General features: G+C 46.7%; 3 protein-coding genes across 14 annotated transcripts in view; 2 read left to right on the forward strand and 1 right to left on the reverse strand.

Moving 5' to 3' along the window:
* LOC118231558 (ankyrin repeat and sterile alpha motif domain-containing protein 1B-like) overlaps window positions 1–8,575 on the forward strand; it is a 177,789-nt gene extending 169,214 nt beyond the window's left edge. Inside the window, exons 22-27 of one of the 7 annotated variants that reach the window (XM_035425471.1) lie at window positions 846–932; window positions 1,245–1,382; window positions 1,498–1,665; window positions 4,464–4,577; window positions 5,561–5,652; window positions 6,877–8,575. In XM_035425471.1, coding sequence (XP_035281362.1) covers window positions 846–932; window positions 1,245–1,382; window positions 1,498–1,665; window positions 4,464–4,577; window positions 5,561–5,652; window positions 6,877–6,925 — 648 coding nt within the window. In that variant the 3' untranslated portion in view covers window positions 6,926–8,575. Of the gene's footprint in view, window positions 1–845; window positions 933–1,244; window positions 1,383–1,497; window positions 1,666–4,463; window positions 5,401–5,560; window positions 5,653–6,876 lie in introns of those variants that run through there. The other 6 variants (XM_035425469.1, XM_035425468.1, XM_035425466.1 and 3 more) reach the window with 6 other exon arrangements.
* A 9,907-nt stretch (window positions 8,576–18,482) lies between these two features.
* Window positions 18,483–60,255, reverse strand: apaf1 (apoptotic peptidase activating factor 1). Of its 2 annotated transcripts, XM_035426160.1 has the most exons (28): window positions 60,123–60,255; window positions 58,689–58,899; window positions 58,057–58,246; window positions 57,075–57,275; window positions 56,551–56,740; window positions 55,625–55,737; window positions 55,213–55,341; window positions 54,061–54,299; window positions 53,314–53,481; window positions 52,606–52,737; window positions 51,756–51,869; window positions 51,086–51,270; window positions 50,399–50,525; window positions 49,808–49,933; window positions 49,368–49,508; window positions 49,141–49,266; window positions 48,611–48,763; window positions 46,562–46,690; window positions 46,089–46,214; window positions 45,528–45,647; window positions 45,251–45,376; window positions 42,703–42,819; window positions 41,650–41,775; window positions 41,423–41,557; window positions 39,435–39,560; window positions 36,210–36,335; window positions 35,478–35,624; window positions 18,483–20,014 (listed from the first exon to the last, which is right to left on the reverse strand). In XM_035426160.1, the coding sequence occupies exons 2-28, from the start codon at window positions 58,824–58,826 to the stop codon at window positions 19,868–19,870; spliced, it is 3,897 nt and encodes a 1,298-aa protein (XP_035282051.1). In that variant the 5' UTR covers window positions 58,827–58,899; window positions 60,123–60,255; the 3' UTR covers window positions 18,483–19,867. The 2 variants fall into 2 exon arrangements, with proteins under 2 accessions (XP_035282051.1, XP_035282052.1); XM_035426161.1 differs by lacking the exon at window positions 42,703–42,819.
* Window positions 60,256–67,149: 6,894 nt separating this feature from the next.
* Window positions 67,150–113,807, forward strand: gramd4a (GRAM domain containing 4a). Of its 5 annotated transcripts, none has more exons than XM_035425737.1 (20): window positions 67,150–67,261; window positions 74,732–74,936; window positions 79,649–79,766; window positions 100,437–100,557; window positions 101,477–101,538; window positions 103,078–103,210; window positions 104,900–104,925; window positions 105,517–105,608; window positions 105,870–105,961; window positions 106,445–106,493; window positions 106,681–106,752; window positions 106,874–106,917; window positions 107,200–107,309; window positions 108,062–108,216; window positions 108,867–108,884; window positions 112,602–112,749; window positions 112,941–113,034; window positions 113,248–113,338; window positions 113,449–113,517; window positions 113,674–113,807. In XM_035425737.1, exons 2-20 carry the CDS (start codon window positions 74,781–74,783, stop codon window positions 113,770–113,772), a joined length of 1,749 nt encoding a protein of 582 aa, XP_035281628.1. In that variant the 5' UTR covers window positions 67,150–67,261; window positions 74,732–74,780; the 3' UTR covers window positions 113,773–113,807. The 5 variants fall into 5 exon arrangements, with proteins under 5 accessions (XP_035281628.1, XP_035281626.1, XP_035281625.1 ...); XM_035425735.1 differs by lacking the exon at window positions 67,150–67,261 and adding an exon at window positions 67,288–67,746; XM_035425734.1 differs by lacking the exon at window positions 67,150–67,261 and adding an exon at window positions 71,408–71,583.
* Window positions 113,808–144,179: the final 30,372 nt, after the last annotated feature.

The raw sequence follows: 144,179 nt of genomic DNA on the forward strand, positions 1-144,179 counted from the left end.
TACACAAAAGACCTTCGAGTACAAAATTCATTTAAGAGCGGTGCATTGTGCTGTATCATCTGAAAATGAAAACTATTCAATTTCAGTTAATTCACCATAATGTGCTACTCTTAAATTAGTGCCGCCTATTTTGTGCGAAGATTTTTAATGTCATTCGATCCCCTTTCACCAAATTAGTGACCAACTGATTTTTCCGTTGAAGTTTCATTATTTCTGTAATTATCGTCATCACTGTCGTTCGGTGAGTCATCTGCTGTGGAGCTCATTGGCATGTGCGAGATGCTACGCTAGCCTGTCATAGGACGGAGAGCTCTGCCTGCAGCTGTCGGGCAGTAATGAATTATTAATTTGCATTTTGAAATTGCCCATTGTCTTATAGATCACGTTAGCCGGCATGATTACTTTAATTTCCATTCTTGCTGGCGGAACCCACAGACCGTAAAAGCTAATCAGAGAAATTGTGCAGGTGCAATGACTGAAGCTGCGAAATACTTTATCTACTTTAAAAGACACTAAGGGTACATGTATGAGCCATTCTTTTAAATAAAAAGTACTTTAAATATACCATATATTTTGAATACACTCAACTGGCTTGTTACTATTTACTGTATATCGATATATCTTAATATCAGTTCACATTTTAATATTTGCAGATGTATACGTTCTACTGAGTGCCATCTTCTAGTTTGATTTGTTTTGTCCTTTAAAAGAGCTCCACTGATTAATGATTTTTTTTTTTGTTCTTTGTACTGCACTGTTTTCAGAGTTCAGGGCACATAGACGATGTCAGACTATTGTACCGCATTTGTGATCATTGTTTCCCATTCTGTGTTGTGCTCTCCAAGAAGTCTACAGACCAGATGAAGAAGATCCCAACGATTGTCCTCTCAGTCTCCTACAAGGGCGTCAAGTTCATTGATGCCACCAACAAGGTAAGTAGTCTACTTCTGTGGTTAGTCTGCGAACTAAGACCATGTACTGTATGTGTTCATGCTATGCTTATTCATTAGCAAGTGGAACACATTGTTAGGCAAGTGAGGCGTTGTTTTCACAAAAGGAAAGGCGGAGAAAGACATTTGCAGTGACAGCTGGAGAAAATATTCCCTGGCCAAAGGGATTGTGAGTGAGCAGAGGCTTACAGAAGGCTTTAACACAGTGATGAAATCTTAAGTCCCTTCCTAGGAGGAGAGCCTAACTCCTAACTCTGTGCCTCTCTCTCTCCCCCCCCCCTCTGTCATTGGAAGAACATCATCGCTGAGCACGAGATCCGCAACATCTCCTGCGCTGCCCAGGACCCGGAGGACCTCTCCACGTTCGCCTACATCACCAAAGACCTCAAGTCCAGTCACCACTACTGCCACGTGTTCACCGCCTTCGATGTGGTGAGTGTCCCACTGCGCCCCCTGTTCTCACCAGCAGGTACTGCAGTGAGTTATACTATCACCCCCTTCCTCCCGTCAGCCAATAAGCACGTTGCTCTGTGTTCACGCGCTGCAGAACCTAGCCTATGAGATCATCCTGACGCTGGGCCAGGCCTTCGAGGTGGCGTACCAGCTGGCCCTCCAGGCGCGGAAGAGCGGGCACGGTTCCTCCACGCTGCCCGAGAGCTTCGACAGCAAGCCCGGCAAACCCGTGCCCAAGCCCCGCGTCAACATCCGCAAGACCGTGAGTACCGCCGCTGGCCGCGCCCCGCCACGCCCTCTGGAGGGGGATTCTGTCAGGACCTCTGCAGCTCTTAGACAAAGACTCAGTTCCACAGGCCCATATGGTATCCATTCACTTCCACCAGTAACAATTATTATGATTTTAACCAAAATACTCAATTCAGTGATGGGAAAATTTAGTTCATATGTGCTCATTTTCTGTGGATGTTTTTATTTTTTTTTTTATTTTTTTTTTTAATTAGCCTGTAATTGATACAAAACAGATAGAACAGGACCAGTTAGAATTACTTGCTACTGAAGAGAATTGTGTGGAACACAAGAAAATGTTCTCTAAATTGCGTTCTCTAAATGGTGTGCAGTTGGCTGCCTTGTTGATGTGCATTGACTGGCTGTGGTCAAGTACAGAGGGAATGAACTGGCTATTAAATCATGGCATTTAAGAGCACAATGAACACTACGCACCGAATAAGCTAAAAAAATAAAGATAGCAAAAGAAGATCCAGGCCATTAATTCAGCAGTTTATATTGGGCCATGTATTTGGGTAATACTGTTCAGTTGCATTAAAGTCCCTTGCCCTAGGCTAAATGTTGGGAACTGTAATCGCATTAGTAACTATAAACATCTCTGTGTACTGTAAAAACTGAATATTAGGAATATATTTAGCCATGGTCATTTTTTCCCACTGCATCAGCACTAGAAAATGAATGGTAAATACAAGGCAGGGAAAAACATCCAAACCATGACTCTACATCACCCATGCATCTTCACCAAGCTCTTCACCAAAAACGCCTGTCACCACGCATCTGACCCAGCACTTTAACCAAAAACTACTCACTCCACCTGCCTGACCCAACCTCTTCACCAGCAGAGTAACACACAATACCTACCATTAACCAGTACAATCACATTTTGCCTTACCTCTTTGTATGTGGCACTTCAACTCTAACATTTTTCCATTTGTAGTTTCTTGCTCTGGACAAAATGGCTGCCGGGTATACTCTCCTGTTGATAGTCAGTAAACACAATGGTCCTGCATATCAGGGTGAATTATTCTTAGTGCTGTGGAATAGAGCTCCTGTTCCTTCCCCAGTATCCCACTTCAATCAACATGAAACTGACCTGCTGCCCAAGCTGTCAGTAAGCTTCACACCAGTCTTTTGTTCTCAGTCTCATGCCGATTATGTGAGTTATTTGTAGGTATATATACCGCAGGGTATTCACACTGGCTGTGAACAGAGACGGTAGTATCGTCTCTTTCTAACACAGATTCAGTGTTCTAAACATTTTGTTTGCTTTCCATTTGTAATGTAGAGCCTGTGTGCTATCATAGTGTCAGTAGCTCTTGACTCTGACATGTGGTCATGTTGTGCATTTATGGCACTCTGTCCTGTCTGCAGCTTGGCTCAGCTCCATACTCCTGTTCATGTTTTTGCCATTTTTTCCTGTTCGTCTCAAAAACGCGTTTTCCCGCCATTTTCCCCCGCCGTTTCTGCGCGTTTCTTGGCGGCGGCCGCCGCATGGTCTCAATGAGTACCGGTGAGACGCAGGAACCGTCTCCACGGAGACGACCGCGCTTCAACGAGCGTCGCGTTCATTTGCGTCCTCCGCCCGCCTCCCCATAGCTCTCTTCTAATCCCACAGCCCATTCGCATTTCGCTACCTGTGAAAGGTGTGTGTCTTTACCTCGGAGAGCGTGTGCGCGTGTGCGAGCGCGCGCGTGTGTGTGTATGCGTGTGTGAGAGAGACGTGTTTGCGCTGGGGTGGGGGTCCGTGGAGGTTGGATGGTAGAGGGAGGTGTTTGATCTGTAAATGGTGCGCTTCATCTTCCGTTCCCCACAGTCTCTAAAGATGAGGGTGATAGATGAGCTCTGTGTGCACAGGCCTAGGCGGTGGCTTGGGCCCTTCCAGCTGCTGGGACCTACTGGTTCATACATGCCTGTGTGTAAACTGAGCTGAACCGCTGTGCTGAATTCTGAACTACTTAGCCCCTCCCACACCTGCCTTTGCTTGGCTAATTATTAGCCTGTAACACTGTAGAGTAGGTCTACTTGGCTTGAGGGCAGATCTAGTGTGTGTGTGTGTGCATGTATGTGTTTGTGCGTGTGTGTAGTACCGATATGTTGATATTATAGTGTGTGACTGAAATAGCTAACTTTCAATTACCTACTATTTTCCCATAACCACTTTGTTATCTAAAGAAAGACTGTAGTGAATTTTGACTAATATCTCTTAGTACCAGTTGCTCAGATTGAAACCTCGCTGATGCCTTATCACCACCTACTTACTTACTTGTACCTTAACACCAGCTGTTCAGGGACCTCACTGAAATCTTAAGACCTTTTTTGACATCTTCACACCAGCTGGTTAGAGTGAGACAGTTTTGGTAGTTTAACACTAATTGCTTAAGAGTGAGACCCCACATGTGACTGCAAAATGTTTAAGAGAGGCCTGTCTGATACCATCCAGAACCAGCACACGAAGTGTGGCGTGAAGCTGTCTGAACCGATCAGCCCAATGCCGAAGGACATCTGCGCGTTGCGTCTTAGCTGCTGTACATGGGTGTCTTCTCCATTCCCTCAGTGTCATCTTCTCTCCCCCCCCCCCCCCCCCCCCCCCCCCCCCCCACTCTCTCCCACGTGTCAGTCTGAGTGTCTTCTGTCGGCGCATTCTGTCATTTTTCTACGTGTGTGTGTGTGTGTGCGTGTGCGTGTGTGTGTGTGTGTGCGAGCAGGGGCGCTGAGCGATCGCCATGCCGACCGGACTCTTTGACCTTTTGTGCCCTTGTGTTCCACCCGTAGGTCATGCCCCCCTCTAGCCACTGGTCCCTGGGGCTCACACACACCCCCCACCGGCCTCCTCTTCACCCTCTTCTTCCTTCACGACTCCTCCATCCTCACAAAGTTCAATTTCAGGTCTCCTTGCATTTTCTTTTTTCTGTTCTGTTCTTTTCTTTTTCTTGTTACACTCCTCAGTGTCTGTTACCATTCGTTTATTTCTCTTCATTTCTTGGTTTTGCTTGTTTATTTCACCACTGGGTTCTTCCCCCCCCCTTTTTTTATTTTTTTCTTCCTTTAATTTCCGGCCTTGTCGTTTGCATTTCAAGGCAGACACCTCATGCTGGGCGTTGGGTATGCAGCAACTTGTGTCACATTTAATAAAAACATACTTTAATTAAAATGGCTTTCTGTTAAATAGAATTAGACCGCTTCAGATTAGCCTGCTGCATATTGATGATCATGGTTCTGTATTTAAGGGTTCAAAGAGAGGTTTGTATGTTGGAAGTTTTTAGCTTTTCTCAGTGCCATCTGAAATGTCATGTTTTCTTTCAGATGCAGAGTTTTGAAGATTTTTAAGGATTTTCAGGATTTGTAGTATATTTGGTTTCTTAATCAGGGAGTGTAGGTATTGTGTCATTATGAGGATACTTATTATCGTCGTCCGGCAGAAAAAGATTTATCACTTGAAGTGAGTTGGAAGGCAGAGGACGAGCACAAACAAAACAACCAATCTGAGGCACGTGTGAGTGTGTGTGATGGGAGTCGGTGTTTTTTTTCAGGCGTGGGGGGGGTGGACAGGGTACAAGAAACATGGGCCCTCATTCGTCATTTTGTTTACCCATCAAATCCCACAGAGAAATGATGCGGTGGAGTTGGAGTGGAAATCAGATGAAATAAATGCGTAAAAATACACCATTGTCTTAATAACACTGTTCAGAGAGTGATGGTGGCCTTCATTTATGCATGTGTGTGTGTGCGTGTGTGAGTGCGCGCGTGTGTATGTTTGGGTGCCCCTGTGCATAGCTTGTTCACATGCGTGTTTGTGAGTTTGTGCGTGTGTGTGTGTATGTGCACACGTGATCTTGAATTGAGCCCCTTCCCCCTCTCTTCCCCCGCAGATGGAGCAGCCCTCGATGGATCAAAAGGGCCACGCCAATGTGCCATGGATAGTGGAGCCAGGGCAGGAGGCCAAGAGAGGAGTCAACACCAAGTATGAGACCACTATTTTCTAATATACACCCACTGTCCGCTCCTGTGTGTGTGCCTTTCAGAGCGCCCCCTAGAGGCCACTCCCTGCGGAGCCGCGGGCCGAGCGACCTGTGACCTCTCTCGCCGCCCGCCCTTAACCGCGGCCGCTGCATGATGACGCTGCCGCTGTCTCTCCCGCCCCCCCCCCCCGTCCCCCCCGTCCCCGCTCCCGCACCCCCCTCCCCGAATTTTCTCCACGTGGGCGCCGGGCCGCCACAGAGCAGCAGATGCATGACCGCTGACCTCCCGAGGTCTGCCTCTCTGCCCCGGCCTGTAGGGGGCGGCAGTGGGCCCAGAGTCAGCCCGCGCGTCGGTCGCTCGGCACTCGTTTTCCCCACAGCCATGCGGCCGTTTTGCTCTTTTTTTCTCCTCCCCTCCTCCTCCTCCTCCTCCTCCTCCTCCGCTCCTCTCTGAGTCCCTTTGGGGCAGTCTCTCCAGCCCCCCTCCCACCCCGACCGCCTGAATGAAAACTAAACCGTAATGCTGCTAAGAGCCACGCTGCCCAGTGTTTCTGGTCTTTAACGAGCCCCCCCCTGCTGAGGAGGGGCGGTGACCCGTAGGGCCGACCGGAGGAAAATGGAGGGAGGTTTGCTGAGTTTCAGCCTCCATGCCCGCAGTAGGAAACGGACTGCTAGGAAGGATGTCTTGCTTGTACACGATGTAGCAAAAAAAAAAAAAAAAATCATACTTGAGAAAGCCGAACGTACATGTCTTGCGAAGTGTCCTCCTTTCCATTATCTTGTCCCCTGGTTTCTCGAAGCCAGTTTGTTTTCATTGTCTGAGAAGCGTTTTCTCTAAACCCAGCGTGCTTGTCACATGAGGCAATTACTTTATTTTAATCTTCCCTATCGGAGAAGGAAGTGCTTGTGTCCTCAGAACTTGAGAGGGAGCTGCGAGTGTTTATGTTCGACGCTGAGTGTTAACGGCAAGCGGATACAGCACCGTGTACCCCCCCCCCGTTACCCGTGTTACCCAAGTTAAAACAGGAGCCATTGTTTTTACATTGAAACGCTCCTTTTTATCACTTTTTTAAAAAAACTCTGTAGCTTTAAGGTAACGGCAGTGTAGCTTTGTCAAGAGCATGACGTCCATGTTGGATGGGTGAGAATGGGGGTGTGGGTTCCTGCTCAGAGACTGCGCTTTTGCAGGGGGACAGTCTGGATAAGTGATGTAATCTCATTTACAGGGCAGTGCCGGACGCTCATGTCTTTTACTGTGGAATGCAAAGAATGTAGCCAGCCCTAAACATGGACCCAATTTACACACAGTGTTAAAGGACTACAGCCCTAAAATGGACCCCTCTCACAGACACAGTGTTAGAGGACTTCAACCCTAAACGTGGACCCTTCTCAAAGACACAATTCTAAAGGACTACAACCCTAAAATGGACCCTTCTCAAAGACACAATTCTAAAGGACTACAACCCTAAAATGGACCCTTCTCACAGATGGCGTTGAAGGACTACAGCCTTAAATATGGACCCTTCTCACAAACACAATGCTAAAGGACTACAGCCCTAAAATGGACCCTTCTCACAGATGATGCTGAAGGACTACAACTCCAAACATGGACCCTTCCCACAGACAGCGTTAAAAGACTACACCCATAAACCTGGACCTCGCAGGTAGACCTTTCTCTCAGACGAAGGACCACAGGACCCCAACGTCAACCTACTAACAAGCACACATGGCGATATAGGACTACAGAGTTTACAGAAGCAGTTTTTGCTGAAAGTACAATTTTTATTTGAAGATACCACGGGTATGATTATAGCCCCAAACTCCAGCTCCAATCCCCCCAGCAGAGGCTTGACATCGTAACGCCCCCCCCCCCTGTTGCCTGGGAGGAGGAACCCACAAGTTCAACCTTCAAACCCTTTTTGGACAGCTGCATTGCCTCGGAAACGGTAACCACGGTAACCTGAGGTAACTTGAGACGCGCAACCTTACCAGCTGTCTCATATCAAAGCACCAACGAGGGACGTCCAACTCAGCACGGGATAACTGACTTCTAATTCTGCTTTTTTATTTAGAGATTTGGGGGATTTTTTTTGTTGTTGTTGTTGTTGTTCAAGACCACGTTATGAATATGAATTTGAATATGCACAATGTGAATGGACTGGTCTTGCAGGACTGCCCCAAGTCAGGAATGTCCTGGTGTGTTGGGCACCAGCACTGAGCACCATGGGAAAGGGTGGTAGATGGTTCCTAATAACCGAGATGCCATCCAGTTCAATAATCATTCTGCCAGAACATTCAATGTTTAATAAGATTACTACTTATATTACCATTATTAATTATTATCATTATTATTATTGTGCAATTATGGTCAATGTTGTCTTAATGTTACATTATTTTTATATGATATGCTGAATGGAAGCTGGGCTTAAATGTTTTCCATCCAAAAAAAATATATATATAATTACATACTGTAAGCGCAGCCCCTGAATGTGCATATGGCTACAGCGAACTCGGGTTCGAGATGACAACCCAGCTGTTTAACTTACACTGAACTCGGGAAACTGAAACGAAAACAATGTATAATTTCTTGTGGGGCTGAAACTGTAATTAAAAGTCAGATGTATTATTTTAACACAGTATTACTATACGAGAATAAAAAAAGCAGTCCTCTTGTAAATAGATATTTTGCCAATTCATTCCTCAAATGTAATGTAATGAAACTAGCAGGACATCGCACTGGAAACATGGTACCAATTTAAAAAAAATCAGAGAAAAGAGATTGTTCAAGGGGCAGTTGATGGTGACCTCTCTGCAGACTAACACTTGTACATAGGCTTGGTCTTCCAGTACACAGATTTTGTAATTTTGGTCATTATTTATATCCTTGTAAAGCACATGGAATAAACATGACTTGTACAACCATCACCTTTTAGCAGCCTTCTGGTCTATAGATCCCAGAACACCCACACATGTTGTAACTGGTACGTTGTAGTTTACCATCACAACTGTCTTTATTCATTTACCATAGTATGTTACCTGATACAGTGTATTATCTGTAAAATTACTGATTCACACATATTGTGTCACTACCAATATCTGTCATCTGTTTGAATGTGGTCTCAAGATTACTTTCACATATTCTGTCTGACAGCCATTTCTGTTACCAGGTACCAGTGTATCATATCTGTCCCATTTTGTGCCCTCTCATGCATTTGTACTGCGGTACTATGCGATACTGGTAAGCTAGTATATCACCTTTTTTTGCATTACAGTATTGTATAATCAGTCAGATCTAATTTCACAGCACTTTCATCTCCCTGTTGACTACTGCCATTCTGTCTCCCACCTAACACGTGTTAGTTTGCCTCTGTGTGAGTGAAGGGCACAAATCTCAGATTTCCATCCGCAGATGTTCAAGACAGTGGAACAGTTTTTCCTTTCTTTGTGTTGTGTGTAAGTGCATGAGTATGTGGAGACACCCTGCAGGCCTAGATTGACCAATAAAAAAAGGTAAGCCTGTTTCTGAGAATGAACTTATCAAATGCTGAGATCAGGAAATAAGCAGGATATGCTGAAGATAATATTTATACGAAGACGATTTGACAATCTTTGGTTAAATTTCAAATGTTCAAGAAGCTGATGTGAACTGACATGTCATATCTCTTTATTTATAGCCCTTTTGGGTCTTAGCAACATGTATATTCCCATGTTTCAATTACCATCTTAATTTCATATAATTGCGCATTTTCTCTGTAAAAAAACTAGGATAACTTCAAACATCACATGACTACAATTTTATGGACCAATTTCATGTGTAAAAATAGCTAATATCTATGGAACGGTCATCAAACACATGTTAAACAGAAGATCAGGTTGATGTAGGGTTAAATGAATGAGTGGCTCACTTGAATGCTAACGCTAGCAGCATTCGAGATTCCTGTTCTAAAATGTCACAGTACAGCTTTAGTGCTATCCTTAATCCCGCATCACGCATGAAATTAAACTGGTGTAAAGTATGAGCGATATATTGACCATGCCTCCATTTAGGTTACAGGTCCCACAGTAGGAGACCTGTCAGACTGGCTGGCAGGCAGGCAGGTTAATCTGCATTTCCCTTGACTCCCAGTCCGAACTGCTGCCTCAGCGTTACGGTCTTTGATCCTTGTAGATCTCTGGGTTCTGAGAGTGTGAAGGACGTGAAATCCAATTTCCCTGTGTCATAAATATTCATACTTAATCCTTCGCTGGAAAAAAAAGTAGAATCTATTATATGGAATCTAAGACCGCGTGCGTCTGTAGTGTTGCCAGGGAGAGGGGTTCAGATTCGTATTCTGAATTTTGAATATGTTTTTCACTTCCCAGATCCCTGTGACCAGTAAACAGAGTGGTAATCCCTCGGGGAGCCTTGCGTGTCAGCACGGGGGGAATATTTAATATCACAGGGCCAGCGTTCACCATGTGTTACCCCACGGCCTCGTTTTGGATCAACAGCTGCCGTGCTAAAAACATCATTGCCAACACACCCCAGCAGATGCAGTCACGCATCCTCGTTATTATGCCCACACACACACACACACACACACACACACACACACACAAACAGATACATTTGCGTCCTAGAAAATGAATCAACCCACATCTTCATGTTCTTGCCTTCCAAACCCACATACTGTACGCATTGAAGTGGAATGAGTGGAAAGGACTCAATACTGTCAAGGTCGGGCACTCCAGCCATTTCCAATACAGGTCATTTCATGAGGTCGAGATCTTATTCGATGGCAGAGGTCTTTCAGTCAGACCCACTGGCCTGTGTGATGAAAGCTAATGACGGTAAAATGGACTGATTGATGCAGGTTGTATACACGGACACACAACACACATTACACAGTCAATGCTGTGTAGAGAATTCAAGCATATTTTGAAATAATGCATGCAGTGTCTTCCTGATTGTGTTCACCGTTTAATTTCATGTAGATCTCAGAGTTTTGGTAAATGATTAAGGACCTTTTACTCAATCAGTGACAGCTCTGCTGGTGCACATGCTCACCACATCATTATGAAGTCTTAAACATCTCATTAATTCTCCTGCCTTTTAATCAGAATGTGCCAGACTGTGTTGACACAGGAACCACATTGGACATGTGAGGCATAAACTGCAAGAACTGTTTCATGGCATAAACTGCTTCAACTGTTTCACGGAACGTTTCCATACGATCTTTAACATCATTAGATAATCAGAGTATAACTAAAATGAATTTCGATGCCACACAAAAAATGGTTATCTTGGCGACAGTGTGAAATAAATGTCTAATACAAATCAAGGAATGCGTCGGATAATGACGGATCCCTTTGCACGTGGACTAACGCAAATTTTATGAGCTCAGACCTGCTCAACCAACACTGATCTTCAACCTTGAGTCCCTTCCCCGGGAGGAACAGGGAATGCACATTAGCATTAGCAATTTGGCGGCTCTATGTCCGTTTGAAGCAGATGTGCTCATTAAGGGCCCTTTGATTCGGGATAAGGACATTCAGAATGAAAAGGTCGAGGAGATAACATGGACGTTGAGTCTTCAGTTAGGGCTGTGTAGGAGACGGGCAACGGGACGCTCGGAAAGTGCACTGCTCTTTTTCTCAAGCGCAGGGGTGGGGGCTATAGAGGGGGAGGCAATGTGAGAAAGTCTGTTTCCATGGGGACCGCTTTTTTCCTTCTCCGTTTCCTGCCGAGTCTTACAGCCCCACCTTTTCTTGTTATTTATGCAGTTATTCTTATTGTAGACTTGTCTGTGATAGAAATAAGAATGTACCCGGCAAGCCAACTCTTAGTGCTTGTGTCATACGGATGACTGAGCAGTGACCACCTCTACCTCTTACTGATATGATGGGTACACTGGGTGGCTGTTGGCGAGCTGACAATTGGTGGGGCAAAAAACATTCTTTTAAACTGGTTAAATTGGTTTCAACCAGTTTTTATTAATTTTCCTTGATTAACAAGTGTGCCAATAATCTGACCAAGCAATTGAAAAGTAACACAAATAGAAAAATCAATATTAATCACCGAGTACACTTAATGAAAAAAGAAATACCACTCTGTTAACCACCGCATTAGCTTTCAGCACAACCAGCAATAACAAAACCTGCAATCTTGCAGATCTTCGCCATGAATATTCTCTGAGTATGAGTACACAGAAGGAAGAGGTCTACAAATGTATCCACAAATAATGATGATAAAATGTGCACAATTTTTCTAATGAAATAATAATAAAATTGCCAAGAAAAATTATTTTATTACTCCCAAAATAACATCATTAAGGAGAGCTGGCTATATCTGATGGTATTCAGTATTTTGTGAATTAATCGCTGCATTGATAATTAAGGGAAATGACTGAAAGCAGGTCCAGACCAATAATCAGTTTAAGGGGAAGTGTTCCACCCCACCAGTCCTCAGCTCACCAACTGCCACTGGTAGGAGATGCCATCTTTCAGACATCTTTCTGACCTCACCACTGATTAATATCTACTGACATTTATCCAAATTAATGAAGTAAATAATTACTTTGACCCAAATGTTTAACCCAAAATCAACTCAGAAGTGAACCATGCCAGTCCCAAGAACAACTGTATCTTGCGCTCCTGTAGGTCCCATACACATTTTTATATATGCTTGATATAGTTTAGTATATTGGTCTATTTTACAGGGACCTTGCACAACATAGTAGTTGCACCAGAGGTTGCCGAATAAAAATGTCTCATTTCATAGACCGAATCAACTCATTTTAAGATAATGAAACGGAAAGAATCACAGGTGTATTGAACACCTGAGTATAGGTCCAAATCAGGAGGAGGGAGGTAGGGCCTGTAATATCTCTCAATGAGCCGGAGAGATGTGCACTGGAGCTGTGCAGATTTCCTAATAAACACATCCTTCATGGGGCCATTGTTCTCCAGCTAATCTGGGATCTGCACACCCGGGCCTGGCCTTCACATACAGGCAATTTACTGAGATACGCGATAGAAGCACAGGTCACAGGCGAGATGAAAAAAAACAAAAAAAAAACAGGTAGTGCTATCTCAGGATTTTAATGAGTACCCAGCATGCACCTTGCTAAAATGCCGGCAGATCACTCCGTCCAGTCAATGGCCCGTGACAGTGGGAGCTGGAGGCACAGAGGGAGAGCTGTGACTGTAGGGATGGAGAGGTGGAGGGATGAGGAAGGGAGGTAGGGAGGGAGAGACTGGGAGAGATACACTATCTTCTCATCGCTGTAGACACACTGAACATTTCTCAGGACCTATTGCACTCCTCTGAGCAGAGGGAGGATAATTGACTGTTCCTCTCTGACCTTGTGTGTTTGGACAAATAAATTTCAGTGTGTGTGTAAGAGAGGGAGAGGAAGAAGCTGTTAGACTGGTTAGTGGTTACAGTCTAAATGGAGCCACTGTTTTCCAGCTGGTAGTGTGCTGTAGCCCCTAATTAAATGTGCAGTTTCTGTAATGACACAGCCGATAACGAGGCCCAGAGAGGAACTGACTCAGTGTGTTTCGCATTAGTCTCCTGCAGTAGAGAGCAGGCTGTGTGTGAAACGCACACACATCCTCTGCAGAGCCCTGCACCCTAAAACTGTGCACCTGTCTGTACGGACCAGCACCTAGGCCCAGTCCCTTCAGTCACTCACCTGGAACGGGACTCAAATTCACGTCAAACGCAGGTAAAGTTGTGTTGAGGTGTGGAGGAAACGGTAACCAGGCAACAATGCAGCTCAGGACCCTCTCCCACAAAGCAGGATCACTGAGTAAAACCCGGAACCCTCTAGAACACCCGCAATCTAGAACATGGACTGAAGTAAAAAGAGCTGCTCCAAGCGCAGTTGTCAAGCTAACTCAGTAATCCAGCTTAGTGAAATACCCCCCCGGGGCCGTGGCTGAGTTTGAGCTCACTTCCTCTCTGTCTGACCCAGAACGCAGTCCTCTCTTCCAGCAACGACAGCACGTTCCTGTTCCTTCAGCCCAGCCCTGACAGAACGATCCTGCTCTCAGCCACGAAATGTCTCTCCAAACTACACAAACGTCAGGAAATGAAGTCTGTAGTTTGGCCTGCATAAGAGGATAACGTGCCTGCCATGAAAATATAGAATACAAAAAGTGCCTTCAGAAGGATCTCCTTCCTTAAATTCAAAGATCTCATTCCATTCAGAATCATTTTAGTACCGTTTTAGGTTTTGACAAACGTGTCCTGACGTTTATGAGGTACTCAGGGAGAGCCGGTGGCACAAAATCTGCATCCACGCAAAGCAGCTTATTACTGTCAGAACTTCTGTTTCTAAGTGAGGGATAAACTCTAAACCTGACTGATCGATATTGCCCTCGCTGTTCTATACAATGGTTAATATTCTGTTTGATGTCCGTGTGTATATATGTACGTTACACCAGTGCATTATTGGACATGTAGTCTCTGGATACAAAATGGGGGGTACTCAGTACACTGATGAATAATAGGGGACGTGTGACACATTGACTCTCAGCTGTTCGTGCTGTTCTGACACCTCGCCGGGGGGTTGAGGGGTGGGGGGGGGGGGGGGGGGGGGCAACGCGGCTTCGCGCCGCAGCTGACAGCTGGGTGTGAGATCAGGCCGGCGGTAAATCACCCCGCTCCAGATGTGCCACAGCTCGTTTCGTCTCTTCGGCGACGGCCCCTGAGTTTGAGTGACGGGCCGCGCGTCGGCAGCGGGCTGGGAGGCGAGCGCGGTACAGGCCTAACCCGCCGCGCGCCGACGCCGCACAGACAAGCTGCGGCACGCGACACGCTACACGAGCCTGCCGCCGTAAAATCCTGCTCTCCACAGACCTGCTGGCCATCTTTCTTCACATGTAATGCAGCACTGTAGTGAATTAGGCAGCATACACAGGGCTCTACAGAGCTCCCATTTTAGCATCTTTTGCTACTGATAATTGAAGTGGGCTAACTGGAGAAGTAATAAGGACGGAGTGTAGCACAGTGGGTAAGGAACTGGGTTTGTAACCGAAAGGTCGCAGGTTCGATTCCCGGGTAAGGACACTGCCGTTGTACCCTTGAGCAAGGTACTTAACCAGAATTGCTTCAGTATATATCCAGCTGTATAAATGGATACAATGTAAAATGCTATGTAAAAGTTGTGTAAGTCGCTCTGGATAAGAGCGTCTGCTAAATGCCTGTATTGTAATGTAATGTAATGTAATTGAGGAGGACATATACTAATCCTAAATTTTTCTATTTAGGAGCACGTGCTCCGTGGAAAAAAATGTTAGTGTAGATCCTTTGCATAATAAATTAATAAGAATTCATAATAAATAAATAAACAAATAAGGAGCATTGCAAACAGTGGGCCCAGAACTATTAGTACAACAGTCAAACCAATTAGTCTATAAGCCCGTGACAGTAGGTTTATGAGATGTTAGATTTGCTATGAAGAACACAGAGGAGAACGCATCACCAGGACTCTGGGAGGCTGACAGTTCCAGTCCCACATCTTTTTAATTTTCATTATTCTTACGAAGCTGCAGCAGCTGAGCGTTTCTCCGCTGCCGTGCCGATTCTGACCCTCCGGCTGTGATTTTTTACACAGCTCACGGAGCCGGTGCCTGAGCGATGGTGAAGGGCATTACCGTGCCTCCCAAAACGCTGAAGTTTTATCGAACCGGGCGAAACGCACAGTGCGGGCAAGCGGCCTTGCCGCACGGTTGAAAAATGACTGCAATAGAAAAAAAATATCTCCCGTCCCAGTATTGATCAAACTCAGCACTGCTCAGCTTATTGATTTAATAAGAGAGAGACTGCTCCCAGAAAAATACAAAGCCTTCTGGGTAGAATCTGTGTCTCACAATACCCTTTCCCGTCAGCGAGACTCGCTCCCTTTGGCCCCTCCCCCCTTGCCACCGACAGTCTTCATCTTTTTCACACTTTTTCTTTAAGCCCACAGAGCCGAGAGGCTGCTCCACTAAAGCCTGATTTACTTTCCGTACTCTTTTTGAGGGCTTAGCCAGTATTGCTTCGAACTCGGTGATTTACGCTGAGTAGATCTATCACTGCCAAATCACCTCCCTCTAGAACAGAGCAGAAAATGCATGTTTTCAAATTGAGGTGTTCAGCCTGTACTGAACAGAACTGATGGGTCCATTTACATCTCCCTAAACAAGCCAACGGAAATAAATCCTGGTCTGTGTTTTGCTCTGAGCTCCAGCTATTCTCCAGATCCAAATCTGGGTAAAATTATTCTTTCAGCTGATTGTACAGTTATTCACATACCACTGAAAATTCCAAGGGATCTGATTCACATAATGTTGAGAATTCCCAGAAAATTCCCACTCAGAGCTGCCCTGAGTTGCCTATCCTGTCACATGACCAAGGAGAGGGGCATGGGAAGTGAGCGTGTCCTCCTGAAACCTGTGACAGCACTGGGAGTCTCTGTCACTGCTTTCGGGTCATACTGGGAGAGTTATTGTCCCTCCACACTCCTACCTGCCATGCTCCTATTGCCATGCTGGGTGAATCATTTCAGGGGTGACAGTGGCATCTGTTCTGTGTTCTCCCGCCTTGGCCCGAGGCCACTGAGCTCTGTACGCAGGGAGTCACACTGGCACGCACGGTGCTGTGAACTGACAGGAACCAATACTTGGCTGAGCCCTGGGGAAGAGATAGGAAGCAACACTGCCAGGGTCAGCAGGAGGGGGAGTGTTAATGTGGAGGCACTGCTCACCGCTGCCAGGAACCAATGTTTGGCTAGCTTCCCTATCAAGGGGAGCATAAAAACTTGGGAATACATACTGTTTTAGTCTGCAGCCCACTCCCACTCTGTTGATAGTTCCTGTATCTCGTCTGAATGCAGTATTTCTGCACCAGACCTGCACACAAACAGCATCTCTCATCTTCACATCAGACAATTTATACCCTAAATAAGCAGGAAGTAGCATTTATTAGACCTGAACTTTGGCTGCATGCTGAGTACCAAAGGCTTCTCTTTCTTTCGGTCATATGGAATTATTCATACTGTACTTCTGACCTGCACTGCCTTTAGATCAGCTATGAATTATGGCCCATTTTTATAACATGGCAACAGCTAAAAGGTTTGCTGCATTTTGTGAGTTATCAAGGTGTCCCAGAGGGCAAGCAAGTGTATATGATTTGCAGTATATAAAGATACAACCTATATCTATCCTAGCGGACTGGACTTGTTACTTCAAGGTTTGTATGGAGAAAATAGACACAGTAAACTTGTCGCATTTTGCTGTTTCTCCACAATAACAACATCTCTGCGTGTGACAGAACGCATTTTTAGCCCATTTTTATCCCTCTAAAACTGAAAGTTCTGAAAGACGAGTTGAAAATGAAATAAAATGTTGAGTCACGGGTGAGGCTGTGAAGCAGAGAGATTCCAGTTTCTCTCACTCGGGTGGACTGGCTGCTTTAGACTGTTCTGGAATAATGAACTCAGCCCAGTTCACTGTGTGTGTCTGAGGCTGGAGAGAGACTGTGCTGCAAAGCCTGAACGGGAAGCGAGCTCTGGGGAGCCATCACGCGTTTGTGACGACGTCCTCACGGACGTCCGCCAACACCCCCACTGCAGCGGGCCGGGCGCTGAATTCCTCTGGAGCCAGACGCTCAGGTAGTTTTAATTACCGCCGCTCCTGACAGTGATTAATTGAGAAACTGTGACTAATGTGAACATCAAGTGAACCTTTTTTTCCAAGCCAAAAAAAATGCTGCGCCCAGGATACCTGTCTAAATATACACCGCACAGGAGAAGGGCTGATTCTGCTCTGGCACACATTCAGGCTTTCTAACTTCAAGCTGAAGGACCACAAAAACAAAACAAACAAAAAAAACTACATAAGCAACTTTTTTTCTTGGATCGCAGTTACTTTTATTAATCAAGCATAAGCACAACTTGGGGAAGTGATCTTAGGATTGTTTAAGTTTACATCCAAGAACATTTTTTATAAACGTGGCCCCTGAACTTTTCACAGGGTGGAAAGGTTTCACTGTGAATTCAAGGTCCACTAATGTCTGCTCCGTTGGTAAACATAGTGAAACTCAGCAGGGAGTGGTCTTTGCCATGTCAGGACTCCTCGCCATCCATTTTGGAACTCCACAGAGCGGTGGTGCTAACTGGGGCACAGACACAGATCACATGGTTGTGTTTCCGAATAATAATGGGTCACATGTGCCCTGGTGTTCTGCTTCTTCCTGATTGCCCACTGCCAGGCTGCATGACCAGCTACATCATCAGATGGCTCGACAGCAACTTGCGAGTGAAAACAACCTGAGATACACAATTACTACCCAAAAAATGGACAGCTAGAGGGACAATGAACAAGTAAAATTGTGCAAAGAAGAAGATAAATTATTATTACAATTATTATTATTATTACAATAAATTGAAGCAATGTGTATATCTGTATTTGCACCGATTCTGTAGGGGCCATCGAAAACGATCCAGTTCCCACAGTATTATTAAAACTAGCACACAGTCCTGTTGGGGGAAATGGGAAAGCAGTGCTTTACACAGGTTTATATAAGGTCACATTTTTATATATAACTTATACAAGTCTTCATCCTGGAGCCCCTCCTTCCATGCTTCGTCCATTTCACTGCTGGTTTTCCCTCATGTTCAGTAACATTTCTTTTACAACACAGAAGCAGGGATAATGGTGGGTAACTGACACCCTCTCTTTGATTGGTTCAAATCAGTCAATCATTAAATAAGAAATTAGCTTAATTGGTTCCACGCGGGTTGAGAGCATTAGGACACCTCACTTGCATCTGAGCCTCTCGAAAAGACGACAACCAGCACTGTGCAGCTGTTTTTCCGTATTTATTTCAGCATTACATCACAGCCACACCAGGACAAGACCAGACTTTATCGTTATTCAATATAACAACAAATAAGCTTTTAAGTTTCCAATTTTTGGTATACCATTTATTCTTTCACAGAACATGAGACCCATGAAAAGATTGAGTGATAAAAAACAATTTCTCACAAGTACTTTATTTAAAGTAAAAAAAAAATTCACAAAAATCTAGGGTGCACCATTTGGCATTTTCCTGAGAAGAAGAAGCTTAGTGGTCACATTTTTTCATAGACACAGAATCTCTCTGGACTGAGGCCATACAAGGAATCCGTTCAGACCCGCTGTCAGTCATCGAGGTGTCAGATGTCAACCAAGTCCTCTGTGCGAAGCAGGATTGTCTGCGCTTGCATAGAACATCCAGTCAAGGTCCAGCTGTTCAGCCATTTTAATCACCAGTCACACTGACATCATTACCCCTACTCCTAACCTTAAAGGTATCGAATCCCTAACACAAACACTACACCTTGCTGCAAACTCAGCTGACATCTTCTGACATTGATCGCTTTTGGTATGACACGGGGGAACCAATCAATGTGTCCTCCAAATCCTCCCAGAGATTAAGGCCTTACATATAAACACGTATGTTCAATTTCCAAAACTAGAATTTTGGAGCAATTTCTTTAAAAAATTGTTTAAAAATGTTTCAATAATGACACAGACGGGAGCTGTGTTCGTGCAGTTCATTTCACAAACCAATGTTCCTCCTCCTAGGGCTGAATATGAAATGAGTCTCCATACTTATTTTAGAAAGTACACTAAAGTTTTGTAGTTTCGTATAAAAAGTTACATAAACGCAGTAGTTATGTAAAACATTTTTGTAGTGCAATCAAATTACTCAATGTTTATTTTTTATTACATTGCATGGCTTTTTTTATTGAAACCTGATTCTCACTGTGGGTTAAAGAGTTACGGAGCAACTCATTAAACAAGATAGAAAAGGGACCGTTAAACTGTAGATTAATAAAGTAAATGCGAAAAATGCTAATCAAATAACCACCCTGGTTTTCCCATGATATAAAACACCCAAGCGCATGTGTGAAACCTCATTTAGTACCACGTGAAAATCATTTCTCTCGAAAAAACGAATTTTCACAAATCAGCAAATAACCTGCTAATAAGGCCACTGGATTGCACATGGTCAGCAGATATATATAAAATACCAACATATATTCATCAAGCACACAGACTCCCCTCCCATGCATGCATGAATCAACACTGAGCCCAACGCAGGCCTTACTGTAAAACATTAAGCCGCGTGATGTCGTCCACATTACAAAGTGTTCCGGAATGATCTTCACAGTGTGCAGAGTACTTGGATATCAGAGGCTCCCCTCAATCCACCTTTCTCAGGACGTACAGGATTCCGATGGTGTCGATGGTGACGAAGGTCTTGAAGTCAGGCGACACGTGAATCCCCTTCAGATTGGTTCCTGTGGTGTAGAACGTCTGCAAGGCCTCCCCGGTCTCCAGGTCCCACCACTGAAAAAAACACCAATAAATCAAGCAATCAACCTTTCATTTGTTTAGAAGCCCCTGAAATTAGGCTGCCACCATGAATATAATCAATTTGAGCCAATGTGGAAAATTATCCTGACCACTTATCAGGTGAAGTTCTGGGAAGCAGCAGATGAAATAGAACAGAGCATTAACACAGTGAAGCAGAATAAAACGCACAGTCACGGTTATACTCATATGAAATGGGCACAGAGTGCAGCCCCTGATCTCCACCCCCTCAGTCCCAGTCGTTCGGTGTCTCAGCAGGTTCCGTCTTCCGACTTCCGACTTGATCGCACTCTAATTAAAAACACCCCGACGGATTAATTAACTGCCCACCCGTCGCGCGGTCGTGTGGCTCGGCATCGCCATGGTGATGGATGAAACGTCCCGGCGGATCTCCGGCACGGGTCAATGAGCTCCCCGATTAGCCGGAATCAGTGCCGTCAGAATGGATGAATGGAGGATGGAACACAAAGAAATAGCCGAAACAGTCCAAGCGTCCGCTGAACCAGAACAGTGTCCTCTGCTGGCAGTTCATCAAAGGCACCGATGACTTGAATGACATTCCCTCACACACAGCACATTTATATTCCCTTCCCACAATTCCCTGGGTGGTACCCATGTGTCTGCTTCAGGGGAACCTGCAGTGCGGAAGATCAGAGGCTGGGCCAATTTAAATGGGCCTTTTTCTAATTACGAAGACACAGTCATTTTCAGTCCCAAACTGGTTAGATTCAGTATTCCAGCTAGAAAATGAGGTTTCATGGTTAACAGATGAAATTATCAAATGTGTGATCTGAAGAAACGCAACAATTTTTACTGAAACTAAACTCATTACAAAGAAGTCAACATTTTTGCACCGAAAAGCATGCTTTTCCCCAATTAACACGTTTCTGGAGATGATAAGCACGAGCAGCCTCAATTTTTTTGTCTGACGATCTGCAACTTATCACTTAGGGTGCGCGTTCTTTATTTAACCGTATAAACCAATCAACAGCAATTGTGCTCAAAAGCAAAATAGAAATATTTCACATCAGTGTGAAAGCACATTTTTTCATGGTTGAAGAATCCTTACTCTACCATCTTTAATTCCAGCAGTGTAAATCTGACTGTGTCAGCATTGCATGTTCAGTGAGAAAGGGGCTCAGCAATTTCTCTGTCAGTATGGGGACTGCCATGTGATCACAAAGCTCTGGGTTTTGAGGGAAACCTTTAACTGCATCCATCCATTAGCTGTACCCGCTTATTCCTGATCGGGGTCGCTGGGAGTGCTGAAGCCTATCCCAGCATGCACCGGGCGAGAGGAAGGAATATACCCTGGACAGGTCGCCAGTCTATCGCAGGAACCTTTTAACTAAGGACAGGGCAATTGAAGCACTTCACATAATGTCAAGTTGTATAAAAGCAAGTGATGGCTCTTTGACCAAGGTTCAGGTGGAACAGAGCGACTGCTTTTGCATTTTTGCTGAGTTTCCACAGACGTGCTGCAGACACCCCGTGACACACCCGTGACACACCCCGCTCTCTACGCCAGCTGTTAATAAAGTGTGAAGGTCTTCAGCTGGCGAATTTAGTTTTTTTTTTCTTTTTTCCCTTCGTGCGAGCGTGTGTGAACACTTTCTACAATGTCCCTGCAGGGGTGAATCGTCTCTCTTTCCTTCAGGTTTAAATTTATCTGAAATGACAGAGACTGAAGATGAAGTGATTAGGCCCCTTCTCATGGTTTATGAAGGGCAGTAACCTCCTTCCAGGGCAAACAAATTGGCTGATTTAGTGCCCATTCTTCTTTGTAAAATCACTCACAGTAACAGCTAAATGGAAAAAAAACCCCCAATATATTCAGCGGCGCTGTTTATGTTCTGTATGTCCTTTTGTACTCACACGTTAAAAACTGACACGTACGTACATATACTAGACAGCGCAGAAAGAGTTCGATCTCCTCCAAGACCTTCCTGCGGAATTTGTTGCTGCACTAAATCTCCAATGCTGAGGTACTGCAGAAGGCAGGCTAAGCGTACTCTTCCAATAAGCTGTTATTGTGTGGGGGGGAAGGGCACAGCAGAGGACGTATTAAAATTCCGGGGAGTCTCCTGTTCCATTCCACAAAACAAACGGCTGCTTTAACCAAACTGATTCATCCATTCATTATTCCGATGCGCACAAAACTCGAACGCTGATGGGGCGTGTTGGGGGAATTACGGCATCTCCTCCAGCAAGGATTTCATCTGAACTTCAAGTGCCCTCTCGAAAGATGTTTGCCTGAGCTCCGCAACACAACGTCTCTCTGTGGTGGGTCGGGAGCTCGCACCCTGAAGCTGACGGGTTCGAAACCTGTGTGGGACTTTTAAATGCGAGCCCACGAGCAACGCGTTTAAACCCAACCGCGTGAGCAAACAGCCAGCCGCACAAATGAGCGGCGTGTGGAATGTAAGGGCGTGCAGGCAGTCCCTCGTGGCTGCGTATCACGCAGGTGGCTGTGCCGTATTTGCTTATCTGTATTCTGTGCTGGTATCCTCTAAAAGCTCTGCGCGTGGCCTTGGATAAGGTCACTCGCTAAACTAACAATGTGATGCAAGGTAAAGCTCATTACATGCAGCCGGGAAGTTCCTCCCACCTTTTTATTTTTCTTCTCTGTGACAGATTCCTGCAGCAGTGCACTGTCTTCTGTGAGCATGCGTGAGGCACATCTGTGAGGGACCGCTGTGAGTGTGAGGGGCTTCTGTGAGCTGAATGCCACAGGTGTGAGGTATTTCTGTGAGTTGAATATTGCTGGTGTGAGGTACTTCTGTGAGTTGAATGTTACAGGTGTGAGGTATTTCTGTGAGTTGAATGTTGTTGGTGTGAGGTATTTCTGTGAGGGACTGCTGTGGGTGTGAGGTATTTCTGTGAGTTGAATGTTGCAGGTGTGAGGTATTTCTATGGGTTGAATGTTGCAGGTGTGATATGTCTGTGCATCACCCCAACACGGGAAACTTGTTTCTCACTTGAACATTCCCAAAGGAGCAGAATCACTGGAAGGAGGGTTAGTCAGCATCCTGGTGCAGATGCAGGCGCCTCAGTTCAGACCAAAATGAGGCCACTGCTCCATCTTCCCTTATGACGCGCAGAAACTGCAGCTCTCGCCTCCCTGGTGTCCAAGTGATTCATTAATCATAGATCTGTTCATGCAGATAAATGTGTCTCATTTGCATTCAACCAGTTAACTATTACATTCTGTTCAGCAGGGCAGCTGCTACCCAGAGACAGAGCAGTGCGCCCCCTATCTGCAAATAGAGTGAACTCACCCTCGGCAGTGCGCCCCCTATCTGAACATTATTTAATTTTGTGCTAACGTGGTCATTTTCTATTTCTAGGTTATAATGACTTTTATCCATTTACTAAGGACTTTTTTCCATTTCTAGATAGAAACAAACAAACAAAAAAACCCACTAAGGATCCGTACAAAGGCACAGCACTCTGATCTGCAACACGCACAACCTTATGCTTCGCTCCTCGCCGGTCAGAGGGGGGTTAAACGCGAGGGGCATTCGGGCTGCCCCGGTTCAGACCGACGCCCCCGATCTCGAGATCTCCAGCGGGGCGCGGGTGTGCGTGCGAGGCTCAGCGTTACGCAACCTGGAGATGTCCTAGAAGTGCCGGCTGATATTTAATAATTCATAAAGCCCGGGCCTCCTCCCTGCTCCTCCCCGAGTGTTTTTCGAGCCGCCCGTCATCCGCCCTCATTCCCCACGCGCTCCGGGAGCGGGCCCCGACTGCGCTCTGTCCTGCGGCGAAGGGGTTGCGGAAGGTTCCGGAAATGTTAATTGGTAAGAGGGTACTCGCAGGCCCAGCAAGGGGTTCACTGGCCAGTGAGACCCATCAATGACTGTCAATAAAATACCTCCTGCCTGCCAGAGCCGCCCATAGGTGGTTTGACTGCTGTGGCAGGCACGGTAATAGCAGCACGTCTATGCTCCTTTGTATGAGGAGAGCCAAGAGGTCCATGGCCTTGCCAAATACATTAAAAAGTACATTTGGATCAGAACAGAGACACAAATTCTGGGTAATAAAGGGCAGTCAAATACTGACCCAGGGTCTTATAAAGCCTACTGGCACCCAGCTCTTCCTGAGCAGACACCCAACTCCTCCCGTTGGCCCACAGCCAGAAGAGGGAACAGCTCCAAGGACAGGCCTCTTTTGTATTCCTCCCTCCTCTCTCTCTCTCTTCCTTTCTCTCTCCTCCTACTCGTCCCTTTCTTTGCTTCCCACTGTCCTCTTCTGTTCTCCCTCAACGTTTTAGTGCATTGCTCTATTTTTAAAAAAAGGAAATGAGCAACAAACTCTGGGCACCAAAGAAAGGGGAGCGCTCATTGAAAAATGGGCCGCCATCGCCGCCAACTACACTGAACTCAAATTGGTGGTGACCTTAAGAAAAGGCATTCATTACCGAAAAGGAAACTTCATCTAGTTTTAAGCGATGCGAGCACAAACTTAATAGTTCCTTGGCGCAGCAGGTAGGAAGAAACACCTGCCAGCCATTTGTTGGTAGCAGCACAGGTAGCAGGAGAAAGCCAATGCATTTTACACAATGATACTACATGAAGCTGAATGTAAACAGGCCAATAACCTTGTTCAAGGGTGCAACAGCAGAGTTCAAGCCAAAACTCAAAAACCTGTAGCCTTCTGGTTCCTTCTTATTACTAGAAGTAATAAGTCCACCCCCATTAATGCACCAGTACCAGTGGAGATTTAGTTGGAATGAAAGCCAACCTGCATACAGCAGTTAGACAGGGTGTGCTCGAACCAATTTGTTTCTTCACTGAAAGAATCAAAATGGAACCTTTTACTCAAACGTTCCTGAAACATGGAACGTGAACAATGATCACATGACCACTGCCCCTACTGCCCTCTTTGCCCATACAGCTGATTATGGGTCAATCCCAGAGATAAAACCTCATCTTGGGAGAAAAAGCTGAGTGCTTGCGGGAAGAATCCATCGACACGGACACGCTCCAGTTCTCCAGAAAGAATTCTGTTTTTTGCAGATGCGAAAATTAGATCAAAACCTCGTTCCCTGAAAGAGACTAATTCAGGTGGAATGTGGACAAACATGAGATGTGGGATTACTTCAGAAAAACCACCGGGCCATCAGTGGAGTGCAGTGGTCTAGTTTAGATACAAGTCAATAAAGCCCAGTACTGAAAACTGCCAATCTTCAACCCAGTTAAAAACCGAGAGTTTTGCACTGCAACAGATTTCCACCCTCAAATTTAACAGGTAAACTATTACATATACAGTTGCGCATAATGTCACACATTCAGTTTCTTTTTAAAGGAGAGAGGGACATCCTCCACCCTCCGTTTGGATTTTATTGGTCCAACTGCAAACTATTTTTGAGCGAGGTCTGGTTTTTGAAGGGCAGGACAGCCACTTAAGAGAACGGGTTTATTTTCGTAACAAAGTTACAGCACTTTCTTTAAAAGGTAAAAATGGGGCGACGTTTTGAAAGCGCTGCAGGTCAATTCAGGTTAAATCCATGGACCGCAGAGGGTGACAAGCACAAAACAAAGCATTCTTTGTTCTTTTTTGCCTTCCGTTTTTAACCGGATAGGAATTTTTCTTTTCTTAAATCTCTGAAATAGGCGCAGGGTTATAGTAACCATATATCACTGGATGGATATTGTTACGAGGATACAGAGCAGTATTGTTTTTAAATTTGGTTTGTATGAACAAAAGGAATACAATATATTCCCATTTACTAAGAAACTGTGGTATTTCTGTCCATTGGCTAAAAGCAATATTCTTAAATACAGAATACTGTTGAGGTGTACAGTTAGCCCTGTCAACCAATTTAAAAAACAGGAGTTGATTTGATCTAGTCGGTTGGTGTTTTCCATTTTGGATGCACTCAGTGCTGTTGGCTGGAAACCAGTTTTTTTTTGCTTAACATAACTTGCCAACAGTCTAGCAGAGTCAGATGGGCTGTTGGAAATTTACCCATCACCAATTTTCATTTAACAGTAGCTATAAAAGGATGCTTTCCTTGAGATGATACTGTAAACTGTACCCTAAAACAAAAGCTGTTTACAATAAAGACAGGGCACTGTTGTTAGGGCCAGGGTTCCCTCTGCACCCAACTCATAGCCAAAATGTGCATATAAACTCCCACTGAAGGGTTGCTTTCTCTCAATTTTCAGACAAAAACCAACACTATGCTAGTAGATTTAATGACCCAGATGTTCATAATTGTGCATTCCCTCTTCTCCAGAGATCCAGTATCCACATAACAGGTTTGACAAATTTAAGATTAAATACATTAATCAAATTTCGTCTAAAATTACACACACAAGAAAAGCAGTAATTGCTTAATCAATCAAATTAACATTAATTGCTATAGCCCTATTGTGTCTATACAGAAAGACACACTGCACTATGCTACTACAGCTCTGTTACTGACATTTTTGACAAGCTCCTGAAATTGCTACTCGCAGCTATACATTTACAACCAAAAGGAACTTTTTCATTTATTTATTGATTGACAGGTCAAGCTTTAAAGTCGTAAAAGGTTAACCGTGTCCGTTTGTAATTGTGTAGTGGGGGAAACGTAACCAGAGAGAGAGAGGGAGAGAGAGAGAGAGAGAGAGAGAGAGAGAGAGAGAGAGAGAGAGAGAGAGAGAGAGAGGGAGAGAGAGAGAGAGGAGAAGGGGGTAAAATCAATAGCGAAGACAGTAATGCACAAACATTTTATACGGCGTTGAAGTCTGAATGGCACTGTAAGCTCTGAGCGTGTTGCAGCCGGGATAAAAGCCAATAGACCCACACTTAATAACACAGACAGCACAAGAGCCTGTCACTCAAAGACTTACTGAGACTGACAAGGGATCAAGGGGATTGGACAAAGAGAGAAGGGGCGGAGACAGAAGAGGGGCAGAGAGAAGAAGAGAGTGGGGGTCAAGGAGAGAGAGAGGGAAGAACAGATAAAAGAGCAGAGAGTGAAAAAGATGGGGGGGGGGAAATATTATTTCCAAAGAAACTTCAGATCAGTGTTAAATCAGTCCCCCATGTAAAATGTTTGTGTGTCAGCTGGTCTAATTAGCACTAAACTGTGCACCGGAAATTGGATAAACATCTTATTGTGCGTTCCAGATAGACTCCCAGGCCTTAATGAGACACAGAGGGCTTAGTGGAATTATCTCTCAATGTAGCGCACTGTAGACGCAACAATTCCCAGCTCCATATTTCAGGCAAACAGTGAGGCATCTGTTCGATGCTCTGTAAACTCGTCGAGTGTGTTCCACATCTCGCAGGGTTGGGCGATGCAGCTGGTGTGGGGAAGAAGTGGCACACGTCCTATTGAAATGGGAGTTCAACATTGGAACTCAATCAGAGTGGGCTGAGAAATACTTGATAATGTATTCAGCTCTTTTCAACTGAGGATTTGTACCACTGCGAATGTGCGGAGAGAGACCGAAGTCACACAAACACACTGTACTGCAGGCCTGGGGGGGAAGATATCTTACCTGCACACGCGTGCACACACAACACACACTCACGCACACACATACGAGCACTCGCGCGCACACACGCACACACACACACACACACACACACACACACATGCACAACTGTGTAGGGAGCAGAGACGAAGTGTTAAAAAGAGGGGAAGAAAAAGAGGGAGGGAGAGCAGGACAGAACAAAGGGAAAGAAAGGGAATAAGGACGGAGAGAGGAGGGGAGGAGCGAACAGCGTGAGAGAGGAGGGAGAATGCACTGGAGACGGCAGCGAGCATGATGCACTTCCCTCATCCGCCAGCCCGGGACCGAGAGAGAACACAGAAGGCCGTTTTTTTACCCTAATCACGCGCGCGGTAATGCCTTTCTGTTATTCCAGGCGCCTGAGGAGCCATCGCCCGCCCAGCACCCCCACCCCCCCACCCGACCCCCCCGCCCACCCCGGGGCAGAAGCGCTGATGTTGGCGTCACCCGGCGCTGGCCAGGAGCGGCGTGATCCCTCACAGCCTCGTTAATGCCCTCCCGGAGACTCTAACGACATTAGAGGTGCGCTGACGAGCAGTCAAACTCGCCCCGGGAGAGAGAGAGAGCGAGAGCAGGAGAGAGAGCAGGGGGGCATTAAACAGATTTACGATCGCCATGGCCACCACCGCTCTGGGGCTAACGCGGCGCCGGCCTGCCGCATCAGCACAAAACACCGCGCCCGCCACCGCTCCGCTCGCTCCCCCCCCACCCCCCCACCCCCCCACCCCCCCACCATCCAGGCTACGGGACGCTGCCCATTAAGCCAGACGAAACAACAGGACGCCGGCGGAAAGGAAAACAAGGAAGTAACGGATTTAAACGCCCCGGCGTGCTTATTTATTCTGTTTACGCTGCGGCCGAGGCCGCCCTTGATGGTGCGAGAGCAGACGGCTAACGAGGCCGCTGGACGGCCGGCCCTGCCCAAACTCTGCTGCTCTGCGTGTGGCTGTGCCACGCGGTCTGCGGTAGAGCTACATCCAGGCTGGCGCACGGCTGGTAACGGTCTCATCCAAGGAGGGAGACGTCTACCCTTCCCAAAACCACAAGAGCATCCCCTAGGGGGTCTAGTGCCTGTTGTGACTGCAGCATACATCGCGGAAGAGAACGGAGGGGGATCAGGAATCCGGAAACCCTGGTCCGGGAGGGCCTGGTTTTCATTTTCACCTTGAAATCAGCAACCGATCCAAACCCAAGAAACCAGGAGAGGCGAGTTACCTGTGCGATGCACTGCGTCAATTGACCAGTTTAATGCTGAGTAACAATGAAAACGAGCACACTTCTGGGATCCCTGGAGGAAGTAGCCAGAACGTATCCACCAATTACAATCTGCGTTGTTGTACTGCTTGTTACCAATGTTCTCCATGACCGGCGCAGCTCCTTTGTTAAGTAGAGTGATGTCATGACTGTGAAGCCTTATCTTGATTCTATTATTCCAACAATATACTGAAGGTATTATTACCACACTTCCAGAAGGCATTGTAACCCAATTTCTGCATCTATTCTGAACACTCCATGAAGTATTATTTCTCATTTCCTGTGTATTTTTAACATTTCAGTAGACATGAAGTAATAATCCTTCAGGAATTTTCAACATAAATGCAAGAATTGAGAAACACTTCCTTTGTTCTATGTCCCTGACGGCATTCTACTCCATTTCTGTATTTATCCGGAACATTTCAGAATGATTATTACTTTATGATTTCTGGATTTCATAACAAAGGAAGCAATTCTTGCATTTGTGTTGAAAACTCCAGAAGGCATTGTTACTCAATTTCTGCATATATCCTGAACGCGCCATAAAACATTATTACTCATATGTATGCTGAGCATTCCAGAAGGAATCTGTGCTGAAAATTTCGTAAGGATCACTACTTGCTCACTGTGTGGGCTGAACACAGTCTCCCAAAGGAATTTTAACTCGCTGTCGGTGTGGACCATCCCCAACAAGACTACTGCTCGCCCCCTGCTGGTAGTTGAAGAGCATTTCAAGTAACATTACTACTTGCTTACAAGGAAACTGGCATGGTATTGAGTCAGCAATACGGACACATAGTAAGTCAGGGAACTGGGCTTGTATTCCACCTTGGAACGGCAGAGGTTGAAGGCAACTTTTCCTGTAAATACTCAGCTGCTCCATAAACAAACCACATGAAAAACGGAAGCCACATACACTGGCAGCAACAAGGGTGTCTGCTAAGCTAATAAACAAAAAGGCATTGTTATAAATGGCTCAGTGTGTGGTGTGTGGTAGTTAAAAACTCCACACCAGAGGCTCGGGCGTGTGCTCCGCTCATTTCGCTCAGCGCTCTGAACGGAGAGAGGAACGCTGGCGGCCGGTTAGCGGGAAACAGACTCAGCGCCAGAGCGCCGGAGACTTGAAGAGCAGGAGAAATGACAGCAGACCCCGCGTGGAGGCCCAGTGTGGCTGGCTGCACTGCAGCTGCACATAAAACGGCCCCTGAGATACTGTCGGGAGCGGGGGGGGGGGGGGGACAGAGAGAGAGAAGGGGGGAGAGAGAGAGAGAGAGAGAGAGAGGTGGGGGGGAGAGAGAAAGAGAGAGAGAGAGAGGTAGAGGGGGGAGAGAGAGAGAGAGAGAGAGAGAGAGAGAAAGGGAGGGAGGGAGAGAGAGAGAGAGAGAGAAAGGGAGGGAGGGAGAGAGAGAGAGAGAGAAAGGGAGGGAGGGAGAGAGAGAGAGAGAGAGAGAGAGAGAAAGGGAGGGAGGGAGAGAGAGAGAGAGAGAGGTAGAGGGGGGGCGGGGGAGAGACAGAGAGAGAGAGAGCGCGAGAGAGAGAGGTAGAGGGGAGAGAGAGAGAGAGAGAGAGAAAGTGAGAGAGACAGAGAGAGAGAGAGAGAGAGAGGGAGGGAGAGAGAGCCTGACCTTTAGGGAGGTGATAACCTGCCTGTGCACAGACCTGTCTTTAATGCCAGACCGTGACACACATCAGGCCACAGTCTCCTCACTAGAGAACAAAGGGCTGTTTTTCCACAGGATAACAGCACACACAAATCTTCCATAGAACAGAAAGCGATGTCACAATGTCACAAAAAGACAGCAAAGGCAACAGAAAACTATTTGGCCCATACTCTTACTCTGATTGCCCTGTCACATGACCACACAGCCCATCTGTAGTTCTTCTGCGCGCTATTACAGCTCACCGCCGGTGCAGACCACAGAATCGGACCGCATTTCCCTCGCAGGGCGCTGACAGGCGCTCAGGCAGACCGATCGATGACCTACCGTCACCGCCGCGGAGGCCAGCGAATCAATCATCATTCATTTCCATCCGCAACATCCACACCGACTGATCCATCATCACAAACCACTGCATGATCTACACGGGCCGGTCCATCAGTCATCGCATCACTGCGCCCACTGAAGGAAGCCCCTCTCCAGCCTGGCGGGGAAGAGACCGCGCTACGCTATGCTACGCTATGCTACGCGCTGCGATGCCTCGCAAAGCGCTAATTTAAGCCTTTCGATCTCGTTAAAAAACAAATCATTCCAGCGCGCTCGTTTGCGCTGAATTTCTCCAGTCTTTACTGACGACTGCCAGAATAAACACTGAATAATCTTCACAAGGTAACAAGTTAAACCTGATGGAGAGCAAGAGAGAGGAAGAGAAAGGAGGGGATGCAGAGGGGCGAAGGAAGGAGAAAAAAAATAAGCGGGCAGAATCGTTCATCGTGGATTAACTAGGCGGCGAAAACGACGAGGTTCCTTTCAGAAATAATCGGATTTTTCTCGGGGGGTGAAGAGGGGTTGGGTGTGCAGGGGCAGATCGATCGCACGGTAACGCGAGCTCACCGGAGCACTGCAATGAAATCATCTCGACCCATCGCTCTCAGCGTTACCTCATCGGGTTATTAAGGCGGCCAATCGGACGGCGGCTTGCCGTGACCTCGCGGTGACCCGTCCTCCCGCGTCGCCGGCGGTATCGGAGCCGGGATTTACGGTCCCGTTTAATAAAAGACACGGAGCATATCCCCGGCGCCTCTCAGGAGATGAACAGCGGGAATTAGGCGCTGCCAGAGGCCGTAATACTGGCCTAGTGGTCTCATTGATATGCTGCGTTCAACGTAACCCCAGCCAACCGGCTTCCCTGAAACGAAACAACCGTGTAAGGTTCTCACTGACATAGAATCTCATTAACCACGGTTAATTGGCCAAAGTTCAGCTGCAACACCAGTTTTCTGGTGTCTCTCTGACTCTGACAAGCTACAATGACACCACACTGAATGGAACATCCGTTTACTGGTCTCTGTGACACAGTGCTGTGTCATAATATCTATTTACTTATCTCTCCAGCAAACATGCTGGATGGGAACATCTGTTTACTGTTACTCTCTGATATACCAGCAAACGGAGCTTGGTGTAAAAATGGTCTAAGGGGCGTCCACGCTGTGTAAACTATTAAACTCTCCAACCTGCTGAGTCACTCAATAAAACATAAAACTGCTGATGGTCTCAGACACACTATTTGGTGGCACCTGTTTGCCAGAATGTAATACCCATCTGCTGTTCCCCTTAGCATCCAGTAATGGGTGCAACCGATACTAATGTGTAGATAATTCCAACCCTCTCTGCTGGGTATACTATCTTGGCATAAGCGATCAGGTCTTTGTCTGGGTGTGTGTGTGCGTGCCTGCGGACGTACAGTATGTGCAAATGTTTCCCTTGTAAAAAAGTGTGCAAACATATCTTTTTCCGGGGGGGTTATACTGATATTCTGTATCCACTGAAACTCTTTATGCCAGTATTAGTGTCATAGTGATTAATGTTTCTCTGTTCATGGTCACGTACTACATTTTCCGCAGACAATTTCAAGGTTGTTATAAGAATACATATAATAAGATTGCGGCCATTAATTCGATCATAAACCTTCCAGGAAAGCATAATGTTCCCAATGCTTGGCAAAGCGCGGTCTGAAGTCCTGAAAGATGAAAAAAGGAGTTATTAAATCTAAAATATATCCTTGCCTCACGGTTAGCGGCTAATGTATGAACCCGACTCCTGTAATTTAGTTTTAATTGCACGTGACCTTTGCTCATCAATCAAATACACTTTGGCACGCTCACAAATTAGACAAGACAACCAAATTAGATGGACAATTCTGGAACATTCAAAGCAGACCACAGTTTAGATCGTTTTTCTGTTCTTTTCGGAGGCAGGGGAAGCCATAAAACAACGCAAAGAGCGGCAAATCAACATTGCAGCTCAGTAACTGGTGCATATAACTCATACAAAACAGAGCAGACCTACTACACACACCTACCAATACACACGGAACGCAGTTTCTGGCCTGAAGCCAATGACAGGCGGACATGGGACGGTCATATGGAATGATGTCACTGCAGTTACACTGGTTTGTCGATTTATTTGAACTGGAACAAGAAGCCAGTTTATTACTGCACACAGGGCACAGTGGTGTTGTTCTCACACAAGCAGAGGGGTTACGATTGGACTCTAAGGAGATAAGCTATACATCGTGCATTTATATAAAATCACTAAGGAAATGCATTTACTGTATGTCAGCTAGCACTGAACAAGCTAGCATTTTCACAAGCAATGCAGAAGCATTCTTTTTTATTTTCACTGGCGATTCGAGAGATTTCTTTCATTTTCCAAAATTGTGTCCAGATGGGACTTTAATACACAGGAAATAAACCCCGTTGGCATTTTAAAAATATGACAGCACAACTACTCCAGGTGATCACCCCTATATACAACCCGCCCCACCTTAAATGTAGTTTGTACACTATGTGCAAGATGGCGGCCATTATGTTCTGACAGGAGAGGTGGCTGTTTTGTTTGAACTATTTTTGACTGGGCTGTACTCTTTTAATAAAATATGACCATGGCTGGACAGCCCATGCGCATAAAGAATATCTCCTGCTCCCTAAGCTGATTTCTATGAAACGCCCTTGCTGTGTGACAGCTAGAACTATTTGAGCTGCCAACTTTGATTTGAGGGGGCTGGCCAACCGCCTTAGAGGACTGTATGTGACTGGCAAGCCTGAGGATTGGCTTTTAAAAAAAAAAAAACCTGCGAAAGAATTCAGGGCTCTGTGTATTCTTGCAAATCGGAAAACAGAAAACTGTCATATTTGTTCTTGTAACGGTTCAAAAACAATATTTTTGTGTCCTAGCCAAGGTAGCGAAATAGCCTTTTGTCAGCCCAATATAAAATGTGTATGTGTATGTGTGTGTGTGTGTGTGTGTGTGTGTGTGTGTTTGCGTCTGCATGTGTGTGTTTGTGTGTGCGTGTATGTGTATGTGTGTGCGCGTCTGTGAGTGTGCGTGTGTGTGTGTTTGTGTGTGTGTTTGCATGCATGTGTGCGTTTGCGTTCTGAGAGATAAATAGCGCAGTGTGATGCCGCCAACACCGCTGAAAAGCCCTCACCCCCCCGCACCCCCCCCGCCCCACCCCCCTCACACCCCCCCTCACAAATCCCCCCGCAGCCCATGTGAGGGATGTGAAATGAGCTTCTCCACACAGGCAGAGCATCCCGGGCTTCGGTGTGCGACGGAAGCCCCCGCGTGAGCGGAATGTTCCAGAAGGCAGAGGACAGATGGGAGAGGTGCAGGAGAGAGAGCGCTGTTCTATTTGTGTTTCCCCTCTGCTGCGGCTCTCTCTCTCTCTAATACCGTTTCACCAAATAACCGCGCGGCCAGGCCGCGGCTAACTGACACCAGAGCCCCGGCTCCTTCCGCGGTAAATACGGCGAAGGAGGGCGGGCGGGCGGAGATGGGCCGCGTTCGGCTACCAGGGCGGTGCGGTGGAGCGAGGTCCCGTTAGCGCTGAAGAGAAGCCCACGGGGGGAGAGGCGCGGGGACTGCGCCGCGGATCAGAACCGAACCTCCCGATCCCTCACAGTCTGTGGCAGGACTCTCTAATGCGCAGTGCGTCGCAGTCCCCTGCAGTCAGAGCGACGCGGGGACCCGCTCGCGGCGAGATCGCGGGCTAGCGCTGCGTCGCAGTCCGCCGCGGTTGGAGCGCAGCTCGAAACAGACAGCGCGTCGCAGTCTCGCTGCAGTCAGAACAGAGCTGCGCTCACGAGGGGAATCGCAGGGAATCGCAGCGAGCAGCGCGTCGCATTCTCGCCGCAGTCACGATGCTTCAGAGCTCCTGTCACACTGCGGAGTGTGTCTCACACGTTCAAGCAGCTCTTCAGAAACTTTCCAATCTTAACTCAGCTCAGAACTGAGCACCTCTACAGAACCAAGTGAGCCAGGGAATTGCTTCTGTCCGTCTCTTAAAAAAAAACCCAGCTCGGGGAGAGAAAGACGGATTAGAGCAAGAGTGTTCGCTCCTCCATCAATCGAAACCGGCCGGCGTGGGTGCAGGTTCTTGTTCCAGCCCAGTACAGAGAGACCCGATTCGACCGATCAAGCTCGTGATCGAAGACCGTGATCAGTTAATTATTCAAATCAGGTGTCAGTGCTGAGCAAACAATACCAGCGCCCACACCGACCCCTTTCGGATAAGATCGGACACCCCTGGATTAAAGTGAGATGTTTGCCAATGGGTGCATTTCCATGCAAACCAACACTCCAGTTTACCCCAATTATAGCAATGGACAGGTTATTTAAACTGTCATGTAACTGCCTTTATCTGATTATCTTTATCGGAGTAAGGTCATAATGTGCATATTCAAAACCCAATAAAGACACCTGCATTTTTCCCGTCTTTCCATTTTTTGGTGCATATAAACGCGTTACTGATGTCATTCGTCTTCTTCATACGCTGATTATGGAATTAACGAATCATATAAACGTGGCTATTGGAGAAAAACTCATATTCATGTTTGCACAATCTAGTTACCGGCATAAACCGATTATTCCCAATAACCGGGGTACTGGTGTGCTTGTAAACGTAGCCAATGCTGACGACAGGTGTTGTCAGCGACAGGTGGAAGGGCGGAGCCTCACCTTGATGTAGCCGCCGGTGGACACCAGCGTTCGGCTGTCTGGGGAAAAGTGCAGGTCGGTCACCCAGCCCCCGTGCAGGGAGTCCAGGGAGTCCTTGTTGCCAGGGGAACAGATGCGCAGCAGCGAACCGTCCAGGGCGCTCCAGAGCTGAGGGAGATGGGAGACGTGTCACACACAACTACTACTTCCTGTGGACCAGATTCTTTATTTGTAAATGGTGCCTACAAGCCAAATGCTTTGCATACGCTATTTATAAAAGACAGAATGCATAAGATGCATTTCTCGCATGAAAACATGCTTATGTATTTCTATAATTTATTATTCTCTTACTAGTGGTCGCTATGCTGACACAGGGCTGATGATGCAGACCAGGAACTCTTGTGACACCAGTCACAACTTTCGAAAAGCTTGAAGCATACTTTTTCCTCTCAGTGATCAAAGGGCCAAGAGTTTGTACCTTAAAATCCAGCTCAATAGCCCTGTACTACACTGTTACAGCTTCTAGACAAGAGAAGCAGACTGCATCCTCCAAACCAGGTTAGCTCGCAGCATACCTGTCATTGGTTAGCTCAGGAATGCTAACACGTATGAGGCTGTACCGATGAAACCTGACGCAGTGACAGGATACAGTTAGTTACAGGTCCCTAACGGCCCTCCCTTCACCACTCATCGCATCCTTCCTTTCTTTCCTCTCTCCCTTCCTCCTCGCGTCGCTCCTCTCCCTGCACTCACTCGGATCTCGCCGTTGTCGTCACCGGTCGCCAGACGCTTGCCGTCCCAGGAGAAGCGGCAGCTGCGGACGCAGTCCTGGTGTCCGTTCAGTTCGTGGAGGAGGGACCAGGACTCGCAGCTCCAGATCTGGGGGGGTGGGGGGGGGGGGGGAGAGGGCACAGAACAGGGTCACGATCTGGAGAGGGTTGGCATGGGGCTCAGGTTCTCCACCTGGGGGGACAGCTGACAGTGCTGGGCCAAAACAGAAGAGCTTAAATTCCAGCAAGCTCAAGCTTTTAATTAATGACCCTGTGCAACTGCTTTTTACTTACTTAAGTTTAAATTTTAATGATATTATATAATTATGATTTTTTCACAGGGTCATTAAAACTCAAAACACCACTGTAAACATAAAAAGAACATATTCTCAAAGTACAGCCCCAACCCAACCAGTCAGAGGTCAGATAGATGAGCACAGGTGATACAAGTCAGACAGTACAGATCATCTTCATTTCCTACCTCAGTACAATGATTATGTCCCAAACATCTCAAATCAAACTCATGTCTCATACTTTTTTAGACAATTGATAAAGACCGCTGAGGTTGCAATTTACTCTAATTATTTAAATAAATTCAGACAGAGCTGGTTGACCTCCATTAGATGTGTTAGAGAGAGAAAAGCCAGTGGTCCACAGTCGATTCTGATCGATCCATTGTTAAAATACTCTACCGCATGCATAAATGAGAAGATTCTATTCAACTGCACAGTGCATGGCATAATTGAAGACAACACAGAAACTTTAGCTGGGTTCTTCAATTCCACATTAAAGACCACACTCCATTATGCTATCCAGAGTACTGTAATCCCTCTACCTATTAGCCAAACCTAAACACAATGCATAGCCCAACATCTCATCCAAATAAAACCCAAATTCTCAGTCATTTCATTTAGCACATTGCCAAAACTCCATTATTCAATCCAAGTAAATCCTCAGACCTTATTATTCAAACGCTAGCACAGTCCAAAGTCCCATTGATAATACAAGACAGTGACGGACCATTTTCCTATAAGCAAAATGCGCTTTCCAAAGAGGACAAATCACCCTGTTAATCAAAAGCCTGACCAGAATTGTACAAAACTTTCCATGGAACCCAGAGTGGGTGTAGACAGAGCACAGATAAAAATCTGGGGACACATTCCAAAACATTTTATCTTACAAATAAGAGTTCTCCAAAGTGGCACTTAAAGTTCTTATTTAAAAGTTTTCTTAAAACCTTAAAACCTATTCATAAAACCAACTTTTACTAAGGAATGGGGAGAACTCTTAAGCTAAAAGAGAATGGGTTGACCTCATTGCTATGGATGACCTTGTTGCTATGAATCGTGTTTCATGAACTAGCTTACGGACTATGCCCACAGTGATTGGTTGATAGGGGATGGGTCTGCATCAGCAATTCACCATAGAAACACTGTAGCGGGATGTGCAAATCACGTTCCCAGATTCAAATAAGAATTTTTACTTTAAAATGTAGGCCAAGCGTTGTTGATTTAACATGAAACCAAAAATAATATACTGACAAGTCAAGCATATGTTTAGCTAAGTTTCAGCCTCTTACATGTATGGCAGCTCGTAAAATAATTAGCGGACCAGAATTTAAATAGCCTTTTAATTATTAAGAATTATTAAAATTATAAAAAATTTAGAGTTTCTCCTAAATCAGCAAGATACGAGCTACTTTTAGCCTGAAGGTGTTTGGTGAACACGGCCCCTGATGTTCCATCTGAACAAGCGAACTGCATTCCCTCCTCAGCGCTTAGCAACAGCGATCTGCGCAGGCCGTCCGCACGAAACTGTCTCAAAGTCGAGCAAAGTCGAGCTCGCAGCAGAGAGCGGGCGGCTCTGCGGGCGGCTGGCGGAAGCGATGACGTCTGCTGGCGGAGGAAGCGACGCTGTGGGTGGCGGCCTGAGGTAACGACCATCGCAGGCTGAGGCAGTGACCATCACAGGCTGAGGTAATGACCATCGCAGGCTGAGGTAATGACCATCGCAGGCTGAGGTAGCGACCATCGCAGGCTGAGGTAGTGACCATCGCAGGCTGAGGTAGCGACCATCACAGGCTGAGGTAATGACCATCGCAGGCTGAGGTAATGACCATCGCAGGCTGAGGTAGTGACCATCGCTGGCTGAGGTAGTGACCATCGCTGGCTGAGGTAGCGACCATCGCAGGCTGAGGTAGTGACCATCGCAGGCTGAGGTAGTGACCATCGCAGGCTGAGGTAGTGACCATCGCAGGCTGAGGTAGTGACCATCGCAGGCTGAGGTAATGACCATCGCAGGCTGAGGTAGTGACCATCGCAGGCTGAGGTAGTGACCATCGCAGGCTGAGGTAGTGACCATCGCAGGCTGAGGTAGTGACCATCGCAGGCTGAGGTAGTGACCACCGCTGGCTGAGGTAATGACCATCGCAGGCTGAGGTAATGACCATCGCGGGCTGAGGTAATGACTGTGCAGTTTCTGTTGGCTGAAAGCCGATGGTGGCGGAGTGTTGGCGTCTGGACGTCAGAGACACAGCTTTACCTCCGAACAGAGGCGGGCAGAAAATCCGCTTCTGAGCATCATGCAGCAGCACAGCTGGGTGCCTGTGGAGGGTGTTACTCTCGCCAGCGCATCAGAGAAGGGAGTTTCACCCTGTCAACCGCTTCCCCGCTCGCGTATGTGCAAATACGAGCGCCCCGCATATGGACAACCAGACGCATCCAGCATGATTCAGTCAGAAGCCCGGTGTCTTGTGCTGGGTGTCATCAATATTCATGAGAATTCAGCGCTAATGCCACTTAACAGCTCACACTGAAAGTGTTTTAAAGATAGCAAACAAAAACGGGTCCCTTATTTCTGCTGTTTAAATGCTAAGCGCCAAGCAGTTTCCAGGGAGATGCTTTTTCGATATCTTAAATTCAATCGATCGTTCCCGTCTAATAGGTCGCAGAGAATTAAAATGCCCTGCTGCTCTGTGGCAGGGTCATTTACCCCTCAATGTCATTCCACTCCATTTCACATTTCTTATATCACACCGAACCCATGGTCATACCCCTCTCTTACAGAACACACCCCCCGGGCCCCGCCCCAACCCACCCCCTCAACCCTTGATTCTGTCCCCCAGAGAAACACCCACTATGTCGCTAATGCTAACTCAGGCCGTTAATTCCACACACCCCCCCCCCCGTTCCCGCCGAACCCGCGTTACCTTCGCGGTCGTGTCTGCCGACACGGTGGAGAACATCCGTCGGTCGGGGGACACGTCACACGACAGGACAGCTCCCTGGTGGCAGGCCACGTCCCGAATCTTCTCCCCGCTCGCCACGTCCCACACCTGGAGCGAGGGGAGAGGTCAGGCTAGCACGTTCTGAACACCAGGCTCTGTGTGTCATCTTCACACTGATCGTATGTATCCACACACACACACACGCACACACACACACACACACACACACACACACACACATCACATACAGGCCGAGCAGCACACAGTGCAGAGCCACTCCTGCTCTTGGCTCTGCTGACCTCCCGATCTCCCAGGCCCTGAAGAGAACACTCATCCTCTCTGATCACATGACCTTCACCTCCAACTGTCAGCACTGCTTTCTGTACTGTCTAACAGAAGGAGGGTTGGGGGAGTTACGGTCCTGATGCTACCTCCAGTAGCGCAGCCACGTTCAACGGGAAGGTGTGGAAGGAAGAGCACACCTCCGCTCCCAAAAATAAAAAAGCAGACGTGCGAGCTGATTACGACGGTTGTTAGCGTTCTCGAAAAAAGAGACACGAGACGAACAGAAAAAAAAAAAACGGCGAATCGGCCGTTTCCTTTTATGGCGCCGCTCGGCGCCCGGTTGCCGTGCGCTCCCCACCAGACGGCAGGAAGAGGGCCCATCTGGCCGCGCGGCTCCGCCCCCGCGCGCGAGCGCCGCGGTAAAAATAGCCGGGCGATTGGCGTTCCCGGAGCTCTGACTGTAACCGTCACGGTGCAGAGAAGCAGAGAGGAGCCCCCGGTTATGCTCAACACTTCAATTTTTTAATCGGGAAGGGGCTCTCCCGTGGAAATGATCCCGTCTTCTGTGAGGCGAAAGGACAGGAAGAGCGGCTGAGTTCCCTCAGAGCTCAGGCTGCGCTGTTTGTGCGTCGTGGGGAACGTGGGCTTGGAGTCCCGAAGACCTCTGTGTTGTTCGTTGCATTTCACAGCTTGCAAAGCAAACAGAGGGAGTTAGACCGACAGGCTGGTCTCTCCTCGGCGCTCCAGACTGCAGGGGCACTGGGCACGGCTACAGCTCCTGTGCCTCCCATCTCCTCCGTCAGACGCAGCGCTAGTCAGGAACGCAGAGAGCCCGCCTCTCTCTCTCTCTCTCTCTCTCTCTCTCTCTCTCTCTCCCTCTCAATTCAAATTCACAATTTAGGTTACGTTACTGCATTATATGTATAATATGTAAAATAATAATACTATTCAATTAATAATAATAATAATAAATGTAACAAAATATAATAACAACAACAACGGCAACAATAGCAAATCAATAAATATGCACATGTTTATGTTTGGGGTGAGTGGTCACGCACTGTCCCTTATGACAGGCTCAAAGAGTCTCTTTCTCTCCTTCTATAGGGAGGAGGTGTGCCTACTGTGGATAAATTTCACCCTAAGGAAGTTCTAGCATTTATAATTAAAGTCCTTGTTCAGAGTCTGGTTCTTAGTGCTGACTGAGCACTGAGAAAGCTCCCCTCAGAGTTAATTCACACACGAGGTCAAGGCCAAATTTCTGGATCTTAAAAGATTCAACACATTAATGGGATAACTTTTTTTCTCTGAGGAAATTTAGAACGACATGATCCGGCCCCTCACATCGCTCAGCCAGTAACAAGTGGCGTAAAGTTGGAACAGAAAGTCATCGAAGCCAGTAAGGACGCAGCGTTCCCGCAGCTCGTCTCCAGAATTATCACAGAGTTGCCGTGCGCCCACAACAACGCAGCAACATTGTGTGAATTCCTCACGTCAGCGCGCAACTCCGCACTTCGCACCTCCGTCTAACGTTCGCACGTTCTCACCCAGTTTTCCAGAACATTCCACACTGCCCCCGAGTCTCTTCCTGAAATTCACCTGCAAGTGAAGGCCCAAGCACAAATCGCCAGACTCTGCGTCAGACAAGGGTCAGAGGTCAGGGCAGGGACAGTGGGCGGAGTTACCTTGGCCGTGCCATCGAAGGACCAGGACAGGAGCCGAAGGGGAGAGGGGGACGCTTCTTCCAAAAGAAAGAACTTCCTCACTCGCTCGGTGTGGCCCTGTAGCACCATGCACTCCCCGGTCCTCCACTTCCACACCTGCAGGGGGAGACAGAGAGCACGTACCTGTTATAGACCAGCAGACAGATGGGAGAGGAAATGAGAGAAAGAGAGAGGGAGGGAGGACCTACCCTGATGGTTGCATCCTCAGAGGATGTGATAAGTGTGTGTCCATCAGCACTGAACTGACAGTGAAGCACTGTCTTTGTGTGACCAGAGAGGGTGCACAGGAGCTTCCCTGAGGGCACCTCCAGCACCTGGTTAAAAAAGAGGTGAGTTAGAGAGAGACAGGACAGTTACACCTTACACAGGTACAGGTACAGATATAGAGAGAGAGGGCGGGAGAGAGAGAGAGACAGGGCAGTCATACAGGTACAGAGAGAAAGAGAGGATAATTACTTATCCATACTTTCAACAAGCAACAGAAGCATGAAATATGAGATGTGACAACAGTAATGAAGGAAGGAATGTCCACCAGGGAGTGACTGATACAGAGAGAGGAAAAGCATGAGACAGACACAAACAGAGCACAGAAAAGACTGACAGAGCGAGAGAGCGAGCACGAAAGAGGGAGGAGGGAATTGCTGTGACTGGATGACAGCCGCGAACAGCATGGGATGACCCATAACTACCATAAATCTGCTCCACCGGCTTTATGTTCAACCTTAACTAAAATAAAGCGTCTGTCTAATAAAGGATCTTTGCTTTTTGGTAAAACTTCTAGATTACCAAACACGTTGGTTGCCTCGTGTTTGGTACTGGAAGCGGTCTATGAGCGTTCAAACTGTTCCGCAGCTTCGTCTGATCACAAACGGAGGAACAGCGAGAGTTCCCGTACAGCTCAGTGATAAAGCCAGAGGACAGTTCTCTCCCGCTCCTCCAGTACGAAGCCTGCAGTCGGCTCTGGGATAATGGATGGCGTCTGAAGTGAGGTGGAGATGTTAGCGTGTCAGATCCACGTTTCAAAGGGAAGAAAGATAAAGGCTTTAGAGACTGTGTGCCCTGCTGTGTGTAGCAGACAGACAGACAGATTACAATAAGCCATCTGCTTCTTTCTAGCCCTACTTCCATAACTAACTCAGTACTGCAGGCTACACACGCCATGCACAAATGGCCAAACACACACACACATATACACACACACACATATACACACACACATATATATATGGGGTGTACCCCACCTGTACCCTGCCTGTCTCTAGTCCTAGTGCCATGATGAACCCCCAGTTTGGGTTCAGAATCTCCAGGGCCCAGCAGCTGATGCTCCTCAGGACCTGCCTAGCGCTCATCCTCCCTGCCTGTGACAGATAACAAAGTCACATGCCTCATACCTGTGAGAGATCACAGGAAGTCACAACCCTCCTGCCTGTGGGAAATCACAGGAATTCACATCGCTCATACCTGTGAAAGATCACAGGAAGTCACATCCCGCATACCTGTGAGAGATCACAGGAAGTCACATCCCTCCTGCCTGTGAGAAATCACAGGAAGTCACATTGCTCATACCTGTGAAAGATCACAGGAAGTCACATCCCTCATACCTGTGAGAGATCACAGGAAGTCACATCCCTCCTGCCTGTGAAAGATGACAGGAAGTTACATCCTTCCTGCCTGTGAGAGATCACATCCCTCACAGAAACTCCTCATTATCATCTGGCTTTTTAACTCAGTTAAAAGTGAGATGAGATGACATTGCCAAGATGCTCTGACGTCTCACTGCAGCCCCTCCCTTTTCTCCATCCCTCTCTTCTCTCCGTCCCTGTCATGTCTCAATTCCTCTTGCCTCCTTTCCATCTCTGCTGTTATCTGTGGAAACACTCGCAAGTTGTCAGCCCCGGTGTGGTTTACGGCTTTGTGATAAAGCTCCATCTACAGCCTGTTTGCCACCTGAAATCAGCACAGACCGTGTTTATCATTCCAACCTGCAAAGCATCCTTCCTGCCTACATTTCATGTTACTATCTTTCCACAGGCCATCTTTCTCACCTGCGTTTCATGTTACAGTCTCTCTCACCTGCGTGTCACGTTACACACCACAGTTTTCAACGGCAGCTGAGGAAACAACCCGACTGTTTCTCACCTGAACTTGAGGACAAAAACAGTCTGTTTGCCACCTGTGCTGACAAACCAAAAATGGCTGTTTCACACCTGCAGTTCAGGAAGCACACCATCTGTTTCCCACCTGTCCTACAAAACAGCGCCCGTTTCCCATCTGTGCTGCAAAACCCAAAAATAGCCCTTTCTGACCTCCCCACCAGGCTGATCCACACCTGCGCTGGACAGACAAAATGGCCGCTTCTCACCTGGAGCTCAGAACACCAACCATCTCTTTCTTTCCTGCACTTTGGCCACAAAACGCCTTCCTCTGTAGCCGAGAGAGTCTGGCACATTTAATGGGTCTGCAGGGAGACAGGCTTTGCCCCAGGCTCCCAATGGTATTTCTAATGTTAATCCCAGGACATTTTCAAGGACACTCAAGTCCATTTTTGCATTTCAGGGACCCTATTTGTACATGAATAGTCTCATGCTGAAAACCCCACAATTTCTTATCAGAGAGATTGTGTGCTTTGGAAAAAACTGCAAAGTTAAAAATTGGTAATCCATCCAAAGTGATAAATCAAAAGTCTATCCGCATCCCTTCTGTTTTATACAAGTTAGGCACGTCAGAGAAACAATCACTGCAGTACTGTAAGAAGCCAGACAGTAAATTCTGAAGCGGTAAGTGATTCACTGTTGCTAAGGAGAGCCAGAACAGCGACGATATAAGAATACTAGAAAAAGGATGTTCAGAACGTGCACACGGGGACAGGGAACACATCCCTGTGGGGTGTCGCCGTTGGATAAGGCAGTGAGAGACATTCTTCCGTTAGTTCTGACACACTGAGGCCTATGGCCTGAAAATACAGGGAATTAAAACAGGAAAGGGATTAAGACTAAACCATAACATGTCACTGAATGGTATTCAAAGCTAAGCTGAAGAATGAAATTTCAACATAGTGCCATAAACAGTCAGCTGTGGCACAACCAGTGGAATAACGCACAATGACAAGTGATTAACTAAATACCCTCACGGAGTGCAGAGCAGAAAATGACTTTAATATATTTAATCGGATTTAACTTCCTGAGTTATTCAAATGAGCCAAGAACACCTACTGTAACACGACAACACTTCACAAACGAAGCATAAATTAGTTTTTAAAAATTCAAAGACAGAAGATTTAATCCTGAGTAAAAAGTGAAACCATGAAAGACCTTCAATCTGATAGTAGTCCAAAAAGGACATTTTTGAGAAGAGGATGGTTCTAGAAGGTGAGAGTAAATAGTGAAGGGTGATGGATGAGGGAACAGTTCAGTTTCTGAGGGGGTCGTGAGAATGGAACAGGTGATCATGAGTTTTGATGAGAGAGTTAAATCTTGAAATGAAAGTGAGCTATAAAAGAGGAAGATGAGCTTTAACAGGTGAGGGTTAAATATTGTAGGTGATGATTAAATATGATAGTTGAAGGTTAAAAAATACAGGTGAGAGTTAAATACGACAGTTGAGTGTTAAATATGACAGGTAAGTGATAAATATTGCAGGTGAGGGTTAAATATTGCAGGTGAGGGTTACATATGGCAGTTGAGTGTGAAATATGGCAGCTGAAGAAGAGCTATCACAGGAAGATTGTATGGCTGAGCTATGTCGGGTGAGGTTTAAATGTGACAGGTGAGATGTGGCAGCGACTCCAACCTTTACAGTTCCGTCCTCACATCCCAGAACAGCGGCGAGCGGTTCCCGACAGAGGCACATGCAGCGGACCCGAGATTCCTGCTTTTCGGACCGGAACATCACCTCCCCCGTCCTACCATTCTGCACCTGAGAACAACACACACACACACACAGACATTCACATACACACGCACCTGTCATCCTGTTGTGTACCTGAAAATACACCATCTTGTTTGCCTCCTGAACACCCATCTGTACACCTGCCAGCCACATGGGCAACACAGAATGAACCCCTGACCTGCACATGGTTTCTGTTGTCAGCGGCAACCACTATGACATCATCCTGATTGAAGAGCACATCGCAGTCCCTCTTCAGAGAGGCAGCAGAGGAGATGTGGACTCCCTTTGTGTCCCATAGCTGCACAGAACAGGAAATCAGAAACAGGAAGTGACATAATTGCTGGAATGGTCATGGAAAACAGCTCCTTAGTGTACAAGTGTGAGCCCCTCTGATGGAGAGAGGGATTAGAGCACAGCACTGCTCTTGTTCAGACCCAAGATGTGGAACTTTTGAGGCCACAACATCAGCAGCATCTGAAGAGCTACAGAAAGGAAAAGAGAAAGCAGGAGGGGAGGAGGGAGAGATACAGTCAGGGAAAGAAAGAGAGAAGCGAGGTCAAGGAGAGAGTGAATTATTCATCTTCCTGCCAGACAGCGTGTGGCTCCTAAGGGAAGAGGTCTCCTCATTGGACAGGGGAGGACCAGAAAAGGATAAAGGGATGAAAGAAGAAGAATACAGGATTAATGATGATGAAGGGAGAATACTGGAGGGGAGAGGCGGGACGCTCTGAGTGCTTACCCTCACTGTCTGGTCATCGGAGGAGGAAAGCACGAGCGATCCGTCGGGGGAGAATCGGACGCAGCGGACCCAGCTCAGGTGCCCGCTGAACTCAGCCACCTTCTTGTTGGACATGAAATCCCACAGCTGGGAGGACAACACACAGGAGAAAAAGCTAAGGGTCAGCCAGCAATCGACAGACAAACTGTGAGACAACTTGGTGCTGACACCTGAGAATCGCATCAAAGAGGTGGGGGGGGGAAAAAAGATCAGAATCTGAATAATATTTGGGGGCAAATTTTGGGGGAGAAAACATTCGGAGAGAACGCATGATCCGAGTGTTGGCCAATTATGGCATTTGTATTCGGCACCGTCCCTAAGTGTACACTGTGTACTGCAGGCTGTGTGGTTTCTAATGGTGTTTCCTGTTGGCTGTGTGACTTGCGCTGTCCCTTCTCTGGGGTTTGGGAGAAGGGATCAACCGAGCGGCGTACCTCCACGGTGTAGTGGGACAGCGCCAGAGCGACCAGCTGGCTGTTAGGGCAGGTGTCGCAGAACTGCACCGTGCTCAGGGAACTCGTCCGAATCTCCGACAGGAACTCCGCCGTCTCCACGTCAAACACCTGCCCAAGGGAAAGAGAAAGTCACGTCAGTCACCGCACCACACACCCTGAAAGGCAACGAGAGAATTACACAAGGCGTGCAAAATGGACAAACGGCGAGATGATGCCATTCAAGGCCTTTTTGTAGTTTTTCATCTTCATATAACTGTGAGCAATTTGGTCTGGAAGGATCTTGCAGGCCCTAGCTCCACTAGAAATTTATAAAGTTATACACGTATTTCAGACACCTGCACATTAGCTGACCAGCGAGATACTAGCAGTCCTACTGGAGGTAGTCAGCTACCTTCATGTAATAAGTTAGCTAGTTAATTTGCAGTGGTTTCATAACTAGATGTTTTGGTTTGAGAGTAACTTACTGGCTAATGTAGTATTGCAATGTAAAAGACTGCTTTCAAAGCAGTGTCATTAGCACCGCTTGCAAATCATTTCCTAAAGCTCCCAGTGCAGTAAACGTTGACGGTATCGAAAAAGACTTTCTTGTTATTAAGCTAAACACCTCCCCCAGAGTTTTCCTACTAGGATAATTTAGGATAATTCCCCTCTCGACTCAATTTTGGGGGCAATTTGTAGCTGTCTTTGGAAATTCTCACAGCAAAACATTATGCTGCATTTGCATGTCAGTACAGCGCACAGTAAGAACTTGTGAAAGAAAAGTGAAACGTCAAACAAAACAAAAGCGCGTGAGAGCGTTTGTTTCTGTCAGAACGTCGGCTCCCTCCACCCCACCACACCCTCTCCTAGCCCAGCTACCCCCCCCCCCCCCCCCCTCCACGCTCCCTTTCATTTTCTCTTTACATTTCGTACTCTTAAAAAGACTTACCTGTGCTGCCCATTCTTTGATATGCATAAAGCGAAGCTAACACAATGAAGACTTTCAATGCAAAATTGCACTGGCGTGTGTGTCAGTGTAGCTTAGCGTTTAGGTCACTGAGATTACAACCACATGCCTGAACAACTGCTGTTGTTCCTCTGAGCAAGTTTCTTTGAACCTGAATTTCTTCAGTAAAACCCTCATCCGTATAAATGGATGATATGCAAGCTCTTTATGCCACCTTGTTTAAGGGCATCTGCTGGGAAAAATCAATTATCAAAGCTCTGTCTAACGCCAGGTGGCTTCATAACTGCGCAGGCTCTAACTGACTGCCTTTGTCAAAAGGCCAGAATCTGTACTGGTGACCCGGCAACCATCAGTATCGGTTCTCCATTATATTTATGCAATGTTCAGACACAGATCAGCAATAAGGGTGTGGTCATATACTGTATGCCTGGAGAATTCAGACGAAAAAGGCACTTTGTCCTGTCATATTCTAATTGTGTAATAAATGTGTATGAACAACAGCTGCGAAAGTGCAATGTAGACAAAAATGAAGAAAAAAACAAAATGCGTTCCTCTTCATCCACATTTTCACCCTTATTTTCTGGGATATATTTTTGCTCATTGAAATGTGTGAAAGGTACCACACGCTCCAGTAAATGTGAGCGGTATAACTCAGGTTTGCTCTGGAACAGGATGAGGTGAGAATTCACACAACTGCCATTCACTTCAGAAACGAAAATAACTGCAGGTTTGCATACGTTAACAGGACTGGGGAACAGCGAGAGAGCCCTAGTACTGGGTGGACCTGTCAGGGTCACCTGGCAGACGCATATATAAACACTGACACTCACGAAGACGGTGTTCCTGGCACACAAACACAGACAGGTACAGACACACACAGTCAGGCACAAAGACAGCATTCCTGGCAGACACAAACAGAAACACACAGACAGGCACAGACAGGAACAGACACTCACAAAGACCACGTTCCTGGCAGACACACACAGACAGGCACAGACAGGCACAGACACTCACGAAGACCACGTTCCTGGCAGACAGACACAGACAGGCACCGACAGGTACAGACAGGAACAGACACTCACAAAGACCACGTTCCTGGCAGCGCAGATGATGCGCTTCCCGTCGGCTGACCAGGCGCTGCACTTCACCGGCACGCCCGTTTCCTCCGTCTGCTCTGGGAAGAAGCTCTGCACGTTGATGGACTTCCACTCGTTCGCAGTGGAGACCTCCCACAGCTGGGGAGCAGACAGAGGGAAGCAGTTATTCCCACAGCACAGGGACAGACAGACAGGCAGACGGGCAGAGATTCTCAGAGCAGGGAAATAGGCAAACAGACAGACAGACAGACAGGTACAGAGATTCTCAGAGCAGGGAAACAGACAGACAGACAGACAGGTACAGAGATTTGCAGAGCAGGGAAACAGACAGACAGACAGACAGACAGTGCAGAGATTCTCAGAGCAGGAAAATAGGCAAACAGACAGACAGACAGACAGACAGTGCAGAGATTTGCAGAGCAGGGAAACAGACAGACAGACAGACAGACAGACAGACAGGTGCAGTGATGCTCAGAGACAGACAGCAGGCGGAGACGGCGGGGCGGAGCTCATACCCTCAGCGTCCCGTCGCTGGAGGAGGTGGACAGGTACGTGTCATCGGGCGAGAAGCAGCAGTGATTGACGGGCTCCGTGTGTCCAAACATGGTGTTCTGAGAGGACGGCTTGTTCACGTTCCACAGCTAGGGAACGGAGAGACACAGAGAGACACAGACACGTCAGTAATCAGGCGGATGTGGGGTCTCGTGCCCCACGCGATGCACCTGGCCGAGGCGCCCCTCACCTTGGTGTTCACGAAGGGGTCGTTGGAGCAGGTGGCCAGGAGGATGCGCCGGCGGGTGTTGGTGAACTGGCAGTGGTTCACCTGCTCCTCGTACTCCTCCTCAAACACCCGGATCAGCGTGCCCCGCTGCGCGTTCCAAATCTGGATCAGTCAACACGTGGAGTTAAACCGGCATCACACACAGACGACACACAGATACGCACACACAGAAACGCAGGCACACACACACATACACACAGAATGTACACACACACACACACACATACGTACACGCACATACATACATACATACACGCACACACAAACACACAGAACGTACACATACACAAAGATGTTGGACCACACAGCCGTTGTGATGTGGTGATACAGTGACAGAGATGAACGTGTACGGTCATTCCCAGGGCTGGAGGGGTCTGAGCCCATGCTCTAACAGGCCCTACCTTAACCTTCTTGTCGCTGGAGCAGGTGGCCAGGAATTTGTCATCGGGAGAGAAGGCGCAGCACAGAACTTCGTCATCGTGGGCCTCAACTTCCAGAATCTTCTCTCCTGAGGTGGTCTTAAAGACCTGCAGACACGTGGAGACTTTACCAGATATGCATGCAAATCTGTCAAAGGATTCAAACACACACACACACAAACTAGTTCTGCAGTAGACCCTATTAGCGATGCGGACAAGCAAACGTTCAGAATGCAGCCTTTTTGCTTCCCTTCAGGAGAGTGTGACCTCTAGTGGACAAAATGTACACAGCATGCTTTCTGCAGCAGTCATGTCAAGGCAGAAACGAGAAGTGCAGACGATAAATCTTCTATGGAGGCTATTATGATGTCATTGCTAAAACATTAGCATCTGCTACCGATGCATCAAGAACCAACCAATAACATCGACTCTTATGGTCTCTGGCTGAAAAGGACCAATGACAGTCAACTATGCATTTATCTGCATGAAAAGGACCACTGAAGATCCACCTACAGACTATCTCCGTGGGAGAACATGCTGATGGCCAACCCACTCTCCATGTCTCACTCATACCTGCACGGTGCTGCCGGACCCACAGGAGGCGATCTTGTGCCCATCCTGGGAGAAGCAGGCGTAGAAGATGGGTCCCTGCTGAGGCTGCACCACCAAGCGAGACAAATTCTCCAGTCTGCTCTTATTTCTGACAAAAAGAGAAGATCCAAGAGCTATCAAGCAGACAGAACATCTCAATAACTTCTCTGTTTGCAGATTAACACCAAGAACAGTACCCAAGCCTTTATTAGTCAGCTTGGAAAATCAAAGACTACCAAATAGCCCCATCTTACACACGTATTCAGACTCAATGGGTTTAAATCAGGCCCCAAAATAATATGTAATAGCGTGCAACCTGGGAATTAAAAAACAACACTTTTTTTGTTTTTACATAATTGCCGAATGTGCAAAGCAAATACTCCAGACAAGCAAATCTTCTTTTCGCTAAAACGAGAACATCTGCCATGACGTTGTCTCTGAGGAGCTCCTTAAACGCTTCAAACCGTTCCGCTTATTTCCGTGTGGAAACGGCTAGCTTCATTAATTCAGAAGCCCGGCTACCCCCCAAAATACTGCAGTAAATGACTGTGTCTGGGCGTGCTCAGCGCACACAATCAAGCACTTCCTGTGGAACATTTTTCCGTGAGGAGTTTTTTCCGTGTGGAAAAGCGACAGCGTGAGAGGAACCCGTTAGCGCTAGCGGCTTACGTCCAGTCCAGGTAGAGCGCCCCCCTAGTGGCCCGCGCCTGCGCCTGCAGCAGGGCCTGCCGGTACACCTCCGAGGAGCCGGGCTGGGACAGGCCCAGCTGCACCACGTCCGGGAGGGGCCTCCGGTCCAGCTGGTGTCCGTTCAGAGAGAGGAACTCCTGGAACTCCCCGCGCACGCCGCTGTTCTGCAAAGAGAGAGAGGCGCTCTTTATCCTGACAAATCGCCCCCCACCCCCCGCCATCGCCGCGGCAACGGACCGTCCCAGCAGTACATCTCCGACGGAAACGCTCCGTCATAACCGCGGTGGTGATGGACCGAGCTACTATGACCGCACTGATGGACCGCTCTGTCACCGCCCCCCCGAAACGGGCCGTCCCATCATGACCGCTCCATCCCAACTACCGTGACTGATTGTCCCGTCGTCGCCGTGGCGATAAACCACCCCATCCCAAAAGCTCAGATGGACCTTTCTATCATTATCACTGCGGTGCGATGGCGCGGTCCGTCGTTACCTCTGAAATATGCCATCCATCTCAGAACTGCTAAGGATCTCTCCCTGAGTCGGTGCGGGTTCAGAGATGACACAGAGACGGCGTGCCTTCGGGGCACACCGCTGCTGACGTTTCTATCCGCCGAAGCGGCGCGCGAGCGCGAGCTCGCCGAGCTGACCTCTCTGTCCAGGACGGGGCCGTACTCCACGTAGTCGTTGATCAGGTGGGCGGCTCCCATGACCTCCGCCTTGATTCTGACCCAATCCAGGGAGAACATGAGGGAGCACAGCTCCTGTACGAGAGAGAGAGAGAGAGAGAGAGAGAGAGAGAGAGAGAGAGAGAGAGACAGTGAGACAGAGAGCGAGAGACAGACAGAGTGAGAGAGAGAGAGAGAGAGAGAGAGAGAGAGACAGAGTGAGTGACACTGCATGTTATGCGGCACAAATATGGCAGTGTCTTAATGTTGCTGTTTATGTCATGTGTGTATAATATGAACAGGATTATAGAACACAGAATGTAACACAAAGGCAAAATAAGCATAAATGGCAATATGGCAATAAGTTTTTTTGTGCTTTTACCTGTGTGAGGCCAGCATGGCTCATGTGGTATACTATGGGTGTGCTTTTACCTGTATGAGTTTGGCATGGCTCATGTGGTATGATATGAGCATGCTTTTACCTGTGTGAGGTTAGCATGGCTCATGTGGTATGCTATGGGTGTGCTTTTACCTGTGTGAGTTTGGCATGGCTCATGTGGTATGATATGAGCATGCTTTTACCTGTGTGAGGTTAGCATGGCTCATGTGGTATGCTATGGGTGTGCTTTTACCTGTGTGAGGTTAGCATGGCTCATGTGGTATGCTATGGGTGTGCTTTTACCTGTGTGAGGTTAGCATGGCTCATGTGGTATGCTATGGGTGTGCTTTTACCTGTGTGAGGTTAGCATGGCTCATGTGGTATGCTATGGGTGTGCTTTTACCTGTGTGAGGTTAGCATGGCTCATGTGGTATGCTATGGGTGTGCTTTTACCTGTGTGAGGTTAGCATGGCTCATGTGGTAGGGCAAGTATCTCATCCAGTAGAGGCACTCTTCGTCCCTGGAGGTGGGCGGGCCCTCCTTGTAGTGCTGCTGATACTGACGCACGACCTTGGAGTGGAGCTCCTGAGCAACACACAGCCACACAGAGGACACAGGAAAATTTGTTACCCTGCCGCACAGTCAGCTACAACACAGTTAGAGACACAGTTCTGCACCTACAGCACAGGCAGCAACAACTGGAAACACCCTTCTGAACCTACAGCACAGGCAGCTACAGCTAGAGTCCTGTACAGTAACTTATATGGCATTTACATTGTGTGGAAGATATGCCCATGGCATGACTGCTATTATTCTCACCCATTTTCTCAGACGTTTTCATCCAGGGTGACTTACTGTCTCCAATATAACAGAGACAAACACAGTTTGCCCGGAGGAAGAGGGCAACGAAAGTAAAATGTTTCACAGTATGAGAGGTCCATGTGTTGTGTGAGGACTGTTTTAAACACCCGTTGCTAAGAGAAAGTGGTTCTCAGCTGTAATGACCGTGTGTTATACCTGTATGCAGGAGCGGTTCTGAGCTGTAATGACCGTGTGTTATACCTGTATGCAGGAGCGGTTCTGAGCTGTAATGACTGTGTGTTATACCTGTATGCAGGAGCGGTTCGGGGCTGTAATGACCGTGTGTTATGTGTGTTATACCTGTATGCAGGAGCGGTTCAGCTCGGTCAGGAAGTCCACCTGCAGGTCGTGCAGGTAGTACAGGTAAGGCCTCCTGTTGCAGTCGCGGAACAGGAGAGATTTGTTGACAAACTCCTGCAGGACGTCCTCCACCTCCTCAGGCTCTAGGTCCCAGAGGACAGACAGCACCTGGCCAATACACGGGACAGATCAGCGCTGGACACAGAGGGAGAAGTGGACCAGAAATAGAACATACACAACAGAAAAGGGTCATAGCAGTGCTCCTTATGCCTGGTCTTCAGGACACAGAGGGCAGCGTCCTACACAAACATTTTTTCCAAAGAGAGAAAGAGAAAGAGTCAACGATGACCGCTGTCTTTGAGAACTTCCAGGGAACTCATTCACCCTGCAGCTGAGCAACCCCAGCACAACCAGCCCGTTTCAAGAAACTGCAATAACAGGACATTCCACTTCACCATCCAGCTGAATTTCCATGTTTTCTCCCCCCAGACTGTGGGCTATACAGCATCAAATAATCCACCGTGGCTTGCCTGGTAAACCACTTAGATAACCAGACTATCAGGCCTGTGAAGATATACCATTTTATTTCTGTACAAAATGAGTATTGTACCTTATTGGACCTGTGTTTTTGTAGTGGTTCCAATAACCTTTGGTATGCACTTATTGAACGTCGCTTTTGGATAAAAGCATCTGCCAAATAAATGTAATGTAATGTACAACATGGTGACTGAGGGGGCCGGGTCTCACTTTGGCGGGAATCTTGACGTCCTTCTCCAGCACAGTGAGGTCCCTGTAGAGCTCCTGGTGCTCGGGCGGCAGCACCTGGAGGCTGGCGGCCATGGCCTGGTCCAGGGCCTCGTAGTCGTAGGAGGAGGACTTGCGGATGCGCTTGAACTGCTTGCGCTGGAGCTTCTGCAGGTAGTAGTCCCAGCGGTCCGGGAACTCCCGCAGCAGGGCCCCGATCAGGGACACCACCAGGGGGGACCCTGCAGGGAGGGGGGGGACGGGGGAGGGGGGAGCCATCAAGAAGGAGGGATGGGGTCATGAAGAAAGGAACTCGTAAACGGGTCTTTCAGCTTGACCTTTACATGCACACAAAATGGCGCACAACCAAAGGTTAGAGAAGTGCAAACTAGCGGAGTGTAAATATTAAGAAATTGAGTCGCACGCTCAAGTTCCTCCTTTGCTGTGGTTTATTGACCAACGTTTTGGCAAAAGGTGCCTTCCTTGTGGTCGTCGCTGTGATGAAGACATCTTTTGCCACAACGGTGCCCAATTAAACACAGCAAGGAGGAACTAGAGTGCGCAACTTCCTCTCTGAGTTGAGTTCCTCTCTGATTGCTTAAGCTTTATCGTTACATACAAACATGCTGATAGTGGATATTTTATCTAACGGGAATGGTGGGGTAGTCATTGCCAGAAGGTCTTTGTTAGGCTTACAGTAGCACACCTCCTTAAATAACAATGTTCCTCTCAGTCTAAGATGGTAAATGGTAAATGGACTGCATTTATATAGCGCTTTTATCCAAAGCGCTTTACAATTGATGCCTCTCGTTCACCAGAGCAGTTAGGGGTTAGGTGTCTTGCTCAGGGACACTTCGACACGCCCAGGGGGGGGATCGAACCCACAACCCTCCAACTGCCAGACAACCGCTCTTACCTCCTGAGCTATGTCGCCACATAAGAACATCCTGCACTACAGTTCCCATAAGCATGCCTCCAAGGGTATCAAAGTCTTCTGTCACAGTACTTTACGGTGTTTTATACAGTTATAATACAGTGGAATGATTTTTGGCACTAAACAAAATCAGATGTTGGAAGTCCACGGAGTCTGGCATGACAGTGGTGAGTAGACACAGCTTGAGGCCACGGTGAGAGAGCGAAGGTGTGATGTCATACCTTTGCATTCCTTGACGATGCTGCGAGCCTGCTCAGGCAGCTTCTGCTTCCTGTTCACAAAGAGCGCCAGGATCTCCAGAGCCTTGTCCTCCTCCAGCCCGCTCTCCACCATCACCTCAAACTTCTGACCTGGAGGGAGGAGAGGCAATACGCACACACACACACACACACACGCGCGCACACACACACGCTGAGTGGTATTAATCATAAAAACTTGAAAGACATGATCACAAACACCGGAGGACTACACTGCACATAAGAACAGATCATACACTCACACACAATAAAACTAGAGAGTGACACACACTGAAGACTGCACAGGTCCTGAGCTGACGAGGCCTGTATTAAACTCCCAGGGCAGAAGAGCTGAAAGAGAGAAGGAGGAGGAGGAGGAGGAGGGGGAGGAGCTCACCGCTGACGGAATCCGGCAGGCTCCGGTCCCGCGTGGTCAGCAGGACCCGGCACTGGATGTCGAACGCCCGGAGCACCGCACTGTCCCACACGTCATCCAGGATCAGGAGCGACCTGAGAGAGAGGGAGGGGGAGAGGGAGAGAGAGAGGGGAAGACGGAGAGGGAGAGAAAGAATGACTTAACATACAATAGTCTCCAATACTATTATGCTCCAATACTAAACCCATCTGTAGTGCAATATAAGAAATGTATTTATTGCTTTTGGCATAAAAAACGAATTTAAAAATGTAAAAAACTGGAATAAAATAGGCTCTTCATAATAACATTTCCTGACGCAGTTTATATATAATAAAACTTAAATGCTGATTTGAATTGTAGGCGGTCTTTAAATGCAGTGTTGAAGTTCTCAGTGTTGGTGGTTCTTAGATGGTTAACTATCCCCCACCAGTTAATGAGCGTAGGCCTGGAGGCTCTATGGAGCTCTGCAGTGTGTGGAACATGCGTTATTTGCATAGCGTGAACGTGTGAACGCATGAACACGTGAACATGTGAACACATGAACACGTGAACATGTGAACGCATGAACACATGAACATGTGAACACATGAAAACGTGAACGTGTGAACGTATGAACATGTGAACACATGAACATGTGAACGTGTGAACGCATGAACACGTGAACACGTGAACACGTGAACACGTGAACACGTGAACATGTGAACGCATGAACACATGAACATGTGAACGCATGAAAACGTGAACGTGTGAACGTATGAACATGTGAACACATGAACATGTGAACGTGTGAACGCATGAACATGTGAACACGTGAACATGTGAACGCATGAACACATGAACATGTGAACGCATGAACACATGAACGCATGAACGCATGAAAACGTGAACGTGTGAACGCACGCGTGTACCTGGGGTACCGGCGGAGCATGAGGAAGCGCAGGCGCTCCTTGGCCTCCTCGACCGAGCCGCGGGGCCTCCTGCTCTCCTCGCAGTCCTGGACCTGCTCCAGCCGGAAGCACAGGCTCTGGATCTTCACCAGAAGCCCCGCCTTGTCCACCTGCCCCACAGACAGCCAGTGCACCCCTCCCGGGAAACAGTCTGTGAGAGACCAGAGAACGTGAAAGAGAGCTCCTCCTCACAGGGAAACTGACTCATAACGAGACTGATAGACAATGTTATGCAATGAAAACCAGGGACGGTGCAGCTGAACAGAGTGAAAGACCACCAAGTGCTCACAGAGCAGGCAACAAAACAATGATGGCCAGACAAAGATCCACCGTGGATCGAAACGTTGCTTGATGTTTGATACCAATAAAAGATTGATACAGAGTTCTCCACACAATTCCAACAAAACAATAAGCAGTGGTTTTGTTTCCAGAGCTTTCCGGAGTGATATGCAGAGTAGAAAGTGGCGGACGGACTGACGGCCCACCTTTGATGAGAGCCTCGTGCCTCACGGCCTCGGCCGCCAGAACGGACTTGCCGGACCCGGCCATGCCGTGCACGGTGACCCAGCCCCCCGCCGTCTCCTGCAGCTTGTACAGCTTCTGCTGGATCCGGTCCAGCTGAGCCGGCCGGCTGACAAACACCACGGGCCGCTGGGGGACCCCGCCTTCCCTGAGCACGGTGTGGACTGGGACACAGACACACAGAGCACTGAGCACAGCACAGGGTGGACTGGGACACAGACACACAGAGCACTGGGCACGGTGTGTGCTGGGACACAGACACGCAAGAGCACTGAGCACAGCACAGTGTGGACTGGGACACAGACACACAGAGCACTGAGCACAGTGTGGACGAGGACACAGACGCACAGAGCACTGAGCACAGTGTGGACGAGGACACAGACACACAGAGCACTGAGCACAGTGTGGACGAGGACACAGACACACAGAGCACTGAGCACAGTGTGGACGAGGACACAGACGCACAGAGCACTGAGCACAGTGTGGACTGGGACACACATACTCAGCAGTGTACTGTGCGAAACACAGTCACACAGACTTATCATCCACTGTGCCACACTATAACTGTAACTCCGCCCCCAGCGAGATCTACCACATTCTTCAAAACCCCAGTAAGGAGCCACGTTTATGTGGGTCAGTAATATAAATGCAAGGGTCTCCCTCCCACTGTGCTTAAAATAAACATTTCCTTCAGCAATAACCCACATATAAGCCATGAAAAGAAAAAAAAAACAGAGCAGATTCACAGAGGTAGCATACAGAGGAGCACCATAGATATCCTATATAGCACACAGACTGCAATGTAAAATTTCACAATGTGGGACACTACATAAAACTCATACAAAGTATTATGTAACTTCTGACCACAGCTAGCGACTAACTCAAATCTGAAACACTAGACGCTGCGCAACGCACTAGCGCTCAAAATTCGGCACCGCTGCCTACCGTACGGCGTCCCCCCATCCGCAAAGCTCTTCTCCCCCTCGGGCGACGTGAGAGGCAGGCTACCCTGCAGCGAGGACGCCAGGTCCCCGTAGCTCTCCCGAATCAGAGCATTGTAGAAGGAAATGTAGGCCCGGTTGTCCTTCCTCAGAATCAGCTCCAGCAAGGCCGTCGCTTGCTCCCTTCTGGTGGGCTGAGAGAAAGAGGACACAGCTGGGGTCCGACAGGGCTGATGGGGGATCATGCACTGGAGAAGTGCCCTGGCTTACTGACAGGATGCAACTAGTAATGTAGTCTACGTAAACTAATCATGAAAAGGTGCACCATATGCAAGCCTTTACATACTGTACGTGTTGATGTGAACTGGAATGATTTTCATGTTCATTCGCATGTGAGTGTAAGGCCTTCTGGTCTGTGTTAATGCCTTCTACAAGGTCAGTTTATGAAATATTGAGCACTTTAGACTGAGGCAATCAATACCAATCATTGCCATAGCTTCAGAGACCCACTCGGCTCCTGACCACACCCCATCCCTTCAGATACCATACCCTGCTCCTGACCCATACTGCACCTGACAACACCCCATCCCTTCAGATACCACACCCAGCTCCTGACCACATCCCATCCCTTCATACCCTGCTCCTGATTTTCTCCTCTTCATCCACAGTCAGCACACCATCGCTGACCATGTGATCCATGAGGTAGGAGGCCTTGATGTCCTGCTCCAGCAGGGGCCGCAGTGTCAGGAGACAGCTCCGTGCCTGTTCCTCCATGGCAGGCCGCGCAGGTGGAGCGACACATGCAGCTCACTCCAGAAGTGACAGGCAGAAGAGGCGCAGCACAGCACTGAGGCACAGGTGAGGAAGCAGAATATTTCAAAAGAGCTTCTATGTAGCCTACACCCCGACATGGTAATACTGTCTCAATGGGCAGAATGCATGTATTATGACAAAGTACAAAGCTTAACTTGGCTGGATGGCATACCTGCCATCCCAATGTATCCACGCAACCTCACCAGTCTGGGGGTTATGGAAATGAAATTTTGTGACTTGACGTAGGCAACCACTAATTGATAGTACTAGATTTTATCTGAAGAATGTTAATATAGACAGCCTTTCTGCGTATCTCTGCAAGCTATACGTTGAGGCTGGACCATAGACCAACACATTCGCAACATGTCACGTGCTATCTTTAATCGAAAGTATGACTTGAGGTTTCGTGACAGTTGCACAACGTTCATGTCAAAATGCGCACCAGACAGATCCATGTACGTACATGACATTTTTCAGAAACGAAAGCTATAGCCTAATTAATCACAAGCATGTACGATTAAAAAATAATCATTTAAAATCGGACGTCGTAAATGAGGAAAATAGGCGGGGACGTGGTTAAAGTCCAAGAGCAACCCTATATCAAACTAGTAGTATGAATCACTTAGATTTAACATTATTTAAAGAAAATGCCGCTAGCTAGCTGCCTAGCTTTTCAGTACTTTTTGTTCTGATCTGGACAGTGGCTATTGAGTTTAGCTTACCAACTTCTCAAACTGGACAAGACAGTGACGCAAGCTATCTTTGCTTAGCAATGCAATGATATAGATAATAGATACTTGGCTTGAATAAACGATACACCTCGGTAGAAATCTAGCAACTAAAACAAACCAACTGATTAGCATGGTGAATTTAAATTTCCCATTCCACACTACCTGTGTAACATTAACTTGACAAACTTGTAACTCCCTAGGTGGACAGACTATCTGTCCACCTAGGGAGTAACAGTATATTCCACAACAACACTATGAATGACAGTTCATTATCGTTTCAAAGACGGAGACACTGGTACTGACTGTAAACTAGCCTGAATTCATGATTTGTCTTTTGCTAGTTAACTAGCTACAACTAACTCGTACAGACAGAATAGGCAAGGTGTGTAAGTTACTGTAAGTAAGTTACCTGTAAGTTACCCGCAACACAATAATTGACAACAACGGCTCCGGTAGACAGCTAGAATTTTGCTTTAGACTATACTAAAAATAAAGCTCCCAAAATTGCCCCAGGAGGATAACTTACGAATATCGCCTTTTCAAAAGCCAGTTCTGGATTTCACAAATTCTTTTCCGACACTTGCTGTTCAGATTTGACAAACTCAATATCCTCCCGAATTTCAAACGTGCGCTTCCTTACTCCCAACAAAACAATTTCCTGGTTCCTGTGCAGCCAATGGCGTTATATGTTACAGTCACGTGGAATACATTTATATCTCGCGCGGCACTGTAACTAGGCAGACTTGTGCTGCGCCAGAATAACATAATCCTCATTGGATCAGTGGGTCATTTGGTTATGGACAATGTAATTAATGGCAGTTATGAACACTAAGAATCTGAAGTTGGAGTAGGCCTATATGTGAAATGTTTCAATTGACTGTTTGCCAAAGCAGTAATATAACCTAATTTACAGTACGTTCATTGTAACAATACAAGCATACGTTTAGACCTATAATAGTAACAGAACCTACCTTCCATATTGCCTTATGGTATTCCTGATTCAGATATCCTTGTTATCCTCTACTCTTTCAAGCAAATTCTAGCATCATGTAAAATATCAAGTAGTTCAATAACAATGCTGGTGGCACCAGTATCTTAACCAATTGGTTGGCTACTTGACCACCACAAATGCTGCATTGCCTTCTTTACAAAAAAGAGAAACTTATCTGTTAAAAATATATCCCTTTGTATTTTTATTGCATGAGTAACAATTGTGAACTAATTGTTCAACTGCAACAGAAAAAAGGTGAATTCACCAGATATTCATTAATAACTATTAACACACCACAAACATCTTGGAACATTGCCTTGCAAATAAAAGGCTAGAGGGGTTGATAAACAATAAAACCAACACACTGAAGATACTGAAAATACTAGTATTCATTGTGGCACAAAAGTGGAACACTTGGGAATTATGCAAGAGTAGTTCAATAACAATGCTACTTGTGCCCCTGTGTTTGCAAAACCTCTGTCCACCACAAGCACTAGATTGCTGTGTTTCCATAAAACTGAAAATATTTTAGGTTCAAACATCTATTTCATTTTGATTGCATGAGCAACAATTGTATTTTGCTGCCACCTACTGCCAAAAAGAAGAAGTTCTTTGAAAATGTCAATGGATTTACTGCCACGCCTATAAAGGATCTATCCGTTTTAGAAAAGATAAGAATGAGGGATAGTGGTAATCCTACAAGCATGGTGAAGGAAAGACTAGAATGTAACTTGGCAGACTATCTACAGACTTATACAAATGGCACTGAATATCTCAAAAGTGGAAAATCAGGTTGTGTTATCTATATCCCTTGTCTTAAAATTTGAAGTGGTTTCAGTCTTTACAACCACAGAATGCAGACATACATTCAGACACAGCCTCTGTTCTGATGATTCTAAAGGGAGGTAAATTAGGCGACCATTCTGAGCTCTTATAGATAGAGCTCTTCGTTTTACTACAGAGAGCTGAGCAGGCTGGGAGCTCAGTGGGTTTTTACAGGTGGGGGCACATGTTGGTGTGGAGGGCAATGAGATAGAAGATGTGGCACCAAAAAAGACACTGAGGAGAGGGGCAGATCTAAAAATTTGCCTTGGAGTAGCTGAGCGTAAATCAATTGTGAGGAAAAACCTAACATCTCAATGGCAGAGAGAGTGGGAGAAAGAAAAGAGAAGATGCCACTCTTTCACAATACAAGAGAGTATTAAACTAGGCCATTGTTACTCAGGGAATGAAAGAAGGGACCAAGTAATCATGACCAGACTAAGACATGGGCACTTTGGATTGGAATGGGATCTAGCATGTAATTAGAAAGCACAACAGCAGCTTTTTGGGGAATGTGTGGAAAGCCAGAAACAGTGAAACATGTTCTTGTGGAGTGTATTAGGCATTCAGAAGAAAGAAAAAGATTAGTCACAGCGTTATCAGAAATGGAAATGACATGCAGTCACAATGAACGTATAATCAGCCCTGCGGAAAATCAAAATAAGATACTTTACTTTATTATTTTATTTTACTGGGGCCATGCCCAACACAACTGAAGTGCCAAAGTTAGCTCTATAGGTAGTTTTGCATCCGTGGTCCCCGGGCTAGATAGTAAAATCGGCTTTAGTTTGATAGCCTCCACAGGCTCACACCTTTCAATGTCGTGACAAGTGCTTCGTTAAGCTGTAATTCATATTCCAGACTGCGAGAGGCAGCATTATACCATTATACCATTATATCCAGCCTTCTGGAAATAAAAAAATCAGAAGAAGAACAGAAACGGTTGTATTTTGCCGCCATCTACTGCAAAATAAAAGAAGTATCTTGAATAACATGTAAATCCAGAGCAAGGCTTTCACTTAAATTACAGCAGGCGTGACTAAAGCGCAAGGTGAGAACTTCAAAACTTACCGCACATTGATCAACAGGCATACAAACAGCAAACATCTTGCAACTTTGGGTTACAAATAAAAGGTTAGCGAGATTATTAAACAATAAAACAAACACATTGGAGGTAAAAGCTCCATGCTAGTATACATTGTTGCACAAGAGCTGAAGACTTGCGAATTATGCGAAATAGTCGTAGGCTATAACAACGCTAATGTATAGCTACTTGACTGCAAACGCTGCACTGCAGTCTGTCCATAAAACTGAATGCAGCTCAGTTTCAAGCCCAATTGTATTTTTCTGCCATTTACCGCACAAGGAAGGACAAGTGTTTTGAATAACATAATTTTCAGGTAAAGCTAGTTCAAGAGTTTTGACAGTTTAACTGCTTTGGGAGAGTAGCTGGTTGGACCCAATCTATTTTTATACGGTCTATGGACCCAATACTCACAGTCCGACTCTCGTAGAATAAGGTTATACAGGGTAGATTTGGAGCCCCTGTAGTATACCACCATGGATGATGCCCACACCTGTACTAGATCTGACCATTTTAAAGTAGATAAGAATGGAGGATTGTGGCAATCCTATGGGCATAGTGAAGCAAAGACTGAATTGAAAAATGCCTAGACCACCATAAACACGACAATCCTATATTTCTATAAAAATGAACATGTCAGTATCAAACATATCCCTTTTTATTTTCATTGCAGGAGAAACAATTGTATTTTGCTGCCATCTACTGCAAATGAAAAAATTCTAGTTCTTTGATAGCATTCACGATTTAACTGCCACACCTGTAATAGATTTATCCATTTCAGAGAAGATAAGAATGGAGGATAGTGGCAATCTCTGGGCTTGGTGAAAGAAAAGACTAGAAAATAGCAGGGCAACGCTCTACAGATTTATACAGACGGCACTCAAGATCCCAAAAGTGGCAAATTAGGTTTTGCCTTCCATATCCTTTGCCTTCACATTTTTAAGTGTAGACGGCTATCTGAGGCGGTTTGAATCTTTACAAGGGAACTGTTAGCCATTATCTCGGTGTTACAATGGGTTTAAGATGCGAAACCACAGAAAGCAGTGATACATTCAGACTCAGTCTCTGTTCTGATGGCCCTTATGGGAGGTAAATTAGGGTGCCTGTCCTGAGCTTATGATGGTAGAGATCTTTATACACAGAGCTGAGCAGGCTGGGAGCTCCGTGGGTTTTTATGGGCGCTGGCACATGTAGGTGTGGAGGGCAATGAGCCAGCAAAAATGGCGCTAAGGTAGGGAAGAGGTAAAGTTTTACAGTATGTCATTTTAGTGGCTGCCAACAACATCATGGCCTGTATGAACTGGGAAAACGGAATCACCAGGCATGCGGTATAATCCCACACCTACAGGAAGTGTTTGAATCATGGCTAAGCAGTGTCTTGAAATCACGTTAGGTTAATTCAATAACTACACAAAATCCTCACTTTTCAAACTGCTCTAGATATATAGCCCCCTTCAGCTGCAGTAGGAGCACATAGCTACAGCATCCTACAGGGACAATGACAATGGCTAGCCAATGAGTGCTCACTCGCTATGATGCAGTACTTCAACCTACACAGTTGCTACCTCGTTCAGTTAATAAATAATTCACTGAAGCCAGCCGATGACGCCAGAAATCTCTCTTCTTTCTTGTCCTTGATTTTGTCTCAGTCTAAGAAGATATGAGCATTCAGTTAAGCATTATTAACACACTGCAATCTAGTGATGGACAGAACAAAGCTTTCCGAAGCGATGACGCCTTGAAGCGATTGCCTTGGTTGAAGTGTCTGTGTCATGAAGCATTTGACAAATGCCTCTCTGGTGAAATCCCCTGGTCAATAAATCTGACTGTCATTGCTCTTTACAGTGGTGATAAATTATAATGAACACTAAATCAGCCCCAATTCAGTTTCTGAATATTAATGCTGTTGCCATGTATTCTCAAAGCCCTCCCCAACTAAGTCTATTCATGAAAGGTACAAATTAAATTCACAAATTAAACATATTGTCATAATGATGATGAGATGATGACAATTATCATTACTAAAGTGAAGTAAAAAGATATTGCGTGTTTCATGAGAATAATGCAAACACATCGACCAATACCTCATCTATTACCTTTCCCATGCCTGGCAAATGGGAGCACACTGCAACAATGAATTCCAATGATTAAGACTTGTTCACCATTTACTCCCAGTTCATTGTAGCATTGCAAAAGGAAATATATATTAAATAACACACAGGTACCCATATTTTTAATGTTGTTATTCTTATTGGTAGGACACAGTTCTTGTAGGCCTACCCTACGTTGTCAGCTCTACCTTGCGTAATAGAATTGCTACCTTTGATATAACACAGTTAAATAAAGTGTTGTGCGCTCACGTGTGTCTGGAACTTCGAACATAATTTCTTTATCTTACATTATTAAAACTTGATGTGTAAATTTGATGCTCTATTTATACCTCGATGGTGCAACTTGAGTACAGCAGCATTCCATGGTGATGCTGTAATCTCGGAATCGGTTTACCCCAAGCGGCGAAGCAGAGAGATGTTATTTGAATAAGGCAGGTGCCGGTGTTCTATCGATTTGTCCTACCTTGTCGAAATATCCATACCGGTAGCGAAAATTTACAGGCATAAATTTACAGGCTCACACCCTATCGAGAAATACCACCGCGAGTAAACTGCGCTACTTTAATATCCAGAAAAGTCAATAGGTCTCATCAGAAAATAATTCGAAGATAACATTTTCATTAATTCATCCAGCAATGAATACAGGGTGTAATCCTGATTCTCTAACCAAACGCATGCTGGAATAGGCTCCAGCGCCCCCCCGCGGCCCTGACCAGGAATAAGCGGGTTAGACAATGGATGGATGGGTGATAACAATGAACTGGTTTCGTATACTATACTTGGAGAAAGTTTGAAATAACTTAAAAGTTTAAGAAAAACCAAACACGGATTATGAAAAACATGCAGTGAAAACCTTCAGTCAAAAAACCGAACGTAGGCTAGCATAAATTTGTGGGCGTGCCACTAAGCACGAGAAAAAAGACGGAGGCCTAGTTAGATGTGATGTGCGCAATACCCCTTGGTAGGACAACTTGATAGGTAGGATGAAATGTCAGAACACCGGTTGCAAAACATGCACCACACCTTCGACGGGGTCTCGTTGGAAATGATCCCATAGGGTGCAAAATACGCCTATACGTTATTAACAGTATCTCTACAAAATCTGAAACGCACTCTCAAATATATCTGACAAAACCCCATGAATTCTGAACCATTTGTATACATTTTGTAAATTTGTGGGTGGGAAAGGGGGGTAGCTGATCTGAAATAAGAGATTTTGCACAAAAAGGCTACCAAAGAATCCCGTGTATTTCCACGTGGCCAACACCCGAATACAGGAATATTTGAGTGAAAGAACCTCTTATCCCAGATCTGCCATAGTCGACACATCAACAGGTATTGGTTGGAGACATCACCCAAAATAACAGGTGTCACTGACGAACAAAGCTTCGGTTTTTGTGATCACGTGATTTGAAGCAAGCATCGGAGCGGGTGCTTCGAAACATCAGTGATTTCAAAAAAGCTCGACACCGTATCGACACGTGAATGACTGACAGATAAAAGGCTAGAGAGGGGCTGCCAAAAAAAAAAAAGAGTATAGTATCAACACTGGTGGTGCCCGCGCGTTAGCTAAGTGACTGGATAACCACCGCAAACGCTATAGCCTGTTGTTCCTTTAAATTAAACGCAGATACATTTCAAACAAAACCTTTTTTTAAAAATTTTTTATTTATTTATTTATAAGCAACGATTGTATTTTATTGAATACTATTTAGCATTTTCAGGCAGAGCAAGGCTTTTGCGAAAAATAAGCCTGACTAAAGCACTATAGGCGATAACTTCAAACCGCATATTGATTAACAAGCATTATTAACACACTGCTCGAACACTGGCTTACAAATAAAGGGTTTGAGAGGTTACCAATCAACAAAGCGAACAATAAATGTAAATGCAATAGGCTATACAGTAGCCTATAAATTGGCGCAAAAGTGGGACACTTGGGAGTTATGCAAGAGTAGAGTAGCTTACTTCAATAACAACACTGGTGGCGCCAGTAGCTTAGCGGTGCGTTGAAATCACACTTGGATTAATTCTGCTCGGCACGCGCTGTTTCTTTTTTCTTGCTTGAAATGTATTCACCAATTTGGCTATAGGCTACCAAATCCTTATTCTTAAATTGCTCTAGACATTAGCCCTCTCACCTACAGTAGGAATATACACTAGGCTACTTATTCCCTTTATGATGCATTTCATAAGTAAATATTTAGTTCAATTGTGTTATCCGAAGTAGGTTATTTTGACTAGGACTTCTGTCAAACGTATCAAATGACCAAGTGTTACTAGGCCTACTCTCCCCAACAGGCTTACACTTAATGTTATTAAACATGGCTTAGATCGTGAAGCATGTTTAAACATTTCCTGGATTTTTGATATATACCGTAGCTATTGTAGAACATTGGATCTTTTCTGTAGCCTGTTGAGCTACGTTGTCTATTTGTGCATTCGAGACGATTCACTTTGTCATGAATGAACTGAAACAAACCCTTTAAAAATACGCGGTGAGTCCGGATGCCGAAGCACATTTGTCTATCGGAAGCGTAGCCTATTGTCTACAGCGTTTTGACACAAGCACATAGCCAAACAGGCTAACCACATTTACTGTGAAAATACGCTCGCCTCCGCACTGAGGTAACGATTTGTGCTGTTGTGCTGCTAAGGTAGGCCTACTCTTGTTGAGTTTAAAAGATCGTTCGTTCACATGGGAATGTCCCGCTACACGCTGGGTGTTTAATTGCGACGGTTAAGTCAGCCGAAGCGTCTTTGGCTAATAACCCGCCCCTATCTGTGTCATTAGCGGCGCCTTTAAGAATGTAGCTGGCCGCTGACATTGACGAAATTTCCTGGTGTACTGCTTGAGAGCTCACTAGAAATCAACAAGCGGGACTAGTGGACAAGCTTTCCACAGAGGGCAAACCTTCATCTTTGTAGTACCCAACGAAATCAGTCCAGACTGTGAAATAAGCATCGCTTATGATTACCAAATGGTCTGCGCGTTTGGAGATTAATGTTCGCTTTTGGCTGTGAAGAAGACGGATCTTCGGAGGATTTTTGTGGAAGCGGTCAGCAGGTGGAAGTAGGAGGCAAATCGCGTGCACAAAGCAACCTCAGTGTTAATGAAACTTTGCTACGATTTACGCGCAGGGTAAGAAACTTTGTTTATATTAATTAACCGTCTGATATAGGCTACTACGGGCATCTATCTAAAGAAAGCAACAGGCTTGCCATATTTTTATTCTGCCAGGATTGTTATGATACAGTAGGTCACTGCGCAGATATAGTCCGTCGGTCGGTCGAAACAGATCGGTGGCGTAGCCTATTTCTGCAAATACTTTGGCGTGTTATATGTTGCTACACGTGAAAATAGTATATAGCCTACGAATTAAACAAGACGCAGGTTTGTCATATTTCACCAACTCAGTGGTGCTAATGTAACCGGAGAATTTCTGCGATAGTTAAGGAAAGCTACATTGTACATCTGTATGCCCGCTTTGTTGAAAAGTAGGCTGTTGTAGCCCACATTGAGTCTGATTATAAGCAGATTCATAGTTATGCAGGTATTTCGAAACCCGTTACAAATAGCGGATGGGAGTGTGATTTTGTTTGTACCGTGTGCTGGCGTTATGATCTTAAGTACGCTACTCTTGCATTGAGAGTGAAAGTGGCGAATGCATTTTTTGGGGGGTGGCTGTGGGTCAAGGCTGTCGTCGCGATTGTTAGCGTAATACTTTCCACACTAACTGCCGCCAGTAATGCTAACTAAATCCAACATGAAATGGGTTTTAATTTTGGTTCTTATGTTGGGCCTACTCAGACATTATATTTTAAAAAATGCATTAAATAAGCGTAGGTAAATTATTGTCAACATTATCCTATGCAATAATACATTTCGGCGTTCAACTGAAATAAAGAGCTCTTTGTTGATGGCACCGTTCGGCTAAAATAGTAACAAATGTTTCATTGAACAACAGGGCTTTCCTAATGTTTGGTCGGGGCGAGCTCACTATTGTGTTTTGAATCGACTTCAAACGGGAAATGGGGACTTCTTGAACTAGATGAAGTTTGATTAAGTAGAGTGTCAAAGTAAATCTTGTCCGTATGATCACATGTGCGATCACACTTGGTCATATGACCATATAGCCTAGTTTTCTCTGACCGGAGTGTAAATTACTTAGCAGTTCTTCGACATCTTACATTTATTATAAATTATGGTGCAATCACGTAACAAGAGAAGGAATCATGAATCATTAAACTAATTTGACAGAATAATCTGTTACGCTTTTAATTAAATGAAAGTTAAGACACTGACAGGTTCTTTCCGTCCGGTTTTCTCTGGACCAGGAGTCCGCTTGATCACATGCGTGTGAAAATCAATTTGTTTTATTTTCGAGGTACAATTTGGTAAAAAAAGTTCCCTTTGTAGAGCTGTCATAGAGCAGTTAACGTAAAGCATTTTAGCTGCATGGATCGAGGCCTCGGCCTCTTTGTGTATTTGGCTTGTGCTGTGAATATTGAGCTGTTTTTATTGAATGTCTGACAGCTGTGCCGAAATATTGTCTCTCAACAAAAATTGACCTCCTTTTAACCACATACTGCGCAGGCAGGAGGTGGAAATAGCGAAGTCCAGACCTCAGAATCCTACAGGGCAAGAGCTTATCCTGCTTTCTGTTGAACAAACAGGCTTGATTTGCAAGCACACACCACTGGGTGGGATGCTGTCCTCCTATAGGACACTTACCCCCCAATTGTTATCCTTCATGCTTAATATAGAGTGCCAAGCTGAACCTTCAGTACAGGTCGATTAGGCCTCTAACTGACTGTACTATGGACTCACAGCTCTTGTTCATCCATAGATGTCCTCCTCAAATCAGTGGCTACTACACACATTTTAGCCTTTGCAAAGGGTTGTTACATAACACAAAATACCAACTATTTTAATATGTCCTTCCTATTTCCGCTGGTGTAGTCCTCTTTAGCTTTTTTCCTAAATGCATGTCCGTGCTCGGCTACTGCCTTCAAGCCTTTCCAACACGTTGCCATGTTAGGATTCTGCATTCTCATTTATTTAATGTTGCCAAAATGTTACCCTTAAGCTGCAAGGGCAGGTCAGGTTGTACAGTGAAAAAACGCTCATCAATAAAACAGATGAATTTAATCTGATGCACGTCTCTGTGCCAGAAAGGGGCCGGGCAGGCATCGGATAATCAAACATTCACTCAGGACACACACGCACACACACACGTACACACACGCGCACACACACACACACACACAGACACACAAACATTCACTCTGGGCAGGTAGCAGACCGTTCCAAGTCTGCATGCATTAAAAGTGGGGGTTCATTTTCAAGGTTAACTGGTGTGCTTGCCCAAAAAAAAGATTTATTGAAGTCAATATTGTAGCCAACAAATGAACTTGTTGCCTCTCTCTACATAGGAAAGGAAAATGGCACCTTTTGTGTGGGGTGTTTGAGAATGGGGAAACATTGCTGTGGTCCCTGAGGGTGGTTTGACTGTGGCAGTAGATTGGTGTTTGTGTGCTGACCACCATGCACTTCACCCTGATCTCGGGGAGGTCTGTTGCACGCTCCCCACTTGTTCCTCATTGAATTCAGAATGCTCTCCCACTGAACTCTCATTAAGCGGGTGAAAGCCCCACTGCTTTTGATTGCCTTGTCGTGTCACTTGTGTTTTCTCAGTTTAGACTCTTGGCTTGGCCTGACTCTGCTTCGTGTGTCCCGGCCTGGTCAGTTTTTAATCAGAACAGAGGAGGGAATTTCGTGTTAAACCTCTGGATTTGAGATTGTGCAGGCGGCCTGCTGTTTGCTGGTGAAATATGTAGCTGTCAGATTTTTACTGAAGACCTCAGCTCCCTTGAAATGAGGTGGGGCGTGCCTACTCTCTACATAATGCATGTATATGCACATCTTCGGTATATTTTCTCTCTCAAATGAAGTGTGAAGCGTTGCGTGTATGGACTCCATTGTCCAGGCTCCTTTGTCGACTCCTTTGCCTTGCGCGACTGTGGATAAAGCAAACGGCCAGCCACAGAGGGCTGTATCGCTCCTTAAACCGGACGAATGGGCTGCTTAATAGCTTACATTTGTTTGTCTGACACATTATCTGGGCAAAGCAACGGGCTGATTACAGGTCCTTGATTTAATAGGGCTTTGATGCAGAATTGCAACGGCCCTCCTGGAGCTGGGGCCTTTATTACCTGCTAACCATGCAGAGTTCACCTGAGTTCTGTACTGTGGCACACTGAGGAACAGTGTGTATGTGTGTGTGTGTGCGTGTGCGTGCATCTGTCTGTATGCATGCATGCGCGTGTGTGTGTGTGTGTGTGTGTCTGTGTGCACATTACCTTACTGACTCATTCAGTCAGCATTCAGTGGTACCATAGAATAATGTTTATTGCAGTGCGGGTCTGCAGTGTTTTGGAATGGAGGTCCCCCTGTCTGTTCACACATGCCTGGGAAGATCTGCAGGGATGAGCTCCTCGCCGCACTCATCCTCATCCACAGCGTGTGTTGGAATAACTGGGGCTCCGGGGGTCTGTGTTCTCCACCCACGCGCCGCCCGGTGTGTAAATATAGGGCCGAGCGAGCGCCGGGAGAGCGGGAGCTGCGTCTTCTCTCTCTTCGGCTGCGCCGTGCGTTAAAAATATGGCGGAACTGAAACCGGAGCTTTTTTTTTTTTTTTTTATTTACGCAGACGCAGGGGCTGTGTCTCTCAGCCTGCTGCCAGTCCCACTGACACAGGCTCTGAAGCTCCGTGCTGCTGGAGTCACGGGTTCTATCATTAGCAGAGACCTCTGTGTGCGTGCGTGCGTGTGTGCATGCTTGCTTGTTTGTTTGTTTGCTTCCTAGTGCTGTCATCATACTAAAAGGTTGCCTGTGATATCTTACCAGTACATGTATCGTGGCTCTTGCAATCATCATGGTACTTCTTTCTAACAGGAAAACAAATGGAACAGAAAGGTTGGTCACGTATTTTTGGCATTATGAAAGGACCAGGAACTGATCTTTTTTTTTTGTACTGTCATTATGATAAGAACTATGGGAAGATCATATTGCAGCAAAAGATTCATGCATGCCTGACAAGCAACAAAAAAGGGAAATTGAATGACTGATATATATTACAGTGTGACAGAAAGCAAAAAAAGGAACAGGAGAAAGCATTGTTTTCTGTTTTTCTGTTAGCATTACAGCCATTAATTCTCTAATCTTCTAACCATAACTATTTCAAAGGATCATACTGTCCTCCTATCTAGATGACTCTATTTTTAAAACAAATTCCTTTTGGCTGAGCTTCTGTTATCATTTAAATGGCCCCTTGACATTTATTTTGAAGCTGTAGGTTCAGTAATTCTTTCAAGCCATTTTTGAAAGCATTCTTCTCCACGCACTTCTGCTAATACAACGATTCGTCCAGTGGCTGCCAAGAATGGTCTGGAACAATCTGACTGGTCTTAATGAGGTATTTTGTTAGTGGTGATGTGTTTATTATTGATGTTTTTAATAAGATGTTTTCCACAGTCGGGGCCTGTTCTGATTGATTTGGTGAGATGAAAGCAGCACATTATTGTCTGTGATTGGTCGTCGCCCAGAACAACGTCTCTGTTCTGTACAGTAGTCTGTGTTTAAAAGCCTGGGAATTTCTAAACCAGGCCAGCTGAGCCAATAACGGGTAGTGTTGGTTGCTGCTGAAAACGACATTTTATCTTGGGCGGGGTGTCTCTACCGCGGTTGTTGTGATTGGTTTGATGTGCCTTAGTTTTGCATGTCCTTCAAGTGTGTCAGTGGGTGTGCGTGCATGCGTGTGTGTGCGTCTGTGCGTGTGTGTGTGCTGTGTATGTGTGCACATGTGTGTATGTGTGCGTGCACCAAACCTTAGTGACTCCTGCTGTGGTCATCTGCATTCATTGGTACCATAGAATAATGCTTATTGCTCTGTGGATCTGCAGTGTTTCGGAGTGAAGATCCTCCTGTCTCCACGGTTACCTCGGAAAATCTGCTTGGGTAGTCTGAGTTTATACCACACTCATCCTTCAGTTTTCTTAATTGAGTGAACTCAGTTTGACAAATGACCACGGTGTAGTATTTCAGGATTTTCACTGATCCTGCAGTATTTGGCACTTCCACTGAAAAATGTCTTGATTTGTTTATCTTGAATAATTCTCAAATCTGCAAAAATGTGGACGTTCCATTGCATTCTTATTACACTGGAGACAAAGGATGATGCGCTGAAAACATGCTAACATTACAAAATGTACTAAATGTACTTTAAGTGAACACCAGCTTAGCTTTTGGAAGAATCCTTGATTTATTGTTCTTCATAAAGACTGAATTACACTGATCACTGCCTGCCATCGTGAATGTGCTTTTGGTCCAGGTGTGGACGTTCTGCTGTTGCTGTTGTTCAAGTTCTGTTGGCAGTGCTGGGGGGGGGGGTTGGGTAATTCTCCAGCAGTGCTGTGTTCAGAAGGAAGAATGACTGGAGTGGCATGGAGGTAGGGTCTAGTAATAAGGCTGGGAAAACGAATGCGTGGGACAGAAGAGTTTCTAAACTCGTCTCAGAAAACACCTTACAAGAACTTTTGGGGTTCTTCTTGCTGCTTCATTCTATCTCTCTCTGTCTCACTCTCTCTTTCTCTCTCTCTCTGTCTACCTCTTTCTCTCCTGCTCTCTGTCCTTTTCTTTTGTCGGTCTCTCTCTGATGGTAATGGTTTACATAAAGCCCAAATAGCCTGTCCGGGACGGCATCCAGCTACTTTAGTGGGACAGGTGACCTCAGAGATGGGCACTGCTGGGTAATCTGGGGATTATGAGAGAATGGGAGAGCAGTGCCTAATCCCTGCCTAAATGGCACCTCATACGAGACCATAGAACAATAGAAACACGACTTGAATTTATACAGTCATCTTTCTGCCACAAGCTGCATTGCTTTAAAGTAAGGTTTCAGACAGGTGCTGCTAATGCACACTGCAGGTATATATTTTCAGATTTAATCCTCCCCCTCAGATTCTAAGAGATCCAGTCAGAGTGCTTTGTTGTGTCTGTGTGTGTCAGCTGACAGATAAGCTGTATGAGTCAAGATTTACATTGTGTGAGTATTTATCAGATTGTGTGGTGTGATAAATATGATGTAATGAGTTTGATAGGGGATGAGGGAGAGAGGGTGAGGGGTATGGTGGTGTGCTCAGTCTCTTTCATTGCAGTCATTCATATGGAAGAATTGGCCCATTTTCTCCTGAGTTAGGGTCTGTGTGTTCAGAGGGTTGGTGAGGAGGATTCCCAAGTGGAACGTCCCAAAAGTAGTCCTATAATAAAGGTGCAGCTTGGGGATCTGTTTGAGACACTATCTCTGGATCTCCGCATGTAAACATACACACACCCGTGGACTCCATGCACACACCACTCTCGCACATACGCCCACCCACACACCATGCGTGCATGCACGTGCGTATACACAGTACGACAGACACACACCCTGTAAACATATGCATGCGTGCTAGGCCTGTGTGAATTGCTCTTCAGGGTGGGTATGTGGAAGGATATGCAGTAACTGTTACAGTAATGGTTTGTCTCACAAGAATAATTTCTCTTGTTGATGTTTCACAATACATTTTTCATTTTTTTCATTTTTGTCATTAATGCCAGAAAATTATGCAGTTATGTTTTACGAATATATCACTAAAGGGATAAGAGGGAAAGATGGAGCTCTGAACTCTAGTTTGCTGCACTGGGTATGCTCACAAACTCGCGGAAGATTTGTTTTTGTTAAAAAAACAAACAAAAAAAAAAACTGCCTTATTCCGCTCCAGACGACGGATTGTTTGTCTGACATTCTCTCTGCCTCGGGGTCCGCTTATTGGATGACTCATCTGATGCGTGCTTTCCTTTTCATTTACAGGTAAAGTAATGAAAGTCTGTAGGAGAGGGCTTAAATAATTGAAAGCTGGACTGTATCCATTGTGAACTGACAGCCGCTGAGAGAAAATGCTGCTGTTTTTTCAAATGTTCCTGTCCCAAATCCCAACGTGGTAATGCTCATGTGAGTTTTTTTGTCCTGTTTTCGGTCTTGTGATCTTGTCCCTTTTGTATTTTTTTCCCTTTTTTTCTGCAGGAATGCTGTTCATCATGTTAAGATAAAACAGAGGAACCCTGTGTTGAACATGCTCAAGCGCTTGGACAAAATCAGGTTCAGAGGTCAGAAGCGAGATGAGTTCCTGGACCTGGCCGAGTCCCCCAACGCGTCCGACAACGAATGTAGCGACGACGTCCTGAAGCCTCGCCCGTCGCTCCGGGATGCGGACGACCCGAGAGACCCGGTAAGTGCGCCCCCCTGTGGCCTGGCTGAGCTGCGTCATCCCAGGCTGTCCGTGGGCTCATTGATTTCAAAGGCACGTTGGTGTCACATTTGGAACAATGACACAGAAATGTAATTCTTGTGTAAATCTTATTATTAGGCTTGCTGTTTTTCAGAAGCCTCTTTTATTAAAGTAATAAAACGCTGACTAGAATTTTGGGGGGGGCTTGGCTGCTGATGAGAACTTGGGGAGGATTTCTCCCAGGACTGCTTTGATGTGCAGCATTTGCGCTGCTTCTTCCTGTCGATCTGGTCCTGGGCGTACATAGCAACAGAGGGCATCACATATGGGCAGGGTTACTGATGGTACCCTGTCCATGGCCGGTTGCCAACACCTCTGTCACCTGGGCACTCTTCAAGCTTCCCTTATATTCCACATGCAAGTGTTCACCTCACCGCTTGCATTTATGGTATCTTTCTGATGGTGTCTAAATGGTTTTGAAATCTCTGCAAGGCCAACCTCTAGGGATTTTTGTATACTTGTGTTCCAGGATTGTAGTTGCAACATCTTAATTTTATTTCATTGATTTCACATTTTAACCTTATCTCACGAGTGAACCATAAGACAATTTGCTTGATTATATTAACTGCCTAGTTAAGCCTTATTTCTCTTATCAGCGAAACTGTTTGGTAATTAGTAATAAACTCTTAAGTCCTTTCCTTAGAGCTGTGCTGTAGGCTAGAGAGTATACAGTGGCTCATAGAAGAACATCCTGTAATTCTGCTGAGATTGTTAGTTTGTGGTTGCGTTTGGCGCCCACCTTGGCCTCTGCCGTGACAGCAGTGGCTCTCGGAGGTGATGTCAAAGGTCACCGCCGAGGAAGGCCTTCTGGGATATGCCCGCTGGGTGCCAATTGCTCTCTGTGCTCCCGACTGTTCTTCTGTAGCTGCGTAGCTCTCACCAGCTGCGCTGTGAAAGGCCATTGCTGCTGGATAATCGGAGATGTGGAAGGAGAGAACATGGTCAGAGAAGGTGTTTTTCTAGGTGCTGAACACTATGTGTGCCTGTAATTTCCAAAATATGATCTCTGATGAGACCAAATCCAAGTGAGGCTCCTGTGCTCCTAGAATCCTGCTATAATGCCTTGTGTCATACCATGACTTCATCTGACCTCTGACCCTAGAATGTAGCTGTGGAAAGGTTTCCCTAACCCTGCCTGTTCAACTCTGCTTGGTGGCTTTTGTGTGTGTGTGTGTGTGTGTGTGTGTGCTGTTAAAATAATTTCTCTCTTTTCATTTGTCTGATCATATCCTTTTTAATTAGAGTCAAAGCTTCAGAAGGAGATGTTGGACACAGCTGTGAGGAAATGGTTTCCATTAAGTTGTTTTTGTTGCGGGAGGGCTTGCTAGTAAACACACAATGGTTATGACACAAAAACATGACCAAGAGTGAGTACCTTTAAGGAGAGATTTGTGAAATCTGGTCCCATGACACATCTGGGCCTATGGAGGTGTTACCAAGAGGCGAAGACATCATAAAGGGGCTGCTTTGCTGCAAAAGCTCTGTACTGCAATGTACCTGGTACAAGTAGTGCTAAATTACCCTTATCTTTTCACTCTGACAGTAAAGCTTTGTGGCTGTTCCATCGTGGGCATATTGTATAAAGATGCACCTTTCTGTCTGTACTTGTTATTGTACCGAGTATTTGTTCATCTGTTCACATTATGTACAGCGTATTGTGCTCTGTCGTCATTGTGACATTCACAACATGGCATTCTGTTATCATTAATATGAAAATTGGAGGGATTGTTTGCATAATGGCTTCGAGGGATGTTCGCCGTTTCTGTAAAGAGTTTCTTCTCTTTTGATTGGATGCCAGAATCACTTGCAAATAAGTGCTTGTCTGTGCTTATTTTATGTAATGTAATGTAATGTATATTCTATTGGCTGAAGTCTGCTCTTTTCTTGTCCCTGATACATTGATACGTGTGTTGCTTGTCTATGAGCATGTTGCTATAGGGAATTCCAGTGTCACTTTTATATATTAGTAGGAGCTTCCCCTTTTCCAGTTTACTGGAACTCTTGCCTATCTCTGCTGATTTCAGAAGGCCAGGATTTGCATAGTATTCCTGTGACTGAGGAAGTAGCTTGCATACAGAGTTCCTGTGCCTGAGGTAGCTTGCATACAGAGTTCCTGTGACTCAGGTAGCTTGCATACAGAATTCCTGTGACTCAGGTAGCTTGCATACAGAGTTCCTGTGCCTGAGGTAGCTCGCATACAGAGTTCCTGTGACTCAGGTAGCTTGCATACAGAGTTCCTGCGCCTGAAGTAGCTCGCATACAGAGCTCCTGTGCCTGAGGTAGTTTACATACGGAGTTCCTGTGCCTGAGGCAGCTTGCATACAGAGTTCCTGTGCCTCTGGTAGCTCGCATACAGAGTTCCTGTCCCTGATGTAGCTCTCATACAGAGTTCCTCTGCCCCGAGGCTTGTGATGCAGTACGTTCCATTTTTCTGAGTAAGGGGCTCCTGACCTGTTTGGGATTGGGTTTGTCCTGGGCTGCCGTTTTAAACCTGGCCCTTGGATGTGGAGAGAGGGTGGAGTGGAGGGATGAGTCATTCACTCTGTACTCCGGTACCTTTTTTCTCTCCGCAGTGTGCAGGCTTTTCTGTCAGACTCAAGGTCTTCAGCACCGTCTCTCCCCGGAGCCTCGGCTTCCCCCAGCACTGAAACTCAAGCGCAGCGATGCCTTGTCCTTTTATTTCGTTTTATTCACCCGAGTGAAAACGTGCTTGATTAAACAATCTATCATTTAACGGTCTGTAAAATCCGGAAGGTCAGGAACTGAATTTAGATGCTTGTTTCAGTCATTTGCTACTAATAATTTTCCAGCTATGGTGTCAGTTTTTAGTTTGCTGCTGCATGTGAATTAATTCTATGCATTCATATCTATTATGGAGAGACATTCAGAAATGTGTAGATGTGGATTTCTCAATCTCAGCGATCCAAACAAGTGTTCAGCTAGGCAAGTGCACATTGTTTATTATGGCTACAGCATTGTCTCTTGAAATGTAACAAGGTATTTCAGGATGATTGTAATGTATTTCAGGATGATTCCTTGGGTTTGTCTGTACTGCATGGATATAGTGTTGGTGGATATACTTTGTTGTACGTCGCTCTGGATAAGAGCGTCTGCCAAATGCCTGTAATGTAATGTAATGTAATATAGTCTGTAGTTGGATAAAATTCCCAGGTGATCCCACTTTTTTGGCCAGATCACTTTGCCAGTCATTTGAAAGCTTGAAATGATTGATGACACTGCTGGTAAGGCAGGTTTGTGTTGACAACCCCTACTAAAGTTGAACGTTTTGAGAACAAAATGGCATCTCAGACAGGAAATCCTGAGTTATGGTGACACCATTCTAGGCATAGTAGGTGATATAGTTGTCACCTAGGGCTTCATCTGTGTGGGAGGGTGCCGCATGAAAGGTTAAAAATTGGAAAATGGAACACGCATTCATCATTGTCGGCAAAATCCCCCACCCCCCTCCCCCCCACCCCCAGATGGTGATGGCTTCCTGCAATCCTCCCTCTGCCCCCACTCCACCCCCCTCCTCTAACTGACGTAGGACAGCACAGAGGCTAAAGCAGGACATGACACCAGTGCTGTACTGCAGCGAGGATTCTCTCTCACTGTCTGTCCCAGAATGCACTGCATCGGTGTCTCCACCCCATGTTTGTTCTGTGCCGTGCTGCGGTGGTTTCTTTTAGACCCCGTTTCCTGTTCCTCCCCAGTTTACCATCCCCAGCTCTCTCTCTTTCTCTTTCTTCTTTCCTTTCCCCTGCTCTCTCTCTCTCTCTCTCTCTCATGTGAGCCAGCAAGTGCCTCCTGTACACTCCCTCTCTCTCAGACGACAGCCAGCACAGTGAATTAGGCATGCTGCAGTTTCACTGCCTGTCTGGATTCTGCAGGAAGTCTGCTGCACTGTGTGTGTGTGTGTGTCTGTATGTGTGTGTGCGTGCCTGCATGCGTGTTCTGTGTGTGTGCGTGTGTATGCGTGCATGCGTGCGTGTTCTGTGTGTATGCGTGCATGCGTGCGTGTTCTGTGTGTGTGTGTGCGTGCATGCCTGCATGCGTGTTCTCTGTGTGTGTGTGTGTGTGTGTGTGCATGCCTGCATGCGTGTTCTGTGTGTGTGTGTGTGCGTGCATGCCTGCATGCGTGTTCTGTGTGTGTGTGTGTGTGCATGCGTGTGTGTGAGCACATGCGTATCTGGGCCATAGTGACAGATACCGGGAGACTTAAAGGGAAATGCTGTCAAGGTCTGCAGGTGTTTTGATTCTGAAATACAACTGCCCCCAAATTTCAGGGCTCCACCTGTCTTTCTCTCTCTCTCTCTCTCTGTCTTACTCTTGCTCTTTCTTTCTCCCCCTCCTCTCTCTGGTCCTCCCTCCCTCCCTCCCTCTCTCTGCTGCACATGGAACAGCAGAGTCAGGAGGAATCGTAAATGAGATGACTCAGTCAGAGACATCGATTCATCTTTTTCTGCGCGCTAGTCTGGCTGTGGGGACTGCACTGCTGCTGTTTTTAAGCCTCAGTTCACGGCTACAGCGTAAGCTAGCCGCTCGGTTTGATGCCTGTCTGTATGCAGATGCGTTTTTCGGGGCTTTGCGGTTAATACCTTCTCTCCCCTGCGTGTGTGTGTGTGTGTGTGTGTGTGTGTGTGTCCGTACAGGCTGGTCCAGGCGCTCTCAGCATGGCTGCAATCCAGGACTTCCAAAGGAGTGAGACGGACAGGCTGAACGAGGTCAAAGGTCATCTGGAAATTGCCTTACTGGAGAAACATTTCTTGCGTGAGTAACTTGCCACCTGCCTGTGCGTATGCTGGGGGGGGCCGGGGGCTGGGAGGGGGGCGGATGACTGCAGAGATCCCCGGGTTCCTTCCCTGTCAGGGCACTGCAGAGATGCAGGGAAGCCCGCGTGTTGCAGCATCACCGCTCGGCTCTGTTTGAGGGAACAGGGGGGCCGTGCGGAAGCTTCTGGCGCGTCATGGGACTGTCCTGTCCTGAGCGGGGTGTCCCGTTAGCATGCGGTGCGGTACGTTACTCCTCTGTGCACCGTGCGATGGGTAAGCTAGCCGTATTTCAGCAGGCGCTGCGCTAATGCTACATGGCTAAAATCTCACCGGCTAGCACGAGGTGAAGTCGCTCTGCGGCTCGATCGAGCCTGAACCGTGAGGCTTTTCCTTTCTGGTTCATGCCTGCGCTAACGCTAAATTTAGCTGCAGCTCATTACCTGAACTCTGTGGAGATTTGGTGGGAATGCCTGCGTGGGGCGGCCGTATCGGGTGTTGCTGCTGGATAACAGATGTGAGCGAGGTGCGTTCTCTTCGGGGGAAGACTGCCGCCTTATCAGTGTGAGTTTTGACAGCTGTGGTGGCTCTCGTTCAGGCGCTAAATTTATCTGCGTCTACGTGGCTTAGTGTTGGTTTGCTTGTTTTTCCAAATAGTGTTTGCTTGCTGTAGATACTACACAAGACTTGCAGAAGTTTTAGGGTATTTCTCATTGATTTAGAGAAATTGGTAAACAGAACAAGCCATCCTGATGATGGAAGATAGTAAAATGTCAGTCACTCTGAGCAGTGTTGAACCAGTATTGCATTGCCTCAGGCCCTTTGTGGACCAGTGCATTGGGGCGCTGGTGGGCTTGTGAGCACTGGCTAGCCAGCGGCCACAGTGTTGAGTGCTTATGATGTGTTATGACATGGCGCATGACTTCAGACCGTCTGTGATGCCAATGGCAGTGACTATTAGAGGCGGGGTTACACAGTGCTCCCTCCACAGGATAGGGCAGGTTTGAGGCCTAATGTCCTTTCCTAAGAGGCCACACCCACTTCTTCACAGGCATGAGCTACTGCTGTGCTTTCCATGCGTGTGTGTGCACACACACACACACACACACACACACACACACATATGCAATATCTCACCTACACACAAAGGTACATTTGCATGCAGGCACAAACCCATTGCCACAGCGCATTATGCCTCCTGGCACTCATACTTTTTATTGTGAAAAGCGTCCTGTGTCAAAGCAGCTCTGAAGATGAGACTGCGGAAATTGAAGTCTCTCACCTATACAGTAGCATCTGTGATTCTGTCTGTCAGCACTGTTGTCCCATAAATATACTGTGTCCTTTATGGACCCAGCAGCATGCGCTCTAAACCACTGCAGGACTGAGGGAAGGCCTCTCATTCGCACGTATGCAGGAGGTTTGAGCTGGTCTGTCTTTCTCTTCTGCATTATTCGTAGGTTTAGAGCTGGTCTCTCCCTATATGCTAAATTACTCTCTGGTTTAGAGCTAGTCTCTCCCTGTTTGCTACATTACTCTCCAGTTTGGAGCTAGTCTCTCCCTGTATGCTAATTTACTCTTTGGCTGAGAGCTGGCCTCTCCCTGTATGCTAAATTATGCTCTGGTTTAGAGCTGGTCTCTCCCTGTATGCTAATTTACTCTTTGGTTTAGAGCTGGCCTCTCCCTGTGTGCTAAATTACTCTGGTTTAGCGCTGGTCTCTTCCTGTATGCTAAATTACTCTCTGGGTTAGAGCTGGTGTCTCCCAGTGTGCTAATTTACTTGTTGGTTTAGAGCTAGCCTCTCCCTGTATGCTAAATTACTCTCTGGTTTAGAGCTGGTCTCCTATTAATAAAGTATCTCAGTGTAGGAATGCTGATCTTGGATCAGGTTTTTCTCGTCAGTAACCTAACCTTATCTAGTATAAACTACAAGGCTAAACTAATCCTAGAACAGTAGTCCTACTCTAAGACCCATTGTGAATACGGGGCCTGGTCTCTCTTTGGGTGCTACAGTACTCTCTGGTCAGAGCCTGTCATGGGGCAGTGGGTGTACTAAAGGGTAGTGGGATATTTTGCTTACACCAGACTCGTCAGAGACCTCCCTAGTGGTCACTGATATTACTCAGTAAAGAGTCGGTCTCAATTGAGCAGACTCTGGGGAAAACAGTGTGCGTGAACCATTTTAATTGCTCTCTGTAAATAGTTTCATTCTATCGAACATGCACTTCCAAAACCACAATTATGGGCACGCACATCAGTGACATTAGCTGGGTGATATAATTGGGCCTCGGGGAGCCCTTTAGCATTAGCCTGCGTTAGAGTCAAGTGGAGTTGCGTTTTGCTTGATTGTCGAAGATCGTAGATGCTACTGATGCAGGAAAGATAATGAGGAGTCGACATTTTATGCCTGTGGAGTTGCTGAGGTTCATCAGTAAGATTCATCTGGGGATTCTGTGTCTAGTCTAGGCTGGGATTACACTGCAGTCAGCTGTGTCCGTTAGGATGGGATTACACTGCAGTGAGCTGTGGCTGTTAGGCTGGGATTACACTGCAGTGAGCTGTGTCTGATAGGCTGGGATTACACTGCAGTGAACTGTGTCTGTTAGGCTGGGATTACACTGCAGTGAACTGTGTCTGATAGGCTGGGATTATACTGCAGTGAGCTGTGTCTGTTAGGCTGGGATTACACTGCAGTGAGCTGTGTCTGTTAGGCTGGGATTACACTGCAGTGAGCTGTGTCTGTTAGGTTGGGATTACACTACAGTGAGCTGTGTCCATTAAACTGGGATTACACTGCAGTGAGCTGTGTCTGTTAGGCTGGGATTACACTACAGTCAGATGTGTCTGTTAGGCTGGGATTACACTGCAGTGAGCTATGTCTGATAGGCTGGGATTACACTGCAGTCAGCTGCGTCTGTATGGCTGGGATTACAGTGCAGTGAGCCGTGTCTGTTAGGCTGGGATTACACTACAGTCAGCTGTGTCTGTTAGGCTGGGATTACACTGCAGTGAGCTATGTCTGATAGGCTGGGATTACACTGCAGTGAGCTATATCTTTGTTAAACTGGGACTATATTGCAGCAAACTATTAGGACTATTAGTTTCTGTTAGGACTGTGACTACTGTTTTTGCTATTGTTGCTGGTACTGCTATCGTTAATTGGACCTCTGGAAACTCCAGGAACTTCTTATTTTATGATGATAAAGATTTTACAGTTTTTGGGCTGAAAGAGGTTGATTTTTTCTTTCCGTTCTTTACCTGTAATTCTGCTTGAGTGTAAGACTCATCATATTCAATAGAAGTCCTCTACAGTCCTGAGATGTACTGAGCATGCACTCCGTCTGGATTTGAGGAATGAAATCACATTAAATGGGAGAATCTTGCTAATCCCTGTAACATCTTATACTGCGTCAATTAACAAGCCGACCAGTGTGGTCTCAGTCTTAGATCTAATCCTGTCAGAGTGGGGATGTGTAGTTCTGTAACCTACACACTGTACTGCTCCACAGCATTGCCAATGCCTCAGAGTCTGATGCCTGTCTGTGGTTTAGTTCTTTCCTGTTTGTGTTTCTCAGTTTGTGTCTCACTGTCTGTAACTTTCTATGCCTCACTCTCTGATTTTGTTCTGCTTGACTGTCTGTACCTGTCTGTTAACTTTTCATAGCTGTCTGTGCCCTGGCCCTTGTGTCTGTACCAGTGTGATTCACTTATTGTGTCTGCGTGCATTTTAATCTGTTCTTCATTTATCAGTATCAAGGACCTGTGGTAACGTTTACCATAGTCATATTTGTTAACATATTTTTGAATACTGCCGGTTCACTGTTTGCTGTTGAATATTATTACTGCGTGAGGACTTTTGTATATACATCTAAATAATTAACTAATAACAGGATTCATGGATAAGGTAGAAGTTTATTTTTTGAAACCAATTTGTTTAAATACTCAAAACCAGGGGTGTATTTCAGAAAGATCGATATGAACTTTCCTGTGAACTGAGCATCACCTTTAAAAAGTTAAATGCCAAGATCACCTTTACACTAATGTCCCACTGAACAGCTATTATTGAGCAATCATGAAGCGAGTCAGAGAAATCCTCTGATTATTTCATACGAGCAAGCGCGCAAGGAGCCGGTTCACAGTTGTTGTGGCTGTTTGTCGAACAGACGCAGCCCTGCTTCTACGCTGTAAAGGTCAAGCAGGGACTTTCTTACACGGTTCATAAATCGGAGCCATAATTATAAATAGATTGTTACGTAACCATAACGATTCCAGCTGAGGGGGTGGGTGGGTAACTGACGAAACACCGCCTGTCCAGGTTGATGAGCTTGATGAAAAAGGGGGCGGATCTGAAACACTGAAATCCCCGCCCCGGTGATTATACTTCTGAAGTTGTTTGACCTCATTTGCAAGGATGATTTTCTATAATAGCACACGGGAGTGCGGTACAACCGGTTATGAGGATGCATGTAGACGCTTTAGAGAGTTATTCTGCGTCACGGTGGGAAAGGTTGGCGATGTGATGCCTAACCTGGGATAAAAATCCGGAAAGAATGCAATCCTGGTGGAGCACCACCTCTTTTTTTCTTCTTCTTCTTTTCCACTTTTAACAGGTGCTGTTGTGGGATGTAGGGAAGCAGAGGTAATATGTGATGCAGTGTAGGTATCTCCGAGCCCCAACATCACGTCAGATAGGCGATGCTGAAAATAGCATACGTCTGTATTTTTTCCAGAGGACCCTGTCGGCGAAATTCTGGCCTGCCCCCCCATGAAAGAAATCCTTTGTGCCTGGTAGGTCTGGAGAACGCACTCGGAAGCTCACGTCGTAATTCCCCCTCGTTGTGCTTTGTCAAACAGACGGAGAGCTTCCTCCCAGAAAGCAGTGGCTTACAGGAAATGGCTGGCCCTTGTGCGTGAGGCCTGAGAAGCCAGTCCTGACCGATAGTACACCCCAGCCTCTCATCTGACTAACAGACCAAAGTGGACGGGGGCTATCACTCATCCTTTCCCTAATGCTGGTGGGAAGTTCCACATATTTAAACATTTAGGACAAGTGTGGGGGTTCCCCCCCCCATCCCCCCTCCTGGGCTGTGTATGACTCAGGAGGGGTAGCAGTTACAGTTTCAGTAAATAAACGCAGGCATCAGTGGTGTGGCTGAGCCATCTCCCATGTCTGTTGCATGAACATGTACTGTAACTGAGCTATGCAGTATGCTTCATTTGGTTAAATGTGACTATGTTACCTGATGCCAGAAGCTATAACTGGTGTGATACTGACCTGTAGCCTGTCCACCAATGCCAAGGCGGTGGGTGGGGGAGGGGGAGGCGCGTGGGGGTCACATGGTGGCCCGCTTGGTCATCAGGGCTATGCGAAATGTCGCGGCGATGTTGCAACCTGATCCGTTTTGCGCTTCCCAGAATTCCCAGGGAGATTCCCGGGAGATTCCGAATGCTTTCGTTTGGATCAGCGACAGACGGCAGTATCCGTTTAAGGGGTGTGTCAGGGGGGTTCTTTCTGCGTTGCCGTGGTAGCAGCGTCCTGTTACAGAGATGTCCTGGATGGAGTAATTGCCTCGTAATGATTGATGGGTGCGTGAAAATTCTATTTAGCTATAAATAGACTGAACATATTTTAAAAATGTAAAAAAAAAAGTATACCCATCCTTCTCTGAGTTAAGGGGGGTTGTGTGCTGAACATACTGTGTTGAGGCGCACCAATTTGTGCTATTTTTGATGGACCTGATGTACCAAACTACTTTAGTTTACGCCCACAACCCAGCAAACTTCTTAACCTCAGATTGTGGTATTTTAAAGTTTTGACAGAGGAAAGTATGGTTTAAGTGCGGATACCATCCTAAATTTGAAACTAACAGCCTTAATGAAATTGGAAGAAAACCTGTGAATTACAGTCTTCCCGCTTGTGCAATCTATGGGTCTAGTTCTATTCCTCTGTGAAATATCAGGGTACAAATATGGCTGAGACGGTTGACGGAGTGGTTGAGAACTGCTGGACTGTGATTCATATGAGTCTGATGGTTGTGTGTGCAGGACGAACCGTCTGTCTGTCTGTCTGATGTGGACTGGAGATCTGTCATTATCACAGATATCACTTATATCTATATATATCAAACCCTTTATGCTTGAATAAAATCAAATGGAAGACTTCATCAGATTGTAATGAACTATAAACATGCAGTAAGCAATAGTTTGGAGTGAGCTTGCTCTCTAGGGACAGGTTGGGGCAATCTCCATCTTCTGGGGAGGATCTGGGCAAATTGAGTGCTGCCTGGCAGTCCTTTACTGGTGATGTTAATTTGAGTAGGCGTGGTCACTGGGTCACCTGACTCAGGTGAGCTCTGCTCCTCCAGAGGCATACGTGGTAGTGCAGGTGACCCCTTTCTGTGCTGTTGCTGTTTTAGTGAAGGGTGCTAGGAAGCCCCGCCCCGGCTTGGCTCAGATGTTCAAAGCCCTCCGTGTCCTTGTCCCCGAGGGAGTATTTCCTGCAGGCAGAGAACAGGGGCAGCCTGTGTTTATCTCGGGGGGGTCCTAGAGCCTTGAGGAGTTATATCAGAACATTCCTTTATATGATTAGATATCCCACTCTTTGTGCCTTTGGAATTGTCCTTCTGGAAGGTTCCGGTCAACAATGGGAGCTTTGCCACAGTCTGCATTGCTGTGCTAGCTGTGGATTTTCTTCTCTTTCTCACACCCCCTCATAAATATTTATAGCGGGACGGTAAATCTTAACACGTTTTTCGCTTCAGCAGTGGCAGAGGTGGAATTGTCAGGAAATGAAACCTGAATATCCGTCTGCCAGTAAGCAAGAATATATACTGCATCACTGTATTGAGCTGTGGCCCATTTAAAAACCCCACACGTGATAAAACGGGAAACTGTGTATCTGTAAATTATGTAACCGCTTTGGTTCACCGTGCCCAGCGCAGACAGAATCCTGCGATGTGTGGCATGTTCTTTGGTTATGTACACGGTCACTCCCTGGACGTACAGGAAGATGTCATGAGAAATGTCCCAATGATTACCTTGGCATGGGGTGGGCATGTCTTGCCTCACTGTTTGTCTTCATTTATTGCTGGAACAGAGATTGAGAGAAAAAAAATAGAATAACAGAAGAAATCTATATTTTCTGCACTTTTTCCAGTAATGTTGCGCGGCACATGAATGTCTTAAACCTTACAATAACCATTACTAGGAATTTTACTACCCTTTTGCCCTCATTTCAGTGACTTTGTTTGAATGCTGTGCGTTTTATTACCAAAATGAATTCCTCTGAACCATTTTTTTACGATTCTTCTAATTTGGCTTCCACAAGTGCAGTAAATTGGTGTTGTAGTTGCCAAGGATGATTTGATAAGAAGGGGCCAATGAGATGTTTTCAAGAGCGGAGCTTATGGTGTTTTATTGCTGTTAGCTGGCTTCCAAACCAGCAGGTCATATTCTGTAGAACAGACTGCAGTTAAAACACTGGTGATTATGCCGTCAACTTCTCCTTGGTGCATGACAGAAAAATGAAAGATTGCCTTTTTTTTACATCCTGTTGTATTTTTGTTATGAGTTCATATGTATCATTATGATTTGCTATCATAGTCTACAGTACTGTAGGTATCAGTATGTCCTGTAACCCTGTTCACATCCATATACAGATAGCGAACAAGAAAAAGTTAAGGGTTCTGTGGGTTCTGTATGGTGTTGTGCCCAATATCCCTTTTAGACTCATGCCATCATACCATTAGAAGGCCAGGTTGATATCAGTTGTTGCTTAATGGCACTAAGCGATCATTACATTACATTTGTTTGGCAGAAGCTTTTAGACGCCACGATCATCTTCAGTCCACTTTATCGCATTACTTTCCTGTAGAGCGGGGGTGCCTTTCCAGATGACCCGGTGCCCCTATCCACAAAGCAGGAGCACTGTCCCAATGGTCCGAAGTAGGCTACGTGACACAGGTGTTATCTGCACGTGCGACGACTTCTCATTTATCAGGTTCGAAGCCAATCGGGCAGCCATGGGATATTCCGGAAACAACGCCCGAGGTAGCGTTATCCACGTCTATCAGTGACGCCGGAGTTCATTCAGTTTCCCACGGGAGAGTGGTGTCGCGTTCCTCCCGAAGAATCGCAGATGCTGATAGGCTCCGTGCCACCGCACGTACGGGCCGTACTGGTCACATGTAGCGACCCAGCAGCCTATTAGATTACTTTACGATGGCGTGTTTACATGTTCTGTTCATCAACTGAACGTTCAGTTCAGTGTGTAGTAATTTTTTACAATGCTGGCCTGGAATACAGAAAAAAGTGGTACAAAATGTGCTTCTGTTCGGTTATTACTATGAAAAATTGATTGGTGTTCAACAGCTAGGACAATCATAAAAAAAAAAAAAAAAACAATTTTTACTCGGTAACGTTAAAAAAAAAAAACGAATGGGGGGAGCTAGGTCACGCAGAGCCTTTTAGCACATTTAGTGAACAGGACAGCCCAACCTTTACCCGTTGGCAGGACAACTATGCTCCCAGAGACAGACCCGTGTCTCTACTGCTATAAGGGATGGTTTCATAACTGTATTAAAATTGATAGTGAGACAGGCGCTGGGGTTGGAAACAGGCCGGTGCTGTCTCCCTCTGCGGGAGGCGGGCCTGCAGCAGGCTGATATTGATTTTGTGTCATCGTTGGGCCAGAGTCGCCCCAGTCCCGAGCAGGGAGAAATAACACCCTTTACGGCAGCCAGATAAATAATATATCTTTTATCCTGGGGAGCGCAGGTTTTGTTCGCTGTGATAAATGGAATTCGACTGAGGGTACATTCCCAGGGTTGCAAGGCTTGGCATGGCTCGGCATGGCTCGGCCTGGCTAAACCCGTAATAGAATATAGCGTGTCCACAGCAGAAAGGTTTTTTTTTTTTTTGTTGTTGTTGCTTTGGGGCTTGTGGCAGGCTTGGCTAACCATGCGCATGATGTGTGGATTCTTGCTTTGTGAAAGGCCTGTATGCAAATTGTTTACTTGCATGACTATGTGGGACGCTCCTGTTTGCCGGTCGCTCCCTGGGAGCCTGCTGGCATGGGCTAGCGTGCAGCTGGGACGGCATTGAGCAGCAGCGGCGCAGAGCCGTCCCTCTGAAGTGATTTCGTGTTGTCAGGCTCCTGTGCCGGGCCAGGGCTATTGTCCTTCTGAGGCGCTGGCACAGGCTGAAAGGGGGGAGGATAGCTTCTCGCCAAATGGAACACTCTGTTAATTGACAGGAAGATCTTTATCCTGCCCCGTACTGCCTGCAATACCAGACTGCGTGCTGGCGGGGAGATCGTCGTGAAGAGACGTTTGTAATAGTGGTTGAACTTCTAGTCAATATAAAACGGCACATTTTTACTAACGTTGTCCAGAAAATATGTTTTTTTTCCCTCCCTGAAATTTGGGTTTGCCAGGGTGTGCCTGAAGTCACTGGGAGGCACGTTTGTACCCACAGTGGTAGTAACCCAGCTGAAGCACATGCTCTCTGCCGATGTGCTTACCTGTGGGTCTGTTGGTGGCCCAACTCCCACGCTTCCCTCATGTTTGAGCATAGTGGCCTTCCACATCGAGACATTTGTCTTTCGTCTGTATTTCTTTGTGTTTATTTATCACATGTATTCAGTGAATTTGTTGCTTGTGGGTGCATGTAAACTGTGCTGCTCTGTGTGCAGTTGCTTTTGTTCTCTCTTGTGTGTCTTTGAACTATGATTCTTATGTAAGCTTCCAAGTTCTTTTCTAAATAAATATTTTTAAATGATCAGAAGAATGTGGAGCTTGTCAGAGGCAGGCTTGTGTTGGTGTGTTCTGTCCGTCATCTACGACATTCACCTTTCTGTTCGTCTATCTTTAAGGTTACGTGTAGTAGCCATTTTCTGACTTTGTTTACAAGAGAAAATCTAGTTTCTACTGGTTGATGGCAATGTTAGTACATTTTGCCATTTTTGTTAACAATTGAGTATTTTTAGTTGTTGTCTTGTTTTTGTCATAGAAAAATGTCGATGAACATTTTAAATCTAGTTTTTAGTCAATGAAGTTGACAGTACCTGTGCCCCCACTGGGAACAGCACTGCAAAAGTGCTCTGCTGTCAGATTGTGGTCTAAGGTAATGTAGAAAATTGTGTTCTGCAGTTTTACATGTGGTGCTGCAGACTTTGCAGGTGGTAACCATGGTACTGCCAAATGTTTTCCAGTAGCTGCTACTCAAGGAAGAGGGGAGGCAGAGAACTTTCCTCTAAACCGCTAATTGCTACTTCTGTCCCCCCATTGCTCCCCCCCCAGCCCCCCATCCCCCCATCCGCATTTATATAATGGCGCTAATACAGGAGCTTAGTTCTTTTTTGCTCCTTCATGTGACATAGCATGTTTTTCCACTGTTCCAGTGAGGTCTGTTTTGTTTCAGAGGCAGTTTCACATTTGAAAGGATGTTCTTGGAGATGCTATTTTAAAACCCACATCTATTCATTGCACTCCGAGGATAATGAGTGTGCGGAGAGAGGTCTCCCACTGCTGCCACTAAGACACAGGATGAGCTCGACGGGTCTTTGGCCTGACCGCGATCTCTGAGATCGCGAACGAGGGGCGACGGGCGGACGTGTGCCGCGCGGACGCTTCCTGTGCGTCACTCTCGATGACTCACTCCGCTGTGGTTTGAGGGTCTCCAGAAATTGGCGGCTCCTGTGGCAGTTTCAGTGACGGCTCGTTTCAGACTGAGCGTGCGATGGCGCGTATTTGCGGTGGGGTTACAACTTGTTTCATTGGACAGGGTGGCGCAAGAACTACCTCAACGCAGCATTCAAAATGGTTGCTTTGGTTACGTTATTGTAGGTTGCTTAGACACAGCCAATCACTGGTTAAATGAGAGGTAACCATGTTATTTTCTTATTCAGGACTCAGGAACATTGTAGCTGTCAGGGTTAGCAAAATAATTTTAAAAGAATGTGATAGCAGATGAATTTCATGGCAGAGGCTAATGGCTATCTATCTTTGAAAGAAGTATCTCCTTTTAAGGATGAAATCTGTTCTCATAGCAGGCTAAAATCTATTTCTTAAGCTCCCTCTAGCTGCCCCATACAGGTTCCACTGCCGGCAGCCATTTTAGCTACAGGTATAACGGCTGAAGAGCCTGCCTGAGTGCAGAGCCGCACTTTGGAGAGTTTAAACTGGCGTTTGGGATTGGGCATGGTGTAAATATACCTTAAGCTGAAGTAGACCTGTTGACAAATGCCTTTATTGTCTTTCTCTGGCTTTTCTTTGCATTACATTACTGGCATTGAGCAGACGCTCTTATCCAGAATGACCTACACAACATTTATACAGCTGGATGTATACTGGTGAAGTACCTTGTTCGAGACCCGGGAATCGAACCCGTGACCCTCAGGTTAAAAGACCAGCTCCTTACCCATTACACTACGCTGCCGGCCCATCCTTTTCTCCCACGTGGTATTGACAGTTGCACTCTGCCTCCCACACAAAGCACCCTGGAGCTCGAGAGCGTACGCTGCAGTCAGCCCTGAGCCGTTGTCTCTGTTTACATACTACACACAATGGCTTTTACCTTCTTTTTTTTCATTTTTTTTCAAAATAGCATTTATTTAATCTCTGGCCTTATCTCAGGGTGGATAAAAATGATGTGCAGTCTTGTAGCGCTGTAACAACAGAAACGTATGCAAGAATATGTAATCCCTGCTCTCATTGCTTGAACCGTAATAATATGATGATGATGATGATGATGATACATTTGTGAGGTACTTTTCTCTTGCTCAGAGTGCTGTACAGTACATTGAAATGAACAATGCAGAACATAACAAATACAACATTATTAAGAAGAGCAAAGAAATAGATACTGCATGTACAATAACCTTTTCCATCATGTTGTGATAGAAGTTCATATATCTCCCCTATTGGCTTGTCATGGTCGTAGGCCAGTCTGAAAGGCAATGCCCTGCTAGTTTTATTTATTTATCTATTATTATTATTATTATTCTTTGAATAATAATAAGAATATTGTTCTAAGAATATTATTATTGTTATTATTACTCTCTGTCCCAGCACTTCCTGCATCCTGGCATTCTGTGAGAGGGGTGTGGCCTTCATCTCTGGAATGCATTGATCTCTTGCCTGGGTGGAGTTGTGATGAATCGATCCTTTCTCCAATAGCTGCTGGGGACCTTGTGAGAATTTACAGTGTGGAAGCTGGGGGTCATTATTCACATTAATGTCGTGCAGCCTTCGCAAATTGAATATTTGAAAAACTGAACAGCAGTTTTTGAAACAGTCTGAAATTCGGGATCTTGTATAAATGCTGACTCACTGGCATTATCTTGTGTTTTGGTGGATAAGGTAATCACAACAATTCGATTCCCAATAAATTGATTTGAAGTTCTTTTGGGTCTGCTTCGAGAATATTCTGAGAGAGAATAAAGAAGTTTGTGTTAAATGACAAGCTAACCCATTTTAATACCATTCCATGCAACGCATTAGTGACCTCATGGTGATACAGTCTTATTACTGGCATTAACACACTGCCTGCATGTCAGTATTTATCATCTGTCTCTTTACTGTCTGTTGTTCATACTCCCCCATTTCCACTGCTTGCCGCTCCACCTGTTGGCTCAGTTGGAAAACACTCAAAGGGACACTATGATGACCTTCAGTGTGCCAGTCTACTTCCTGAATGTACAGATCATCACATTTACAACATTTTTAAATTTCAGTTTATTTTATTGAAGTGGAGTGGAGAGAACAATAAGAGTGGATTCATGGTAACTGTAAGCAAAGCATTCGCCACTATGAGCGTGGGCATGTGCTTTGTTTGACTCTTGTCATGGATTTTGAATGGGAGGGGATTTATTTGGTTTGGGCTGTGCGGAGGTTCAGTCGGGACGTCCTGCGAAATCCGGGATTTTCAGCTGAATGAAATTCCGAGGCCTCTTATAATCTGGGGCTGCACCGTGTGACCGTCGGCTGCTGTTAACTGCGTCAGGATTGGTCATTTCAGCTGTCATTTCAGACCGAGCAGTTCAGTTCAACACAAGAGTGTTGCATTTTTATTATTTATTGTTACTGTATCAGAACAGTCCATTTCAGTTCGGTATGGCTGCTTGCTTCAGCTTTTTCCTGTATTAGAGTGGTGCACTTTAATCGGGCAGAACAGTATCCATTTAAGCTTTTAAGTTTATGGTTTCATAATAGCACCGTGTGACTGAGTTCAGCTCTGGATGAGATTTGATTCTGCTGTTCGCTGTATTGGGTCATTTCAGTTCTGTGTAGTCGGTTGCGGCTGCTTTACTTTATTAGAGATGGCCAGTTCTGTATACGTTTCTGTTTCTTGACGGCCGTTTGGAGAAGTTCAGCCGCAGCTGTGTACCGTGTCTGTAAGGTTCAGCAGTGCCGTGCACACCTTTGGCACAGTGCACGATGGACACACGCAAAACCTGTCACATTTCTGACAGAGGGCAGCGAGCAGGAGTCTGCAGCTCGAACTGTCCCACCCATATGGACAGGAATAACAGTCACGAGAGCAATCTGGACCTCATTGAGTCACTGCCTCTCATCGTCTGTGAGCACTGCGACTCACCGGCTAACGCTAATGCTACGAACGCTCTGCGCCCGTTACGTCCTCAAATTGACCCAAAGTACTGCAGTCGCCCAAGATGCACATAGAAAGGCCTGCTTTTAGCATTTACAGTGTCTTTGGGTGCCATTTAGGAGGCCAGGAGTAAATGTCACACTTATTTTCCCCTGTGGCATTTGAGGTATTTTTCTTTCTCTCAGTTAGGTTTATGATGCTTTATTGTATGCACCTGTAAGGTGTTCATTAAGACACCTCTCTGTCTGTAGCCCAAGTTTCAATGGTTTCAATATTCTGTTGTTTGTAGTATTGCTGCTCTTAAGTTATTAATAGAGCTTAGCTAAGCACCACTGCTCTTTCTTTTCAGTGCAGGGAAATGCCAGAGTACTTAAAGCATGTTTCTATCGCATTTTCTTTCCTCCATTTTAACATGGAAATGGCCTTTTGAGGTTGTCAGTGTAAAATGTCATACGTTTTTGTTGCTACATCCTCTGACAATTCAGAACGGGCTGGACTTACAGGTGTCCTCCGAAGCACAGCTGCCAGTCTAGCACTTTATCAGAGGATGTGTTTCAGTGAAGGGACAGACTTATCGTTGACACTGAGAACCTCACAGCCAGCCACCAATTATTAGTGCTGTGCGGTCCACCAGCTGAGCCGCACAGCTGTTGAACCGGAGTACTGCAGGCTACACGAGCTTGACCAGCTTCAGTATGCTGTCCTGCTGACTGGGAGGCTTCCCTCCACAGACAGCGTTCTGCCCATTTTCGACGCACCGCTGGACTCACAGGCACAGTTTCCGCGGGCGTGGTCAGGATCAAGTTCCCACCTGGGGGAGGGGAATGGCGTTGCACTGAACACCAGCGTTTTTTGTGCCGGTTCATGCGGGTGCAGCACAGGGGTCTGTAACCCTGCAGAACTTGGAAAGCCACGGGGCGTGCTGGCCCATCGAAGCGGGCGATTGCACAGTCAGCCCGAATATAACCAGCCCAGTAACCAGTGCAATAGCCTGCACTTCATATGGCTCTCTAGGATCTGTTTTATTGAGCCCCTGCTCCAGCAGGAGTCAGGCAGGTGTAGCCACTGGGTCAAGCAGCGAAGAGGTCGATGTGCACTCAGAAATGCATCGATGAAAGGGATTGGATTATTCGCCCCATGTGGGGTGCAAAAACAAATAAAATTCCTCCAAGAAATAGGAAACAGAAAAATACACCTTGACTAAACTCGAATTTCAAGACCGATTTCCCACGCAAAAAAAGAAATGGGAGGAGCCCGTAGGCCTCTCCCATTGGACGCAGCAGGCAGCGCTGTAAGCACCAGGCATGATGGAGGGTAATGAGTAACAGCTGGGCCGAGTCAAATCGATCGGCCAATCCGCTTCAGCTGTGCGTGCCCGTAGGCGATACGGCCGCTGTCCGTGGTCCTGGAGGACTCCCTGGGTTCGGCAAACAGTGGGAACATTACATTACATTACAGGCATTTAGAAGATGCTCTTACCCAGAGCGACTTGCACAACTTTTACATAGCATTTACATTGTATACAGTTATACAGATGGATATATACTGAAGCAATGAAGGTTAAGTACCTTGCTCAAGGTTACAATGGCAGTGTCCTACCGGGGAGTTGAACCTGTGACCTTTAGGTTACCAGACAACTCCTTACCCTTAGCTGCAGCCAGAGAGACGGGAGCTTTCTGCTCTACCACCCCTCCACACTGCCAGTGTGTGTGTGTGATATACTGTATAAAGGCGGCCGGGCCATTTACACTGGATAAAGGTCTATTGTGAGTTTCAGTAGCTTGCACTGATGTCACACTCTGGCCATATACTGTCCTGCTGATTCATTATCACTTCTTGTTATGGGTTAATGCAGTGTATTGTCCAGGGAATCTCACGTTCTTCATACTTTTCCATTTACACTGCTGGATGTTCGCTAAGATCTGATTACGTACTTTCCTCAGGGGTGTGATGGCCGTGATGCTTCTGGGATCTGACCCTCCATCCATCTGGTTGCAAAACTGACTTGCACTGCTAGCCCATAATTAGGGTTTGGTGATTTATAAACAGGCCCAGTCAGAAAAATGGGCAAATCTTGCTGTAATTATCAGGATACATTGACCCAACCGTTCTTTCGTTTTTCATTTGTATTCCTGCAAGCATGTTAGGTATTTATTGATTGTGCTGTTGCTTGAGTAATACAATCGTTTCCGGAAGAGGAATGCTGTGCTGTTTAGAAAAAGCAATGCAGTGATGTTGGGTAGAGGAATGCTTTGGTGTTTAGTAAAGCAATACTGAGTTTGGTACAGGAATCTGTGGGGTTTGGTAAAGAAATATAGTGGTGCCTGGTAAGTTAATACAGCCGTGTTTGGTATGGTAACTGTGGTGTTTGGTACAGGAATCTGTGGTGATTGGTAAGGTTGACACAGTGGTGTTTGGTAAGGTAACACAGTGCTGTTTGGTAAGATAACCCAATGCTGTTTGGTAAGATAACCCAGTGCTGTTTGGTAAAGTAGCACAGTGCTGTTTGGTAAAGTGACCCAGTGCTGTTTGGTAAAGTAATACAGTGCTGTTTGGTAAGAACCCAGTGCTGTTTGGTAACGTAGCACAGTGTTTGTTTGGTAAGGTAACCCAGTGCTGTTTGGTAAGATAACCCAGTGCTGTTTGGTAAAGTAGCACAGTGTTGTTTGGTAAGGTAACCTAGTGCTGTTTGGTAAGAACCCAGTGCTGTTTGGTACAGTAGCACGGTGTTGTTTGGTAAGGCAGTACCACAGCGCAGGACTGTGGGAGCTGACCCTCTGGGTGCTCGGGGGAGAGGCGGCCTGGCTGACGTGATGGGGGGTGACGGAGTGTGACCGGGTCGTGCCGATTGCGCCGCTCCGTTCGATGGCGGTTACACAAGCGCGGAGCGGCTGCAGCGGGAGCGTGACTCGGTCAGAGCGAGCAGGGTGTGGTTAAACTCCGGATTTCCCCCCCGGTGGGGTCTTGTGGGTTTGCGATACCAGGCCAGAACGGCTCAGCCACGCTTCTAATAGGTTTATTTGCATTCTTTGGCTTGGATTACTGAGGGGTGCGGATAATCTGCTTACTGTAGTTGTACCTCTGGTATGAGAATGAGTGGGCCCGTCACCTGCTGCATGGTCTCACTGTCGTTCAGTCAAAACACCCCTGTTCACCCTGCTCATCCATGCTAGCAAGAGACTGGTCCTGCTCACCCTGCTCATCTCCATAGTAACCATGCTGTCCCTGCTCAACCTGCTCATCTCCGTAGTAACCATGCTGTCCCTGGTCATCTCCATAGTAACCATGCTGTCCCTGCTCACCCTGATCATCTCCATAGTAACCTTGCTGGCCCTGCTCACCCTGATCATCTCCATAGTAACCTTGTTGGCCCTGTTTATCTCCACAGTAACCATGCTGCTCCTGCTCACCCTGCTCAACTCTGTAGTAACCCTGCTGCCCCTGCTCATCTCCATAGTAACCCTGCTGCCCCAGCTCATCTCCACAGTAACCATGCTTGTCTCCTGGTGTCTGTAGCTCTCTCAGGCTTGTCCCTGCAGTCAGAGTGCAGTTGCTCAGTGGAGGGCAGTGAGTGTGCTGGAGTTGCCCTTTGTGTTGACTGATTGAAAGGCGGAGCTCTTACAAGGGCCTGGGGTTACTTAGTGGCAGCATGGGACACAGCTGTACACGCACGCAGCCCCGGCGCTAAGCGACCAGCCAGCCAATCACGCCGCTCTTAACCTCTGCTGCCATTCCTGGGGTTTAAACCAGGGTAAAACCCTCGATGTTGCAAACGGCTTCTGCGAGCACGTGCGTCGAGTTTTTACACAACCACGGGAGCACGAGTGAGGAGCGCGCGCTGAGGTCGCGTTTCAGCACTCGTGATTGGATGGCTCCACCGTGTTGCCGTGGTTGCGGTGCAGTGGTCAGGCCATGAGAAAAGCACAGGCTTGGCTTTTCCCCTCCCCTCTCACCCAGTGGCAGGCTCAGCTGTGCGGTTGTGGGGAAGTGAAGCCGTAATCTCTGGAGGGGGGGGGGGGGTGACCTCTCTCCCAGACAGCAGGCTCGTGAGGACGTTCTTACCGCTGAAACCGCTAACTCAGGCCTGCCCACGTGAATACTGGGCCTACCGCACTCCCCCTGGGGTCAGGCCTGTGAGCTGGGCTGGGCTGGGCTGGGGGGGTGGGTCTGGGCTATGGGGGAAAAAAACCACTGAAATAATTTGCAGCATATGAACTGCATATACACTGACCGTATTATGAGCTGATTACAGTAAATCAGTTCATGACTGAACTATAGTAAATAATGAAGGGGCGTGTCCTCACACAGACCGGTTAAAGCCCCACCGAGCAGCGTTCAGCTCACAGCGTTACCGTATCGAAGACCTTCGCTCCTGACCGCTGATGTTACTCAGGAGTTGCTGTTATTTGTTTGTTTTTATCTTGTGACCGGGAGCGATTCAGACGGGCGTCGGCGTTTCTGGCAGAAGAGACTCGTTTCCCATTTTTCTTCGTTTTCTTGCGCACGTACAGATGGCAACGATTACAGCATGTGTGGGCGTCTTGTGGATATTAATATTTCATAGCAGGTAACAGGTGGAAGCTAAATGAGATTGTTCCCCGGAATATTCTTCTCCCGCTATCCGTCCATTCCACGTACAGCCTGTAATTAGAAGATAATGTAGAAAAAGTCACGCTCGTCCTCTGAATTATAAATGCGCCATGTCGCCGTGCACCCTTGTCCTGAAACCTCCGGCCTTTAAAGGACTCTGCAGTTTTCTCTTCCTCTTCCTCGCTCTACGCTGTCCTGCTGTTTCTCTCTCTCTGTTCTTCTTTCCCTCGTTCTTTTTCTTCCTCATTGTTTTAACTTTTGACCGTTTTATTGGCGTGACAGAGATGCATTGCCGTTGCCGTGCACGTCCCACACAATGCGATGGAAACTACCCACTCTGAAACCATTACAGGTGGCTGTCATATGCTTGCTTACATAAGATGTTAATACAAACTCAGACACTCAACATGGCAAGACACCATTCCCTGATATTCATGTCAACAGTCATGGATACTGATGAGTGACTGTATTTTCATGCAGTGTCAAAGTTCTGTAGTCATGTGTCAACACATTGTATGTGCATTCTTTTAAAAAAAAATAATTTTGGAACTCTAGGAAGTGTCATTAATGATTGAGCTAGACATTTACCTTTTATTTAAGCTGTTCATATGTCCACCACATGGCCTGAAGAAAATTCAGTTCCACAGAGAACCAGTTCTCCTGAGCTGTAATCCATTGGACCGATTCACACTACACGGACATTACGTTCTCAAATGAAGCATCGAATGAGATCAGTGTTTCCCTTTCGCCTTGCATGGCCTTGAACTAACTGGACTCTCTATGGCACTTCACCATCAGTATGATAATTGAGTGCGCAGGGGACTGTTATCCGTGCTCTGTAAAGATTCATAAGGACGTCCGAACGTGCAAGTGGTGTTTGACCACGGCTCTCCAGCGACGTCCCTACAATTGCTGCTAATTTGAGTTCTACCTTCGGTACTTAGAGGTGCTTCACATTGAAAGCGGTTTGCCGTTCCCATCGAGAGTTCTGTTCCCTCACAGAAAAATGGCTCCACGCTGTACCCGTGCTCGTGCTGAGCGAAAGTCTCGCTTTTAGGGGTGATGACTGCTCATTAGCTGCGTGCCTGCCCATCAATTATTTACCATCGTTTCCTGGAGCTGTTGCGCAGGGACACAACATGAGGGACGTTTTCTGCATAATTTTCAAATAATTTATTTGTCCTTTTAAGCTAGACTCTGTAAGTAGCAGCAGAGTGCTGTAAGTAGACTATTGTTTGCTGGGAGAGCACTCTCACATTTGATATCAGTTTGGACAGTGCGTAGAAATGCTAAAGGGCTACGCTAATGTATGGACGGCAGCCAGATAAGGCTACTGTACGTGTAACGCTGACATGAACACTGACCCTGAGCATGGAAAGCAAGGTGCTCCAGTGATCAGGCAGGCTCGGCTTCGGCCTTAAAGGAAGCCTCTGCCACTGGCACCTTTAGAGCGCTCATCTGCTGAGATTTAGCACCGGGCCTTATGAGCGTTCAGAGTAATTACACAGGCCGCCGTTTGCCACGTCCAAGGTCATGTAACGTAGCTGTCACTGATACCAGGGGACGTCTGATAAAGCACTTTAGTAATGAGTTTGTTGTCCTGCGTAGGAGGGTGTGGGGAGGTGGGGGTGTGGGGTCGGGGGGTTGGTGGTGCTTTGTGGGCGCCCCCCAGAAAGAAAGAGAGCTCACTTTTCCTCGACCGCTTTTGTCCCCTTCCCAAAAAGAACCAGCACCCGCCTTCAAATATTAACAACCCCCAGGAGGGGAACAAAAGGTGAGGACAAACGATCGCTCTCCTGCCACTGGCTTTGGGCCTGGCTCGACATCACCTGACCGCCTGAATTATGCATCAGCCAATGAGACGCAGGGGCCGCCGTGGGAGAAGAATGAGCCCTGTGCAGTTTCCTAAACAGAGGGACGGCCTCTAATCAGCCGCTCGTTCGTGTGAAGCCCCAGACGCAGTCAAGCGCCTGTTGAATAAATGAACTTTCTGGGGGCTGGCTGGGCCGTGCGTTTGCTGTTCTGTTGGACCTGTCGAGGGGGGACTGGGAACTGGGGACCTGGGGACTTCCACTGACTGCAGTAGATATATGACGTTAATGCCTATCTACATGTGCCTTCAGTGTACTCTATTCTTATCTCCTGGTGTCAGTTTCATTACTAGCGTGTATGTTATGCCATGTTTCCATGTTAACGTGCTGCGGCATACATGGGGGATGACATTGAAAAATAACAGTTCTCTTGAGTGAAATGGCCTCTTTCTTGACCTGAATGAGGCTGGGGTCAAAATATTTTATTAAAATTTTTTCTATTGTCCTGAAACTCAAATAAAACCAATTGGAACTGATTTCGAAACATTTCAGAACAAGACAATCTGTGCCTTGAACCTTTAACTCATTCAGTGGTGGAAATATATGCTTGCGTCCAGTGTTCAAATATTTATTTTGTTGCTCTTGCATTTTGTCTCTTTCAGAGGAAGAGTTGAGAAAACTTAGAGAAGAAACCAATATTGAAACCCTGAAACAGGAACTGGAAAGAGAGCGATCAAAGAGACTGGACCTGGAGCAGAAGATGAACGAGGTGCTCAAGACCAGGTGAGAGGTTTCTGCAAACGCCGTTAGGATTACTCCGTACTACATTCGGGGTGACGCAGCAACCTCCTGCTCCTGGCCGCAGGCCAACTGCTTCCCGTTTGAACTGCTTCCTCTGATCGAGAAACCCGGTCACGTGACCGAGTGATGGCACAAGCTGCAGCAGCGGGGTGTCACCCTGGAGACGGGGCTGCGGGTTAAAAATAGAAACCCTTGGCGGCTGTACGGCAGAGAGCGGGAGTTTCTCGAGGATCTGCGATGCGGTGGCGAACCGCTCCATCTGGGTCACCATGGGTCGCCGTGCGTCGGAGCAGAGCCACAGCCGCTGGCCAGTGCCCTTCCGGTCCCGTCTTTGCATAGAATTAGCATCTTAAGTGGCGTGACTAGAGGAGATCGGCGCTGAACGTGACCTCCCGTCAATGATTTCCCAAACTGCGTCAGAACCCAGGGGTGGCTCATCAGGAGGGCTGATGTGGGTCACGTACAGCAGTTTGACCCTTCCCGCAAACACGCTCTCTAATCAAATTCAATAACTTTGACATATATAGAATTATAATGTTTTTCCGTAGTTCAAAATTTTCATATTGCGCCATGCGAGATTTTCATATTGGGCCGGCCACAAAAATTGCATTGAGATGTTAAGTTGTCTCAGAGATAGTTTGGAAAGGTCTGCTGATGCAGGATGTGCTTGTAGGACAGGATTATGTGCTAGTGGTATGCGAGTATAACACTGCTACTTTGAACCTGGTGCGTATTGAGAGACAGAGATGGTGAGATAGCAGCTACCCCACATTTTGCATGCATCAGTGATGCAGAAAAGATGTCGGCTATGCTGGGACAGGGGTCCCCAGCTCCACTGTGAACAGCGCCGCCCTGCTGGTGAACTGAAAGTTGGGCCTGTCCCCTTTTCTCTCTGCTGCAGACTGGAGGACTCGCCGCCCCAGCCTCCCCCGAGACAACAGTCGCCGACTGTGAACGGCGCGGGTAAGACCGAGGAAACGCCGACCTCACTTCCTGCCGACAAACTTCACAGCGCAGAAAAGTGTTCCGTTAGACACGTCTGTGTTTCACTGGTGTACTCTTCAGATAATGGGCCCCCAAACATTTTTTCCCCAGATGTATGCTGCACGTACCGGTGTTTCCCAGAACAGGGGTTCGGTTTGATTAATGTTCTGTTTTGTGCCACAAGTGTGTGCTCTCGTATTTTAGAGCACATTGCTGATTGTGCTTTGGAGCGGTAGGAGCTAATCTAGTGGGGCTCTGGAAGTTCTGAATCTGTGATTACCAAAATGTGGATTTGGACCGAGGTGTGGGTCACAAAGTGGCACGAGAGGAAAGGAATTTATTGTAACTGTAAAGTTGTGTTTTCTGTTGATCGCGCCTGGTCGACTTCCACAGCGAGCCTGTTAACGTGTGCTACGCTTGTTTCTGAGCCCGTGCTGTTGTTTTGACATATGCCTAAACGGTTTAAATCCACATTTGAATATATGCCAGGCTGAACTTTAACGAGAGGATTGTGTCGTGGAAATGCATTCACTCATTGGCTGTGAGCTCTGGAAGCTTAAAGACAGTTTTAAATGGCAGGCAGAGGAGGAACTCTCGGTGCTGTAGAGAGATTCTGAGAGATGGGCGGGGACAGACCTGGGACTAAGGGACCAGGCACGCCGTGGAGGAGTTCCTAAAACGAACCTGTTAGCATATCTACAGCCCGCTTCCCTGAGGGCGGGGGGGGGGGGGGGGGGGTGCGGGGGTTGGTGTGTGGGGGTGGGAGGGTGGGAGGAGGGGTTAGAAACAGGAAGTGTGGCTCAGTAGGACTGTTATGGAAGAGCACAGCAGCAAAAGTGACACTCTCAGTATGATGAATTTGTGTCACCTTTTTTTCTGAGATATTAATGCCTGTTTAATTAGTGTTATTGAGCGGACCAATTAGCTATCAGAATACACTAAGGCCTCTGGAAATTAGAGAAGCACTATGTCTTTTTTGAAGTGACATATTCACACCCCGGTGACAAGCTCTGGAGACAGAAATGCATTATGGGCGCGATATTGGTTGTTGTTTTGAGGACGAAAAGAGCGTGGCGCGTGCTGACGTCAGTGGCCGGCTGGGCCAGCAGTAAATGGGGGAAAGGGTGCGGCAGTGTGAAAACAACAGAACAGCAGTTTCACCACTGGGCAGAATAAGCTCATTCTGGTAACAACAAGGATGTCAGTGTGATGTTTTGGGGGTTGTTTTTTTTTCTTCTTGAGTTGATGAGCTCATTTTTTTTTGGAAGTGGGTTGAAGTTTGCAGATAAGTAATCTGGGGCAGACGGCCCTTTTGTGGCTGAGCAGAGAGTCTCCTCTAGGGGTGCGGAACACGTGCGGCATATTTCCTACCGACGGAGGAGCGGCATCAGACCGCTCCGCGCGGTAAATTAGGTTAATGGGCCGCGGGCATTAGCAGCGGATCACGCCAGCGAGCGAAGGACGCCGTTGCCGCCGGCCGGCTAAAAAGCCTCTCCTTTCCCCCCCCGGTGATGGCAGAGAAGCGGCAGGAGACGCTGCGCTCCCGGATGCAGAAGTGGCTCTACGACAAGTTCGGCGTCTACATCGAGGATTTCCGCTTCCAGCCGGAGGAGAACACGGTGGAGACGGAGGAGCCGCTGAGCGCGAAAAGGTGAGGGGGGGGGGGGGGGTGAGGGAGGAGGGGGGGGGGGGGAGAGAGCGGTTACGGCTACCTGGCTGACTCAGCAAAATATAAAATCATTTTAATGGTCCCTGCATTTACAGTGGCATTACAAGTCATTTTGGTCAGAAACATTTTGATAACGCTGTTGCTGATCTTTTAACGTTTATGTTGAATCGGGATCATGTTCAAATAGTGTCACACGCCCGCCAGACTTGACCAGTCAGCAGTAAGAATGTCTTTTCTTTTGTTTTTAACATTTTGTAATGCACTAGAAGTCTGTGGAAATTTAATTTTAGCAATAAGCAAACAACAAATGCAAAAAAAAAAAAAAAAAAGAATCAAATCCATAATATTGCTAAAAACTGTGTACATCATAATTTGGCACCTTTCTGTGTTTGGCAGAGAGAAAGAGATATGTTTGTGCCAATTAGGAATTATTTGTGGCGGGTAGTTATGATAGTTGTTGTTTTTTTGCGCAGCTGAGCGTGCTCTGCTTTGTTCTGTCAGCTTTTCATTTCCCAAGAAATTCAGACCCTGCTGAAAAAATGTCAACGCACAATAGATTTTTCTGCATGACTTGTGGTGTTCGTAGGTGCCCAGAGAGCTGCCTGTATTGGGGGGGAAAAAAGCATTTCTCCATTGACTAATGAAAAGCTCTGTCTGCTATTGAGGCTGGATTGCCTCAACGGGAAAGCTGGGCCTTAGACTTGCAGGACATTGTTAGGAGTCCTGTAATGTGCCTGACGGTGCTGGAGACGTGTAATAAAACGTGTTAAGTTTATTGTTGTTGACGCTTCTCGTTTAAGGAACACGGGAGCTCGGTTGTTAACTTGAACGGCTGATTTGTGCTTGATTTATGACTCCGCCCTCTCGCACGGCCTCTGCGGTGAGTACGCATTTTAACGCAGAGGCTGTGAAAGTCAGCAGGGGCGGAGGACAGTGGCTGTTACCTCATCACACTCGAATGTACCGAGGGAGGCATAAAAACGCTCGCTCGTCTCTTTCTGGTTTATTGCTGACGCCGGCGATGACTTGCTGGGCGCCGTCATCTCTGGGAGAGACGTTTCCATGGCGAGATGAGCTCACAGATGTTTCAGGGCCGTTTTTTATTTTTTTGTCCGGCTGTCCCTGGCGCATTACCGGTGACGGCGCCACATCGCTAGCGGTGCTGAAAAAGCTGGAGGCGCCGCGGAAACCTGGAAACTTGTTTTCCAGTGGCGCGTCTGCCCTCTGCTGGTGGGTTTGCCGCACTACACGCGAGGTTTCTCACGCGTGCCAAAAAAGATGACCTCAGTTTTCACGAGGCTGCGGAGCTGTGCAGGTCACCGCAGAAGAACCCCGCCCCGTGGAATCATGGGTAGGCCCAGATCTGAGCATGCTGACTTCACTTTCACAGGAAAGAGAAGTTCATCTGAGAAAATCAATGAGAATAAGTTGACCTTGCAGAAGCAGATTGAAACGAAAAGAAGAAATGAGAAAGCGAGGGAGGGAGGGAGGGAGGGAGTGGGAGACGGGGAGGGATAGAGAAAGCGAGGGGGCGAGAGAGCAGGCGATTATTTCTCGGGCTGTGCTCGAGTGCAGAGTGACTCAGAGCGCAGTGACTGTGATGAGGTCTCACGCCTTTCAGGCACACCAGAGGTTTGATCACCCTGAGCACTGTCCTTTCCTCTTTTTCAGATTAACAGAAAACATGAGACGGCTCAGTAAGTATTGTCCAACCTCATATCTGGTGTTCATAACTGCAGAATATGCGCATCATGCCCGCACTCACATTTGACCAATATATTTACAGCTTTATTTTTACATGGATATTTTCCGAAGGTTATATTTCAATATCTCATCGTCAGTGGAGACTCTAAATTGCACATAGGTATGAACGTGTGGGTGAATGGTGAGTGAATGGTGTGTGTGCCCTGTGATAGATTGGCTACCTGTCCAGGTTGTGTCCTGCCTCTCGCCCAGTGCATGCTGGGATAGGCTCCAGCACCCCCCTGTGACCCTGCCCAGGATAAGCGGGTATAGATACTGGATGGATGGATGGATGAGCTGTTTTTGAGCTGTGCCTTCAGTGTGAGGTGCGAGGCAGGTGTGTGTGTGTGTGTGTGTGTGTGTGTGTGTGTGTGCGTGCGTGCGTGCGTGCGTGCGTGCGTGCGTGCGTGCGTGCGTGTGTGCGTGTGTGTGCGTGCGTGCGTGCGTGCGTGCGTGCGTGCGTGCGTGCGTGCGTGCGTGCGTGTGACGTGTGTGTGTGTGTGCGCGTGTGCGTGACGTGTCTTTTTATTTTTGTCTGTTCTCAGAGCGAGGTGCCAAACCCGTCACGAACTTCTTGAGGAACCTCTCGGCCTTATCCAACTGGCACTCGGTGTACACGTCAGCGATCGCCTTCATAGTGAGTGCGCCCGCCCTCCCCCCAAACGACCCAGTGTTTCTCTCTCTCACGTGTTTCCAGAAAGTTCTACCCAGTTCCTCATCCGGATTTTCAGAGCGCACGAGAACGCGCTCGTGTAGAACACTGTGCGTGCGAGTAAACGTGCGTATGCGGTTCACCTGCGTGGAAAAGCCCCTCCCTTTATTTGCTTAGGGAAAAGAGCACAGTAACCACGCGTTTCTCTCTCTCTCTCTCTCTCTCTCTCACTCTCTCCTCTCACAGATCTACATGAATGCTGCATGGCATGGCTGGGCCTTCCCCCTCTTCCTGTTCTTAGCCATTCTGAGGTTGTCCTTGAATTACCTCATCGCCAGGTAACATTTCATTCACTCGCCCCCCCCCCCCACCCCTGCCTTCTACCCTTCCATAAACAGCATGACGCTGGCTCTTCAGAAGGAATTTCGATTCAGTGGTTTTATGTTTTGAAGCAGCCTTTGATTGTCTGCACGCAGAGTACCTGCTATGACCCAGAGATTTCATTCCATTGTGAAAAAGAGAAATTGCTCCTGAGTGGGCGGGTGGGGGGGCAGTGGAGGGGGGGGGCAGGGCTCATGTGACTGTGACCAATGTCATGACTGAACTGGGGTAGGCTGAGTAGAGTTAGCAATGTGGGGCGGGGGGGGGTCGCTATTGATCAGTGCTCCTGTGGGGGAGGGGCATTTGAGCGCCCCAGGAAGCTGTCGATTGGCTGGATTCTTTGTGCTGCGTTTGTATCTGAGATGAGTTCTTTAATAAAATCGTTAAAGGGTTGCTGTGTTCACACCATGCAATAGCAAACCGCTTTTTTCTCATTCCAGGGGCTGGAGGATACAGTGGAGTATTGTGCCTGAAGTTTCTGAACCTGTGGTAAGGGCTGTGCCGTGTCACTTCCTGTCTTCTGTGTGCAGGCAGTGAACCTGTGGTAAGGGCTGTGCCGTGTCACTTCCTGTCTTCTGTGTGCAGATAGTGACCGGTCATGTGGTTCTGCAGGAGCTCACGCTGCTTGGAAGATCAGTTATTAATTCCTCATTTTCACTTTTTGTTTTAAATGTAGGAACCACCAAAAGAAGACCTGACAGTATCAGAAAAATTCCAGTTAGTCCTTGATGTTGCACAGAAAGCACAGGTAACACAAAGGTGTTTGAACCTGCGTTTGATGACATCATCTTACAGTAACATCTTATGCACACGCACATACACACACACCTGGAATTGAGTGTAAAAGTTATTCATATTTCTCTTCGTAGAACCTGTTTGGTAAGATGGCGGATGTCTTGGAGAAAATAAAAAAGTAAGTTAACTATGATTTTAGGTTTAATTTTACATTATTGTTTTGATTGTTAGTTTATTTTAACATTTTATACACAGTGGGCAGACGTGTGTGTGCATGCGTGCGTGTGTGTGTGTGTGTGTGTGTGTGTCTGTGATTATGTGAACTCCAACCTCTCACAAGTGCATATAACATGTTATGTGTCTATGTTTATTTGTGTGCATGTGTGTGTGTATGTATGTACTGTGTGTGCGTGCATGTGTGTATGTATGCACTGTGTGCGTGTGTGTGTGTGTACTTCAGCCTCTTCATGTGGGTGCAGCCTGAGATCACTCAGAAGCTGTACATCGCTCTGTGGGTGGCCTTCATCTCCTCCTGCGTCCTGCCCTACAAACTCGTGGGCTTCCTGATCGGTGAGAGCTCTCACATTAGACACTGCACACACTCACGCGCACACACACACACACACGTACATACACACACACACACTCTTTCTGTCTCACACATACACACACACACACACTTTCTCTCTCTCACACACACACACACTCTCACTCATGCACACTCTTACACACACACACACACACACACCACTCGCCTTGACACAGCAGCGTTTTCAGAAGCAAGCACGCAGGCTGTGTGCGCTCTAAACAATACAGCCTGAATTAGCCTGCCCTGCTTGGCTGGGGAAGCATACAGTTTAGGTATTTATATCCCTTCATCAGCATCAGTCCTTCCCCACTGCCCTCCAGCTTATCTCTCCATAGAGTGTTGGAAAGGGAAGCTTGGGAGCTTGCCCTCCTGCAATCTGATTGGTTCTTTGAAGTTTTAGTCGGTGTTATCAGTCATTGCATGAGTTGGCTTAAACTGCCACCTCCATTTGGAGCCCCACCACATCAAAAGACCGAACGCCAGTTCTTTATTTCACAAAGCGCACCCCCCTGGCAGTCGGGTGGACTAATCTCTGGGCGGGTGGTCAGAATGTCTAACCGGTCAGGCTCGTAGTGCCGTAGGCTAAGAGCGTGATGATTGAAGCTGCCTCAGAGCTGACCCAGCATGGAGGGTCTTTTTTGTTCTTTTGACTCCTGAGAATCTGACGCCAGGGGTTTGCTCCTGAAATTCCCTTTCTCTTCCGGAATCACGGTTCCTGCTCTCCGTCCGCCAGGGCTGTACGCCGGGATCAAGTTCTTCATCATCGACTTCCTGTTCAAGAGCTGTCCGAAGCTCCGGGACAAGTACGACACGCCCTACACCGTGTGGACCAGCCTGCCCACGGACCCGCAGCTGAAGGAGCGCTCCAACGCCACCGTGTCCAGACGGGTACGCCCATCCCGCCACGCCCCCCCCCCCCCCCCCACCTCCCATTGGCCCCTGACTCTAAGCCCCGCCTTTCTTGCTTTTTTAAAAATGTATTTCCATATTTGTGTTTTCAGACTCTGGAGAACACTCTCCCTTGCTTGGTTTCTCACACGAGTCTCTTCCTTTGCGTATTTCTGTTTGTTTCTTCACTGATAAGATTTTTTTTTTTTAATCGTTTCTGTACTTTGAAAATTCATCCAGCAAATTGAGGTGCATGGTTTGTTTTTGTGTGCAAAATACCTCTTTCAGTAAGAGGAGGACAGAGGAGGTGTAAATATTCCGTCACGTTCTCTCCTGGGTGTGTCTACACCCGTGTGTGCACGCATGCTGTGTGCATGCTGTGTGAGCGTGTGTCCTTGTGTCTGTTTGGGGTGCTGTTGTTTGTGCACGTGCACTCGCTCGCCATTGGTTGGTGTGTATCCGAGCGAGGGCGAGCGTGTGCCGTCTTTGGAGACTAACTTGGGGGTGCACCTTCGGAATGGAGCGGCGCTCGCGGTCGTGGCGGCCCGCTTTCCGCACCCCGTTACCCCCCCCCACCCCGGCAGTGTGCAGTGGCCCCGGTCTCAGGGGCCGATAGTGACTGTTACATGTGTGTTCTGTTTCTCTCTCAGCTGTCTGGCTATGAGAAGGTAGGGTCCCCGGTGTGCCTGTGTGTGCTCTGGTCTGAACGTGCCTGCGTGTGCTCCACTAGCCCACGTCTGCGTGTGTGTGTGTGTGTGTGTGTGTGCGGTTAGAGAGACCGTCCTCACAAAAAACCCGACTGCGCATGTCCGTGCACAAATGGATCGAAACATGAGCTTGCTATCGCTCGCTTGCTGACTCAGCGAGTTGGGAAAATAAGGGGCTTGCTGAACGTACCCGCTCAGGCCTGGCTGGTTGCAGAGACTCCAGTAACTGCACACAATGTCTGAACCCTTTGGCCGCGGCCACATGAGAACACAAATCTGTGGAGCCATTCTTTAGCCTCGTCCGACGGCGCCAGAACAGATAATAGGGCTGGGATTTCAGCTATTTTTAAAGCCATCGATGCGTTGAAAAAGCCACGATTGGACAGGCTCATTTGTGATACAAAGAGAAATTAACAAGGACCATCCTGCATAAATTTTTATTGCAGGACATTTTAATTATTAATCACTCCTTTTGATATGAAGTACACAGTTCATTAGCTTTCTGGAAAGCTGCCAGCTAACAGTACTAGCTAGACTGAGTTTTTTTATATTGGAGAGGATTTTAAAATCCTAATTCAGCAGTAGAGACGGCTGTAAATTAGCTTGCTAGTTGCGTTAGACTAAATGCCTTCTTTATGGGTGATTTCAGATATACCAGCTCCATAGGTCTCCGGTGAGTGCTCTTGTACTCCGCGATGGCGCTGGTCTGCTCGTTCAAATTAAGCTTTCAGCTCCTCTCCGTCTAGTTTGATTTGCCTCATACAAAGACTTAACACGCCGTCCCTCCGACTTCTCATTAAAAACCAAAATGCCTAGGACAGCGAGTCTGATTTTTTAAAAGGAAATTTATATTGTGTGCTTAAAGGTGAATTTGTTTTCGCTGCGCTAGCCATCTCGGTAGGTGCAGTCACTATGCACAATCCTAGCTACGTTATGAAGTGGTGAGATTTTTTTTTGTTGTGCAGCGATGGAATTTTAAAACGGGGCGTCCCAGCCCAGCTAGCCTGAGAACCCCTGTGGTGGTACCCCATGTGGAGATCCATTTTCATGGACATGCCTAGTTAGAACCCCAGAAGTTGTGATTGTTTTGTTGGTGTGTGTTGGGGGACACGTCTGTGCAGTCCAGAAAGTAGCATTTCAAGTGCGTAGATCCAGTGCCATGTCTAGATGTAGTGTGCTGCAGTACTTTCATTCAATAGCTTTTAAAAAAAATGTAGTGTAGATAATAGGCATTACTGTAGTGTGTAGGTTTATGCATGAATCATAACTCTGCATTTTAAAACCAAAAAAATATGGTGGTGGTGGGGGTGGGGGTGCAGATCTCCCAGTATCTATCTGTTTCCTGCCCTGTGGGGTTTTGTATTATAATCTTGAACATTGTTCTGTTATCTTTTACCTTTTCTGTAGTCTTTAAACCACACTCTTTATCTTTCTTCCTGTTACAGTTTATGAAGTCAGTATCTGGTGTGTTGTGTGAAACCCCACTAATCGTCCCATCTTTGAGATATTGGAATCCATTCCTTGTTTGTGTGTATTGTTTCAAACATTGAGTTTGTTGCCATGGTATTTTTTTCAACAACAGATCTATCTGCTCTGTTTATTTCCCCTTCTGAATTACTCTTGTGGCATACTTGCTTAAATGTGTTGTCAACACATTACTGTAGATTGCATTTGCATTAATATAGCAGAGTGACTTAGGATGCAAATGAAAGGCATTAATTATGATTACACGAGCGATGGTAACCACAGTAAAGTCTAAACTATGTTGTTTGCATAACCGACTGTCCAGTCAGTCCTAGTCAGTTATCCTATTAACATATGAAGTGACAAAGGGACTACCTACGGCGCTGTGTAGTATATTTTGGAGAGTTTTTGAGCGCTTAAGAGAGACGAAGCCAAGATGCAGACGCCTTCATCTTAGCGCTGTGACATCTTGGCTGGCCTCAAGCCCGGCCGGGTCACTTCCTGTCACTGGACCGGCGAGCTTGGCCGGTCACTTCCTGTCACTGGACCGGCGAGCTCGGCCAGGGAGGGATAAAGGCCTCGCAGCGAGGCAGTCTGACGCCCCTGTGAGGATGTTAAATACGGAGGGATGCCAGTTGTGTCGGTGCTTTGTGAAAAGTTAAACACTCATATTTGAGTGCGCTGGGCTGGAATGGCATGACCTTTGTTTGGCACTTGGAGAGGGAGGGAGAGAGACACAGGCAGCACCCTTACTGACACCCACATAAGTAACCAGCTGACATGGTCATGTTGTTTGTGCTGTATTGATTGACACCAGTGTACTAGTACGTGCAGTATCTGAGTGACTGACACATTTCGTTGCAAAAATTATTGATGCTAGCCTGTGCATTAAAGGTACAGGCACCCCTGTACCGAATACACTCATGAAGTTCAGGGAACAGCAGTCACCTTAGATGGTGGTTCTGCAGTTCTTTGTTTGTTCGTGGTGGCATTTGCTTTAAGATATTGACTTAACAAAAATAAAAATGAAGAAATCTTTCACATCAGCTCAGGTTCGGCTTCAGTATATTAAGGAAGGGAATTGTGCATAATCCCTAGAAGACTTATAACGTCTTATGACATCAGTATTCCTCCCACTGTATACACCCCGTATAGCAATGAGTTATAAGTAGCATGCTGTTATCTAACTTCCCAGTTGTGTTAAATTATATTGACCTGTGTCACAAATGTAAATAGGTAATTTGGCATCACCAGAGCCATCACATTAGATTTGAACTAATGCTGCGTTCCAGACTACTCGGAAAGTCGGAATTTCCAGTCTCCTACTCGGAAAAGTGCAATGGCATGCCACTTTGTCGGAGTTCCAACTAGGAAACTCAGGAGGAATTCAACAACCCCAACTTCAGCGAGAGTGTCATGTGACGTCAGGCAGACATGGCAGCATGCATGGCGAACTACACCGTGAAACAATTGGCAAACAATTGTCTCAGCAATTTTAAGCTATTAAAATTGAGTTTATGTCATGATAATAAAACATGTTATGCTTGCAGAGACAGGTGTGTAACAGGTTAATCACTAACAAAATTTTTTTTTTTTTCTTAAACGTCATCTTCCGAGCTCCGGTCACTGGCACGCTGTGTGGTCAGGTCTGAAATTCCCACATTCGACTTTGTCTGGAACGCTGCATAAAGCTCACCTCTTTGAGAGAGTAAACCGTCTTTGTAACCGACAGCCGATCGCCGTTGAGAAGCAGGGTTATGGATTTCCCTGAGGCCTGCTTAATCTCGGCGGAACTGATCCTAAATCATCCCATCAAAAAGGAGGTGCATCTTGAGAGCTGTCCTACGTCTGAGGCAGGCTGCCTGTGCGGGATAGGTTTTAATCATGAGGCCCCGCTTTGCGCTTTTGCCCCGCCCGCCCCAACCCCCCCTGTGTGCTGGCAGGCACAGCGGGAGAGGTGAGGAGGCTCGAGTTTGCTCCCCCATCCCCCGCTTTGAAGAGATGGCGTGCTGGAGTACTGTGCCGGCACGTTTGACAGCGAGCGCCTTGTTCACCTCCCCGCCCTGAGTAACCTTGGCCGCAGACGCGGGCCCCGCCCGTCCCGTAACCCCGCCTCCGCGGCCCGACTGACACCTGCATGGCGCCGCCCCGCTCGTCCACGCACGGGTTTGCTGACGTCTCCCTCCCCTCCCCCCTTCTCCCTCCGCTCTCCAGATACAGCCTGTGGTGTCTCGCGGTAGCCTAGCAACCAACGTCCCGTGCGGCCTCAGCCGCGAGGAGGAGAGCGGCAGGTCTCACAGCACCAAGAAGGGCGCCTTCCACGAAGTCTTTAACCTGTCTGAGAACGAGCGCCCCCTGCCAGGTGAGCACAGAAACGCAGGCTCATTTTCACCTACCAGAAACGCAAGGCTGTTTCCGCCTTCCAGACCAGAGTTATTAGCATAGGGTTAACCTGATTGGCTGCGGTGGATATCTGACCGTCTACATGGGGTAGTGTGTATAATGAGCTCTGCTCAGGGTTCTTCCGCTGATGGTGTGTTTTTGCGCCCTCAGTGTGTGAGAATGGATGGAGATGCTGCTTGATTAACAGAGACCGGAAGATGCCCACCGACTACATCCGCAACGGCGTACTCTACGTCACTGAGAAGTACGTACCCGCCCATGAGTTTGTGTGCGTGTCATATGTGTGTGTGCTTCCAAACCAAGGCTCAGAAAACCCCTGTTATTTTTACTTCCTGATCCCATGGTAATGCGATGTACTGTTAATGTGTATTTAAAATGGCTGCAGTGTTCTGACCTGATTGCTCCTTCTCCCCAACCTGCTACCCCTTGGACACATCCTCCCCTTCTTCTCTTTCAGTTACCTGTGTTTCGAGAGCTCCAGCTCCAGGTCCAGTTCCTCCAAGAAGAACAAAGTCATCAAACTGGTTGACATCACTGACATTCAGAAGGTTGGCATTTTGTCTTCCCTTACATTTTATGAATTATTAAAATCTCATTTTCTACAGGGAACTGATGAGATGGTAAAGACTACCTTTCCTTCTGTTTTTTTTCTTGACAGTACAAAGTCCTGTCCGTGTTACCAGGGTCTGGGATGGGAATCTCCATAGCAACACCGTCCACACAGAAGGTATAAAAATGAATAAAGCTCTCTGTCTCTCTCTCTCTCTCATCTTTTTCTTCAGCTCACTCCTTAACTCCTTACCTTCTCTCCCTCTCCCACGTTTCTCCCTCCTTCCCTCCCTTTCCTAATCCCTTTCTCTCTCTCTCTCTCTCTCCGCCACAGCCCTTAGTGTTCGGCGCCATGATCCATCGGGATGAAGCATTTGAAGCCATCTTCACACAGTACATGAAAATAATTACCACCAGCAACCCCGAGACCTAGCAGCAGGGGGCGCTCTCCCCTGACCCCCCCCCCCCCCCCCCTGTTTTTGCCCCCGCCCTGTCTGGTGTTGCGACGGGGGATACAGATATCCCAACACCCTGATGTGTGTGTGTGAGGGCGGGGGTGGCTACATTCCTCTCTCCCCCACTGTAGCTGGAGCGGGATGTGTAGGACATGCTTCCCTGTGCTGTGTGTGTGTGTGTGTGTGTGTGTGCATGTGTATGCATGTGTATGCGTGCGTGCGTGTGTGTACACGTGTATGTGTCGTGTCTGTGTATTTGTCTGTGTGTATGTGTGTCTGTATGTGTGCGTGTGTGCACGTGTGCGTGTGTCTGTGTGTATGCATGGGTGAGCCATTCATTTCAATGCTGACATTTCATTGTGGGGGAAGGGGGGCTGGGTCTCCTTACCTGCTGGATAGTCCCCTTGTTCACGTCACTGAGAGGTGCAGACTACTGTACAGACCGGGCCTCATCCTGGCCTGCTGAAGGAACTCTCTCTCTCTCTCTTGTTTTTAATTCAATGTCGTTATCACTGAAGGCCTTGCATTGGGGTGGGGTGAGTGTTGCACTATGGTGTTTTAGAAGAGTCTGTGAGCTGCTCAACCTATGGCAGCAAAACAAACTGAAGCCTTTTTAAAATTCCTTCATTTTTCCTGTTTACATAATCACCTTGTGTTGAACTGACTGCACACTTTGTTCAGAAACTCTACACTTTAGGTGTTCTTTTGTAAGTCAATATTAACGGCGGCATCTGTGCATTTATTTTAGGGTTCCCAAATGCCACTAGACTGTAAAATATTTAAACAGCAGTTTTTTTTTTTTTATTATGGGGAAAAAATATGACAACACCGTTAGGTGCTTTTCTCCAAGATAAGTTGAATGAAATAAATACCGGGTATAAGAACTGACATTTAAATGGAAAACAAAAGCTTGTTTTTACCAGAACGCAAACAAGTAATATTTAAAACCGATTTACAGTCTGTATAGAACCACAGCTCCCAAAATTGGTCTTATCAGTATTTCAAAAAGCTTTAGCAACGAGTGGACATGGCAGTCTGCAGTACTTAAACCTGCACACTAACTTCTTCAGTAGTATTGACCCTTTTGCCAGTGGAAAATTCCACTCCCGCCTCCCATTGGAGGAAAACTAGTGGAGAACCGTGGGTGGCCTTCAATTGGTTACCAGGCAACCAAGCATTTGAAAATGTAATCTGAGATAGATGAGTACTGTTTGGCTGTAATGGACAGGGTTACAAGTTTGCATAAAGTTTGGCTTTTAATGACCAAATGGAATGCTTGAAGTCACCCGCCCAGTCACCCTGCGTGGTTGGGTGACCAAAACAGGTAACAGCATAGTATAACTATTATGTACTATACCACCTTCAGTAAACCACTTTTTATTATCTTTTCTTCTGTCTACAACTGAATTCAGTGACTCCGTTGTCTGTACCGTCGGTAATGCAGAATTGATGACTTCAGTTGCCCCTTTTATTATGGTTACCGCCATTCTGAGTAAAAGCTGGACTTTTTAATTTCAGGAAGGTTTCATGTTTAAAGATGCAATGCCAAACCATGTTCTTACTCCCTGTGTCTGACGACTTAGCTACTGGGCAGGTAATGTTTTAAATCATCTCCCGTGTTGCCATGGTCACCGGGTAGATTGGGTAATACTGGGTGTCTGTGGGTTGGCGTTGTGCGATTGGCTGCTGTGGTGTCACATGGGGAAGTCGTTCTCGCTGTGTCAGCTTCAAGGTGCCCCACTCTGTTTTGAATGTACTGCTGGCTGATGTAGGGAACTGTAGTTCCTGTTGCACGGGAACTCAGGGCCCGAAGGAGAAGAGCCCGGGTGCTGTGATTGTCAGCATTCTGAGGTGTGATCGTCCAATGACTGTCTGCGGTTTGGCACCCAAGAGATGTGTGCGCCTCTTCAGACTGCAGCGTTCGTGTATCCGGGCTCTTTCCTGTCAGCTCACTGAAGCTGTCTGGTTTTTTCTTTTTGTTTTTTGGTAGAAGTAGGTAAGACATTTAATTTGATTATGGAAATGTACGTAAAGCAGAGACATACTGTGGAACTAGTAAAACAGGACTCGGCTAGAAACCTGAAGCCTTTTTAGTTGGTTCCACTAACTGAAACTGTGTCCGGGGTCTTGAGGTACCCTATAGAAGTTGATATGAATGAAGCACAGAATGTATTGCGGAAGTTATAGTCTTGCCAAACATTTGGTCCTTATTTTGCAGCTGTACTGTTTCCATGGCTGTAATGTTTACAGTAGTTTGGGTAAACTCCATGGATGGGGGAGGCCAGTTGGACCCCCAGCAGGATGGGGGAGGGGGATATGAAGACTGGACCATTGTTTTTTCATTTTGAAAAATGTCTGCGTGAAGTATGATTTGAGTGGTCACATGACAATCTCCACGCACCTCTTTCTGACAGCAAATAACAGCGCTAAGTCTCTGACCTGGTCTTATCTCATACTTTCTTTATATTAATTTTGTATTTCTCTTTCTATTAATTATGCTTAAATTGTGCATGAAGTCATATTTTTTTTCTCCTACCTGGCTGTGATTGGCTAATATGTTTGGCTGGAGCTTGAATTTTTTTTCTATGAGATCTCTGCTAAAAAAGTCTTCCTAAAATTATCCCTGGGTTAGTCTTTGGTTGGGCGTGCCAAGCATTTAGTCAGGTTGGCATGTCAAACCAAATGCCAACAGCAGGTGTCGATAGACTTTTCTCCAGAGCACTTGTAATGGCTTCCACAAACCTCTGGTGTTGCCGTGTTACTGCTGTCATTTGGGCTCATGTTCTTGTTCAGGTCCAGCCCAATATATGCGCACAGCACACCTCTCTGCCCTCCGCCTGTCAGCTACCTTAACTGGACGATGGAAAACCTGACTGACATAGTGATTGGAAGTATAAGGCGTCTAGACCAATGAAAATAGCCCTGAGCCATTTCCCAGAATTCTCCTGTTCGCTTTTGAGTCCAAATACAATTTAACACAACAGAGGCTGTTTTCTGTTCTTTTTGTTTTTCAGGCTGGTCTAACACACACACTCACACACACACTCTAACAGGGCTGTCGATGAAAGAGCAATGATTGTCATGGCCATTCAAAGACGTTCACTGAGTATGGCTGTATATTTGTGTGGTCCTTGGTGTTAACAAAAGTATTAATTCTGACTGTGTGTAAATGTTTGCTAACTATTTTCATAATATTCCCCATTAGTGTGTCACCACAGATCACTGGTCATCTGAAAGCAGCGTGAAAACTTGTTTGTAACGCGTGTCGCTGGTGTCCTATGGCAGATGATTAAAAAAAAAAGAATTTATATATGTAAAAAGAAAGAGAAATCCCTGTAAAGTTTTTAAGAGAATGAAGTCTATTGTAAAAAAAAACAAAAAAAACAATGAAAAACAAAATGTGATGTAAATTTTTTTAATTTAAGTAAATGAATTTAAAGTAATTGTGGGTGTTGGGTTGTCTGCTTTGACTTTCTCACTTGCCTTATTTGGTGACTTTGCTTTAGTTTAAAATTAGGGTGAAGCAGTGGACCTGCTTACTGGTTAAACTCTCCAGCTGCCTCACTACCTCCACCTATTCCTTGGAATGTTTATTGACTGTATTTGTCAAAAGGTATGCAGATCACAGTGGTAGGTATTCAGTTTCTCAGCACAGAAGCAACAGCTTGAGCTTGCAGTTGACATGGCAGCCTTACAAGAGAATTGTACATCCACGCCTGTTGTAAAAAGAACCGCAGTTCTATAGAAGGCCACATGGTGTCACTGTAGGATAGCACTTCATGCCCTGTTATGGGGAATCCAAATTGTGTCTTGTGTTTATCTTATCATCTTTTTATACCTTTAACCCAAGCAAGGAGCACTGCAGCTGAAAGCTGTTCACTCTCCTGAAGCCAGTGAGTATTTAACACACTGCAAATCACACAGTACTACAGGAGAGCCAGCACCAATTGGTGTAGAGTTGTACTGCTCACTAATGACAGCTGTGGTCTTGTGGATGCCTGGTCTGTTGTTCGGAGGTATTCTATTGCAGCGGTATCCCAGGTCTAAACAAATCCCTGACTAAAACCTGCCCTACCCCTGGTGGGATGACAGCGGTTTAGCCCTGCCACTGCAGACTCGTGGCTGTAGTCGGCTGATGTCGTACCCAGAGCTAAAACTTGCTCAAGGGCCCAGTCTGCGCTTGTACCGAATGCCTTTACTGACCGAGCAACTGCGGAGCATGAAATTGCACGACTGTAGCCTCCAGCAGCACAGGAGAAGCCTCGCTTCAAAACCGACTGCCTCAGCTTGCTGTGTGATTGAGTGGGAAACACTGAGGCCCACAGGGTTCTCATGCATCCCCTGGCCTACGCCGATGACATCACACAAAGATCCTCTACACTCGGCACCGTTAAGAAAAGCGCGATAAATCATGATACAGTCGGACCCGTCGCACTCGCAGTCTTCCCCGGAGACAGGACTGCGCATGAGAGGTGACTATTCAGAGGTGTGCACTGTCATTGTATACTGTATTCTGGCTGTTAGGCCATTATCACTTCCTGTCTGCCCTTCATTTGTATGTATGGGATTTGGTCTCCTCACTGGGGAACTTGCATACCATTTATGCTCCAACCCATATTTAATGCAATGCATTTCTCCTTCATTTTGAGTAATTATCTTTGCTGGTTTTTTTTTAATACACAATCCTGTCGTAGCCTAAATGTGTTGCCAAATAGTACTTATCTGCATGAATTCAAGACCAGGCATCAACAATAGAGCAAGTGTCCCCAGTCCTGGTCTTGGCAGACCTCAGTGTGCTAGTTTTTGTTCTTCCTTGAACAACAGTTGCAATTAACAGCCAGTTCAGATCCAAGAAACCAGGTCAAATGAAGGTGAGTGAAGAGTAAAAGCCAAAACACCCTGCAGCTATCCAGAACCAGGGTCGGGGAGACCTGATGTACTGCATCTATGGCAGTGGTCCTTGTTCCTGGTCCTGGAGAGCTACAGGGTCTGCTAGCTTTTACTTTTACTCACTTCAGTAGCACAGCCATTTATCAGTTAAAGCAGTCGATTGCAAGGCTAACTCCGAGCTCCTGGTTTCTTTGGTAGGAATCGGTTGCTGATCTTAAGGTGAAAACAAAAACCAGCAGACTACGGCTTTCCAGGATCGGGATTGAGGATGGCTGATATTGATATATGGAATATTGCAGAATGTGTTCCTGCTTTTAAAAAATATTCAGCCCATTGCAGCTGTTTTGAAGGGCACGTTCATATTTAGCACCTGTGATGAGTTATATTTGCAGTGTGTATTTAAGAGGGACTAGATAGACTGGACAGCTAGATCACAGAGTATGGAGCCGGTCAGATTGTTACCCACAAGGTTGGGATACCTTCTGAGGTAATGACGAGCAAACTTTAAAAGACAGAATGATACCTCCTATAGTAGGCCTACACACTAACATCTATAGAAAGGCTGCCTTTCTGCTAAACCCAAAGGGCTACATTGCACTAATTAGTGGTTTAACTGAATTTAACGTAACCCTGAGAGGGATAATAAGTCAGGGTTTTTTTTACACCTGCTCCTCCAGGTGGTGCACTATCCTGCCGGAACCAGCTGATCTCTTTGCTCTGCAGGGCCGTGGGACTTCAGCAAGATGGTGCACCTGATGATGATGATGTGAATCTGAATCTTCGCACCACGCAGGGAACACTGATCCCAGCTGATCCGCGAGGCCTGGCATTTTAGAACGTTCTAGAATGGCTGAGTGCTTGTTGACTTATTCATTTTGTTGCATTATCCTGCTATCCGTTATCGCACTGGAAGTTTATTCTTCTGCTTTTCCCGGTAGCACGATGACCAGCTTCCCTGTCCTGTTGCTTCTCCGCCAGCTGATCCAGGTAATATTATCATGCTCATTATTAACTCAACCCTTACTTCAGGCATAGCAGTCTCCTGATCCTGCTGACGAAGCCGGTGACAAATCACCTTTCAGTCAGATCAAATATTTTTGAGGTATTTCTTCTGTAGATTCTAAGTCCTTCTCACCCAAGTTTCATCCCCGATTTGCACCTTACCTTACCTTACCATGTACTCGTTGCATACATATTTTATATTTCAAAATTTAATCACAAAGTGGCGGAACAATCATCCATAACGATAATTTTACAGTACAAGACATTATTCATCATTCATCACATGGGAATGAAAGTAAATTTACTTTGGCTGATTGGTTCTGGCAACTGCTGCTGATAACGGGTTCAAATCACTTATTCTAGTGGCTTCGCTAAAATTCAGGGCAGGCACCTCAATCAAGGACTGTATTTTATACTGCTTTCTATTATCCGTTATATTATCTCCATTAACTGACATTTTCCCACATATTTTAGGTACAAATGTTACCTAAATACAGAACATGACGGCAATTAATAGTTGCATTCAAAGTGATATACAACCCAATAAAACAATCCCCAGAAAGAACAAAAAAAAAAAAAAGTATGATGGAGTCAGACATGCTCAACAATACTGAATAATAGATAGGACCATCTGTACTGTTGTTAGCACGATGGCTAGATATTTGCCCTGCCACCTGTAGATAGTTTCAAAGTCACGGGCTTCCTCCATTTAAATATGTTAATAAAATACCCGCGCTATTAAATATACAAATCAATCACCGGTCTCTTTCCTTTAGTAATCTGGTAGAGAATGGACCTCTCCAGCATCGCACAGCTGAAAATGGCTGCTGCTGCTGCATCACACCCAATTAGTCTTAGCAGGGGAGATCCGTGGTAGCCTTCAGCACATACGGCAGGGAAATTAAATGATCTTGCCGGCTAATGTGATCTAAAGGACAGGATTTAATTGGACACCATTTTAATTTGCAGTTGTAGGCTAAAGTTGCTGGTAATGTGCAGAGATACCAGCGGGTAGCGTGCCAGACAGAAAGCTGTTCTGCACTGGGGGAACAGTGCACTCGCCAGTCTGCCGCACGCCGAAAATATGGGACAACCTGTAAGCTTTCATATACTTTATATTGGTACTGCCGCAACCTACACATTGAATTAGCAGTTGTAAAATTCTCTTGCATCACTGTTATATCATTTTATCCGTTATGTCAAATCGGTCACTGACAGCTAGATTACAACTTCTATTTCTACACGGCAGAGTTATGTTTTGAAGAAAAATGTTGTAATCTCGTTGGTCACTAGGGGGCGGCGGAGTAAAAGATGCGAACAAGCTATAGCAAATATAAAATGTTTATTTCCTTGAATATGAGCCAATAATGAATAATAGAACAATTCAAAATAGCACTGAACACCAAGCCCCTCGCCCCTCCAGGGGACTAGACTATTGCTAATGTGCGTTTCTACTTCGGGCAAGTCACATTAAAATGGTGTAGGCTACTCTAAAAGACCATAACATTTGATTCAATAACATTGTTTAATAAAAAAAAACCGAAGTGCAATGTTCCAACAGTAATCTGTTTTTTTTCAAGAGGCAGAACACAGCCTACTGCCACCAACGTCTTGTGCCCCGGGGCCTCAAAGGACGATGATCGGTCCATGGTGGTGATGGTTTTAGACAGCCTGCTCTCTCAGTGCCTTTCCAGATTCCGTTCAGTAACGCTTTTTGTGTAATATGTACGTTGCCTACCCACTTACACTTTCAGAGTTCTCTTTATCCTTTCTTTTTTGCTTAGCGGATGCCTATACGTCTGCGGTCACAGGAGTTTTTCTTTATGTGTTTATTTTGAACGTGCTGAAACGTAGGCTATTGCAGAATGTTTTGTTGCATTAAAATATTTACCGTTTTTTTCTGTTTTATTGTCAACGGACTTGAGTAGAAACATGAAAATATGAAAATAAATAATATACTTTGGTTGGGGTGAACCTATATCCACTTCCACAGTACCACCTGTGGTCAAACTCCATTTCTGAGCGTAATATAGATCTACAAGTGCACCCATAAACGAATAAAAAACCGAAGAAGAAAACATTAGGCCTACCCAAAACATCTATGCCTGGTTCATAATAAAATATATAGGACATGTCTGCAGAAGCACTTTACAAAGACTGGCTTTGTCTGTAGGCCAATAAAAACTTGAACTTTAAAAAAAATTTTTTTATCTGTTCGCTGTTGTATTTTAATGAAGGTAGTCATATTGCCCGGCAGAAAATGGATATCATTTTCTTTCTGGCTGTTAGTCAAATCAATATCAACTACCGAGATTTCTTTCGCTACAGTATGTCTGTTGAACGTAAATGTCATCGGAGTGGTGGAGGCTTTTCTGTTGGGTAGGCTATCTGAAATAGCCCAAATAACCTATAGCCTATTATAGCTATCCCCAGATGGCATATCGGTGGGGTAGTTAAGATTTCCGCAACACTTCAACTAACAACGAAGAAAGCTGTCAGGCTGATGTCCCGAATTAACAATGTAGCACATTAGCCACAGTAATAACCGCGGGCAAATACCTCTCCCGTATTTACCTTGTAATAGGATTGCTTTTACAAGCCGGAGTCGGTAGACAGGACCGTCTGTTTAAATATCATACGCGCACCCAGGTGGTCTCTCTGTGAGGACAGATCTCAGGAGCGGCAGGTATTAGCTTCGCGTGAATAACCCGCATTTCTCCCCAAGGACTGGAGCGGGATAGTCAAATACAATCCTCTGGACGTCCCAGTCCATTTGTGCAACAGCGTTCCTGTAGGAGACCGGTGCGTAGTGTTCGTGACTTTCCTGTATTTGAGCGACGTGGAAATATCCCCGGAAATGTCTTGGTTGCCTTTTCGGTCTGTTGAACCCAGGCAAACTGTGCACGTGACACTCACTTATCACCGCCTGAGAAGGGTTTCTACATTTCTTCGAAATGAAAAATAAATGCACCATTGATTTTGCGTTGTCTTCACTGTGATCTTCGGTAATGGAACCAGAGGAGAACGTGCGATTGTCTTGTCATTATATTTAGCTATATTTTGTCATGATGGACACATCATATCATTTTGCAGTTGTATTTGTGATGTTCCACAAATACTATGTTTTGTGTCTTTTTTGGCCACGTTTGCCTGCAGTTGAACCGACAATGTAACCTCGGCGGCGAGAGAGATTAGAACGAGATTTGATGAAGGACTACGACGAATTGCTAGTCGACAGAGGCTAAAATGGACAACGTGTATTTTTGGCATTGCCCCCCCCCCCCCCCCCCCCCCCAAAAAAAAACCTGACACTTCATAACTCTCCATATCTGTCAGTGTTCTGCATGCAGCGATTGGAGTGAGTTTGAGCTCCGTTTGGACTATTTCCCAATAGCCTACTCACCCCTGAGCGAGAGAGTCGAGACAGATCAGCAACTCATGACTGATGCAGCCAATTAAACTTGCTGGTAAAAGTGGAACCACTGCATATCATACTTTGACAAGTTACTTCTTTAACTTTGGTAGTTTCTGGTGTTATTCTCACCTTCTTTAATGCCTGAAATCAAACACTATTTATTTTGCCCCACAGCAAATAAACTGCACCACTTCAGTGCTATTTAAATATATCTGTCTCTGGATCTGTCTCTCATTCTCTGTGCCTTCTCTTAGTCTATGTTGATTATGTGTGGAATGAGGATTGTTGAGTCAACACGATTCCTGGCACAAAGTATCAGGGTTTTGTTCACGATATGCAGAAAATGGATGGGATTTCCATTTTCTAAATATATCAGAATGTGTAAAATATTCAAATACTCCCATCTCAGGTAGACTAACAGCATACATTTATAACCACCTGAGATAATTTCACCCCCAAAAATGCTACTTTTTAGCTGCATATAATGGCTGTTATTAAAGTAAAACCTGGGAAATGCATTCAGTTTATTCCCCGTTGCAATTCAAGCTTGAGTAAACACTTCCTCTGGTAAACACTGGTTTACCTTAAATCAACAACGAACACACAGCACACTTGTTTCACCTCATAAACCCACCAGTGAATGCCATCCACTCATCTTGCATCGTTAGTCAGGATGATCTTTTCGGCTGCTGTGCAGGTAGACCTTACGGCGTAGTATCCCTCCATGCAGTGCACCTGCCGCACGCTCACACCTTTGAGAAAAGGAAGCGCTTGCTCTCCACGTTCAAGGAAACAAGGATGTGAACTGCGGCTCCTTCTGACCGGAATCCGCAGAGACAAACTGTCACAATTCTTCGCCGTGACAACACGCCTAGGAAACGAACATATGGTGTTTCCCAACCGCACGGGCGGGGCGTTCACGTTCACAAGTTCAGCTCTTAACTCGGGTGGAATAAAAACGGGAGAGCGAAACAAAAGTGTCAGTAAGAAAAACGAGTCCCATAAATTCTCAAATTGGGATGTCGAGAGTTGCATTTGGCCAAAACAAAATGTGCTTAAAAAGATGTATTATTTTTTCCCCCTCATTCTGTCTGCTACTCAGTGCAGCCCCATGCATACTCCAGCCAGTGATTGTTTGCAGTGCGGTCTCTTGCCTAAATGAGTTTTGTTAGGCAAGTACGGTGAGTGGCCGTTAAGTATCATTCCCCGCCACGGCCCCCCCACAGAGACCATGGCACCACAGTCACCCTTTTATTTAACGTTCAGCCGACACTTGAGGGTGCACAAGTGTGTAGGTGGTTATTGAGAGGTTTTAAATAGCCGGGCTCCATAAAACTCCCATTACCAACCCACGGGTTTATTCACCAGTCCATTCGGCCGACCAGACCTTGCATTACTCTCATTCTTGGCGGGTCTCCTCATCCAGGGCGGATGAATCCATTTGTGGAGCTGGATATTTACTGAAGCGGTTTAGGTGAAGTGCTTTTAAACAACAACAATACAACCACGAGTGGACAAAACCTAAAACCACCTCACCCACCGCTCCATATGGCAACTCTAATGGCAGTTGTCCAGTCACAGATTCGTACTGTTAGCATAGAAGTCAATGAGACAACTAGTTTGTTTAAAAGGCAGTATGAAACGTATCGTGTGTTCATGCCCGAATGCCATTGTTCAGAAAAACCATTCCAATGTGCAATGGCAAGGAGACACACACCAGCATTATAAATGCATTGCTTGTCTCAGTGAATTCTCTAATCTCTACATCGTTTCAATCAATTTTCAGTCTGATTTCTTTCCCGTGTTTATACAAGGTAATGGACAATTCATTTATGGTTTGTTTTCAGATTCTTTTTTTTTTTGAGAGGATGTGGCATATGGTTGAGTTTCATCTCACAATCCCTCACTTACGCTCGCTTCAGTTATTTTGACCGTTTTTGCATTGGGCCCTTTCACGTGTAAAGAATATGAATTCCTTATTCGCGATGCACCGGCCTAACTCTTCCTGGGGAAAGGGAAGTGAACAGCCAGCTCGGAGTAGAAAAAAAAAAAAATCCCTCTGGTGTTAAAAGTTGACATTTCAGAGCCAATTAGACCCGGAGTCTTCCTCTGGTCCCCAGCTGTTCACGTTAATTGCTGTGTAATATATTCCTGAAGTTCAGGTCACCCGCGGAACACGCCGGCTCACCTAAATAAAGAGGAATTGGGGCTGTTAATACCAGATTTAGCATGTCTATGGCGCGGTAATGGAGGTTAACGTACCCTAACTTTTAGCCGCGATCCTCCGGGGCTCCTCCCTGGCTACCTCTGGGTGTGAGCGGGCGAATGTTTTTACATGGATTGCCTTTTAATGCGTGCCTGTGGGAGATCTGTTCGAATTACGGGCTTCATTTTTCCGCCTCCCTCTGTGACAGAGGGTTGGAGATAGTTGCAATGTGAAAGGAGATGCCAAGAGGCTTGTGTTAGCTTGTTAGCTTGTGTTAGCTCCATTACGTTAGCAGACTGAATCCTCCACTCTTGGGGGAAAAATCAGGACTATGACCTTCCCTAGCTGGGAGGTGGCGCCTTCAAGAGTGTGGCCAAGTCAGCGCTAGTGTTCGTATGCAATATTAGCGGGTTATGATTTCTCACCTTGCTGTGGAGAAAAAGGTGCCGGCAGACTGATGTATTCTCTACTGGGTTACGTTGAGTTATGAACGTGTTTATATATTTATTATTTTTTTGGCTGACAGGGTGACCTCAAATGTTCTCAAAATGAGTTGAAGCACAGCCAGGAGTAGATGTACTGGGGGGGGGGGGGGACTGGGCGGTGGGGGACGCGTATTTTTAGAAGCGGGACCTTAAAATTAGCGGGTTGAGCAAAGAGCACTTGTGATGTGTGCCGTAGTCTGTCACTGCTCAGCGGCAATTCCCCGCAGGGTGGATCCCCAAGATGCCGCGTGCGAGCCGTACCTCTGGGAGCCTGTCTGGGGAGAGCGCTTTATTCACAGGCGACACTTTCCAACAGCTTTGATTTAGCTGGAAGCGCTCCCACATACCCCCTCCACCTCCCCCAGGGCACCGTGTAAACACAGCCCCCTCTCCCCAGCCGAAAACATCTGATGATCGCTCTCATTCTGTTTGCTTTTGTGGGGGGACATTTTAATATGGCCCTCTCATCAATCAGCCCTCTCCCCACTCTCTCTCTCTCTCTCTCTCTCTCTCTCTCTCTCTGTCTCTCCCTCTCTTTATCTCTCCCCCTTTCTCTCTCTCTCCCTACCTTCCCCTCTCTCTCTCCCGCTCCCTTCCCCTCCTCTCTCTCTCTCTCTCTCCCACTCCCTCTCCCTTCCCCCCGCTCTCTCTCTCCCTCCCTCCCTCTCTTTCTCTCTCTCTTTCTCCCCCTCCCTTCCCCCCTCTCTCCCCCTCTCTCTCTCTCTCTCTCTCTCTCCCCACGGGGCCCTCCGTGTCGCTGCTATGATGGCAAATGATTTCTGGTCTTCTGTCACCTTCCAGAGGTGAACTTCATCGGCGGACGCTGGTTTTAATCATATCCAGGCAAGCGGTGTTTTCAGGGACACTGTATTCTTCCGAAAATCTCTCTCCCCCTTTCTCTCTCTCGCGCACATGCAAACACTCGCTGTTTGTGTGTGTGTGTGTGTGTGTGTGTGTGTGTGTATGTGTGCACACACGTGTATGTTGATATAAAATTAAAATCCAAATATGTTTTAAATATATAGCAATAGAAGCACTACATGCACAGACGACATTAGTACCAAGCCACCATACACACGTCTGTTTTTCTCTTTCTCTCTCTCTCTCTCTCTCTCTCCCCATCTGCTCACTCACTCCAATTTGTCATATTCGCGCCTGTTCTTGAATTCTGATTGTCTTGCGAGTCCTCAGGGGGCCGGAGTTATTCCGACGGTTCCTTCTGTCTCTTCACGCGCTGGGTGTGTAGTGCGCTTGGGGCCCAGGCCGCTCCCCGGTGACGCGGTGACCGAGGGAGCTGTGTGTGTGTGTGTGTGTGTGTGTGTGTGTGTGTCGAGGGGGGGGGACGCCCTTTCGGGCACATGCGAGCGCGTGCGACCGCGGGGGGGTCACCTTTACCGCTGTCTCCCGCGCGTTTCGGCCCCCTGGTCTGGGCTGCGCGTCTCTGTCCTCTGCTTCTCCCCAGTGCCGTGTGAGTACGAGGATGAGAGAGCAGCGGGGGAACATGTCCGCCCAAGACTCGGCAGTTCATTTTCGTCCCCCTGTTCCACGCTGAAACCTACGCAACAAGGGGCATTCAATAAAAATAAAATAAATAATATTTTAAAAAATATATTTTCACTGCAACATGTTTCATCACCCAAGACGCTTATATGATGTAATAAAATGAAAAAACTTCAACTTTTTTTCTGCTGTGTCTCAGGAGGATATAATGATAATAATAATAATAATAATAATAATAATAATAATAAGCAGAGGAAGACGCATCATCATCATCATCATTAAATTACATTTATATCTCATTATATCATACAGTGAACAAACATCACAGCAACCATGAGTAATGTGTGTACCCAGCCATGGGGAAAGGGGGAATTAAAAAAAAAACCCTTTCCCCATTAAAAAATAAATTTAAACTTGAACATGTCTGTGCCCTGTCAATGTGTCACAGTGTCTGGCACAGTATTGAGTTTCCTTGTTCATGGCCCTGTCAGGCCAGTCGTTTAGATGTATTCCCTGTTATTGTGAAAGCTGTTGATGGTTCACACTCAAACATTCTTGGCTTGATGCTTAAATGGTTTTTATTGACACACTAAAATATTCCAGCTGTTGTGGCCGTAATTATAATGTAACGCAAGACATGAAAAATATCCATAAAATTTATACAGCATTGACATTTTAGATATTTTTTTACAATCTCAGTTTGTGAGTTGTGTTTTATTTTTTTTTTTAACCTTTCAGATAAGGTGCAGTCCAGATATTAGATATTAACCCCCCTACCCCAACTAACATTTACATTGTTCCTGGATATTTTCCTTGGTTTGTAAAGACCGTTTATAGGCACTAAAAGCTCATTTTTATCTCTGACGGATCTGTTCCCCCCCACCCCCACCCCCACACTTGAACAGTATGTTAATTAGAATGCCGATTGCATGTTAGGATAAATCTCGTTGCTCTTGAATCCTTGATGTTGGCATTAAGTAAAAGCTGTCAGATTGTCAATTCTAATTAGTCAGAATGTGTTTGCTTGCCGTGCCTCGTCAGTGGCTTGCGGGAGCCGGGGGGTGTGTGAGTGTGTGTTTGTGGGGGGGGGGGTGAGGGTTGAGGGGGGTGGGGGGTGGGGGGTTGCATGTTTTTAATGATGCTGATTTGTGGCGTGGTGCAGTTGAAGACTCTGATTCATTAATCACCAGATGTTAAAACTAAAGAGGCAATCGCACCACAGATGTGTCATAGCTCACGCAGGCATAGCACAAAAACAATCCTTATTCCTCTCCAGCAATCTGAGGAGGTCTCATTCTTAATTCAACACGTATGCAAGCAAGACAAGTGAAACCATTGTCAATGCTGTATATTTCTTTTTTGGAATATCATTGACTGACATGGCTCTTTCTAAAAAATCAGTGTCACTCATAATGATTCAGACTGAAAAGGGAAGACTAATTATATAATTACTGCTTTAATCTTCTGTACTATAGCGATCAAAATTTTGAATTATGAAATGAGAAAATAAAGTGGTCTTGTAACAGTTTAAACACTTAAAATTGTGTTTCCCTGGCTGCGGTGTTGCACCAACATTGAAAAACACGGAATGAATTGCCAAAATAAAAGTGCTTCGGACTCTGTTGACCTCTTGTATCTCTGCACACTGAAGTTTGTTTCAAAGTGGAGGGTTGTCTAATAAAACAGAACGCTGTCACTTCCTGTCACCAGAAAAAAGCATGTTGATCTGCACGGTGAAAACAGCCATTTGCCAGAGCCAGCGTTGCTCCTGTCACACTAGGAAAAAGAATTGGATTCTCTGGAAGAGAAAATAAAACAGCGGGTTTTCTTACAACAGTAAATATCTGGGATGCGAGGCCGCCTTTTGCCACAGGTGTCAGCACTGGGATGTCAAAATGCAGTAAGGGCTCTCTGGAGATATACGGTGTTCAGTGCGAAAGACCACTGCGCTCAACAGGCAAGCGTGAGGGGGGTCAACAGGCTTTCTGAGCCAAAGGTCATCAGCTATCACTTCCACTTAAAAAGCATCATCTCGGAATCAGTCTCGCCTTAATCAAAATGGAAGCTGAACCTTCGCGCGCTGTTCGACGCGATGCTGAGAATAGCGCAGATCTGCAGCGCCGTCGGCTTTTGCTTTCAAGGGCGAGCGGCGGAATGGCTCAGTGATTGAGCGCTGATTGAATCGGGGGCTCTCCATGCAAATGACATCACGGTTCGTGCGAAGCGCCGGCGCCTAGCTCGGCGTCGTTTCCGCCGGCTGCGTCTCCGGGGCGCGAGAGCCCACATCAGCGCAGGTCCCGCTCGTGCGAAAAGGGGCCGGAGAGAGAGAGAGAGAGCGTAGGCTAATCCTCCTGCCCCTTCACGCCTCTCCACACAGCTACAAAGCCTAATGACATGTTATTTCTGGACCTGCGCGAATTTCGTTTTTTTTTTTTCTTTTCCCACTCCCGTTTCCATTCCGGTGTGCGTCGTAAGATTTCCCCGCGTCCGGCGGCGGCTAATTCAATTACCCGGGGATTCTCATACGCCCCGGGGGGGGGGGGGGGGGGGGCGGGGGGGGGGGGGCGGGGGGGGGGCGGGGGGGGGGGGGGGGTCTCCGCGCGTCGCCGTGTAATCCGCCGCCGAGAGTAATCATATCATGTTGATTTGTATGCCTGGTAGGGAAAGGGTAAACGTAATTGCGACGCGGTGAAAGCGCTCTTTGGGTAAGCCCCCGCTAATGACTGGCATTGTAATCCCATTTGTAGATGAGGAGATTTTCAGCGCGGCAGGAGCGTCGTGAATGATAAGGTGTCATTGCGAGCTGGAGGCTGAGTTTGGGGCGGGTGCTGTGTGTGTGTGTGTTTGGGTGTGAGGGGTTAGGGTATTTGGGGCTGGTGCTGGGTTTAGGGGGCGTGAGCGGCGGATTTGGGGCGGGGGCGCGTGGGTGTGTGTTTGGGTGTGAGGGGTTAGGGTATTTGGGGCTGGTGCTGGGTTTAGGGGGGCGTGAGCGGCGGATTTGGGGCGGGGGGTGCGTGGATGTGCCAGGGGTGCCTCTGGCCCCGCAGCTGCTCCCCTGCTCTGGGTGCGAGGAGAGCGAGGCCGCGGGGCTGGCGAACTTTCGTTCCTAACTCTCGCTTCTCGAGTTTGAATAATTGTCGTCTGGTGAGGGCAGAAGAAGCACCGCTTCTGACTGTCCTCCATCCAAGCCCAGAGGAACTGGCCTTTATTCCCACACGTGCTTTTCTGTCAGATCTAGTAGACTTTTTCGGAGGCCAAGAGCTTCTCCAGCTTTTCAATAACTAAGTAGACCAGAGATAAATAGGATGCAGTAGGGCATCCAGTGGATTATCAACCAGATGAAGACGGTATATAAGACTGGGATTATATGCCGTCCAACAGATCGAAGGCATGTTAGGCCTGAACTGAATTTTTATTTTTAATTTTTATTAATTTAACTATGACAGAGTGAGGCTCTTAACAGCAAGACACACTTTATTTAATGCTCCAAGAATTAAGATTAAATCCAGCACAGTGTTAATGTTTTGGCTGGCAAGCCTTCGTCAGAATACATCTGAATTAAATCTCTATTCTTGGAGCACTATATTGATTGCGTGAGTCTCACTGTCATAGTTTCAGCACTCTCTTGAATCCAGCATTCGTTTGTTCAGTCGGACGTTTGAACAGAACTGCGTGTTCCCCACACAGTGCTGTTGTCTGAGAGCTCTAAAAACGATGTGAATTGTCCCAGCTTTTAAATGGCCCCAGATTACCACTGTTCCTCGTCATATTTAACGGCGGAGAGAGGAACACCTGGGGCATTAGTGTGTGCCTGAGCAATCGCATCACCCGGTGAACCACCAGCGGCTCCTGGGAGCAGTTCATTATTAGTGCTAAAATTATCAAACCATCTGGTCTGAACACTTTGAAAATAAGTCCATTCACACCACCATTAGAATGGCTCAGGACTAATTTATGGATAATATTCTTCTGAATAACATGAAACATAAAAGCAGTGAAGAAAGAAACTAATAACATCATTAAAAAACCATTAAGAATGTCTTCAATCCTTTTCTTGCGCTGCATTGGTTGGATTTAGATTTCCAGCTTTCTTTATGAGGTCATTCTGCATGATGTCACAGTAGATTCTGATTTCAGCATTCTGAAGTAATTCTGTATGATGTCACTGTTGATTCAGGTATCGTCTTCCTCTGAAGTCATTCTGGACAATGATGCAGTGACGCTAAGGAGGGGAATCTTCTCTTGTGGACCTCGAGCTGTGATCTGCGTGCCGCGCTTCGTGAAGCTGGGCCGCGTGGGCGACTGCGTGACGCGAGGGTTGATGTGCACTGTGATGGCGTGCGTTCCGTGCGGCTGAACCTGCCTCCTGCCCCTGGAAGCCTCCCTCTCCCCATCTGGACGCGCCGTATCGCCCATTAATCACCCCCGTCTGGAGGAGCTTCATTAAGCATTCCGCGGAGGTGCGCTTGGATTCCCCGCCCCTCCCTCTCTGCGCTTGTTTACACCGATGCGCTGGGAAAATGGAGCTGGTTCTGAGGGACGGCGCTGGAGGCGTAGCTCTCCGTCTCCTCGGCTCTTAGGACCAGCAGGGGGCGCTGTGTGAACCCGGAGCCATGTAATTTTCACAGCCTCTATCCGCAGGGTGCCAGATGGGGACTTCGAGCCGTTGTGTTCAGCAATGCTCTTTCTCCCCCCTTTCCTAAGTACTTCTATGGAACTTCAGTTATGCTCGTCATAGCAGAACCTTGACAGAGAAATTATCAACACGGTTTGAAAGGAAGTAAGCCGCGCCGCAAAGTGAAAAGCGCATTTCAAATTGAGACGTGCGTTTGCGGCGCTGCCTCTTCAACGCCATCTCCCTGTTGTGACACTTAAAAAAGAGAACAGCCTGTAAAAGAACAGATTACTTGTTCGCACTGTCAGTATTTTTGACAGAACACTTAAAGGCAAATTCAGAACCTCGGGTACAACATCCCCAGTGCTCTGGTGCTTCTATCTAGTTATACTTTCTATTACTCCAGTAGGAATTTTTTTTTAGTGGGAACAGAGTCGCACGTGAAAACACAGTACAGACCACATAAACATAAAATATACAAATGAATATAAGCAAAGGACACACTCCAGTCAACCATGGTTCAGAGTGTAATTGAAAATATGAGTGTTTTTTTTTAACCGCCCCTTCCCTCTACCACCCCTCAACCAGTGCTTGTTGGCAAGCAGCGCATGATTTCCTGGGTTTGAAATCCTCACTTCCTTTAATTAAACTGATTTTCACCCTCCTGGCTTACAAACGATTTATGGGATAATTAGTGTCTCAAAAAAGACAAAGAAAGCAACGGCAAAAGTGATTCATGGTTCTGACGCCAAGCAGTGAGGCGAAGAGATGAACTGAGCGGCGGGTGATGCTCTGTCAGCTGAACCAAGTGGAGTGCCCCCCCTCGCCCCCCCCCCCCCCCGCCCCCAGCTTACAGGTGCATGTGTCTGCTTGCTGTTCTTCAGCAAACCACAGAGTGGCAGCCTCAGTACAGGAATGGCCGTAACATAAACCTCATTAACTGCAGAAAGGCGGGGTGGCGGGGGGGGGGGGGGGGAGCGGGGGGGGTTGCCTGCCTGCCTGCTTGCCTGCCTGCTGCATCTGGCGGGGGGGGGGGTTTAGCTTGCAAACTACGGCTGAGCTGAAATGCCGACGTTAAGACAGGAGAGAGACGTGGCAAAATGGCCCCTCGACACCCCTGCAGTCACCAGCGCAGAGAGAGGCTTTCAGGAGACTCGCGTCTGTCTGCATCAGCCTTCTCATCCACTTCCTGGAAGACTGTAATTAAAGGGACTTTTTTTTTCTTTTTTTCCCCCCTCTCAAAGCGTTTCCAAGACTACAGTCTAGGACACCCTTGCTCTGAATGGCAGTGGAACCTGACTGTTCTTTTATGCCAGCCGTTTCCCGTTAGGAGTGGGAGTACAATAGCGCCGAGCGGTTTGAACTGAGCTTTAACGCGGTGCTGACTGAAGGGAACTGAACTGAACAGAAGATCATAGGTTTCAGACCCCAGGGTGAGGGCCTTCTATTGTACCACCGAGCCAGGTACCTGTGCGATGGGGGTAAATATCCAGCTGGGTAAATGCAAGCTGTGTCTGTTACCCTGGATAATGTTGGGTTTGCAGGATGAGCCATGGGTCTCAGGCTCTCTGTGTTCTGAGGGAAAGCGGGAGAGGGAGAGTGCTTTCCTGCCTCTTTCATAGGAGGTGGCGGCCAATAGTCATTTTCAAGGAAAGTCACTGAATTTTTGGAAAATAATGTCTTTATGTTAATAATACTGTGCCTTTACATTAATATAGTGCAGTGGACTTCATGTCAAGTAGGATTATACCATGTTAAATAAAAAAGTGAGGAGTGACACAGATGTGTGTTTATGTGTCTGTGTGTGTGATGGTGTGTGGGAGGGGACTGACACAAACGGACGCCATAAACTAAACTGGTTTCTTTCACACCACAGCCGCGGAACATAACAAAAGGCGTCTGTAAATCTGGGCTGGGCTCTGTGCAGCCAGGCCGTTTCTCATGAGATACCTGCTCTCCGCCGTCCCCTCGCTGCCCTGCGAGGTCACACTGCAGCACCCGGAACATGACATATGTGACACGCCGCGTGTGGCCAAACAAGCGGACAGCCCATCAGTCAGCGAGACCGGAATAAAATCAACAGCAAAGGGCTTTATTTGTCACTATTCATTAAGAATGAGGTGTCAGAGGGAGTAAATCTGGCCAGCCCTGTGTGTCACGGGCACTGCTAGGAGTGTCCTTCTGAGGCTGTAGCGGTGAGCATTGTCCCGGTGCTCTAAAATGGAGGCACATTACATCACAGGCATTTAGCGGATGCTCTTAACCAGAGCAACTTGCACAACTTTTTGCATAGCATTTACATTGCATCCATTTATATATTATATATATATATATATATATATATATATATATATACTGAAGCAATGCGGTGCCCAAACAGGGAAACCTTGAACCTGTGACCTTTGGGTTCAAGACCAGCTCCTTACCTATTATACTAAAACCCTAACCCTAACCCTAACCCTAACCCTAACCCTAACCCTAACCCTAACCCTAACCCTAACCCTAACCCTGTGCCTAACCCTAACCCTAACCCTAACCCTAACCCTGTGCCTAACCCTAACCCTGTGCCGAACCCTAACCCTAACCCTAACCCTAACCCTAACCCTAACCCTGTGCCTAACCCTAACCCTAACCCTAACCCTAACCCTAACCCTGTGCCTAACCCTAACCCTAACCCTAACCCTAACCCTGTGCCTAACCCTAACCCTAACCCTAACCCTAACCCTAACCCTAACCCTGTGCCTAACCCTGTGCCTAACCCTAACCCTAACCCTAACCCTAACCCTAACCCTAACCCTAACCCTAACCCTAACCCTAACCCTAACCCTAACCCTAACCCTAACCCTAACCCTAACCCTAACCCTAACCCTAACCCTAACCCTAACCCTAACCCTAACCCTAACCCTAACCCTAACCCTAACCCTAACCCTAACCCTAACCCTAACCCTAACCCTAACCCTAACCCTAACCCTAACCCTAACCCTAACCCTAACCCTAACCCTAACCCTAACCCTAACCCTAACCCTAACCCTAACCCTAACCCTAACCCTAACCCTAACCCTAACCCTAACCCTAACCCTAACCCTAACCCTAACCCTAACCCTAACCCTAACCCTAACCCTAACCCTAACCCTAACCCTAACCCTAACCCTAACCCTAACCCTAACCCTAACCCTAACCCTAACCCTAACCCTAACCCTAACCCTAACCCTAACCCTAACCCTAACCCTAACCCTAACCCTAACCCTAACCCTAACCCTAACCCTAACCCTAACCCTAACCCTAACCCTAACCCTAACCCTAACCCTAACCCTAACCCTAACCCTAACCCTAACCCTAACCCTAACCCTAACCCTAACCCTAACCCTAACCCTAACCCTAACCCTAACCCTAACCCTAACCCTAACCCTAACCCTAACCCTAACCCTAACCCTAACCCTAACCCTAACCCTAACCCTAACCCTAACCCTAACCCTAACCCTAACCCTAACCCTAACCCTAACCCTAACCCTAACCCTAACCCTAACCCTAACCCTAACCCTAACCCTAACCCTAACCCTAACCCTAACCCTAACCCTAACCCTAACCCTAACCCTAACCCTAACCCTAACCCTAACCCTAACCCTAACCCTAACCCTAACCCTAACCCTAACCCTAACCCTAACCCTAACCCTAACCCTAACCCTAACCCTAACCCTAACCCTAACCCTAACCCTAACCCTAACCCTAACCCTAACCCTAACCCTAACCCTAACCCTAACCCTAACCCTAACCCTAACCCTAACCCTAACCCTAACCCTAACCCTAACCCTAACCCTAACCCTAACCCTAACCCTAACCCTAACCCTAACCCTAACCCTAACCCTAACCCTAACCCTAACCCTAACCCTAACCCTAACCCTAACCCTAACCCTAACCCTAACCCTAACCCTAACCCTAACCCTAACCCTAACCCTAACCCTAACCCTAACCCTAACCCTAACCCTAACCCTAACCCTAACCCTAACCCTAACCCTAACCCTAACCCTAACCCTAACCCTAACCCTAACCCTAACCCTAACCCTAACCCTAACCCTAACCCTAACCCTAACCCTAACCCTAACCCTAACCCTAACCCTAACCCTAACCCTAACCCTAACCCTAACCCTAACCTAACCCTAACCCTAACCCTAACCCTAACCCTAACCCTAACCCTAACCCTAACCCTAACCCTAACCCTAACCCTAACCCTAACCCTAACCCTAACCCTAACCCTAACCCTAACCCTAACCCTAACCCTAACCCTAACCCTAACCCTAACCCTAACCCTAACCCTAACCCTAACCCTAACCCTAACCCTAACCCTAACCCTAACCCTAACCCTAACCCTAACCCTAACCCTAACCCTAACCCTAACCCTAACCCTAACCCTAACCCTAACCCTAACCCTAACCCTAACCCTAACCCTAACCCTAACCCTAACCCTAACCCTAACCCTAACCCTAACCCTAACCCTAACCCTAACCCTAACCCTAACCCTAACCCTAACCCTAACCCTAACCCTACCCTAACCCTAACCCTAACCCTAACCCTAACCCTAACCCTAACCCTAACCCTAACCCTAACCCTAACCCTAACCCTAACCCTAACCCTAACCCTAACCCTAACCCTAACCCTAACCCTAACCCTAACCCTAACCCTAACCCTAACCCTAACCCTAACCCTAACCCTAACCCTAACCCTAACCCTAACCCTAACCCTAACCCTAACCCTAACCCTAACCCTAACCCTAACCCTAACCCTAACCCTAACCCTAACCCTAACCCTAACCCTAACCCTAACCCTAACCCTAACCCTAACCCTAACCCTAACCCTAACCCTAACCCTAACCCTAACCCTAACCCTAACCCTAACCCTAACCCTAACCCTAACCCTAACCCTAACCCTAACCCTAACCCTAACCCTAACCCTAACCCTAACCCTAACCCTAACCCTAACCCTAACCCTAACCCTAACCCTAACCCTAACCCTAACCCTAACCCTAACCCTAACCCTAACCCTAACCCTAACCCTAACCCTCACCCTAACCCTAACCCTAACCCTAACCCTAACCCTAACCCTAACCCTAACCCTAACCCTAACCCTAACCCTAACCCTAACCCTAACCCTAACCCTAACCCTAACCCTAACCCTAACCCTAACCCTAACCCTAACCCTAACCCTAACCCTAACCCTAACCCTAACCCACGGAGTAAATCTGGCCAGCCCTGTGTGTCACGGGTACTGCTAGGTGTCCTTCTGAGGCTGTAGCCGTGAGCATTGTCCCGGTGCTCTAAAATGGAGGCACATTACATCACAGACATTTAGCGGATGCTCTTAACCAGAGCGACTTGCACAACTTTTTGCATAGCATTTACATTGCATCCATTTATACAGCTGGATATATACTGAAGCAATGCGGTGCCCAAACAGGGAAACCTTGAACCTGTGACCTTTGGGTTCAAGACCAGCTCCTTACCTATTATACTACACTGCCATTCCACAGGTACAGTGCAGTCTGTGCTTACACTCCTGCTTAAGGCCAGGCTAATATGCAGAACTGAAGCACGCAGTGTAAACAGAAATAAATACAATGACAGTGGATATCATTTCTGTCTTTTTTTTTTGGCCCAGAATTTACCCCCTGGCACTTGATGCCAGCCTCAATCCACCAGCTGAGCCGCGCGGCTATTGTAGCGCCGAAAGTACACTGGTGCCCATCTGCCCGGGCGAGCCGCTTTACGAGATGAGGACATGATGTCGACCCCCCCCCCCCCCCTCCGGCGGTGGTGCTATGACCAATACGCCCCGCCCTGCAGTCAGCGTCGGCCTGCGTAGGACTCAATGCCAGACCACTCCGGGTATGTCATCACACCCCGAAGGTCAATGTTTTATCTTAAAATCCCATCTGGCACACAAAAAAAAATACGCCATTTACCAATTCAATACAAAAAAAATAATGCTGTTTCCTTAAAGCTGTGGTGCTTGGCCTTGTCCGCTAAGCTTCCACTGGGAGGAATTGCTATGATTATTGGAAGCTGGCTTTCGCCTCCTTCACAGGGTCAAACCGCATTTAGACTCTCATCTCACTCTGCAGACGGCCGGCCCCTGTCCCGGAGTCCTTCTGCGGAGAGACGCGCAGGGAGGAGATGGGGAACCATAAACGTGGAAAATCGTTTTTATTTCCACTCCTGTCTGGTGTGCCTCGCGAGGTCAGTTCTCCATCCAGCGCAGAGAGAGGGGCTCTCGGCTCCTGCGTTTATAGTCAATGGGAGGAGACCCCCTCTTCACGCTTTCGCCGAATCCTTCTGCCTGTTACCGGGAGTAGCAGCTCACCCAAGAATGACTGGAGTGAACGTGCTGTTTCCCTCTCAAGGAGACCGTGTTATTTTTGAGGGTAAGATGAGAGTAAGGGGATGGAAAAAAATGGTGTGAGGAAGAAGCAAAAATAAGACACAGAAACCTGTGCAAGTCTATGCAGGGCATGTGTGTGTGTGTGTGTGTGTGTGTGTGTGTGTATGCAGGACGTGTGTGTGTGTGTGTGTGTGTGTGTGTGTGTGTCTATGCAGGATGTGTGTGTATGTGTGTGATTCTGTTTCAGTTATCCGTGGAGCTCAGCTGTGCTGCTAAAGCTAATGTTTATCTTCAAAGCCACTAGATGCCACAATTCAGGGTTTAAAGGAGAGTTCTTCATTCAAAGATATATCATAGAATTGATTCATGCGAACTATTAGTTCACAGATTTGACAATAATAACCAAAAGAACATTACAATAAGTAATTCCAGAGAATGACCTTGTAATGCACATTTTTCAGTACAGAATATATCCTTTATGTCTGAAAAGTTATTTTCAGACATAAAGGACCAGAACTACAGCAAAGGATCTCCACGTCTAAAGCACTTCACTTCCCATCAGGCCCTTCACCAAATACTGCACAGCATCCATCTGTTCAGCTCAGCCCCTGCTGTTGCAATTCACACGTACAAATGCGTTCCCATAGCATACATACGGTGCTTACGCGCATGCAATATTTTAGGCTTTTGTTTTCCACCAAGTTGTACCACCTACGTAGCAGCCTGGCATAAGTGCGCCCCACATACATCTCTTTAAAAAGCTGAATTGTAAATTTTACTCATAAGTTGTGGGTGATTAATGAGCGGCAGCTCCCACAGGTGCGGTGCAACAAAGTTCACCCAGACAGCTCGAGTAGTGTGGGCGCGGCATCGCGGAGGAGCGGAATTTATTGCTCTGGGGGTGAACCCGCCTCAGTGCGCCCCGGTGATTAGTTTACCGCGAGCAAACCAGGCCCTCCCACCAGGACACAATAAACGGAGGACGGAGAGTGAGCTTCCAGACCGTTTGAGTCGCCGCGTAACAGGATGTCTTCTCTTCCAGGACCTTAAACTGACCGGTGTGGCGGGGTATTACCCTGTAAGGACCTGTGAGGCAGTATTATTGCATTACGATAGGCCATGTGCTGTTGCTACTCCATACACCAGAGGACTGAGTGTAGAAGTGTGGCGCACATTGAGATATTCTCTCTATATAGTACTGATAGGTCACTATTGTTGGACACGATGATGGAGCATTTTCCCCTGTCAGTACCAGCGAATGAGCATTGTGGCATAATGCGGTATATTCCCCTATAAGGACGTTTTAGTGAGTAATGTGGATTAGGGAAATATGTTACGCTGTGAGGACCTTGTAGCTGGGTCTTTTCCCCTGTAAGGACCTTTGAGTGAGCGCGCTGAGGGTCATTGCAGTGCCCTTGGAGTGATGCAGCCGTGGACAGACATCAGCTCAGGGGATGCCTCCAATCCCGGGGATCTCTGGGCGCTGTTCGGATGGCAGTCAGGCACTCCCCGTCGCCGTGGCGATGGGGGCCAGCGGAATGAAGATGAAAGGCTCGCGGCTGCTGTAATCAGATTGTCTCCTGCAGTCTGGCCGAGTATTCATCTTCCCGGGTCACGTGGTGCGGCCTCCACAGCCAACTCTCGCTGTCATAAATCACAATCCGGCTCCAGTCAGCTCCCATTCCCCAGAAGCAGCCAGAACCCGCCGCCGCCCAGCTCAAACCGCTTCCTCCGGTCCGGGCAAGCACTAACCAAGGCCCCTGCTATTTGCTTTAAGACATGCTTTTTTTAACGCAGAGCACACAAATGAAGATGGATTTTGGGCTAACAATATAATGATTTTGTTTATGACAAGGAAAGGGGAACTCTTTTTTTTCTCTTCCCTTCTTTATTCCACTGGAAAATAATAGTTCTCCCTCCCCCTCCCCCTCTCTCTCTCTCTCTCTTCGGTTTTGGCCGTATCCAGGCCACGGGGAGCAGCTGAATGTCTGTGCTGCTGCTTGTCTGCCACAGTTGTCCTTCATAATTAGAGTGACTTTTGTAATTGGCCAGCAGCTAATGAGGTTGATTACTTATTCTGCCTGCAGCTATGGACGGGACAGCTGGACTCCCGCCTCCTGTTGTCCTGAACTGTGTGGCAGGCTAGTCCAGTCACTCTAATGTGCCCGGTGAATTATTCTTGTGGGTCTTAAATATGGGATCGCAAGAGCCATTTGGCTCTGATCCTAGAACAGGCACTCAATGAGACAGGATAGAAGTCTTCCCTTGCATACCTGGCATCAATCCCAAAATGTCTGGACAATGGTTAATGTCACCTGGGTTGTAGATAGGAAGTAAACATCGACTCGACTTGATTTTTACTCCACAATCTAATTGCTCTTCAGACAAAATGGTAAAAAAAAAAAAAAATACCCGATTCTAGCCTGCCCAGACTCATGATTTTGCACTTGTGTTTAGGTGAAACAGTCCTACTGATGATTTTTGTGATTGATTAGACTTGACTCCTTTGTGTTTCCGCGGTGTATTCTGGTAACCGACTGCTCGTTTGGCAGGAGGGGCTTCTACAGGGCCTTTCATTTCCCAAGTTGGAAGGGACCATTTTCCCCTCAGAAAAACACCTGTGGAGTTCAAGGGGATGCTAGAGACAAGATTGTTGATATGGAGCTACTGCAGGAGGTCTGCGCTGGAAAACTGTAAAAGGATCATTAGATCACACATCAGCTGGATAGACCTCTGTGGAAACAGATGAAAGCGGGCCCGGGGGTCAAGGGTTCAACAGGTGGGTGGGGGGCAGAGACAGCTAGTTCCCCCCCCGATGTGTGGAAGACAGAGGAGGTGTAAATATTGTGCGGTGCTGCAGCGTTTCGTCAGAATAAGTCCCTTGTGTTTTCACTAAACTGCCAAATACAGACAGCTGGTTATGGGAACGCAACCAGTTACCATTTCATGTCAACATTACACAGTTACTCTCTAAGTTTCTAAGTTTAAATATGGTGCCTTTCTCTGTACTTTTTATAAGAGTTTCTACAATTAAATAGACAAACGTATGTTCATGAGTGGAACTGGAAACAGTAAATATGGCATAATAAGTTCACTACATAACACTAACATAACATTAATAACAATTCTAGAATTCAGTGTACTATTTATGTTGCTTTGGGGCAATGTCTAAATCTAGACTCTGGGCAACTATCTTTTTTTTTGTTGTGCACCTAAGCTTGTACCTAGCATAATTCATAAGTCAAAGTGCCTGGTGACTACACAACTTATCAAGATCTCCTGAACCTAGGGGTGGCAGTACAGTGCAATGACATGGGAAATTGACCGGTAATTTGGAGGTCACAGACTCAATTACCTGGTGGGGCACCTCCAAGTCCCCGTGAGCAAGGTACTTAACCTAATTTGCGTATGTAAATATCCGGCTGTATAAATACAGCGCATACAAAATTAAGGTGTGTAAGTCCTTCTGAATAACTCTGAAGCCGCTGCTAAATGGCCAAATGTAAATGTAAACTCATCTGTCTCCAGGAGTTAAAAACTCGACCAGCCTTCCAGCTTGTCCGCAATACTAATGCAGATTCAATCGCTTGTGCTAGTGTGTGTGTGTGTGTGTTAGAGCAAGAGAGAGTGAGTGTGGGAGAGAGAGGGAGAGAGACCTTTGATTCCCCTTTATGATAGCACTTAAAGGAGACAAACAATTTCTTATTACTCAGCTTTCACAAATAAACTCTAAGAGCAAAAACCAATAGAAGCACAACAAAAATCATAAAAAACACAACGAAAACCCACTCACATAAAAATAAAAAACAATCCCCCGAGAGAGAGAGTGAGAGAGAGAGAAAGAAAGTCTGACTGATACACAGCTTGTGTACCTCTAAACCATTAGCAACCACAAAGCAACCACAAAGATTCAAGTGGTGTTGACAGGCACTTAATTAACCCAGGTATTCATTGCAGGGAATAACTTTCAGAGGTCTCATTTCAAAGCGATTTATGATTATTTGCAAATGCAACAGGGTTCATGTCCAGCCATTAGATTAAATCATTTTCGTCTCGCATTAAAATGCTCACAATTCCGTGACTCTCCTTTCTTTTTTTTATTATTATCTGCAAGCATAATCAAAATCAATCTAATGTTTAATCACAACAAACAGGACCAACCACGCCTCCAGCGCCTGCTGTTGGCATTTCACTTTGCCGGTGATTAAACCAGACCGGGTTTTGTTCAATTTCACCTTTATTTTTTTTTATTTAGCTCAGAGAAGACAGCCCTGTAGCACGGCGGAGGGTGAGATTGCTCCCAGCGCTCAGTTTGCATGAAAAGCCCAGCTGGGCCAGGAAAGGGGAGCCGAAATGGATTCTGTGATTGTGGGCAGATACAATGGATTCATCTGTAATCCCCGAGTGTGAGAAACGACCCACAAGAGAGCCTTGTGTAACACTCCCCTTGTCCCAAAAAAAAAAACAAACAGGAAACCCGGCAACTTATTCCCCACCGGGCAGGGACAAATGGACCTCATTACCACGGTAACCGCAAGAGGCTGGGTCACAAGTGCACTGGTACAACTTACGCTGGTGTAAATCTCAGCGGAGGTGTCAGAGGATGATGGGGTCTCCTGACGGATGCTTATGTGAGGAAGGCACTGATTTGTTTCTGTGTATTTAGGTTTTTTTTTGTGTGCTTGGCGTGACAGAGGGAAACGCTCGCGTCCCAGGCTGGGTGTGATTTTAATCGGTATAGAAAGCGAGAAAGGGAGTGGGCTTTCCATTGCTGAAGGAGCAGGGTCTGTGTCCTTCATCCAGTCTCTCTGAAGACCTGGCAGCCACACCGAGCTCGAGCAGCTGCTCTCGAACAGGAAGGGGAAGCACGGTGGTTCTGATTGCCTCCTCTGTGGGCCGCCAGTGAGGGAGCAGGGGTACTGATAGCGGTTTTTTATTACACGTGTGGGTTCTGAAATATGAGATCAGTTTCATGCCAACACAATGGAGATCAACAACACCCCCCCCCCCCCCCCCCCCTTCCCTGAAAACGCACCTTTAACTGTTCATTTCCAAGTGCAGTTGAACATAAAACAAAGGGACCCACATTTTCTATGTTAGGTATATTGATGTGAATGCATACAGTACATATCATAATTTTCACACAGATCACTTACACATACATAAACACATACAATTCTCCTGAAGGGGAGAAGACATACGCTACACACATTGACTGACAGTAAACACACACACACACCCACACACACAGTCATCCGAGAGAAGAACAGACAAAACACCCACAGTTTTGTAGCTGATGTCACATGTCCAGATCTATCACGATGAACCTGTCTGTTGATGGTGGGGCAGATAGTCACCTACCCACTACCAAACCCCCCCTGCCATCCACCCGCCACCCCCCATGTGCGGAAGACAAGGTCGCTAATAATGTGAGTTGCTGTAGCATTTCCCTTCAGAGTAAGTCTTTTGTACTTTTAAAATAACTGCTGAACAGAGACAGGTAAGTGGCTATGGAGGTGATGGAGCAGTAAATGAAATGAGTGTTTTTGAATTTTAATAGAAAATGGAAGGACTAGGAGCATGCACTGGCTTTCATGTGATTAACAGTTTGATGCAATAGCACTGGGACAGTGACACAGATTTTGTTGTTTTGGTTCTGTACTCCAGCTTTTTGGATTAAAAAAAAAGAAAAAAAAAAGATGGGTGATCCCTGTAGGAATTACAGACTTCTTATACACATTCCTGGCTGATCAGCTGTTTCTTGGCCACCTGTGTTGTATCATTAGTTCATGCCCAATAAAGCTAACAAAATGTCTGGAGTTGATTATAGGTGTGGAATTCGCATTTGGAAGCTGTTGCTGTTGTTGTTGTTGTTGTTGTCTCTCAACATGAGGACCAAG

The sequence above is a fragment of the Anguilla anguilla genome, chromosome 7 (genome assembly GCF_013347855.1).
Source record: "Anguilla anguilla isolate fAngAng1 chromosome 7, fAngAng1.pri, whole genome shotgun sequence".
Taxonomy (NCBI): Eukaryota; Metazoa; Chordata; class Actinopteri; order Anguilliformes; family Anguillidae; genus Anguilla; species Anguilla anguilla.

What these genes read in the sequence shown, in the direction of transcription:
- gramd4a (XM_035425734.1), top strand. Translation starts at nt 71,543, where the DNA reads ATGGTACTTCTTTCTAACAGGAAAACAAATGGAACAGAAAG. An exon ending in TTGAATTACCTCATCGCCAG is followed by an intron (nt 105,962 to 106,444) that starts GTAACATTTCAT and finishes TTCTCATTCCAG; the next exon opens with GGGCTGGAGGATACAGTGGA. An exon ending in ATGTTGCACAGAAAGCACAG is followed by an intron (nt 106,753 to 106,873) that starts GTAACACAAAGG and finishes TTCTCTTCGTAG; the next exon opens with AACCTGTTTGGTAAGATGGC.
- apaf1 (XM_035426160.1), bottom strand. Translation starts at nt 58,826, where the DNA reads ATGGAGGAACAGGCACGGAGCTGTCTCCTGACACTGCGGCCCCTGCTG. An exon ending in GCGCTCTACCTGGACTGGAC is followed by an intron (nt 50,526 to 51,085) that starts GTAAGCCGCTAG and finishes TCTTTTTGTCAG; the next exon opens with AAATAAGAGCAGACTGGAGA. An exon ending in CCAGCGACGGGACGCTGAGG is followed by an intron (nt 48,764 to 49,140) that starts GTATGAGCTCCG and finishes TCTGCTCCCCAG; the next exon opens with CTGTGGGAGGTCTCCACTGC.